At 41.4% G+C, this 144,179-nt stretch overlaps 1 protein-coding gene across 1 annotated transcript; it reads left to right on the forward strand.

Annotated features, from left to right (window-relative positions):
* Positions 1–22,405: 22,405 nt before the first annotated feature.
* epb41a (erythrocyte membrane protein band 4.1a) lies at positions 22,406–77,224 on the forward strand (the record flags this gene model as incomplete). The annotated part of the gene is made up of 20 exons (XM_079176646.1): positions 22,406–22,723; positions 23,810–24,088; positions 26,303–26,407; positions 26,573–26,615; positions 26,717–26,792; positions 27,284–27,502; positions 28,050–28,137; positions 30,927–31,079; positions 31,229–31,326; positions 31,463–31,638; positions 35,324–35,568; positions 37,627–37,701; positions 38,807–38,854; positions 42,428–42,490; positions 42,621–42,668; positions 46,001–46,171; positions 71,336–71,464; positions 72,247–72,348; positions 76,723–76,803; positions 77,126–77,224. Exons 1-20 carry the CDS (start codon positions 22,409–22,411, stop codon positions 77,222–77,224), a joined length of 2,613 nt encoding a protein of 870 aa, XP_079032772.1. The 5' UTR covers positions 22,406–22,408.
* Positions 77,225–144,179: the final 66,955 nt, after the last annotated feature.

Consider the following 144,179-nt stretch of genomic DNA (forward strand, 5'->3'; position numbering starts at 1 on the left):
TAGGTTTAGGAAGGTGACGTTTAGATGACTAACAACTCACTTCACTACCAAGAGACTAACGAGTCAAGTTACTAACGACTGACGTGAGAAAATGTCAACCTTAAGTTTAGTGTCACACAGTCAGAGAGTGCTTTACAGCCCCTCCCAGCATGGTGTCACTTTTCTTCCACCTCACTCTCCATTCTTCAGCTCCATAGAGGAACTCTTTTCCACAGGGAGGTGGAAGGTTTCTGATGACCAGCCTCATGATCAGATGTCTTTCTTGGACACAATGAATGCTGGATGTCTGGACATATCTGCAGAACAGTGATGAGTCAGACATGGAGAAAGAGCTCCCAGGTGTGTTGTGAGAGAGGACATCAAATGTGATGTGGATCAAGTGTTTTGTTTGCATTAGTGCATTTTTGATGTTAGATTACAGCAGAGTGTGAACATACAATGACAATCAGGGGTCAACGTTTTCTGCATGGCGTAAAGGGAAACCAGTACAGTAAACTGAAGTCTCAGGGCCTGTGTCCACATAACGTGTCCACATAAGTGCTCCGAGCACTTTTTCATTGGGTTGCGCCCTGCAGCTGCTTTTCTGCACTATGCACTATGTGGACAGAGGCCCTTACAGTATCCTGTCTGTTTAAATCAGAGACAGGAGACAAGGAGATGTCCCACTGAGAGACTGTTTCCTGTCACGTGAGGTTCACCACTGCCCCCCGCCCCTTTCGGAGACTTGTGGCAGGTCCTGAGTCTATTAACCTCAATGGGAGAAGTGAACTTGAACATAGTATGTATGATTCTTTTGCTCAGTCATTAAAGTAAATATTGGACACATTTTTTACAAGCGACATATCTTCAGAACATTCTGACACTAAAATTATTTTTTTCGAACACACAAATTGGGAGAAAATGAACTTTGTTCCAGACCTTTCTCTGTCTCAGCAACTTCCGGGTGCGAGATCTGGTAACCAAAGTTGGTGAACAGCCAAGCTAACTAATATTCATAATGAGAAATATGGCTTTTAGCTGTGTAAATAGCTAATGTTGTTGAGCAACTGTGGGTCAGAAGATAGAGATCCGTTTGATCCCCAGCTCCACTAGTCCATGTCGATGTGTCCTAGGGCAAGACACTTACCCCCAAAATTGCTCCCGAAGGTTGTGCTATCGGTGTGTGAATGATTCGGCAGATGACACATTACATAGTAGTGTCATCAGTATGTGAATGGGTGTGAATGGGTGAATTATGACATGTAGTGTTGAAGCGCTTTGAGTGGTCGGAAGACTAGAAATGCGGTGTACCAGTACAGTCCATTTACCATTTAATGTAAGCAAAAGAAAATATAAATACATTGTAGGAGCCATTACTTAGGTCTGGGTATTATAAATGTATATTGGGAGCCTACCTCAGGTTGACCACATGTGGCAGTGTGGAGTAGTGTGGCAGGTAATTAATATATGGGGCACAGGTGAAACTGACAGGTAATGAGGCATGGGTGACGGGGAGATCGCACGGTTTTTACCGCAAGCCATACACACCAGAGGGAGACCAGAAGATAAGTGCTATCCTATTGTATTATCATCTGTGAACACTATTTAAACAGGAACCTCACCCAAAAGTGTGAAACGCCTGGAATCTCTTTGTTGTAGCGAGTAAGGAACAGGATCTTCTCCCGCACCCAGCCGAGTGGCTAGTTGCTGGAATCAGTCACTACATACATTGTGCAAATATTACCCAATCTGCTTTTATCCATCCACATTACGTTCACAACCCTTTCACACACAAGCATAGATTTCATTGTAATGAGGACAAGAGCCACTGCAACGATGCAAGTAAAGTCACAGTCACACATGAGCAAAATTAACATATACCTCCTGATCACTTCCATTTTAGCAGTGAATAAAACGTTCACTGAAGGTAAGGAGAATAAATAAATATTTTGACCCCCTGACCTGTTGTTTTTCCCTGTTGTGGGCGGTCCAAGTCTTAATTAGGAAAAACCCCTGTGATTCAATCCCTGGATTACAGTTCCATTGTGCAGAGCTGCATATTGGTAAAGAGAACTGCCTGTTACCAATTGTAAAAAATGATCATGCATACATATAACTAATAGCTGATAGCAAATGTTAGCAAATTTGAAATAGCTAATTGCCATTCATGACCATTGTTAAGCAATACTTAAATTATTATATTTATATCAAACATATAGGCCAGGGGTGGCCAACCAGTCAAAGACCAAGAGCCACATTTTTTACTGTGTTACCGCAAAGAGCCACATCATACACATGGGCACACATGAACATCACCCTATCCCTTCCTCACACACACACATACCTTTGCTCAGCCAGATTTATTGTAAATGTCACACACCAATATGATAATGACAGAAATTGACTCCTAAGACCACAGGCCAGTCATTTTCAACAATGAACATTGTGTACACTGTCTCACACAGACAAACTCTCAGTTCAACCAAGTCCACAAACAAAAATATAATAATTTACAATAGTGTTTTTCTTTTACTATGCATGTTACTTAGTGGGACTTCTGGCATTCCTTGCCTTGAACAATCCTCTTCAAATCTGGCTTGTATTCCGTTGTTGCCACTCGAAGCAATTCTTTCACATGGGTGTCAGTCAGAACAGATCGATGCTTTGATTTCACGTGTTTCAGGGTAGAAAACACCGACTCGCAGACGTATGTTGACCCAAACATTGACAGTATCTTAAGCGCAGCCCGTTTGACATTGGGGTATTTTTTCATTGGCACACTTTTCCAGAACTCAATGGTCCCGTCCCTTAAAGCAGGTTTGAGTTGGTCCTCCTCACAAAGATCGATCATCTCCAACTCAGCCGCATCCTCATCTGTGACTAGCGGGGCTTTCAAACAGTCCGTCTCGGCGTTAAATGGGTCGACGAGGAACGTAATCTGTGGCCGCACATGCGCGTTTGACGAAAATACCGTATTTAACTCAAGCGAAGCGAACACGCACATTAAAAAAACACAAATACAAACTTCGATATGAACGTAAGAGCCGCATGAAACCGGGCAAAGAGCCGCATGCGGCTCGGGAGCCGCGGGTTGGCCACCCCTGATATAGGCTATTAATTTTAACATAGCTAGAATTGCTTCTAAAGTCCTCTTTTTCCTCCTTGTACCATGATTTCAACATCAAAATTCACACGAATATCAAACACATTTCAAAATCAAATTTGCACGGTTCTGTGTGCAGTTATCAATTTTATCGTACTAGTAACATAAATAACAGAAGTTCTACCCTTTGTCTTGTTACTGCCGCCTTTCAGATTCAATACAGACAGATTGATGAGGAACTGTAACTCCAGAGGTGTCTAATTAGTGGTGGGCCGTCAGGGCCTGCAAAGCCTTCTCTGCTGGCCTAAACAGAATCACAAAGTTATAGCTATTTTATAATTTAATAATTTTTCTTAAATACACTACATGTATCATAATTTACACAAATATTTTTCCCATTATCTTATTTTCTCATTGCACAGCTACTGTCTTCCTCAGTTGCTCTGCTTCCAGTGCAGCTTGTTTTAAGTAGAGCTTTTATCCAATCAGATTTCACCTCTGTGTCTCTAGGTAGAAGAGAGGCCCCAGGCCTGCAGACTCACCAGTGAATCCATGTGCAGTTTAAGTGAATGGGGAAAATATTGTTGATTGTCATAGTCTTCAACCAATCAGATCTTTAGTTTGACATGTTGGGCGTATTCTTTGACGTGTCAGAGCTGTCTAGCTGGCCTACAAGTATGTGATTGGTCAGTGGGCTAGCGTGACATGTTGGGCGGTGACAATCCCAAAATCTGCTGCCTCTGTGGAGCGGACATTTTCAGCCTCAAACGCATTAAAACCTATTCAAGAAATACAACTGGGGAGGCTCGACTGTCTTCACTGGCGTCCATGAATCGAGAAGGACTTCTTACTGGAACTAAAACGCACGGATGTACTGAACAACCGTGAGATTAAACTCTTTATTGACAAAGAAAGGAGGATTGACTTTGTCTTTAAATAGTGAACAGCAGCTCTGGTAGGTTAACTGCTCTTGTTTTTACATCTGCAGTAGCTTTAATATGCTTGTTTATATATTATTATTTGTACAACTTGTTTTTATGAAGATGGATTTTTGTTAGGTTTAATATGTGATAGGAACCATTGTTACGTCCAGTGTTGCTCTGGGGACAGTGTTGCCAACTTGGCGACTTTTTCGCTAAATCTGGCGACTTTCCAAACCCTCATGGCGACAAATCTAGCGACTTGTTCTGGTGTTATTGGAGACTTTTGTGGCGTTAAAGCGCGTAGTTCTGCACTGTCGTGAACGAGCAGCGGGTGCTGCCCCTTCGCCGCCTCAAAGCACTCATAGGCGGTAACTCGCGCAGCAGTCCCAGCTGCAGTCAGAGCAGAGAGGAGACGCACTCTCGGCATATTCTCTGCAGTTAGTGTATTTATAGGTGTTGGCTTCATTTTTACACGAAACAAATAATAACCGTAGCTGTGTTTCAGCTGCAGGACAGCAGTGAAGGCCCAGGTATAAAATGCACGGCCCGCCACTGTGTCTAATGGAACTGTCTGGTACTAGAAATGACCACCTGCCAGCCAATCAGAATCGACAATATTCCGTGGCAAACTATTTGCTTTTAGTGGGAGTTATGTGAGCTGTAACTATTTCTTGACAAACAGCAGTATATTCATCCGCCTATACTCTGGTGCCAGCTATGACGTGTGTTGCCAGATATGTTTTGTTCTACAAAGAGGCAACACTAAGCTAGGCTGCTGCTCTGTCTCTGCACCCAAGTGTTGGCCAGCATCTTACTGCTGCTAAAACTACAAACTCTTGTTTTCTGTTCTGTTTAAGTATGAATTAAACAAACGAGGTACAAGGTGATAATAGGATCTATGAGGTGTTGGTAGGTATAATGGTTCCTCTAACTGTTTCCAGCTGCTTACAATGTTTATGCTAAGCTAGGCTGTTGTTTATATCCTCTTCCTTGAAGATTGTTTTCTTGATCTTGTTTCCAGATCTGATCACATAACCTACTTTCGCACTCACTCACATTGTAGTCCTACTAATGTATGTTACGCAACTTAAAGCGCTCCAACACGTGTGGGATTGTCTCTCGCTGTGGAATTGTATCAGCAAAAAAACAGTAGTGGGACATGAAGCCATTTAAATGACTTCGGCCTCTCTTCCTGCTGCTGAGTGAAAATGGATGCGCTGATTTTTATAGCACAGGAATCCTTGGTTACTGATGGCGGAGCGCTGCCATGAACAGCAGCTCTAAGCTGTGATTGGAGCAGGCTGATCCCTACAATGCTCCCATTGGCTGCTTCCACAAATACACTTGCCTCATTACATACAAAGCTCCTGCCTCATGTCCAAAGGAGGGGGATCCAAAGAGCGATTACTTGGGAGACTAAGCCCTACACACTGTCTTACAGGCTGGTGTCTCACCATATACATCTGTTTAACTTGTCTATTTTGTTTCCTTTAGAGCTGTGTTGGGTTTATAAAGTATGTATGCAGGCACTCAGGTGGAGTCAGACAGACACTAAAGCCCAGCCTTGTGGGCATTGAAGTCGGGAACATGGGAAACCTTTTCAGTGTAGACATGCTGCTGGGTACCTTTTTATAATGACACACACACACACACACACACACACTTTGTTTTCTGAACTCAGCTGCCGGAAAAATAATATGTTTAAAGTGTTTGGTGATTAATTATAATCAATTCAAATATTATGATACAAGTTATGATACATTAATTAAATGTATTAAAATAGATGGTTTGGGCAGTCCGGTAATTTCATTTAATTAACTTAATTGTATTTTAGATGACACACTGTAAATTCAATCTATTAGCCTATAATATATTTTTGAGCGATCTAACAATATGAATTGATCATGATTAAACACCTTTCAGACTCTGTACAGGAACATGTGTCCTCACAGCTCAACAGCTGGCAAATCAGAGCAGTCTCCTCTACTGCTATGTTGGTTGGACTTCATTTCATATTTAGGTGACATACTGCTAACGGGTCTTCTAATTGACTAGAGCCATCTTTCTATTTTCGTGATCATGGAAAATGTTTTGATGTGAAATATGATTACGGACAAATTATAACAAAAGAAAGCAATTTTTTTTCAAGGGAATACAATTCTTTTTTTCATCTTCCATCTTGCGACTTTACTGTCTTCCGGAGGCTGTAGCAGGCTCAGTTTTAGAGCAGATTGAATCAATGAATCGTGGCTTCTCCGTAAGGAGGCTGAATAATGCTCCCAAGTTAGGCAAAAGATATGTGAATGAAATGGGGATCCACTTTGTGCTAATGCAGTTTTTTGAATGCAGTATAAATGTGTTATTTTTGAAAATGGTGTATCTGAATATTTCTGCATAGTCTTGGAATTGCATTAAATTGGGTTTGACAGCTGAGACTCCTGTGGATCCAATGAGACCAACTGTACTTATGAGGATGTGAGTCTCCATAATAGCCATTTCATGTAAAGGGAGCATTTTGTGAACCTTTTAGTCACTGTATAACATGACCGGTCTTTCCCGGGTATGTAAACAATAAGAGGGTTTCTGAGCAGTGCTTGCCACCCAATCACTGAAAAACACCATTCTTGCAGAAAGCTCCAATTATCGAAGGTTTTTGATACCAAATCACAGCATGGATTTTTTTATGGTGTTTCTCAAACACTTTTGACCATTTGTATCAATTCTCTAGTGGTCAACAATTGTTACATTTAGCACCAAATCTGTGTAACAAATGGAATCAATAGTATGAGACATAAGTGAGCATGAGAATGGCCATCGTAAACCTCCACTATAATGTTGTAAGCTCTTTAACACAATTTTCAGATTTATGAAGAAGACCTTGACAAACACACTTCATGTGAAAATATTAGACTTCAGGTTCCCAACTTTCAGAGATGTACACGACTTATATGTGGGGTCAAATGTCTTGGCCAAGGACACATTGACATGGACTGGATCGGACCGCCGACCCTCTGCTTGAAGGACGACCCTGCATATACCTTATAATAACATCTGAAATGAAGGTACAATCCCTATCCGTTGCTGGTGCCCTCCCCGTGTTTCTCCATCTGCTGTGAGGGCGCGCTGTTGTGCGGATGTAGAAGTCTGTCAGACAAAACTGAGGGCACAGAGGTTCCACAGAACCGTGGTCTCCTGGTACCTAACACATTGTTAGAGCTGCTTGATCACGCTCATCAACTCCCGCTTTGTTTCGCTGAGGCTCGAGGAGCACTGACCGCTGAGCATCTTCTCTTCTGCAGCTGATCTGAACGGTGAGTCACTAACATCATCGGTAGCAGCAGCTAACACAATGTGTTGACATCTTTTTCACAATCAGCGCCATTTGCAGACAGGTACCCTACACCTACCGACGCGTCTATTGTCCCCGCTCTCAAACGCACTGCTTTTATTCCGAAACAAACGCCACCGCAGGCAAACCGGGGCTGTTAGAATGAAGAGTTGAACTGCATCCTCCTGTCAGAGCCGTGGCTGTGATGCTGTACCGACATGAACGAGAGCAGATGGGATGCTTATGTCTTTGGAATCAGCGATACTTCTCATATTTGTCTTGCAGAATTCATGTATTGACACGATACATTGTAAATGACTTTGTAAATGATTTGGTGTATCAGTCATTATAATCACCATCGCACCCGCGTCACAGCTGCTGCTATCAGTCTGCATGTTGTTCAGCAGACAGAACCATCATGGAGACTGTTGACTGTGTACGATCAGCAGGGGTGCTTCTAGTCCGCGGAGATCCGGGGCTCAATCTTTCGAATGAGTCGAGAGGGTCCTGGGGGCGGGGCTACTGATCTGATTGGTTTGCCCTTCCCTTCCACACTGCAGATTAGTGGGTGGTGTAATGCACCTGTAAACTGTTGGTTGATGGTGACTACCCAGTATGCCAGCTGGGTAGCCAGCCAGCAGACCATGCTGTGAGCTGGCTGGAGGTCTCTCAAGAGACCTGTCTCATAATGTGCAGGTTGCAGTTATTGTTATTGCAAGCCATAACAAATAATGTCTCTGAATAACAGAGGATTAGTGAAATATACACAATTAATAAGGAAAAGCAGTAAAACAATATTTCTTTAAGAATTCACTGCTGGCTCTGGATGGGGATGAACCTGGTGTGTGCATAATGTGTCTAGAAGCCGCCAAGTATCCATGCGGGTGTAGGTCTCTAAATTGAAGCAAATCCTTCCTTGGGGTGGGTGGCAAGTGTATGATACATGTGACAAGCATTATGTCTACTTTCTATCTATATCTATATCGCCTTCTGTATCGGGATAGTACCACGTTGCACATGTGGTATAAAAAAGTATATTTAAAATATGTTATTGAATATATAAGTTTCCATCATATTTAGTTCAGTACAGATTTGTTTTTGTACTTATTATATGTCCCGCCCCTATCTGACCCCGCCCCATTCCGCATGCTGCAGCCAAGGCCAACAGAATGAGTCCGGAACGGGGCCATGCTTTGATCTATAGATACTTATTCATTTAAATGAGTTATCTATTTTGTAAAAAAGTATTTTTGTTATTATTACTAGTTAACAGAAAACAGCTCTTATTTACACTTATGAAACTCATTCACTAATGGTTTGAACAATATACAAAACTTGTAATCTCACTGAATTGCCATTTTATTTCACTTCAGTTAAACATTTTATGGAACAATGAATTGAGAAAGAGAAATTTGAGGCCATGTGTAAAAGATTTGGCAGCATCTGGTGACTGGAACATCTCCTGTGTGCGTCAACATTTTGATTTTCATGAATGAGTTAAGAAAAGTCACTGTTAGCACTGGTGTGCTAATATACCACAGTGCAGTCATACCATTTAGGTAAAAACACATCTTTGAAGATTGTCCTTTGTACTTACTTTATTTTGGTATATTTTCAGGGCATAAAGTATCATCATGGATTAAAGTGCGCACAGGATGCTTGTTTTTACTCTATTTTAACTCTTTAACCCCCAGTTTACTTTAATTGTTGGAATGCTGATTCAGCGTGCCAATTATTGTCCTTCTAATCTTTATTCTTCTGCTTTTTTTATATTTCTTTTAAACTACAGAAACTGTTCAACAATCAAAATATTCAGCTGCCGGCTATGACCTTTCATGTTTCTAACCGTTGAACTTTTTGAATTATTAAGCTTTTTCCAATTTTCTTTTGTCTATGGAGAAAATCTTCAAATCCTCTTAAACTTTGAAATCCTTCTACTTCCTCATACTTTCAGCTACAGACACCATTTCAACTTTAAAATGTTGAGAAACCCTGAACTATTGCCATATGATTCAGCTTTTTGATATCTTTTACACTTTTTGAACTGTAGCAATTTAACTTTTATGATTTTTTCAGTCCTTTTCTGACTTTATAATGGGTGTGCATTGCGCCACTCAGAGTGCGTGATGTCATCGCCAGAGTGAAGAAGAGCTTCAGAATCTTGTGAAAAAAATATTTCTATTTCGCCACTGACTCCACAATTTTCACTCTTTATGCTTTAGTGAAAAGTTTAGCTAATGTTTTCCTGATCAAGACATATGACTGTGGAATCCAACAGATTTAAACATTTGGTACAACAGCCTCAAATTGAGAGGAAGTACAACTATCTACTCCGTAGAGATCAATGTTAATTCTATCTCCATCTTGCCGAGACAACCGTACAACATTTCTACATCGCCACTGAAGCCACATTTTTTACACTACAGACACAATTCTCACATTATCTGTTCTTCAAGTCAACCTTCCTCTCCAGTTCTAATATCGGAGCAATGGATTGGAGCTATGGTTATGGGGGATTCGAGGATTTGTTTAACAGGTTTTTCTCAGTTTTATCTCAATGTAAAGGCTGCAGGCATACAGGTGTTTTTGATTGAGCTAATTAGTGAAGTTGATTAACTTGCAGAGACACTGACACATGCACACATGACTTGGAGATATTCAGGCAAAGATTGTTAGACCTCCTGTCTGTCTGTCTGTCTCTCCTTCTGTCTCTCGCTCTGGCTCTCTCTCTGTTTTTTCTCCCTCTCTGTCTCGCTCTGTCTCTCTTTCTAGTATTACTACTACTACTACTGCTACTACTACTACTACTACTACTACTTCTACTACAACTTCTGCTGTTGCTACTATTACTACTACTACTACTACTACTACTACTACTACTGCTATTACTGATACAACCAACATTACTATTACTACCAATACTACTATTACTTATACTACAACTACTACTACTACTACTACTACTGCTATTACTGCTACTTCAAATACTGCTATTACTATTACTACTATTACTACTACTCCTACTAATAGTTCTACTACTCTACTACTATTACCATTACAACCACTACTACTACTACTTTCACTACTATTACTGTGACACAGTGGCGGGCCGTCAGGGCCTGCAAAGCCTTCTCTGCTGGCCTAAACAGAATCACAAAGGTATAGCTATTTTATAATTTTATATTTTTTCTTAAATACACTACATGTATCATAATTTATGAAAATATTTTAATACTTATTTTCTCATTGCACAGCTACTGTGTTCATCAGTTGCTCTGCTTCAGTGCAGCTTGTTTTAAGTAGAGCTTTTATCCAATCAGATTTCACCTCTGTGTCTCTAGGTAGAAGAGAGGCCCCAGGCCTGCAGACTCACCAGTGAATCCATGTTCAGTTTAAGTGAATGGGGACGATATTGTTGATTGACATAGTCTTCAACCAATCGGATCTTTAGTTTGAGATTCTTAGACGCGCCAGAGCGGCCTGCAGGCCTACAGCTACGTCAGCATTAGCAGCAGCGCTGCAGTGAGATTCTGTGCTGTGATTGGTCAGTGGGCGAGCACGTGACTGTCGTGAAAGGAAACTTAACAGCAGAGGCTTAGTCAGAGTAGTGAGAGTTCATATTGAAAGATATGAATGAAATTATGATATTTTTATTTTGCTTGGTATAGATTTAAAATTTTTTTTTACCTAGCTTTGTTTTTTAGCACTCAATGGCTGAAGGAGGAGAAACGGATTTGTGATTTGGGATTTAACCGTGGGATTAATCTTTGTCAACAAAGAAAAGAGGATGTGATCAGCATTTGGTAAGTCAGCTGGTTTGTTTTTTTACATCTAATATCTGAATGGCCCTTGAGTGTGTAGCAGAATGTGTGTTGCTGCTGTTGTTTTTCCGTTAAGCTAGTTAGCCTAGCCTCCTGGAACACTTGCGGGGCCTCAGCTGTTTTTGTTCCGGTTCAGAGGTCACACAGACCGTTGTCTCCTAGTGAGCGCAGAAAACATTATATTTCCTACAATTTAAGCTTCTGTATTTTCCAAATACACTAGTATTATTCAAAGGTATTGTTCGGTTTGTAAGCCTCGTACCGAATGGTTTAATATGAATACGTAACGTTATATAGTTACAGCCCAAGAAATGAATAATAACCCTAGCTGTGGCGCCATCATGTGGTTATAAGGTGGTATTTCAGCAGTGAAGGCCCAGGTATGAAATGCACGGCCCACCACTGCTGTGACAGTAAAATCGTTTAGCTTCAAGCCTTTCCTGCATTGTAATTCAGCTCTTAGCTTCTTTAGATAATACAGTTTAGCTTCCAACTCTGCCAGTTAGACATTTCAGCTAGAAGGGTTTTCAGAAGTGCAGTTTAATGCATTTTTCAGACAGGTGGTCTCCCATTTCTGTACTTTCAGCAATTCTTTGCGAATCATTTCAGCTTTCAGCATTCCAACGCATTTTCTGCAGGAAATGCATTTTCTAGTTCATCTTATTCCTCTCAGTTTGACACTAATATATTTGGACCATTCTTGTTACACAGATTTCTGTCCCCATAAACTGTTTCCTCATATTTTCTTTAAATGTGTCAGCTATATAACAACTGGCTTTAATCAGGGGGTCTCAACCTTTTGTAACTTACTGAACTTGTGTACACTATTGAAGACATTTCCAGAGGACCACCTTCCCAAATAAATGAGAAAAAACACAACATGGTAAAAAATTGTCCACTGTCAGTTGTAATGACCAAAAATAAATATGCTGCTTACCCTCACCATCATGAATCCATGTTTCCTGTATTCAGGTCATATTTCCTCACTACATGCTTTGGAGCTTTTACTGGTAAGGGTTGTCTCCCACACCACTCTTTCATTTCAAAACATGTTGTGTCACTACAAAAATGTGATATAAAGGTTTTGTTTGTTTGTATAAGGTTAGCTAGCTAAACCTGGATTGATCACAGAGCTACGGCTAACTGGTTCCACCCTGTAGGTCAGGGGTAGTCAATTAAGATTCAACAAGGTCCAGTTAGAGAAAAGTTCCTCATGCAAAGGTCCGGAACATCACAATAATGTCTAACTTGTGCTATGATTTAGTCCCATATATATTAAAGTAGCCAACAGTTGTATTAACGTCTGTATGTAGTCAACAACTGACTGTCAGATCAAATAAAGAAAGTTCAATTGAATAATATCTCAACAATATTTATTGTTTTCAAATTGAACTGGATGAATTATAAATAAATCATAATCTAATAATAAATACATGTTCTTCTCTTATTTCAAGTAAAATAAGTTCTGGTTTAAAGAATAGATTACATCACAGAAATCTTTTTATTTTAATATAAAGTACTTAATTTTAGAAAAATAAATTGAACTGAATTGCCCTGCAGCTTGAAGTGATGTCACCTAAAAAACCCACAATGTTATATTCTTATCTTCTTCTCATCCTCTAATAAGAGAAAATTGTGTGCAGGATTTAACGTTATATCTGTGATTATTAAACCGCTTGTTTCAGCTCTATTCCTCTCTGTTAACATCTTTGTTGGGCAGTGAATTAACTTGTTGGGATTCTCTAAGATTGTTTATTTTCCGGCCCCTAATTTTGGATGTGAGTGGGTATGTTTGCCCAAAAGAGTTGTGCTTTGTCTGGTAGTGGCACTTCACATTACCTCTTTTAATAATCGCCACGGTCTCTGAACATATGAGACATACTGGTTTTAAACTGCCTGTGTGAAGAATGGACATATAAGTGTCTGTCCATTCTTGGTTAAAGGTTCTGGTCTCTCTTGTCTTGCTGACCACTTTTCTGTTTTTGGAGAACGTCATGGGAAATAACTTCTAACTCACATATTATTCTACGACTACTTGGTCTCTCGCCTGTCTCCCCTGTGTGTGTCAATCTCACTCGAGTCAGGAAGCTTATTGGAATTCACATATTTGATTAGCTGAGTAGCATCACGTGATGTGATTTACAACGCATGTAATTGGTCGATGTGTTTCCTGGATCGCTGAACGAGGCTAGAAAATTTGCACCGGTTAAAATAGAAGCGCTCCATCAAAATTTAACAATTCTTAATTATCTGTTGGTTTTAGGTCCACCTTTTGGCCTGTGTTGCAGGTCTATAGATCCAGATAAACCAGTCCACCCAGAATTCTTCTTCTGTTTTTCCTGTGTGTCATGCTGGTCTTCTGTCAAGTCTCACTTTGTTAGCTGACAACTTTTAAGTCAAAATTGAAATAGGAAAAACTAAGATTTTCCTGTAGCTGACTGGAGGACAATGCTTTTCCTTTAAGTTGTGTTGTTGTATGGTGATACAGCACACAGTTCTATGAGTAGGCACTTTCATCAGTATTACTAGTAAACAATAGTATCAGAGCTGGATGTGACTGTCTGGCCCATATGCCACCTTTAATTAGAGGACAGATGGTGAATGTTGTTCCCCTGAGATGTTTTTTTGTGTATGATGATGTCATAAAAGATGATGACAGACATTCAAATCTTCATTTGAAAACCTCACAAGACACTTAGAATTATATGATATAATTTGATTATAACAATAATTGATTATGCCAATTTCATAGTTATTTATTTGGCCATTGCATCAGTAAACTGTTTTAGATATTGTTGTCAATTAAATATATGAGATGCATTTAGTTGAAAGGTGTGTGTTTACCCTTTATCACTTGTGCGTAGGCCTGGTCTGAGGCAGCTCTAAATATCTTCGCATATCTTCTGGTGGCCAGTCCGTCAAGAGCGGAGCATATGTCTCACCTCCGGACTCTGTTTGAGCGACTCAGCCAGCACGGGTTGATTATCAACCCGTGCTGGCTGAGTGCCAGTTTGGATTGACCACCATTGACTTTCTGGGACACCGCATCACAAAGGATGGGGCGGTTCCCCTTCCGTCAAAGGTGGAGGCGGTGACTAACTTTACACGCCCACTCACAGTGAGGGCCCTGCAGGAGTTTTTAGGCATGGTGAACTTTTACCATCGCTTTATTCCCCGAGCAGCGCAAGTGATGCGGCCCCTGTACTAAGCCCTGAAGGGCAAGGCCATCAAGCAGGCTGTTGACTGGACCGAGGAGAGGGAACTTGCGTTTGTGGACGCTAAAATAGCATTGGCAAACGCAACAATGCTAGCACACCCGTCACCTAAGGCTCCGATTGCCATCACCACGGACGCTTCAGACTACGCGGTGGGCGCGGTGCACGAGCAGTGGGTGAAAGGGGTATGGCAACCGCTCGCTTTCTTCAGTCGACAGTTGCGGCCTAATGAGCGGAAGTACAGCACTTTCGATCGGGAGCTCCTCGGCCTCTTTCTGGACATCTTTCTGGACACGCCGAACCGTGGTCCGCACACAAAGCAGCGCCAGCTCTCCTTCATCTTGGAGTTTACTAAGGATCTACGGCATGTAGCGGGCAAGGAAAACCTGGTCGCAGACTGTCTCTCGAGGGCCGTCACCGGGGCTGTCCAGTTAGGGTTGGACTACAACAAGATGGCTGGGGATCAAGTTACAGACCCGGGCGTGCAGGAATTAAGGACAGCAGAGACTGGACTACGGTTGGAGGAGGTCCCGTTTGGTGAAACTGGCACTACGCTCCTGTGTGACGTCTCCACAGGCCAGCCGCGGCCAGGTGTTCCCGACGAGTGGAGACAACAGGTTTTCGACGCGATTCATGGCCTGTCACAACAAATAAACGGCCACAAGGTGCAGTCAAAGGGAATACTTGCCTCCTCGTTTGTTTCCACGCTCCTACAATATTATTTATTTGAAATAATGCAGCTGAAAGCCTAACAACTCTCCCAAATCATAGCACAACATGTCAGTAGTCTTACAAAAAAGATTTGGCTTTGATAAAGTGAAGCAAGCCAAAGATATAGAGGTTTCAGTACGAAGGGTCACGCGAGGTCAAGCCAAATTCTCATTTTGGAACCAGCTGTTGCAGCTACTCTAATTTTATATACTATATATATTTCACTTGTTTTATCACTAATAGTGTTCAATCTAACCTAATACAGCAGTTTGGCATCATTTTGAGAGCCTGAATCCTCTCTAAGGCTGTAAACCATGGATGATTCTCGTCTGAGCTCCAGTCTTCATGTGTGTGTTGGAAGCTCAGGAAGCCTTATGATTGGTCAATTTTAGAAAATGACACAATTTTAGACGCGTCAGAGTCTTACAAATGCGGTAGTGAAAGCCTGGTGTTGATTGACAGAGTCTTTAGCCAGTAAAAATCGAAAAAACGCCTTGCACCCCCTAGTCTGACCCCTTCCCCCCGGGGTCCCACAAGTTAGGTTCACCCCCCTTTCATCAGGAAACAGAGGAGAGAGACACAGGACATACGTAGGAGCAGTGTTTAGCTGGCAAACAGGGAATTATGCCGGTCTTTTCGTGATTCTTCGTAAAGGTAAGGTCCTGCTTGGATTTATTTTTGGATAAGTGGTTTGTTGTTCTGGCGTTTGTTTGCTCACAGCGTTGTACTGGTTTCACAGAGAGAAATTCTGAAGATATCTCTGGCTTCTGTGTCGAATGCTCATGCTCTGCGATGTATTGCTTGTAGCCGTTAGCTTTGTGATGGAAAATCGAAGTGGAGTGCATAGCTCGCCGACTCGTGGCAACAAATACGTGATATTGTGCTACATCTTCTAGTTGCTTATATTAGTTGTGTATAGTTGTATTTGGAGTGTGTAATAAGTGACTTACATGATAGTGTTGCCCAGATGTTGCTGTTTAATCTGGTATATAACATGTACCATGTTATATACATGCATTATTTTAGCTCTCGATATGTACATTTTTTCGACGGTATATGTCTCTGAGCCTGAGAGCCCCCAAATTTGGGGGCGTCGTGCGCAGGAGGTTGCTGCTTTACTGGTACTTCTTCTAAGCAGGCAGTGCTTTGTGCCTGTCATGGACTTGTCACACCCATACACTGATTGCTGTCATGCAAGGTGCAACCTTCACGAACCGCTGATCCTCTGATTGAAGGACAGCCCGCTCTTCTACTGAGCCACAGTCGCCCCACTTGTGTATGATAGGGTTTAGTTGACCTTGGGAATAGTAGTTTTACATTATTATCTTGACTGAAAGTCCACTGACTACTTTTTTCTTGAGCTTTCAACTGTATCTTATGGTCTTCTTCATCTGATCATTTTCTGATATGCCCGTGAGATGCAGTCGAAAGCTCCAGTAAAGCTAGTTAGTGGACCTTTAGTTAAGATTATTTTGTCCAACAAGGCATTCGTTTTTTGTTGTGGCTAGTAAAATGTTGACATTTATTAAACATGTTTGACTTGTTTCGAGGATAAGTCTGTCTCCCTGTAAAACATTTTTTCACCACTACACCATCACCTACACGTTTCATCTAATAGTTGGCAAATTTTGCACAGTTTATATGACGCTGGAAGAACACTACATTGGTTTGAGAGTATGTCAGCATGTTGGCGTTCAAAGACATGCAGCTTAGGTTAACTGACAACTCTAAGGGGTGGTTGTCTGTCTCTCTGTGTCAGCCCTGTGATAGTCCGGTCAGTTAACTCCTTCCCCTAATGTCAGCTGGAATCGGCTCCAGCGCCCCCGCGACCCTGAACAGGATAAGCGGTTAAAGATAATGGATGGATGGAAGCCATAACTCTTCAACACATCAACACGCACAGGTGCACACATCTGCTGTGAGCATTTCACATATCCTCAGACTGGACATGTTGACACAGCATGAGGCTTATATAGCAATAAGATTGGGAATATTAAGACTACACATACAGTATACGTTTGTATTATTGGTGACTCCTGTGCATTTGTGTTCCACTGTAACAAAAACCTCAAACATCACGTTATAATAACAAAAAGGACATAACTTTGGTATTATAAACAGCCAGTCAGCATGTTTGTCTATCATTTTGATATTTTAATGCAAATTTAGATGCAGATTAAAAATTATTATTTGAAGAATTGTTCAGCCTCTCTGGGTTTTTAAAGTGTACGGGGCAAATGCGGTGTGAAATTTGTCAGAATGAAAAAATTGGATACTGCTTCCATCACTGATTCCTGCGGTCCCTTTTATAGTTAGTGATGTGACCCCATAGTGCCCCCTCCCTAAACAGATGTTTTTGGGTTTTTGGGCTTTTCACTTGTGTCTTTCATCAAATATTCCCCACCTCTGATTTCATGTGGGTCAGGCCAACTTACAGCTGGGTTGTTTCCAGAGCTCGCGCCAGCAGAGCAACCCTGTGTGCATCCAGTGGTTACTGATAGACATCCAGACATCAGCACACAGCAGCCTTTAATCCCACACAGGGCCCGATTAATTTTAAAGCCGCTTTCAATCCTTAAGCTCACTTTCAGCACTCTGACACAGGCTACCACGCAGCCAGATATACAGATATGTTTAAGTATGTTTTTACTTTTAACAAATGCATTTGAGTTTTAACCTTTGAACCAAACCTTAGTCCAAATCTAAGAATCCATTTGAAATCTTGAACCTGGTGACCTATATCAAATATTGTCACCAGATCATTAGCTGGGGGTTTTAGTGCTCAATAATAAAAACAGGATCGTTTCCATCACTTGAGCTTCAGAACATTGTCTGAATGGCAACTGAAGAGATGGATAAAGGCAGAAAAATAATTGTGTGAAGTAAGGTCTGCGGTGTGTTTGATGACATATGCTTGTATAGCGGCTCTGACCTCTGACCTCACAGAAGCTCAGAGTAGAAACACGTTTGACCTTTAGAATGTCCTCTACAGTGGAGCCAGGCGGCAACCTCCACGTCTGAAAAGTGTCAAAGCCAATTCCTTAGTGTAGGGGTGTCAAACTCATTTTCACTCTGGGCCACATCAGCATCATAGTTGCCCCCGAAGGGCCGGTTGTCCGGGGGGGGGGCTGCTGGTCACAAGAGGAGCGGCTGTTGCCGGACCTTCGTCGGTGGGGGGGGGGGGGGGGCTTGCGGGAGAGCGGTGCTTGCGGGAGAGCGGTGCTTGCAGGAGAGCGACTGTTGCATCTCCACCACATCCGCTGGTGGAGGTGTGCAAGTACGGACCGGGGAGGACCTCCTCTGTGCGCTTTACAGAGAGCAGTGGATAATTGTAAGTTATATCAAGCCTGATTTTGAAATTCTTTTGTTTTAACTTTTTTTTTTTTTTGCTGGCGGATTCGCGGGCCACATAAAATGACGTGGCGGGCTGGATTCGGCCCGCGGGCCTTGAGTTTGACACATGTGCCTTAGTGTCTTATACCTGTATTCTCTCTAATGTCCATCAGGGGGCGACTCCTCTGGTTGTATAGAAGTCTATGACCTTAGTAAACATTCTAAACATGAGTTTATGGGCCCAATCCCTTTTAGTAAATTATAAACTCAGTCAACACGACATGTATGGAAGGACATATTTGCATGCTTAATAACAATTAGAGTGACCAGGTGGTCTTTAGCTGTTGAGGAAATTTCATTACATTCTTTGTCTTAATTTGATGTTTTTTTGTGGTTATTACTGGAGCACTTATGGCATGTGACAGAATACACTTAAAATCGGAAAAGGTGCAGCGGCCCTTGAGATGATCTGTTTGAGCACCAAGCAAACATATTCAAAGTTGATGAACAATGTTTTCCTGATGTCGAATTTTTTATGTTCAGATGTCGGCCATATTATCTGCCCAGAGAATTGTTTTTGTTGCTCCTGTTTACAATACTCATGATGCAAATTAAAAAAATGCTACACAGGAATGTACTTCTGTTTTTGTTTTGTTTTTCTTGTGCTGAAAATGGGCAACATGTCGTTGTGGATCCCTGTGTTGCATAATGACAATACATGATTCTTAAATCCTTGATTTTTAGTGTGTTCTAGTTGAGATGCACTATGTTCAAAACATCAGCCCAAACAAATGTACAGGCTTAAACTAGCAATTAGAATTGTTCTGTTTCATACAGATTCCTGCCTACATACATTTTTCAAGCAGTTCATCTGAATAGTTAATCACATCCTCCACAGAGATGTCGTAGTCATAATCCATAACTTATTGTATGTATGTGAGACTAAATGTTACTGTGTTGCACAACTGAATTAATTACAATCATAATACAAATGTCAAGCGACTGAGGATCTAGAGGACCAACCTACACCACTCATTGTTTTGAATTAGCTTCAGTCTCCTATCTGCTGCTCTGCATACAGCTACATACACTGATACACTGATACACTGTGACTGTGTTTCAGTGGTATGGCGGGTCGTCCTTCAATCAGAGGATCGGCGGGTCAATCCTCTGATTGAAGACATGATGACATGGAGTGTTAAAGTAGGTCCAACTACTAGAAAAAGATCGATGCAAGAACAAGTCCACTTACCATCCATTCCATTTACCGTGGTGGAACAAGCCTGGTTTTATTCCAGCAAACAGCTAATTTCACTGATGTGCTGCTTATCTGGACAGAAAAGATGCAGACTCTTGATTCTGTGGAACACCTGCGCTGACTAAACAATCAGCCATGAGAACGTGAACTTCCTGTTTGTATGTTTAGTTTTCGTTATACACCTGGAGCTGTGGAGCCCACGCTCTCACTTTCTCTGCCCTGTCAGCACTCGTGTGGCTGTGCCAGCGTCCACTCAGCACTGCAGCCCGCCAGCAGCTTCTGAAGCTTCTTGTGGTGCGAGCTGTGATTTCTGTCCACCGTCAATCTGCCAGCAGAACTTAAAGTGTTGTATCAGGTGCCATAGGAACTGTAACGTAACTCAACTCCTATTTAAACCTTAATGTTTCACTATGCTTCACTCGGTTATATAACGTAGGGGTGGATGGTATTAAATGTATGCATTTTGACTCTACCGTGCTGACCGCAAGAGCCTTGAGATGCATCTGCAGATCACTTTCATATTTCTGATGTTCTTTTGCCGGTCACATGTACACCTGGGTGCCGTCGTAAAAGTTAGTATTAGGCGAAGGTAAATTATAACGCTATCATGATGTGTTCATATGTAATCTTGTGAAATGTAGTTTCTGGCGATAAATATATCCAGTTGTTTGAAGGAGATGTTTCCACAGCAATATGAAATAGATATTACAAAAGGTATTATGATTATGAATCATAGAATTATGTTAACTTCTTAACACTAGCTCTAAGCAGCTTATAATACACAGATAAAACTACGATTGCCAATATTTTTTCATCAGAGCATATGTTTAAATAGAAATACAATAATGTATTTCCTATTCATTTGAACTGCGTGCTTTCTTTAAATAACCATGATAGAAGACAATAACAAAGTAGAAAGACAAAAATGTTTAATATTTGATGGTTACATTGACTTTGAGATGGTTGACATGAGGCCATGAAGTTTCCATATCCGTGCTCTACCCCTTCAGAAGCATTTATATATATATATATATATATATATATATATATATATATATATATAAATGCTTCTGAATATACCGCTTTACCGATTGTGCTTCAAAGTTATACCGTGATATAAATGTAGGCCATACCACCTTGCCGTAATACAACGTATGGTTCAACCACATCTAAAGGCAAACATGTTCATAGCTGTTATGAATGGCCACACGTCCATTTTTTACATTTTATTCTTATTTTAGTTTTATATACCTCTTATTATTTAACTCTATCTGTATTGCTATCCTTGTGCTTCTGTGACAACCAAAATACCCTGCTGGGGAAGGTTATAAAGGTTTATCTTAGCCTGGCTTAGCTTCTCCTCTCTTCTATTGCAGTAGCCTGTATGTAGGGTTAGTAAGTACTTCCGTAATTGTGACTTGGAGACTCTGGTTATGTGTTCTGACAGTTTAACTACAGAAGGGAGTCCCACTGGGATGCCTCTGGTCTCTAGTGAGCTAACAGTGTCTGTCCTGGCCTGAAGGCAGGGTCTCGTCACACCTCCTGACTCTCACCTCCTCCTCACTGACAGTGATGTGCTCAGAGGGTCGTTGAGTAAAAGTGCCAGATATTGTTACTCACTGCAACATAAACATAGCACAAAAAGTAAGGACATTTGTGTTTGGTAGATTATTTCTAACAATGCTTCTTGACAATGAATCTTATACCGTTGTAAAGTCTGTTTAGTTCCCTTTTAAACGGGGCCACATTTGTAAGGAACATGCATTTGTGGGATCAGCAGCAGAGCTCAGTATGTGGGTTGCGCCCATGAAAAAAAGTTAAATATTACTCTCTGAAATAAACTAAAGTAGAAATATGAAACAGCAGAAACTAAACATTTTCAAATGAAGTAGTATTTGACTTCCCACCACTGTCCAGCAGCTTTCACATTAACAAGAGACCCAAAAACCTATTGTCGTTATCACAACCTGGACTTAATATTACTGCCAATATGGATAACAGTTTCCTGTGACCACCTCTCTTTTCTCCCATATTTCTGTCTGCTGAGTTGAGCTTTTGCAGCTGTCCACCTTCACTGTCATGATGTGGGTGTGTGCAGACTTTATATAAATGTGAGCAGACGGCTCTCATGAGGTCACATTAAACACAAGCCAAGTCCTGTTGCTGCTATGAGGGGATGATGGGTCATGACAAGCGGAAAAGCGTGTTTTATCAGATGGTGAGAATCCCAGCAGTCCCTGGGGTTACTGACTGGCCTGCTTGATACCAAAGAACCACTCAAAACTGTGTTTTTTTCACACCGTGCAGTTCGACACCAGAAGGCTGTTGATGTGCTGGAGGGCGAAAGTTTGTCTGTGCTTACCTCAGTTTATTATGTGTGTGTACGAGCAGGACTTTGTGACATCACAAATGGTTTAAAAGCTGATCATGGTCCAGTATTTGGACCGCGCCACACAGGTGTGATCCTTCCATCACACACACACACACACACTACATGATGACATGTAGTGTTAAAGCGCTTTGAGTGGACAGAAGACTAGAAAAGCTCTTTACTAGAACAGTCCATTTAACCTTTACCATAAAAATGATAATAATAATAATGTCAGTAAAAGTCTCTATTTCCACCTGGTATGAACATGTTCTTGGTTTGTCTGATCTGGATTAGCTTGTACACAGGGCTGTTTCTGTTGTTTTGTTTTTTTAATTAATTTTGTCCTCTATCGCCACAGCTGTTACCATGACAACAGACGAGGCGGAGAGTCACCAGAAGAAGCCGAGGCAGCAGGAGGAAGCGGGCCAGGAAGCCAGACCGCCCTCACCGGAGAAGGAGCAGCTCCGTCCTCGCAACCGCAACTCTGCCGGCCGAGGCCTCTCCCGCCTCTTCTCCTCCTTCCTGAAGAGGCGCTCGCAGTGTGAGAGTGAGGCGGGAGAGAAGGACGGCAAGGAAGAAGAAGAAGAAGCTAAAGCCCCCATCGCTGACCCAGAACCTGAACTGAGGACCGAGGGAGAAGTGGCCCAGGACCAGCACTCGGTGAGCAGTGCTGAGGCTCAGGTCAGTCTACAGTACATCTGAAGCTCTCTTCACACATCTTTCTGTTAGATGAATGACTTCTTATCATTCATTAGACATTGCTTACTGATGCTTTCATCAGACCTGAGAGAGAGAGACAGTTTCTGTTCTCTCTCAGGCTGCATCACTGACGAGGCTCGCCCCCCTCCTCTCTTCTCACTGATACATTTTCACTTCAAGTCATTATTTGACTTTATTAGAGAACAAGCATTGAATGACAGGACGTTTAGGTTGGGACGCGTTTCATTTGTATTTGCTGTTACAGTGTATGTAAAGTGTTTTGCTATACTATTCATCAATACAGTTGGCAAGAATGATAGATTCAAAATATAGTGAGAGATTATTGTTCAGAACATCCTAAAAGTTTGTTGTATAAAATACAACCGTTTGAATAGATTCATGTGATCTGAAAACCTTTCCGGAGCTTGACTAATCACTGCAGCAGAGTGGCTACACAGGCTGCGTAGTAAAAACAGCATGTTAGCAGCAGCTTCAGTCCTTCAGTCAGTGACACACTGGATGCATTCAGAGAGCCCAACACACAATCACTGGACTTACAGTGATTACAGAGGAGAGCAGACTTGAAGCTCGAAAAGACCGTTAAGCTCAAGTGTTGATCTACACAGGAGGTGTTTCAGCCTCGATCTTCAGCTTTGTTTCTACTGCTGTGAGACATAGTGGAGCGGCCGTCCTCAGAGGTGCTCAATGGTGGACAAAGAAATCATCCTGACGTTAACAAGTGTTACAGGAACGCCAAACATGACATATCAGTCATTGCTAAGATTACAATTCAGGCACACATGTATGGCAGTTCAACTTGATTATAAACAGATAGATGTGTTGTTTATTGGGTTTTGCATGAACATACAATTGCCTCATCAGAGCATTAATAATATAATATAAATAAGTAAAGAGTAAATATTCCCTTCATACAAAGACAAAAACATAAAAAGTGACAACAGATTGATGTGTTTAGTGGTAAAACTGCAGATGTCAAGACTAAATCTTTCACAGGAACACACATTTTTAAGAGTGTGTAGACTGCTTTGAAATAAAGTGTCTTGTCAGGCTGTCCAGGTAGAGAACAAAGAAGCTGAGGAGGAGGAGGGTGGAAAGGACAAAGACAACAACAAGGAGAAAATAGAGGAGGCTGCCCTGGAGAAGGAGGATAAGGACAAGGAGAAGGAGGAGGAGAAGGAGTCTGGCCCTGAAGGAGGCAGTCAGAGAGAGGAGGAGGAGAAGATGACAGAGGAGGAGTCCAAAGCTCCCAGAGCTCCACACCGACCCAAGACCATGCAGATCAGAGTCACCCTGCTGGATGACACTCTCTATGAGTGTGAGCTGGATGTAAGAGCTTTTTCTATCTTTATTTTTTCATACATTATGCACACAAGTACAATTTCAAATGGTTAAATGATTTCATTTTAATTTATGTAGCCACAGGTTTTCGTTGAAGGTATCAGAGCAAATCAATTTCATAGTATTAACATGTCATAAATATGGTCATATACAGGTTGTAGCATCCAGTGTTACACCAGGTTCATTTTCATGTATGGTTCAGTTTTATTTGGGCTGCTGCATATGATTAATTGTATTATTGGTTATCTTTTGTATGTACATATATGTATATGTGTCTGTCAGAGAATAAGAAGAAATAACAATTGCATTGCAATTCCCAGAGCCCAAGGGTTTGTCTTTGAGTTGCGTATTTTGTCCTATCAACAGTTAAAAAAGAGTTAATAATATTCAACATAGAACAATTATAACTCCTCACACTGGGTAAGCTAGAACCCAAAAATCTTTCCCCTTTGTTTTTTGATAATCACTTAAAAGGATTTAGCAATTCCTAATAATGCTAAATTGAGTAACATTTTGTCAACTGACTAATAAACGAATCCATTTCTGGAGTAATATTTTGTGCAAAAATGCCAGAAATTTCCTGATTCCAGCTTCTGAAATGTGAGAACTTTCTCATTTTCTTGTCACGTCAAGAAAATAATCAGCACATTAATCAATAATGAAAGAAATCGCTAAGTGCGGCCCTGTTATACACAAATATTGCATATAAACTGCTAACCAGAGACTTGAAGATTTTTTTTATGAAAGTCACAACCTTCAAAGTAGCAGTTTTCACATCCACTGGACAGCTGGATTAAATTGTTCTTTAAACTCACCAAGACTATATACACCCATGCCTTACCTTGCGGCAGCTAATAGCACTTCCTTACCCAGGTTCTGATAGATGGCAACCCAAAAGGAACTGGAAAACACCCAGTGTCTAACTCAGACTCTCTTTAACTAACTTCACGCTCACCCCCATTTGTGGCATTTCCAATGTTCTCCGACCAACCAATCAGCACCTGTCTATTTTCAGAGGTGACAAAATGTCTCTCTGGAACTATTTGTCCTGCAGCACCAAATCAACATGACTCTCTTTTCGAGTGGTAATGCCTCTAAATGGCTACAAGTCATCCTTCAGGTTCTCACTAAATCAGATCACTGTCCAAACCCAAAACACGATCAAATGGACTAGGAGAAGGTTTCATATACAGGATGAAATCATTTAATGGGTGGTTGATGAACCTAAGAAATTGGACATGGGAGACCTCAACTGGTCCCTACACTAACCATTCATGGATCACTTCAGCTTCTGGTTGAAGAAAGAAAGGGGTAACACACAACCATATCTTCACAAATACTGTGACAATCATCTCCATCCAACCATTATCCCCAGGTCCCTCTAGACCCATATCAGTAGAATACTCAGCTTTTCTCCTCCACTGGACAAAGACACACAAAGGTAACACAAATGCACCCAATTCCAACGTTTCCTCATTATCTTTTATTTTGGAAACATTGCCTTAATGGAACACCTCCATTCTTGATCACAACCTAAAAACCATCCTGCAATCATCCTGACACTTTCCACCATATCCCCATCTCAACACCCCCATCTGCAACACCAATTAATGATGAGGAGTTTCTCCTTCATTCCTACAGCTACCTCTGTTAAGAATCGCATACAATCACTGACAGCACAGCTTTCCTTCTCTGTCTGGTATCACTGACACCTAATGCTCTGCAATGTTTTTTCTGATAATCTGATAAACCTGATAAACCTCCCCCTTTCGTCCACAATCTTCTTAGGAATTATTTCCTGCAGATCTGGAACTTTTTGTCTGATTCCAAATGGACAACCACTTGAAATTTGAAACTTAAACAGGAGAATTGTGAACTATTAGAGCTCAAACAACAAGCCTTGATGGATCTTCAACAGAATACCTCCATTGTCATAAAACCAGCAGTCAAAGATGGTTTAAAGTTTAGTTGGAAAGAAAGACTCCTTGTGATTCCAGTATATCTCAGGGTTTAGGACTCTCTCCTCAGCTGCCTGACAGCTGTCAAACAGTCCAGTAGGACAGCGACCGCTCCCCTGAGCCTCTGTGCTGTTTTCACCATCTGCTCAGTCATGTTCAGCACATTACTGAATACATTGTCCTTTATGTAATGTCAAGTTGTAATTATTCAGTCTTGTTCTCTGAATGCATGTGTGTGTGTCAGAAACACGCAAAAGGTCAGGAGCTCTTCATGAAGGTCTGTGACCACCTCAACCTGCTGGAGAAAGACTACTATGGCCTGGTCGTCTTTGAGATGGCCACCATGAAGGTGAGCATCATTGGGTAGTATTCCAACAATCCCAATCAGAAGAGGGCAGCTCTTTATATGTAAATGTCATTAGTGGTTAGAGTAACCTGTGGCCCTCAGCGTTGAATAGAATAATCGGAGCAGTGTTTGATGATATCATGCTACATTCTTCATTTTTCTGACCAGACTTGGATGGACCTAACCAAGGAGATCCGCAGGCAGGTACAAGGTGAGCGGAACTTTACCCACAAATGCATCATCTGTTGTCATTTACATGCTTCTAATCCATGTTTACAGTTCTTTCATCACACTCTCCTTTTCTTTCTCAAGGTACCAACTATAATTTCACCTTTAATGTGAAATTCTATCCACCAGACCCAGCCCAACTGTCTGAAGACATAACAAGGTACTACATGGGTCCCTGTGGTTTTTGTCAATTACTACCTGCAAACATCAGTTTATTGTATCAAATGCCTAATGTGGCCAGGATTCATTTCTCCAGATGAGAGGATGAGGATAGGCTATGATAACATTGCGTGGCATATTCAGAGATTTCTGTGATTTTTAAGGATAATGATGCAGGGGTCCGATCATATAACTAACTAACCAAGACAGTAAATGCCAAAAGTTACATTAAATTACATTTTTTGTCAAAATTTGACCCTTGTTTAAAATGAAAAAGTTCCCATGTTGGTGTTAAAACTCTGGAAGTCAGCAACAGTGGCTCTAGCTTGCTGGGCATGAGCTGAAACACAATTCATGTCCTTGGACATGTTCCTCCAAGCTGATTGAATACAAGATCACAATGAAGCCTTTTGAATCAAACATGTTGTATTACAATATTATGAATCTATAGTTCCATACAGAGTCCATATTATCCATGTTTGTGCATTGCAGGTATTACCTGTGTCTCCAGCTGCGGAAGGACATCCTGCTGGGCCGCCTTCCCTGCTCCTTTGTCACCCTGTCCCTGCTGGGCTCCTACGCCCTGCAGTCGGAGCTGGGTGAGTACGACCCTGAGGTTCACGGCAACGAATACACTAAGGATATGAAAATGGCCCAAGGTCAGACCAAGGAGCTGGAAGACAAAATGATGGAGCTGCACCGCACATACAGGTCAGAACTCTGCCTCGGTCTTCCATATTCTTCACCCAATCCACCAATTAAGTGGATTTGTAAAACAATTATGGTACAAGTCAAACTCTGTATTCAAAATGATACATAAGTAAAAGTACATAACTATTGTCTGCAAAATGTACTTAAGTATCTAGAATTAAAGTACTGATGATGATGGTGCACCTGCCTCTAAAGTATTTAAAGTCGTATGAATGAAATTACTAAGTGATAATGAAAAATATGTACTAAATTATACCGCTTGAGTAAATACACTTCACTTTAACTTTTGAGTACTCCACTCAACAGAACCAACTCCAATAATGTATTATGTATGAACTACACTTGAACTCTATTACAAGGGAAGATGAAGGGAAGATACACTTTCCCTGCTCTTCCAAAAAAGCACTTCTTTGAGTGATTTAATGAAATCTTCCATCCTGATACCTTAAATGTAAATGATGAACCACTTTCAGTATTCATATCACAGCCTCTGCACAGTAACAGTAAGTAGAAATGTTGTGGGATTCCTGCTGTGGTGTCGTGGCAGGTCAATGAGTCCAGCCCAGGCAGACCTGATGTTCCTGGAGAATGCCAAGAAACTCTCCATGTACGGAGTGGACCTCCACCAGGCCAAGGTGAGCACAGGATACAGACCGTAGGTTTATATATGATTGGTAATGTCCCTGTCAATATTTTGAGTGTAATTAGATTTTATATTTGAATTGACTTATATCTTTTACAATTGAAAGGTTCTTATGGAATAGCTATGGCTCACTAGCAAAACAAAGACTGCTGGTATGAATATTGATGATAAAGTGGATCCAGCCTGCACTTTATCAGAGGTGGTGAACAATTGTGTCGACAATAAGACGCACAATAGTGAGATTTATGTCTGATCAGAAGGGTTTTCTGGTAGTTGCAGTTTTAGAGAGCAGGTATACTTTTTCTTGGAATTGCATGACTATGTGAACATAATCTGGCTGATATGAGCTATAAAAGTACATGAGTTCAAATGAATTCATGTATCATGGAGGTGAATAGATGCCACATTAACATTTAAAGAGATTCCTTCCCAAACAAAAGACAAAAGAAGAAGGAAGAGTCATTCTTGTGTGCTGAAGAAGAGAAGGAAAGAAGTTGATCTGGAGAATAGATATTTGAAAGTAATACAGCATGCCTGAGAGCCTTACTGCATTCTAATATTATATTTAGAATTGTCACGTGGCCTGAGCTTAGTATTTGCCTTTAAATAAATATAGACATTACACCATAAATGGATGCAGAAAACTTTCCCAGAATGAAAGTTTGACATCAATGTTTCCTGACCCTCCACTTTCTATATGTCCCCACCAACCTATGCCCTCTTAGTTGCTAAATGCTTGACAAAGTGCATAGTAAGTAGTAAGGGGCGAGTAGTCAGGTGAAGGGACGACTGTGGCTCAGTGGTAGAGCAGGGTCATCAGAGGATCGGCAGTTCGATCCCCAGCTCCACTAGTCCATGTTGATGTGTCCTTGGGCAAGACACTTGAATGAATGGAAAACAATGGATGTAAATGGCTGAATAAACATGTAGTGTTTGAGCGCCTTGAGTGGTTGGAATACTAGAAAAGCGCTGTACAAGTACGGGTCCATTTACTATAGTAGATCATCCTTTAGATCCAAGTATCCGTCATCGATCAAATAGAAGACACAATCCACTTGATCAGCCTTTCAATTCTCCGTGACAACAAACAGCATAGATGTAAAAAGAAGAAAGCTGCTTTGTCAGTTAGTATTGTAATGTCATGCATCAGAGAAGCATGCATGCTTGGCCTGAAATGCAAGGAGACATGTGACTTGTGCGGCTTCACAGCTGAAATCAGGTCAATCTGTTTATGTCAGAACAGGGTTTTAACCAGCTATGGAGCTATGGAATATACTGCCCCTCTGTGGATGATGGTGAGCAGTACAAGGAAGCTGCATCATGAAACAACTGCGGAAGATTAAAACTTTCCTCCTTACATGGATTATCGTTTGTAGTAGTACATACTATACAGTAGTAAACATTTCAAACACATGGTGTATACTGATCACCACTATTAGAAGCACTTTGAGGGAGTCTTAGAATAAACAGTTCACACGTAAAATGTGTGTAAAAATGACATCATTCCTCAGGGTGGGACCTGTTGCAAAGCCAGACTATGAGTGTTTACAATTAATTGGAAAAGCAATAACATGATTATAGATTTAGAACCTAAATCCTGTATTGAATCAGCTTACAGAAATTCTTCTTAGAGCCTTATCAAATCCACTTATAACATTTGCAAGTGTCAAAACTAAACTTAAGTTGTAAATAGCACCAACTCAATGATTCTTTTCAGATCTGTAATCACTTTTTGTTGGCTGTTAAGGCAGACACCTGGAAGTGAGAATGCCTGAAGATAAGAAATCTGTATCTGATGAATTTAAATGAAGGGGCTGGATACTGAACTATTTATGAACTATTTGATGAGCTCCAAATAATGTTATGATCTGCATAAAAACAGACCAAGAACCAAGAAAGAAGATGAGCCCTTGTTGCCTTTTAGTTCTGGTGCGGTTCATTTCACAAACAAACCCAGAAATAAGCATGGTGTCATATGGACTGATTGGTTACTCATTCATTGGAAAGTTTTGGTGACATCATCCAGCATCATCAGCACTACATGGACAGGTCATGCTGCACTTTAACTGATGTGTTTAATTATCTACGAGCTCACGAAAAAATCCCTAATTATGAGAATTATTAGTGCAGACTGGACCTGGACCACACCAGACTCACCTTTTTAGGTGGTCTCAGTCCAATTCCATACCAGAGTTTGATGGACAGCCAAAATGAACAGAATCAAACGGGCCAACCCACCGCAGGGTCTCTAAAAACAAGACAGGTGTGAACTTAAAATCACCTTTACTATCACAAAATGAAGTGGTTGGTGTACTTTGCGTTTACACCACAAAGGCACTGCACCAGTCTTCATGGACCTGGCTGAAGGAGTCAAACCAAACAATTTAGGTGTGAACCTCCCATGTTGCAAGGTAACTCATGATTTGACGCATGTTAATTGAAGCCGATAGCACACGCTAAATCATCATATAGACAGAAAGAGAGGAGCCAGTATGTGCTGATCCAGTGAGGAGATGTGATAAAACTGACGTCAACCTGCAATGACGTACGTCGCCCTTTACACAGCACTCTGCACCATCACGATCAAATCATCATTAGGAGGAATGGTGGTTATCTCTCCAACAGACTGAGGCTGAAGAAGCCTTGTGGTGGAACACACCTTAAGAAACTCAAGATGTTACTTTATGTTTGTTGTTCATTCCAGGCTCCCTCAGAAGGTCTTGGCTTTCTGAAGTGTCTGGTTAATGGGAATCCTTCTGTCTCCCTGGGTGTCTCTGTTAGGATCTGGATGGTGTTGACATCATGCTGGGGGTTTGCTCCAGTGGTCTGATGGTTTACAAAGATAAACTGAGGATCAACCGTTTCCCCTGGCCCAAAGTCCTCAAGGTCTCCTACAAACGCAGCAGCTTCTTCATCAAAATAAGACCGTCAGAGGTACAGGCTGTTTTCATATACACAAATATCCATCCAGCTGTAAAATCTGTTCATTATTTATTTATCACTGAACTCACCTTAACCATGACACCATGAAGCTCATTTCACCAGTCATCTTTTGAGCAGGTTTGTTTTGCTTGTTTCAACAGGTGGAACATTATGAGAGTGCAATTGGCTTCAAACTACCCAATTACAAGGCGGCCAAGAAGCTGTGGAAAGTGTGTGTAGAACATCACACCTTCTTCAGGTAGGGTATGGTATTCTTGAAGTCACTTTGTTATGCCTGTGCAGCGTTTAAGTGTGGACATTTTGCTAAATATGCTTGTTCGCTGCCTGACCCAGAGTTCGATCCGAAGACCAGTATCAGTGATCTTTGTCTGCAGGCTGACTTCCACTGAGATGGCCACCACTCCCAGGAAGTTCCTGGCGTTGGGCTCTAAGTTTCGCTACAGCGGTCGGACTCAGGCTCAGACCAGACAGGCAAGCTCTCTGATCGACAGACCAGCTCCTCTGTTCCAGCGCTCCTCCAGCAAGAGGAACTCTCGCAGCCTGGATGGAGGTAGAATATAATAGAATATACCTCCTAGGTTCAGAACATTTCTGTAAATGAGTTACAGTTACAGTATAGGCTATGGAACTTACGTGTGTGTGGTGTGTGCATCTTTGTAGGGCTTTACTTGTTTGCCTTCATGAAAGTGTGATTGCATGAGCATATTAGCCCAGAGCAAGTGGCTGTCATGGCTTTTTTTTCGTTTGCTCTGATTCACGTGTTTTTGAAGAGAAAACCATGAGCCATGACAGCATAAAATCATTCCATGATATCAGACCTTCATTCTAGAGCCCTGGCTTCAAAGTTGTAGTTTTTACTGTTTTGTATCACATTGAGTCATTTTCTGATGCTATGATGAGGCCATTTTCCTATTTTCCTATTTTCCAAGCGGGACATCGCTGCTGTATTATGGAGCACTGCAGCCCAATTTAGCAAATGTATACAACTAGAGCGTTTGTGTGTTGATATCTGAATGTCGGAAAGTGTGTGTGTGTGTGTGTGTGCGTGTGTACATTATGATAAACAAAATAATTCAAAATAGTTTTTTGAAATTTAAAAACAGCATCATATCAAAAAGTGTCATTTAAAGGGTTAACATTTTGAATGTGAATTTGGTATTTATGATCAGAACTGAAGTTGGTTAAAAAATACTCAATGAAAGTGAAAAACAAGATTAATATATAGTACTAAAAATACCATTGCATCAAAATGAATGTTGCTGCTAATCATTGATCCCAGAGTGTGGAAATACCTGTGATAACAGTGAACATTGACCTTCTGGTGGTGCTAGTTGAAAGGTCAGGGGATCACCAAAGTTATTAGGATTCATCCTTTGGCCAACATGAGTATGAATGAATATCTGCACAGGACTTCATTGCAATCCAACCAAAGTGTCAGACTGCCATCCCTTCAGCTCCGTCACTGACACTGCTCTAACCAGCCATCCATCAAGAACTACTGGTGGTGTAGATAAGATATTTTATAATCAGTTGAATTTAATCTTGTAAATGCCTTCAGAGTTAATGAACACATTCATGCACTCAAGCAGATTTACACTAATGGGCTCACATCTGGTGCCACCTATTATTATACGTTGCTGTTTGGCTCATGCTAGTCGCTGTGTGCAGGTATAAAGCACTGCTGCCCATCAGCTTTACTACAGCTCAGTCTGATATATACACAATATGAGTCTTGAATGATGCTTAAAAAAAAGTAAGTCTTCATGGAAGAAGTAAATAACACTTATATATTTAGTTAACAGATTGACAGCACGGTTTTGTCTTGAGAGATCAATGAAACAGGATAGCATAAGTCTTTCTATTTTCACTGAAATCACTCTAACTTGTCATAAAGTGATAAATAATCTTCCCTTGTGTGAGTGTACACTATGTGTGTTTTACAGCCTCAGTATGTTTCAAAACCAAGCCTCAACCCCCCCCCCCCCACAATTGCCTGACATCACAATGTGGGGGTTGCATCCTAAAGCTGCCAATGTGCTTTATTTCAACTGTGTGTCAGGTGGCCAAACATCTTTAGAAACCCCCTCCTTCCATATCTTTCCAATGTTGGAGGAGATGTGTCTGTAACTTTTTGAAACCAACAATCTGATATTCATACTTACTTCATGCAATGATTGGTCCCTTTATGTTGACAACTGAGTTCAACACCATGAATGCTTTCCAGGAGAGACTAATTGAAAATGTAATTTGCATATATTAGCATTGCCAGGTGTGCAGAGGTTAGAAAGTAGGCAGGATTTGAACTTCTCTCTCTAGCTCTTTTTTCATTCTTTACACTGCTATCGTCATTTGTGTAACACCACAATGTCTTTGACAGAGATCTGTGTGGAAGTGTGCAAGTTTATCCTCAGATAGAAACAGTTCTGCTTTGGTGAAATGAGACTTTGTACTAATCAGTTCGTTTCAAACATACCCAGCCTATGTGGTCTGTTGAAACAGACAGACTTATAAACAACGTCTATTCTGGCTCTATGCAGCCTTATACTCCAGCTCTGTCACGCATATCTTTACAGCCAAGCAAACAGTGGGAGAGAAATGAATGCATCGTGTTGTTTTAATAAAATAGACAGTCAACACTTTGTTGTCATATAGCACAGGACAGGAATCCCTTGGGCATGGGTACAACATTTGAATCCCACATGGGAAAAGCAGACTTCGCCAGTTACAATTAAAGCTATTGAATGTGAAACAATAAGATCAGATGAGCCTTTATTGATCTCCAAAGGGGAAATTCAGGTGTTGCAGCAATGCAAAAGCAGAAATAATTTCAGATAAATAGAGAAGTAAATATGAATAATAATAGAGGTACATACAATAGAAGTATAGAAACTATAAAAGAGCAAGTAAAGTCAGAGGTAGAAGGTAAAGTGACAGCGCTCTGGTTAATGCTGGCTTTTCAAAGAGATCTCCTCTGCTTTATATAGTCTGATGGCAGTGAGCACAAACAAGAGCGTGAAGCTTGTTTTGCACCTGGGTGGGTTGATGAGGTGTCAGAAGAAGCTGCTCATCTGCCTCGTCTCATCATGGAGAGGGTGACAGAGGTTATCCACTGACTGCCACTAACGCTTGTTGAGCCTGCTGCCCTCACCAGTTGTGACGATCCCAGCCCAGCACACCACAGCAAAGAACAGTGCAAATGCTGTCCATAAATAATGTCCTCATTGGGTGTGATCTAATAAGGCTTTAGGTTATTTGTATGATATAGCAAAGGGAAATCTTTTTGAGTACAGGGCTGACTTTGGCATGTGTACAAATGGGAATAGGTTTTAACAATCCGCTATTTCTCTCCATTTGCTGGAAATGTGAACTGATCGGGACCTTGTAGCTGCTGTGTGTGCTACAGAATTGGCTGTTTTATTAAACTGAATACAATTTTGCTTTTCATTGGAGTCCAATCCCACACCCTCCTCCTCTGCTTCATTTCCAGTAAGAGCACTCTCTGCGTGAAATAACTCAATGCTGCCATGGAGGATGATGAACTGAACTTTGGTAGTAGGAGCAGTTGTGTAGTACAACTCTGTATATGTGGGGCTTTAGCCTGTCTTTAGGTTGGGGGCCTCACGTGCCTGTTTGACACCATCTCTTTGCTCTTCGCTTTTCTAGTCTAATGAAGAAATGTTGTTCCTGCCATTAGCTCCCCACATTTCTATTAAATGATGTTTGATGATCTTTCCAAACTTTATTGGAGGGTGCAGAAAATGAACACAGAAAAGGGCAGACCAAGAACATGCTGGATGGGATTCTAAAGCCCATCTAGCCTGGGAACTCCTCGGGTCTACCATATACAGGCAGTGCAGGAGGACGTGGCTGGGTGACTGGGCAACAGCAGCCCAGATCCGGATAAGTGAATTAGTGAATGAATTAATGAATGTATGGACATCATTACTATAACATTACTACATCAGTTTGACAGTTTGGTTTTATTGTTTAGAGGTGAATGAAATCTTAATGCAGACAATAGAGTGCAAAAGTCCACAGGAAATGTAGAGAGGGCATGCTGGAAACTGGGCCTAACATACATGAAGGTCAGAGTTATATATAATTAGATATAATTAAAGTTATTTAGAGAAAGTAAAAAAAAAAAAAGGTCCAGAGGCTGCAGATACCACAATAATACATGACATCCTTTCCTTGTGTTTCTTAAAGTGAGCCTCTTTCCTCTCTGTCCAATCCAGCCATGGCATCCACTCCCGACAATAAATCCACTCGTCCCGTCAGCGCCCCCGTTATGTCACCGGTGTCTCCTGGGGAGGCAGCTCCCTCACCACTGCTACCCACCCTGCCTCGCTTTGACCACCACCGCTCTACATCCAGAGGCCATCGCTCTGCAGACAGGAAGGTGGAAGTGAAGGCAGAGGGTCAGCCAGCGGAGTACACCAAGAGCCACAGCCCCAGACCAGAGTCCACTCCAGAAATCAAGGTAGTGGACACAGTCCTTTACGTCACCAGCTTTTATTCTGTTCATTATTGAAGAAAAAAGGGAGGTTACAGGGCATTTATAATCAGAGATCAGGGAAGAGGCCAGACAGAAGAGGTTATTAATAATGAAATACAGTCTTAGTCCCACTGGTCAAATTAGAAATGAAGTCATAAAAATACACAATTGTCCCATTTATGCACACTGTATGAGTGCCATATGGTTTACAGTAAACTTTTAAGGAGGGCGCCTGGCCACCATTGAGGGATTGAGTTTGTAAGATAGTTAATTCAAACAAGTACTCATAGATCCATACTCAGAGCCACTGACTCAGAGGTATGAATATAAATGGTGAGATGAAATTAATGCTACTGTATTTAAAATGTTCAATATTGAGTTATAAAATAATAAGAAAGCAAAAAGGCCACTTTACTTGTAAGGTCACTGTTTTCAGAGTTGTAATTTGCCTTCCTCCACAGGTGGAAAGTTTTTAAAAACTTAGTTTCATTCTTCCTGACTACCAGAGACAGTGCTAAACTCTGGATGTTATCCATCTCGCCATGCGCAGGTCGAGTATTTAATATAAATAAATTCACATATGACCTAGGATGACGTAGGGCAGTCCCGCCCAGATAAGCCCATGTCTTCATATTTATCCCTTGTAGCTTCTCGCAGGTAACCCGCAAATGCAGGTTGAAACTAAAAGCTTTAAAAAAGCAGATAAGTGTCTCTTCACGAGCTTGGTTGGAGTTACGGTCTCATCCTCCAAGGACTGCAATTAGGCAACCATTGCTACACTTGTATCTCTTAGCTGACAGACTGGTGATTTCGCTGGTGCTCTCAGCACCTGACATTACAGAAAGGTAAGGCAGGTGTCTTCGCTAACTCTGAAGCTCGGCAAGAAAAGTACAAATTCTCTATTGTTGCTTCAAGTAATGTTTTCAGGTTTCTTCTAAACGTTTGTGTTTGTCCTTGCAGTGATTGGCAAGCCTTGCTTCAGAATTATAATTGCTGGTAGTCGCCATATTTGTTTTTTCCCCCTTAGCGGGAGACAAGTTCTTTTTTGTTGTTAATTCATTGCTCCCTGACGGTTGCTTTTGCTTCGTTCCTGACTGGCTTCAGAGTTTGATTGACAGATGGTTCATCAAATCACCTGCGTCATATTTTCTGAAAGTGCCTGAACCTTTCCAAACAGTTTCCGATGCCAGCTTTTCAGATGGTTCAGTATACAAACCACCTGGTGGGTCAGGTAAACCTCGGGGTACCACACCTTGAAAAAAGAAATTGGACTGTTTGGCAGACAAAGTTGACACAACTCCAAGGATTGCGAAGCTACTTGTTTTGTGCTGTCTACTCAGCTATGCATTGAGGAGATCCACAAATGCACAAAATGGATTACATCCCGTGTTAAGTGCAGCCTCTGGCGGCCATCCAGAATACATAGAACCGGAGTTGCATATGTAGGCCTTGTTTCATTGCTACAGGTTTTTAGCACCTTTCAATCCTCCAAACTGTACATATCACTTTTCTTTAGCAAGTAAAAACTAATGGCCCATCCTAAAGGAATTTTTCCACATATTTTTAGATGTGCTCATGCGTTTGCTTTGCAAAAGAATGTTGAACTAGTGGTTACATGGAAGCTAATATACCTCACTGTAGAGTATGACGTGTGCTGGTACAGAGAAATGCGTCAAACAGTGTACAAGAGGAACATATATAATTTAGTGGTAAGTGTAGCTGGTATCGATGAAAAGGACAATCTCATCTCTCTATTTATTGTAACAATATTGTGCTGAATCAAAAGCCCAACGTTTCGTTGTCTGACTTCACCAGGGGCCCTAATAAATAGAGATAGATGAATTGAACAAGTCAATGTGCGGTCCACCTCCTTCGACCAAGAGTTCCAAGGCTACCAGCACCAGGTTTGATGGGGTTGAGGTGTTTCTTTATTTTAAAATGAACATTTTAGCTCTTAATGGAAACAGAATTGTTCTGTGGAATGTTTATTCCTGGTCATGCCTGGAATTGATCCTGATGTGTGAGCTTTGTCTGTGCTACCAGTCAGTGGCCAGGAGAGAGCGGAGGCACTCGCCCTCTGTGACCACCGCCAACGGAGAAAGAGAGAAAAAGAGCCAGGTTTGTTTGCTTGACGCATGATCAAACTGAACCAGAGTCGAACCACCTGAAACTAGACAAAGACTAGAAAACAAAATCGATACAGTAGAGCATTTCCATGACTGGTATACTGTATGTGATATTAAAGAGATTAGAGCAATATAGAACAAAATATAGCGGTATGTATATGTATATGGTGAGCAAGAATATTTCACAAAACAGGGATACAAAAGAAATCTTTGATGGTACTAATGTATATGTCAATATAGTGTATATGTCCACAGCAGTAGTCCCATCAACACAACACAGTATGTCACACTCACTACTCTGCTAATTATTTCTAGTTGCTTTAATTTTGCAGTTTTTATTTAATAACTTTAATAATATTTCTATATTGCCATACATTTAATTGTATATCAAGATGCATACTGTGCATACTGTGATATTATACATTTTACCAAAGACCGTTGTCCATTGATTAGCAAATCCAGTGAATGTAATATGTGAAGATATATATTATACAAATATAAAGAAATGTAGAAAATATTGCCCAAAATCTGGCCTGATCATTAATTAACATTATTACCAACAATGGGAATTAATAAGGAATTTGTGAGGGCTGAGTTATACTGTCTCATAGTAGCGTCATAAAAGTCACTCCTAGAAAACGTTCCTAGAAAACCTTTAACCTTTCATCAACAGTAGCTTTACACCAATCAACAGAATGGCAGAGTAGAAGGGACTTGAAGCTGAGAACTAAAACAGTATTTCTTCTAAAAAGTGAAGTGCTAGAGTGATGTGAAAATGTCTATTAAGCTGAATTTAGCTTATATAGTACACATAATAGTTCTTTTTTTTCTTAGGAACCTGCATTTATTTGTTTGTGATAGCCACTTGGTACATTTTAATGCTGGTTTTTATTTGAGAATCTACGGCACACAACTCAAAATATTTTCTCATGATTATCATTTTTTGACAAAAACAGCACTGGTAAACCTTTTTTCAGTACAATTGGGATGGTGAAGTTGTATGTTCTGTCAATTGATTTACAAATGGTTTGATAGATTCGGACTGCAATGGGACCTTAACATCCAATAACTCTGTGTTTCCTCTGATGGTGGAGCAGCACTCTCCTCAGGACAAAGCAAAGATGGAGATGGTGCGAGTGAGGAAGGTTAGCATGCTCCTGAGCTGGTGCTCCTGCTGAATCACCATTCTCATCCCTTCATCAATTACACATGAAGAGACTTTTAATTTGCTTGTCTGTTGAATGCCAGTGCTATTCTCCAGTGCAAAGACACCAAGTGCTTTAATCTCTTGATTTCTTCATGATTTCTGGCTGTTTGTGTCTCTGTGAAGCCTTGTCCATGTCCAAGGAGAATCACTCCATTGTGCAAAGTTGTTATTAAAGGTCTAGTGTGTAGGATTTGGTGGCGTCTAGTGGTGGGGTTGCAGATTGCAACCAACTGAAACTTATCCGGTGTGCCAAGCGTGCAGTAGAGCTACGGTGGCTGACGGAAAAACAGGAAAATAGGAATGTCCCTCTGGTTTGTCCGTTCTGGGCTACTGTAGAAACACGGCAGCCCCCTTTGTAGATATTAACAGCTCATTCTAAGGTAACGAAAACACAATGATTCCAATGTTCAGAAGATTATACACTAAAGACAACATAATAAATAATATTCCACTTCTGTCAATAGAGCACCCTAAATGTTACACACTTTTCCTTTAAGTCATTGTCATTCCCTGCAGCTTTTTGACAAATAAAGTGTTTTTCTTGTACAAAGCATGGTTTCTACTTCTCCAGAAGCGAACGTGCAGGTATATTGTTAACAAAATAATGTTTGGTTGTTACAAGCTTTTGCTGATTGAATCAGTCCCTCCAGGAATTTTCAGAAATTTCTGTGACAGGAGAAATGCTTGATTTTACAGCAGCTTCTTGTGTGAAGCAGTTCAAAGCTTTGTAGGAACAGTGTTTCCCCTACCCCTACCCAGCCCCCCCAACAACCCCCCCCCCCCCCCCCCTTTGAAGGTCGAGTTAATTTTGTAACCTCTTGGGCCCGGACGAGCCTGATTTGGGGTTCGCTTGGTTCCGAATGTCATAGAATGGACTTTTCATAAATAAATATTATTAATGCTACACACATGCTGTTAGGTCCAGAACCTCTCAGAGCTGTGGAAGGCCGCATGTTGAAAAGCAGCCCTCAGAGGAGAAGAAGCCCCCCCCCCCTTGCTCCCATTCTTCCATCAGCAAGCAGGGCCGGAATCAAATGGTTCAGGTTAAAATCAAAAGTATTTAATATCTAACAGAAGCCAAAACAACTGCAAACTGAAGTACACCATGAATGATAAAACAAATATAATATTCCATGAAATATGACACCCCGTTCAGGCCACCCAGCAAACTGGTGTGTTCACTGAATGGCCCCAAGGAAGTCTGACTCTCCCTCGATCCACACCCTTTGTCCCCCCAAAGTTACATCCTTGAGCCCATCGATCAGCTCCCACGATTGGCTCATCCAATAAGCCCCTCCTGGGCCATGCCTTTGGTTCTGTTCTGCACACCTAGGTCAGCCAGCTTCGTTCCAACCCCCGCTGGCAGACACCTCCTAACATTCTTGGGGCCGGTTCCTTTGTTTGAATCGCCAAACCCCCGCTTCCAGTACACTCCTCACACCTTCCTCTTACAGCATGAAAGTAGGGATTTGCGTTTTCGGTGAATCGGTTTTACGCACGGAGCAGGAAGGCAAATTTTGGATTTTTACTGGCTAACGATTCTGTCAATCAACACCAGCTTACGCCCAGTGTCTCCTTGAGACTCTGACGTTTCGAAAGAGGTGTCAGTCTGAATTTGACCAATCATAGGACCAGAAAGCACCACTCACACACATGAAGACTGCAGTCAGACGAGAATGGATCCATGGTTTACAGGCTCTGAGAGGACCCAGGATCAAATTGATGCCAAACTGCTGGATTTGGATGTTTGAACAATATTATTGATAAAACATGTGAAATATATAGTTATATAGTATATAAAAGTACAATGGAACAGCTGGTTCCAAAATGATGACCTCGCCTGAATTCTCTGTACTGAAACCTCAACTGTTTTATTCTTTACTTTATCAAAGCCACATTTTTTTAGAGACTCCTGACCTGTTGTGCTATGATTTGGGAGAGTTTTCGGCTAGCCAGGGCCTCATAAAAAAATAAAAATAATAAAATTGCTTTTTTTTCAGGCGAACCTGAACATTTTCAATTTGAGCTGTGTGCCATCTTCATTTACTATTAACCGGTAACATATACACAATATTTACCCATCTGAACAAATCTCACAAGTGTTTCTGTTATTAAAAAAAAAATTATTCAAATAGACCTTGTAGTTAGAGATCTACACTCTCTTGAGTATGGGTATGCAATTTTCGAGCAGAGGCCTAAAAATAGGGGTAGGGATTAAGAGGATTTATTTTCTATATAGGCCAGATCACAACAGACGTCATTAAGGTTCTTTCCTATAAAACAGGTCTACACCGTGCTCTGTATCGCGCACGGCGGAGTTCCGCCTCGATTCGCGCGCACACACACAGACACGTGTGCGCACACACAGGTGAGCACACTCCCACCAGTGGACAGAGAGCGAGCGTCGGAAAAGAGCTGAAGAGCAGACAACAATATCTGCGTTTTTCAAACGCTCCCATGTGGTGAAGATGCAAAACTCTCTCTCCTGTGAGTAGCTCTGAGGGAAACACTGAGGAACATAAGCATAATTGGAAAATTAAGGCGCTCATAAGTCATGTTTGGACATAATGTAAACATATTCGATAGCAATGTGTAAGAGTCTGGCAATGATACAATTATTTAGTTAGTTAGTATAAAGCAAAATGTGTGTAGGGAGGAGTAGGTTCTTTCCCTATATTTTCTTATTTTGACCACAGTAAGTACTGAACAGGACATTTTACAGTTGAAGTTGTCAGTGCTCTCTGCTAGAGTATTCGGGCCAAACGTCATAATGTTATGAGAATTAAGCCACAACACTACAACAAAAGTTGTGATATTTGAAGGATAAAGTCATAATTTTATGCAAAACTATGACAGTGTTTATTTAATTCCCCATCATAATAAACAGATGTGTGACACACAGATGTTTTTACATCTGTTATGTGCTCACCAATAAACTTTATTACCATAGATTTTAGGATACTGAAACTAAATGAAACCATTGACATCTCCCGACACAATAAAACCATGTTTACAGTATCAGAAGAAGATAACTCAGAAGTCTCTGAACATACAAACACTACAAACACAGGGGTTAGTATGTGATGGGTTGGTGAATAATTCACCATATCAGGAGATGATTTTCAGGTTTACTGAAAATAGTAACGTGTGAATGTTGCTATTTAACGTGCAAATTCCTGGAGTGACAAGCAGATGGCAACGTGGTCCTTGTCCTGTACTCTGCACTGCAGCAGCCTCAGCATGCATAGCATGTGACTTCACTCACATCAGCGAATGAGTATCTGCCTGGCGTCTCACACACACCGTGCAGCTGAATCCCTCACCATTCCCTGAGCTGAGCAGCCTGGGAACTGCAACCCCATAGCGCTTATGTTTTTATATTTTAAGTGATTCATGTCATCACCATGGTCAGTGCCGCTCATTGAATTCCATTGCAAATCAAATACTAAAATGTTTGAATTAATTCTGAATTATTTCCAACCAGCTCTTCCTTTTTCCTGATTTTCCACAGAAAAGAGCAAAGAAACTTGAGGGTGAAACTATTTATATCAGACATAGCAATTTAATGTTGGAGGTTTGTATCTTCAGTCTTCAGATATCTGTTCTGACTGTTTGCCGTCACGTTTTTATGCCTGCATGGGTGCTGTTGATTTTCTTTTTGTTTTGAAAGTTTTGTTTCTCTTCGTTTCTTGTCTTGTTTTTAGCTTAACCCTAAAGGCTTGGCATGCACCATTTTCCTCTCTGATTCTCATGCAAGTAGCTTCACTTCACTTTGACATTGTCTTTGTCATTTCATATATTCATTGTGTGAAATATATGATTGGGAAAGGTATGCTAACGTTTAAACTGGTACTGCAGGACTTAAAGCAATCAAAATGAGCTATTTCTTTTCTCCTGTGAGTCTAAAGGACTCGTCACTGCCGTCTAATCTAGTGCTATTGATTAGTCACTATGTATGAAACGATGTGAAGTGAAACCCTGACTTTAACAAAGCTATGAATCTAACCTTAAACAACGGAGCTTGACCATGTTTTGCCACAAAGTAGTTTCAGTGCTTGCTCTGCTGCTCTGCCACCATGTATGGATCCTTTTCAGGGCCCACATTCGGTCTTGTCAAAGCAGGAAAGTGTAGATAACATTAATGAGGGCTCCATTACATTAGGTGTCTCAGTAAGCCCTGTCAGTGAGTTTGCATCCTGGAACTGGCTCATCTAAATGGAATGCAGCCATCATTCATTCTGCATGTGCTTTGAGTCAAATGTCTGAAAAGGATCTAATGACAGAGAAGATTAGAAAACAAACCACTATTTTCTTCTTTCCTACTCATGTATGTCTCAGTGATGTCACTAACAGATTGTGGACACTGATGTTTGTCATTGGTCCTCATTGACATTCATTTTATTGTCTTCATGAACATAACTCCCTGTGTTGACTGTGAGTCTATTACTGTGATCACTGTGCCTCTCTGTGCTGGTGTTGAACATTTCAGAGAGTGATGACATTTTGACGGCTTGGGAACGTATGATAGTGAAGTCCTGTTTTAACGCTGCATTAATTAATAGATCTATTGAATCAGAGGGCAACATGAAGTGTAAAAGCGGTCCCTGAATGTGACAAACCCACAGGGATTATTGTTAATGTTATTAGCAATCTCTGCAGCTCCACAGAGCAGCTCCTAGTTTGGTTTTCTGCTGGGTTCTGGTACAACCTCAGCCTGCTACTTCTGTGACACGTCACCTCTCTCTTCATGTGTCTTCTCCAACTCATCCGGCCTACCACTTATAAAGCAGTCTTTTAAATAGTTTCATTACTACTTGGTGTCAGACTGCTGTTTACATGGCTATACATGATTAAAACAACAGTTGGACATTTTAGCTTGATATCCATCAAACTGAAGAGCAGATCAGTTTCATGTGTGTCGAGTATTGAGATACTGTATCTCCAGCAGCTCCAGGACATGTTCAGCCTAGCTTAGCTTCAGCATTTAATCATTGTTAAGCTTTTTGATCATTAAGGAAAGCATAAGAATGCATTAAGGATTATGATTCCATGAGGTAAAAAAGAGGAAGTCTGCACACTGAATGTAAACATCCAACGTTTTATCTTCAACATCTACTCCAGGTCAACATCCATGTGAATACAAAGTAGGCTGGATACAGTGCCCTCAGAATTGTTGGCAATCTTAAGTATAAATTAGCAAAGTGAGATGTGGAAATATATCTCCAGTGTTTATCCTCATGAACTTTCATTCAAAATATTCGCAAAAAACATACTTTTAATTCAAGTAACATAACTGAAAGAAACATTCGAACATTCTTATCAAAAATCATGATATTAACATATGTGTGCCACAATTATTGCAACCTCTCTTTGCCAAGATCACATCTCCTATGATACATGATGAGGTTGGTGAGCACATGAAACAGGATCTGAGACCATCCCTTCATCCAGAATCTCCTCAGATCCTTCATATTGAGAGGTTGACGCTTGTGGACCCTCTTCAGCTCGTCCCACACATTATCTGTGGGTACTGTGATCAATGAGCCATTTCAGTCAGTGTCCACCACGAACAAGGATCCTATTTGACTTTTCATTGTCATTGTTTCTGTGCTGAGTGACACAAAATAAATGGACAATTGGTTTCCATGAAACCAACAGATGACTATTTCACAACCTGCCGTGATACTGGGCTGTTCTCTGTATCCTAACGAGATGTCCATACCTACCACCACACTTCACAGTGGGTCTGAGGTGTTTCTTTATACGGCTACATCTTTCCGTCTACCCCAAACCCACCTCTGATTTTTTGCCAAAAAGCTCTATTTTGGTCTCATCTGACCACATAACCCGGTCCCACTGAAAGTACCAGCAACGTTTAGTAAACTCTAGCTTTAGTTTGTTGTTGATTGACAGCTAACCCTCCCATGACAGCAGTTTTGGTGACTTTCTGACTCAATTAATCCATGCAATTCTCCAGCTGCGATCCTTGGAGATTCGTTTGCATCTCCTGTTGCTTTAAACTTCGTCATTATTGCCTTATTATTGCTCACTGTGTTCCCAGGTCTTTCACATAAGATGAATGACGAAGGGAATCTGGCCTGTGTCACCTCATATTTAGACCTCAATGAAACAGGAAGTCATGGTTGACCACTGAAGAGTTCCTTATTAAACAGGTGAACTTAAACATGTCAAATACGACTGGAAAGGTACTTAGGTTGATTTTAATCATAGGCTCAGCCTTTACTAAAGGGTGCCGATACTTGTGCCAAAGTGCATTCTTGACATTTGAAAAAAAATGTATACAATGTTGTGATACATAAATAGCTTTAGCCTCATCATTTCATGCACTTTTTGAAGACATTTTTTAGAGCTTGCAATATTCAGTGTACGGACTACCTCTCCTTTCCCTTTGTATGCTGCTTTCATCCTGCAGCCAACTGAAGTTGGATGTGCAGAACATTCACCTTCCTCGCTTTCATTGGGTCAACGTGAAAAACCTGCTCACCAAATGCAGGTTTTTCAGAGAAACACGACACCCTGTCATTCAACATGTCTTCTTGCTGGCATTGTTGAAAGCCATAATCTGTGAGCCAGTGAGCTGGTGCCTTGTTAGTAACCAGTAATCAGTAGACATCCTCTGCTGCTTTATTTCTGTTATGACCCAGACGAGGAAGATTTAGAAATGGCTGTAAACTCTGCTGCTGGGCTAAAATATTGGATCACAGATCACAAGAGATGGATGATGACTCCTGGTGTCTAGTTTGTCTAAATGATGTCTTCCTCCATCACCTCAGCATGTCATTGAGAATAGGCAGGCTCAATCCTAGTATAAAACAAAGCCATATCGTCAACATATTGAAAGGGTGGGAGATAGTTCTTAAAACTTAATTCATCATTATTTTGTCTATTTGTCCTCTTTCTTTGACCATATACAGTAGATGTCTATTTTCTTCATGGTCCTACATTCTTTTCACTTCCTTTTCCCACTGCTGTTCTTTCACATCTTATTCATTCTTTTGTTTCATCCTACTACTCATTGTTTCCCTTCCATCTACCTATTCTGATTTTTACGTTCTTGTTGAAGGACCTGGATAAGACCCAGACTGGGATCATGCGACACCACACTAGCATCAGTGAGCTGAAGAGGAGTTTCATGGAGTCGGTGCCGGACCCTCGGCCCAGTGAGTGGGACAAGCGTCTGTCCACCAACTCGCCTTTCCGCACAGCGAGCATCAACGGCCAGCTGCAACCAGCGGTAAGTCCAGCAACCTGGGGAGCAAAGACACTGCAGCAGGACTGCTGATTACTCTCCAGTAGACATCATTTCATGCAATGTGTCAGTCAGATCATACAGACTGTATAGACTCTTTGACTAGAGATCCAACTGTCAATAGTCTCATCTGACTCTTGGTAACATGTCAAACAAGAGGGTTTTTCTAAAATATCACACTGACCCTTTAAACCATAGTCTCCATTCAGTAAAGGCAGCTCAGTAAACCTGAACCAACTCTTGGTTTAGACGTTGTGTGCTAGCCAACTAACTAGCAGTCTACTCACTAGTTATAGTAGCTTGAGATTGGACACGGGGACACCGGGCCTGTGATTATTAGACATCAACTCCACAGTAGGAGCTAGTGGCTGTTTATGGCACTTCTTTGTATTTTTATAACGTCCGCACAGATCCCTCCAACGGTCATATAGTAGCAGGAAATAATACATTTAACACCTGTTATTAGTGTGTGTTTTCAATTTGTTCGTATGCCAATTAAATACTGTGTTATATTAATTAAAGATGCTTTTAAAAATAATGATGATTCCCCATTTTATATAGAATGCTCTACGCATATTCCAGAGGAGTATAAAGATATATTCTGGGACAGTTTAATTCATGCCCACAGTTTCCTAAGCAGAGCTAATCTGTAAACTTCAGTTAGTCATTTGTTCATTTGGTTTAGTAATCTGTGTTCACAGGTTTTCTCCCCTTTCTTTTCTCTTACAAAGAGAAGCCCTGGTGTCCATAACATAAGAAAAAGCCTGCTGATTTTTTACTGAGTGGTTTGTATAATGTGAACCGTAAATAGTTAATTGGTTAATTTGATATTTTCCATTATTTAATCATTTCTTAGACAATAACATTTACACCCTAGAGATACCAATCTAACTACAGTGCCCTCAAAGCAGTGTTGGTCAATGATCCTCAAAGTATCTTTAAGAAATAATGGTGAGCTCTATGACTCATTACATTACATTCTGCAGATGCTTTTGCCCAAAGCCACTTGCAATTAGTGCATTCAACTCAATTGGAACAATAACTATTATTTTAAAAAAGCCCCAGGAAGCAACCCGTATTTGTGAGCTGAAACACTGCAGCCCCTATAGGTTTACTGTGGGTCTGTAAGAAGTTTGTGAACATTTGATTAAAGCCCCTCAACAAGTCAAGTACATTTTACAATAGGCCTTTTCATGGAAGATATTTTATATGTCACAGGCAAAGCCAAGGTATAAATAATCAAAGCAATGAATTCCATTCAGCTGCTTGATTTTCAGGGTCCTGCTATCGTGCATGCTGGCTTACTGTCACACTGCCATGACTTACTGGGACACTTGAATAGAACAGAGACATTTTTAATGTTATTAGCACCTGTGCTTTTCTTACCATGACAAGTCAAAAAGTCTGCTGTGAAAAAAGCCAAGCTGTTCACCGCAGCTCCACACAAACAGATGTTGACATCTGGGGAGAAGGCCTTTAAACACACATTTATAATAGACACTATGTAACCATAATATCAAATGAAATATTAAAGGTATTTAAATTTGAACCCAAGGGTTGGTAAAACAAAATAAGAGTTAAAGTGCATATTACCCTCAAGGTCTGGGGCCTTGTTTGCTTTGTAGGAGTCATACTGGATATTATATTATATGTATATATAAACTATTTTAAATGTTCATTTTTCCATGGGAGGATTTTATTGACAAGACACATACACATGTGTAGCAACGGACATAAATATATTGATGTTGTCCATGAAGAATACTGCAGATGTCCACAATGCACCTCATCATCTAGAACTACACTGATCCTCCACTGGGGAGTGCTGTTGGCTTTCTCCATATCATTCCACTGCTTTAGCATGACGGTAACTGCAGTTACAAAGGAACAAGACACTTTCACAGATTTTGCTGCTGAGAAGATGGCATGTGTGTGTATATGTGTGTGCAGGGGACGATGTCCACAGCACCTGCGTACAGAGTAGTTGGTGGCGTGTATGAGGTAAACTTGATTGTGCAGCTTGCTGTCAGGCTGCTGTAGATCAACACTGTCCAGCATTTCTTTGAGCAATAACGAATGGCCCCTGGAGCCCGTGGCCAGCTGTTACCAAGCAGCTCTCTAACTTCACCAGATTGGGCTTGGCTGCATCCCAAAGGGTTCAGTATGCTTCAAACCAACGAGTTTATACATAGTGATGTCGGAACATATCTAAAGGCATACTTGTTCACTTTCACATTCCATGGTGTAAAGCTTTCAGGCACAGAGAGGGACAAGATGTGATGAAACGTACAAATGGGGACACTTTGGGACGTTTGTGTTGTACTCGGCTGTTCACATGAAAAGTGACGGAAATAGTTGTGTGAGAATTGAAAAAAGAGCTTGTAATGAATTCAAATTTTGATTAGTGATTCACTTTGTGAAGTGAGCGGATTGTCAGTTTGGATGCACAAAGACTGCATCTGAAAGGTGTTTTAGCACTGTTCAACAATCTGACAACCACTTTGTTTGAAGCATACTGGCACCTTGTGTCCTGGATCCCATCCCTTTGACCCTAACATCGCCACCTTCCCTCTATGGCTGCTGCAAGCTTTGTCATCTTGCTTGATCTGCCAATGGCTGGATTAATCATGCCATGTATTTGCATGATATGATCAGTGAAATACGGATGAGCAAAAGAACACAAGAAAACTAAAGCTAAAAAAACAATGATTAGTAGCCAGAGAACTGACCCTCCTCCTCCCCTCCTCCTCCTCATCTGTCTCACCCTCCAATCCTCCCTCTATCTATCCATCCCTGAATGTCTTTATGTGTTATTCTGTGTCTCTGTCTTGTACCTCTGCCACCCCTGTCCTCATCTTCTTTCCCTTCCCCGTTAAAGTCTGGGCCGGTTTCTCCAGTCAAATCTCCACCAACTCCATCCTCTTCCCCACAACCCTCCTGCGTGTTCAGACAATGACACTGAAGGTCAGAGTGGATCTCAGACCTCTGATCTGCTGGTGTTTCCCTCTGGCTCTCGGCTGTCCTCTACCCACAACTTAAAGGCACACTTTCTATTCCAGACATGAGGTCCTGCACAATAATCACATATTCATTTTAGATACTCAAGAATTCAGCCATAACAGCAATTTCTTGCTGAAAGCCTAAGGCATAATTTTAGTAATTTTACATTATTGCTTAATGCTAGGAATTTTGATGACATAAGATGGAAGAATAGAAAGAGTCTCCATTGCATCATCATCCACCGGTTTCTTCCAGATTTTCCCTGCTGTTAGATTCTTACAGGGCTAAACACAGATCTTGTGTGCAGTACCACATCCCCCCTATAGTGAGCAGTGCACAATTACCTTAATTGAAACATGTTTCATGGCAAGCACTTCCAGAGTTCCTGTCATCTGAGATGCCAAGATAATTGACAGCCTGTTGGTGCATTCTAAAGGTTTTTCTGTGTTTCTTCCTTCCTTTTGGCATTTAAGACTTTGCATTGCCAAAATGCCATGCACTAGCTATTTAGCTGCCAGGGAAAGCCTTTCCTATTCCCATCATTGAGCAGATGTATGTATTAAATGTATTAACCCTCAGTACACTCCTCTTCCCCTTCTGACGCTGCTGCTCTGTCAAAGGTGCAGCCTGATTAGAGCCCTCTGTCATCTTTTTACAAACTACGGAATCCTGTCAGTCTATTGATTGGGTTTGAATGTTTAATGAACATTTGATATCCTGTGTTTTCAGCTATGTTGCCAATAATACATCAGTTAATAGTCCTCCATCTGCAAATATTCTCTTGCTTATTAACAGTAGAAATATTATGAATAAATTCTTAAAAATAACAATAGTAATCCATGCTTCACTAAGCCCCACTCCCCTTAGTTACTGTTGCTACCCCTGTCAAGTTATCCATTCTAGCAGCTTGTACGCAGTTTACAATGATAACATGCAGATTCGCCACTTATAGTGTTTGCGTTCTTGATTTCACACAGAGGTAGGCCAAAGAAGGTTTCTCCTTTTTAGTCATGGCTATAGATTATAGTATAGGTACTAGATTTGACTAGTTATCAACTCTAGCGAGCTACCTAAGTAACTTTAACTGTGAGTTTGTTAAAAAAAAGCCACCTTCAGGAGGCCTTTAAATGTTTTTTGGCTGACTCAAAAATAAAAATGAGAACCCTGCAAAAGGTTCTTCAATATGCATTTGATGTTCACGGTATGCCAACTCAGTGCCATGTAATGAAGCAAAATATCAAATGGAACCACCTGTAGCCACTGCAGCTTTGCTTGAACATGTATTGCCTGTACATTGCAGTGCCTTGAAGCTGTTGAATGCATTCAAATTTTCCAATTCTAGAAAATGCATCCTTCAGGCAAATTGGATGGCGTCATTGTAACACAGCTAACAATCTAACTGTTGACTACTAAACACAATTCATATACAGCAACCAGCTATAACTAAACGGCTACCTAACTGGCTTGTAACAGAATATCTCTGCTAAAACGCTCCAGCTCACAGGATCATTTCTCCAGGAGGCCTCTTATGTGTTACGGTAATCATTTGACCAAAGAATCAAGTAAAGGCGATTTCCTTCTGTAGTGATACCATCCAACAAGAGCAGAGATACTACAACGGAAATGCATAAAGGTGAGGTTTGAAAACAACCGTTTAATGCTGCATGTAAAACAAAAAACTATAGCCAAACTGACTAGATAGAGCTGTCTGGGCCTGTAATCGTAGAAACTTAAAAGGATAAGTTCAGTTTCTTACAATTACTAACTCAACAAGTGAATGGGTGAGACTTACGAACAGGGCAACATCACTAAAATGAAGCCTAAAGCTGAAAACACACTGCCGCCTTAGCACCAATAAGAAGCATCGTGCTGCAGCTTGTTAACAGAAGACCATACTCAGTGCAGGAAATACCATGCGTTTGTTTTTTTTCCTCAACTATATTAATAACAGTCAAAAAGACAATAAAATGGCATGGTTGAGTTACCTATTCTACAAATGTATAAATGTATAATCTGACCACTGTATAATGTTTTGAAAGCAGCAGATCAACCAACATACTTGGTGGGCTACCATATACCAATTTCACTATTTGTTTTCCGACATATAGCCTAAACTTAAACTATGATAACCAACATCTTATACCTAAGCTTCTACGGCAGCCTGGATCTACAAGCAGGGAACGAGTGGTTTTTCTAAGGGGTGGTGAGGCTGGAAACAAGCCAGTGGCGTTAAGTGGCGCAGGGTGGTGTCATACATAGAAAATAATAGCAGTAGCTGTTTTGACACGCTGTTCAGCGGTGGTGTATTTTGGCCTTAACAAGTCAAGAAATACAAGCTGTCGGATGACCAGACAGGTTGGAAATAAGCCACATGGTTATTCAAACTTATTTGGAAGAGAAAACATCTGTAAAATGATCTAAAGAGTAAACATCCACTACAGTTTAGAGACCAGACTTCCTGGTTCTTTCAACTTAAAGCAATTGTACTCATAAAGCTTAATATCAAAAATCACAAATTTGCCTCAATGGGATCTACAATCTATACAGCATCAACACCCTCTGACCTACCATACTTACCGTAGTTGTACACAATTATCAGCAAAATTACTATTGAAAGGTCAGGCTTAGTGTTTTAGTCTAAGTAACTCTCTAACTCCTAATAACTCCCTAAAACCTTATTCTAGCCTAATTCTAACCATTTCCGTTTTACCCATCAATAAAGTTGTTTGTATAACATGCCTTGTTAACAACTGGTTTGATCGTATGATGTTTGTTGCCCTGTCAGTCCTTGTTGCCCAATGTCCTTGCTATTATTTTGGGGAATTTTATGATGAATTTTATGATGAAAAGAAGCTACGAAAAAAAGGTTAAAAGTTGATACAAACCAGAATTGTCCTTAATGTCATGTCCTTCTGAACAGTCTCTTAGGTGCATTTTAAGGCAACAACTAATTCCTGAAAATTCCTTTTCTGTTGCAGTAATTTATACTGCAACAGATTTATATTGTTTCACGACAGTAAGCCAACCAGCATGTAACCCTGTCATCATTTGAGTTTGATCTTACTTAGATTAAGACTTCCCAAACTTGTCTGTTCATGTTAATGTTTTTCTGTCAGACAACACTGTCACGGATTGTAGTTATAGACCCAAATGCAGATAGACTAGGGAAGTAGATTTAAGTGACGAGGTATTTTCAGGGATATTGGGTGGTGATAATGTCAAAAGGTGATATGGAGCAGTGGAGACCGAGGGTAAGAGGGCGATGGTGGGTGATTAAGCAGAACAGGCAGCTGGTGAGGCAGGCTGGTAAACCGGAGATGATGATCCTGGAGGCACAGGGAGCACAGGTAAATACAGGCAAATGATAATAGTAGGAATGAACTCAGAATACACCATACTGAGCGGCCCAGAATGACTAAACTACCACTGTGTTTGCAACAATGATCTGACGATGAGTGGATGGAAAGCCGGGGTAGATATACTGCTGAGTTGATAAGATGGAAGGCAGTTGGGCAGACTGGACAGGTGAGGTTAATGAGCCGTAATCAAGAGGGAGCCGGGAGGAGAAAAGATAGGAGCCACGCCCACACCACACACAGAGACAGACAGAGGAAATACAAGAGACACAGGGGTAGAGGGAAACACAAGAGGCATGACCTGGCCGTGATAAACACCACAAACAATGAAATTTTGAGGTTGTTGGACATCTTGCAAAACCATGTTCCCTCTCTGCTACATACCCCCCAGAGCTTCCCTTTCATGTACCTTCCCTACAACATCCTCTTCCTCCATGCCCTCATCCTTCTGTCAGTTGACCATATCCCACTTGTCTGTTCATTGTTATCTGTCTCTCTTGGTCTGCCGCTGCTGAGCACAGCGAGGGAGGCAGACTCTGTTTGGACACAAGGTAAGAGCATGTAGTTTGTCCCCAGCGCCAGTGGGACCACCGGCGTACAGACATGGCTGCCTGCTGGAAGACTATGAGGACAGTGAGGTTGGTTGGGTTGATGATGAGGAGGAAGAGGATGAAGAACAAGCTCATGGTCACGCACTAAAGGTGGCTATCAATGTGCCAGATGAGGGGAGGAGCTTGGTTAACCCATGTGAGCTAAACCCAGCCAGGCTCAAGCATTCCCGGATGTCTTTCTTTCTGTCAGGGCTGCTGGTGATGGCCCTGACCATGCTGTGGCTAGCCTTCATTTAAAAAGATGTAAATATGGAGATCCCTCAACATTTAAGCCTGCAAGGTGCTTCATTCAAGTACTGTTTTGTCCCTCCATGTGTCCTATACTTTCCATGCTCCTCAGTTTAGCTTAAAATGGCAAGACTCCCAAAAAACGTTTGTCTTTAAAGCGAGCCCATGTACCTTTAGCTGAACTGTGGCTACAAGCTCCGTCCCAGCTTAGTTACTGTTGCTAAGCCTATCAAGCTTTCTACATTGATAATGGTGGCAGATTTATCAGTGACAATTTGTGGTCATTGTTGAGACAGCTGGTCCATTACAACTTGCAAAATTGTCCTCTCCATTTTAATCAAAACCATTGATTGACTGAAAAAACTGTCCCACACAGCTAGCCTACTAATGAACTTTACCCGAGGTGGTTAGGATTGAGTCTCCTGCTGACTTCTATTTCACCAAGAATACCAACATAAACAATACTTATCATGCTATAATCCTGAGGCTAAAGCTACACAACCCAGGCAAAAAGTCAGTATCGTAACCAGTATCGTAAGTGAACTTAATGACTTTGTAAAAGACAAATTACTTTCCTTGCTGTTATGGGATAGCTAGTTGCCATAGCAATTCCGTACAGCATGATAGGTTCAAACAAACAAAGTTGCTCCAACACAACCCTGTTCAGATGCTTACTAAAGAAGAAGGTATTGGACAAGGAACAGAGGTTTGATTACAAGAGGAAAGGCTTTTGGAGGTGGAAATTATGAATCACTTGGCTGGTTTGACTCGCTTTGTTCAGGTCGGTTTAAAAATTTGTAGTCACTGACCGTATAGTTTGTTCACTTTCTTCCTAAACTAAAGTTTATACTCGGCGTAGTGAAGCGCACGCCAGAAAATGACGTAATCACGGCCGGCGAGTGTAGACTTCGTAAGTGATCGTGGCGCTTGGTCGTGCACCTCTGAATTTTTCTAATTCGGCGCGACTGTCAGAAATAGTTCAGATAAAAGTTTACGTGTCTAGGAATTATAGAAAGACCAATTTGTTTTTAAATACTTTAGAAACAGGAGGTCTTAAAAATCTTCATTTAGTTTACAGGATATTCAGCCTTTGTTTCTTTTAAATGCATGCAATACTTTACTTCTATTCTTTACAGGGCTTGTAAAGAATAAAAGTAAAGTATTGCAAGTTATGAATATAAGATATGAATTTACAGATAATTACAATCCCTCCTCAGCATTGTATAGGTTGGTTTATGGCTTTTGACAGTTACACCTACAGTCTATTGGCATATTTCTGGGTTACACACTTTTTTATTTTTTACAGTTCATTTTGTTTGTGCTGAGTATAAACACCTCCGTTGATGCTTGGAGCTTGCGCGCCATATGTGGAGGATCATGCTACGACGCCAAGCAAGAGAATAAACAAGGCTCAGTGGTCTCACCACTGTCCAAATGCACCTCAGTATGAAATAAGAAAGCGCATCAGTGTTCAAAGGCATTTCAGTACATACAGCGGAATGCATTACTGCTCATAGACTAACCATATGAAACACAATCTTGGGTAACAAGCTTTGATGGGGTTACTGGAGTGTAAACTTCTTAAATCCAATAAACAGCAGGACGGAAATAGAGAGATACCATTGCATCCGGAACCAGCTCTCACATGGATTGTTCCGGTTGTGAAGAGGGTTTTTCTTATGTAACCTATATATAGCTGCAGCTATCGGCTGAATTAGTTTAGATTTTTCCATTGATTATTCAAGTAATCAGATAATGCTTTGGCCTTAAGGACCAATAGTGATATAGTTTATTGAATTATTATTAATTCAACAAACTATTAAACCCTCCTGCTTTATTATTAGACATTCAGAGCAACTGACATTGTTTAAAGTGTGAGATAGTCCACACAGGGAGAGCTGGAGGGGAGGAGGGGTCAATTGCTTGCGTCATTTGTCACTGGACACTGACATGAGTCGTTGACCAGTTAAGTCAACCACGCTCTTTTCCTGAATATAACTAAGTGGTTTTGTTACTAAAACCATAATTTCCAGTAAATACAGAAGTATATTTTGAAAGGTGTGAAAACTGACACTGTCCCTGCTACATCCAAAACTGATGCTAGAGGGGGATCTAAAGCCTCATAGTTTGAAGAGAAGGGCCACTGACCAAGCATCGCAATTTGACGAGTTGGGAGTGAGAGTGTGTTGCTTGATCATGTGGAGAAGGTTAACAGACCTGCCATGCCTAGTTATGGTTGATTAGCTACAGTTGGACAATTGACATTTAGGCGAGGCTTTTAGCAAAAGGCCAATAAGATACAATGACAATGCTAAAATGTTAAAATTAGTGCTCGGCAACGATTAGAATTCTTAATTGCAATTAATCGATGATGATGATTGTTATGCGCAAAGTTCAATAATTAATTCAAAAGTAGTGTATTGCACACTTTTATTTTAAAGTACTGCTATATGACCAAAAGTACAATAACATTTGGTTTGCAAACACTTTAAACAAATCAGGTTCTTTTTAACAGCAGTATTCTCTTTACACAGTAGCAGTTAAAATACAGTTATGATTCTGTTAATAGATATTCAGCCAGTGTTCACAACTTTATCTTCATGTGTGTAATAGATGCAGTTTAAAATATACACCTTGAAAACTGCAAACCTATCTAAGTCATGTTTGTTAAATTCTCAGTAGTGATAACTAAATGATATGCTTATTATACATATTCCAAACAAAACAACTTTAAAAACTCTAAAAAATAATTTAAAAAAATAATTTTTTTGGTGCTTTTTTTGGTCAAGCACATTTGCCATGCTGATTACTGTGTAATATGTGTGGTATTTGTTATAAATGTACGTTGGTACATAGAGGGTGATAAGAATCTGTACATGGAGGGACTTCGGACCCAGGGGAATGTAGGTGAAGGAAACAGGAAGAGACGCCACACAAACAGCTGTTCACCGCTCATCAGGATCCTGTAACGAGACGATCGCACGCGTGTCTGCTTAACGTGCCATAAGAAAATTGTCGGCATTAATTAATGAATGCGTTTACGCGATAACGCGTTAACTTGCCCAGCACTAGTTAAAATATTAAAGATACATAATACATAGAAGTCAGTAAAATCACTTGTGTCAATGTCCAGCCCTTTCTCCTAAAATTACTTTCCCATGCAACTAAACTGCATCATAAATCTTTCCGCCCAGATTACATTTTTTTTTTTTGCATCTATGGAGCTACACCGGTCAAAATTCCACAACCAATAGAATGCTAGATTTAGCATTGACCAATGAAATGATCCCTGCCTTGGTGCGGTCGTGATCACTTTACTGGAGCGTCCCTGACGGGCAGTTACTTTTCAACCTGGTTCATCCATTTCCACCCACAAAGGCTTTATTATATTTCCTTACCTCTTTAGCAATCCACAAAACTGTTATACATATGTTTATTTATATATACACATCAAAGCGCTGCCCTTTCTTTTTCTGTAATAGCTACACCGGTCTGCTGTCGGTGTGCTCGAGGGGAGGGAACAGTGGTGTCAGTCAGTGGAGAAAGTTACAGATAGTGGCATGGGAAATATTACCCTCTACATATGCTAATGAGAATCAGTTAATGCCAGTAGGATGTGGTGGTAGTCACCACTACTAATACCACAATAGTCAACAGGAATACCACTAACAATCAATAACGTTATACACGGCACCCAGACCTTACCTCAGAAACAGCGGAGTGCTACCGAGCTAACATTCATTTTGAATCAAGCTAACGTTAGCGGAGACAGAAAATAAAGCATATTCAACATGAGTAGGTTCAGTTTAAGCTTGGAAGGGAACTACAACACTATATCATAGCTACAGCGAGGTAGACAGTTTAACATGGGCAACAGCTCACTCTCTGTTTAACAAATGTAAAAACAAGGAGAACAATGGTAAAACAGCAGTAGTTGAGCCTACAAAGGAAAACTGGGATTAACAGGGCTCACCATGCTGCAAAATACAAATGAATGTTGAATGTGACTCTACTCACCACCTCTGATACGGGGTATTACATCATGGAATCACTCATGATAGGCAGAACAACAATGGAGTTCTAAAACAATATTTCCAACAAACATGTCAGACAAGAGCTAGAATAGCAAACATTAGCCACAATAAGTTACTGGTCATACAAAAGCAAGTAAAACTGTAACAGCAATAAGTGAAGTGAAATAAGACCTTTTATTTGTAAGAGAACAAAGTGATATTTCTAACGTCAAAAGTTACATTGTCTCGCTTAAAGATGTCAGTAAAAGAGCATTTTCTTCTGTGTTCTCGTATATGAAACATAAATCCTTCATGTTTCCACCCTGCAGGAAAAGGAAAGGTAGTTGTTACTAATAACTTTAATTTTGTGCTTGTCTTTTACATATTTTCTCCTTAAGAGTTAGTATCTCTGCTGTCGAGTAGATTTGCAGTAGCTGTACTACTACAGCAATCTAGTATGTTGCATGTTAAATTTCAAAAAATAGTATACTAAGATCTCACTTTGGACATTTGCAGCCCCCAGAACAACATTCAGCTATGTGGCAAAAGTTAATAAACATCAACAGTCAGACAGTTGACCAAAACTCTCAGACTGTGTGCAGTTAAGCAGAGTGCTGTTATGACTGACATGCTTTAACCCCGTTTTAATGATGGACCAAGTACCGGCAGACAATCAGGCCAAGTGTAAGTTAAGAATCATTAGTGAAGAAAAGGAATTACTCAGGAATGCATCACAGCATTTTTATACTTTTTACAGTAACATGTAGAGGATTAAATATTGATTCTGACTATTTGATGTAATGCTCGGAGGACAAAACGACAATGTCAGAACGTGATAAAGCAGACAGAGTCATTATTTTTGTTATCTTCCAGAAGAAAAGAACAGTGGACACGAGGGACATTTGTTTTGCTGACTGTAGTTTCTTAATTACTGAGCTATCTCAATCTTTGAAGGTTACTGATTTTGGGAGTTCAGCACAATTGTAACAGAACAATTGTAATTCTGACAAATTCAGGAGATGTTGTGAGCCAGGAGAATTGTTGGTTGCATGACTGTTGAAGGTGTTTTCTGTATGTCTAGCTACAATATGCAACTTTTCTCTGTTAGACAGACTAGGCTTTTAAAATCCTGCCCAAAGACTCGTGACTCATTATGGACAACACAATTTCGGACTGTTCATTCATTAAAATGAAATTATGGTTATCAGCGGATCCCAAGTAAATCCCTGTGGAGCTCAACTTTGGTGATCTTTGGCATGCAGACTTGCAAACAGTATTGACAGGACTGTTCTTCAAGGGAACAGTGGTCACCTTGCGTTATTCACACAAAGTTGACTGCTGGACAATTTGTGTAGTCTGTGTTTATTCACCCTAAACAGCAATGTAGTGATGGCACAGGTATGGCTGTAGCTTGTGCAGGCTCAGAATTAGGCTAAACACAGAACTCATCAGAAAATTTCTTTCTGTTATTTACCTCCACTCCTTCTTCTTTTTCCTTTCATCTCTGTATGTTCATGATGTAGATTCTGAAAGACCCAGGATAAGCACATTGTCCACTTAGCACCTTCGGGTTACTTTAAATGCACTTTCCCCATGTCTAAAATGTGCAAGATGTTCTGTGAGAACACTCCTTAATAACATATATAAAAGTGATCAGTGTAACCAGTGTAACCTCCCAAAATGCCAATCACTATTGTTGACCAAAAAGACCTCCTGGAGCTAGATCTTTGTCTTAAAAGCCAGAAGAATGTTTGACACTGACATGAATGTCTTGATGCATAGTGACAAGAGGCAGTGAGATGGAAGTGCAACAATAGCAGTAGAATAACGACTTGACAACTGTTAGGTTCAGAACCTCTCAGAACTGTGGAAGGCCGCATGTTGAAAAGCAGCCCAGAGGAGAAGAAGCCCCCCCCCCCCCCCCCCCCTGCTCCCATTCTGATGGAGGACAGGAATCGGCAGGTCCAGATCAAAATCACAAGATATTTAATAACCAACAGAAGCCAAAACAACTGCAAACTGATGTACACCATGAATGATAAAACAAACATAATATTCCATAAATGTGAGACCCCGTTCAGGCCACCCAGCAAACTGGTGTGTTCACTGGATGGCCCCAAGGAAGTCTGCCCCTCTCCTGGGATTCACAGCTCTTTTTCCCCCTAAAGTTACATTCCTGAGCCCATCGATCAGCTCCCACGATTGGCTCATCCAATAAGCCCCTCCTGGGCCGATGACCCATTGTTCTGTTCTTCTCACCTAGGTCAGCCAGCTTCGTTCCAACCCCCGCTGGCAGACACCTCCTTACATTCTTGGGGCCAGTTCCTTTGTTTGATTCGCCAAACCCCCGCTTCCAGTACAGTCCTCACACCTTCCTCTTACAGTATGAAATTACCTCTGATGATGAAATTACTTCTTGGACTAAACTCTTACAAGTAAACACACTGTAACATATAACATCCAGCACTAGGAATTCTCTAAAACTTAAATCCCTCACACAACCACTTTCTTGCTGGCTTTATGGTTTTAATTTTGATTCTAATGGTGGCAAAAAATGAACAAACGATTCTTTTGCAACTTTGATTCTCACTGGGTCTACACTGGCACAAACTACCTCCAGGAAATAGCCACATTCTCGCTCTCTACTTGGCTTTTACCAACTAACTGCCAGTCATCAACATGGAATCATTACAGCCTTAAACAGTGTTACAAACCCAAGCGAGTACTTTCTGACAAACTTAAGCAGTGCAGGTGGTGACTGACATGCTGTACACTCCCTGCAGATACGGTTCAGCACTCTGAGCCCGTATACTCCACAGGCCTGACTCAACTCAGCCGCTGCTGATCCAGCTCTCAAATATATATTCGCTGCCGTCGACACTTCCTGTACATGCCGAACTGCTGCCCTAATGCCAAAGAATATTGAAGACACAGAGCAGAATCATTCATGCACCAGAGTCAGACAGTAGTCTCAGTGCTTGTTGGCCTGGTCGCCACCTTTTTTGTTAGACTTTCTGATGCAGTTTGCTTGATAAATAAACAAATATTCTCATCTGTTTGTATTAAAGATTGTTTTAAAGAGTGATAGAAGGACTTTTAACGCCTCCATCAGGACATGTTTTATTTCTGCTACTATTTTGATTCATCCTAGGGATGAGCTGGTAGATTTTTGTTCTATTTACTATAACAAAATGATAAACACGTAGCATCAACACAATAACCACGGTAAGTAAAGTACAACACTTCTTGATTCCATGTGTTATCAGCTTTATGTAGCCGACAGCTTCATGTTCAGCTGTCCGAAGCGCGGTTGTAACACACCCTTCCTTGCCCCTGATGGCATCCCTGGCCGAGCTGGTGTGTTTAGATCAACTGGCAGATCTCTTCAGATATTTTCAACTACTCACTGCACCAATCTACAGTTCCCCCATGTCTCAAAAAGTCCACCATTTCCTTCTGTCCCCAAAAAGATTAAAGCCCTCAGCCTGAATGACCACAGTCCAGTAGCACTTACCTCCACCATCATGAAGTGCTTTGAGCTGTTAGTCAAAACCTTCATCTTTATGTAGCCTACAGCTTAATGTTTTAGGATGATAATGAAGCATAAGCTTTACTTCCAGTTGATACCAGCACATCCTGTTCGTGTGCCCTAACCTCTTGTGCCCTGTGCAGCACAACATTTGAACTTGCTTTTAAACAATTATCAAAAAGGGCATGTGTGACATGTGATAGTCTACCATAGAGATGGATAAATACAGACAATTACAGATACTATCAGAGAGAGGAAGTGTATCGGTACCAGAATGATTGGTTAGCACAATAGCCATGTGATCTGTGAACGTGGGGTTCTTGCTGTCCTCTCCTCTATTAATTTAATGTTATCCATTCTCATCCAGAGCCTGCAGTGATTCTTTTTAAGAACTCTTGTAAGCCAATGTTTGTTGTTTGTTTCATTGAACATAAGAAAGTACAGAAAAGTAAATAGTGTAGAAATAATCATTTTATTTTATTTGCATAGCAATAGAAGCCCCCCCATGTTCAATTATCGAAAAAATATTGTTTTGGTTTCAGCATCAAGACTTGGGTTACTGTACAGGCCCTGGTCTCATAAAATGTACAATAATACCCAGCCTTTATTAAAATATGAAATAAAGGCTTTCACCGACTCCCCTTCACTATTGTTTCAGGCATTAGCAAATTCGGCAAGTACCATTTCTGGGGTCACATGACAGATGTTGCGGAGTACTGCAATTCTCATTCTGCTAATAGTAGCTTTATTGCAATCGTCATACAGTGTGAAGAGTTGCATATATAGCTTTAAATGCGGTCTGTGTGTTTGTCCAACAGTGGACGACGAAAATTCAAATCTTTGCCCAGCCTGATTAAATACAGGGTTACGGTGCATTTGGTGATGTTTTGTTGTGATCCATTTCTTATTCTGGAAGTACTGTATCTTAATGCACTCAGCATGGTCCACTAAGATGACACTACCTATCTTAGTGGACCATGCTATCTTGAATTCTATCTCTCTTTTACACCTGATCATTTTATTGATGTGAGACTTCCACAATTTCAAGGGTCAGAACCAAACATTTCTTTACTTGCCTGAGAAATGTTTCAGGTTTCAAAAGATGTATCGTTATTGTAAAAGTTTCACTTTTTATCAATGGGTTGGCTTTACTTTATTTGCATTACTAAACCATCTTCTAAAAAATCATGACCATGTATCATGTATTTTGCAGCATAATTCTTAGGTTTTCCACAATATACACGATGCTCAGCACCTTTTAAATATGACAGGAATCGTTTACAATTTGCTCATTTTGACAAAGTATGACTGGATCTAAATGTACTCTGGGAAAGTACAATGTTTACCCTTTGAAGTGTTGGTGGGATTAACATAATACAAGCTTCAATCTGTCTTTACTACTTTTGCAACACCGCTATTTAACGAAGTATATCCATAGAAGATTGTGCATGTTCAGTAAATATACCATTTATGGATATGTGCACATCTGTATGATCTGATGATTCAGGATTTTGGGATAATTCTGAATCTGCCTGTACTTTTCACTGTGATACGAATGAAACATTTAAACTGATTTTTCATTGTCCACTGATGGACTTTCTCTTATTCAACCAATAGATCTTTCTTTCTTGGTATATTGTGACTCTTCTGGCATTAAAGTGGCAATACTATTTCAGTCCTGTTTGATTTGGATTTTTTATTTGAGTGTAAACAAAGGAATTGTGCTTAGAGTTAGCAGTCTCATTTCATACTAACATCCTATTTTTCAGTTCCAGTATTACGAACTGGGAATGTCACCACAGTGACCCAGTTAAATATATAAATATTGCAATACTTTCATCAGTTGGCCATAGTCTCAACTACCATTGTTTTACCTCCTTCAGCAATAGACAGTGACCTAGCAGACATGTATGCAGTGGCGGGCCGTGCATTTTATGCCTGGGCCTTCTGTGCTGTCCTACTACAGTTGAACAACTTCCTAATAACCTCATTATGATGCCACAGCTACGGGTTATTATTTGTTTCTAGGGGTGTAACAATACACATATTCATATTAAACCATTTGGTACGAGGCTTACGAACCAAACAATATGTTTGAATAATACTAGTGCATTTAGAAAATGCAGAAGCTTAAATTGTGGGAAATATAATGTTTTCCGAGGACTGCGCTCAACCTGGCAACATGCCCACCCCGGAACCACAACATTGTACTCTGGTGAGGCATGTGTGTTCTAGGAGGCACACTATGCTAAACTAGCTTAGCAGGAAAACAACAGCAGCACACATGCTAAACACTCTCGCTGCAGCTGTTCCCTACTGATTCAAACAGGGCTAAAGCAGTCGCCACACAATCCTCTTTTCTCCAGACCATAATTCTTGCTTTGTAACAGAAAACAGATACATGAATACGCATATGGTGGGATGCTTCGTCAATAACGGACAATGCATGTAGTCAAAATTAATGTAATTAACACAATGACAAGAATGAACTCACAAGAACCAGTCACATATATTTATATGACAACAAAGCATGACAAATCAATCCAGCAACACTGCAGCTCTAAAACACGTATTCCACCGCACACTAAAGAGCACCATTCAAATATTATTCACATCAGAGGGAACAATATTAACCATATCATAAAAATGACACGATAGACAAATGAACACAGTAGTCACGCTACTGCAGATGTAAAAAAAATAAAAGCACTTCACTTACCAAAGCTGCTGTTCACTTAAAGACAAAGTCCATCCTCCTTTCTTTGTTTACAAAGAGTTTAATACCGCGGTTGTTAGTGCTGGGCGGTATGACCAAAAATTTGTATTTGTGGAGAATTTAAGTATTAAAAGCATTATTTAGTAGAATTTATAGCACCCCTAGTGGTGAATAAAATTGTCACAATGATGAGAATGTAAATTATGTTAAGAGTCACAATATATTTACTTATGGAATGTAATATAGGTTTACAGGATGTTTACTTATAGAGGATATAATATGTTTGCAATAAGTTTACTTGTAGGAGTCTTTAACATAATCATTGGAAGTATTGAATCAAAGTATAGTCACATAGGTTGGGGGGTTCTGAGCCATGAGGCAGCGACATCAAAGGGGACACAGAGGTGCTGGACAAATGGCCAAGGAAGGAGGAGGAGAACCGGAGACAACTGATGAGGAGCAGACTGCCATAAAATAACAGAGAGGACTCCTGGGTAACGCCATGCGGTCCCAGGTCAGAGGTGATGTCAGAGGTGATGTCACAAGGGGTCCAGCCATTGAGATGAGCAGTGGATCGATGAAGGAGGCGTCAGAGCGATTGGAAGCCAATCACTGACCCCAGAAGACGGCCTTTGTATTTTACGACAGATTTCGGACACTTTCCGACCATCAAAGGACATAAAAGGACTGTTTGTGAGGACGTGCGCCAGGCCATGGTAGTTCGCGTTGCAGGATCCGACTTGGTCGGGCCTGTGAGTGGAATTGCACGTGGTCTCTGCTCTCGAGATGCATACTATCGATAGTGTATTATAGATTGTAATTGTCATCATCAGTTTACAGTCATCATTGTTTAATTAAATACTGTTTTGAATTTGGACCGGATCGAGTTACTTTATGATGCGCCTGCGCAGAAAGAAGTAAACACAGCAGCGGCCTTGCGATTCCTCCACTAGCTTCAGCCTCAACAGTATCACGGTATTTTTTAAGATTCTGGCGGTTTCACGGTGTATCACGGCATTTAGTTTTTTCCTTGACTGTGTTTTTATGTAGGTTTATAGTGGCTTACTCTACTGTCAGGAGTACATAGAATATAAAAACATTTTAATGTCATCGTGTAGAAAGGCGTTGATTACTATAGGGTGTGCTCGTTTGTCCGTATAATGTTGGGATAGTGTTGAGGCTGAAGTTTCTCAAACAGAGGAGAAGAAGCAGCCCCCCCTCCCCCTGCTCTCTTTGTTCCATCAGCAAGCATGGCCAGAATCAAATGGTTCAGGTTAAAATCAAAAGTATTTAATATCTAACAGAAGCCAAAACAAATGCAAACTGAATTACACTATCGACAGTAAAACAAACATAATATTCCATGAAATATGAGGCCCCGTTCACACCACAGGACAGAATGGTGTGTCTGTCCCATGATGCGGAGGAGGTCTGAGGATCTTCTGCAATTCGAAGATCCTTTGTCCCTGCTGAGTCTCTCAGAAGTATCATGTTTCACATTCCACAGCCAATCGATGCAGTGATTGGCCGGATTCCAATAAGCCCCTCCTGGGCCGATGACCCATTGTTCTTCAGGATCAGACAACTCAGCTCCTCTCTTGGGCACAGATTCTATTGGTGCATCTCCGGTCTCTCTTTGTTCATCCTGCATCGCTCCTTTCTGTTCTTTAATGTAACGTTATTGTAGCGACGGAGCCTCTCGCAGCTGTTAACAGACTGTTGTGCTACCGGGCTAGCTAGCTAGGGAGCTGTACCCAGCATGCCGTTCGGCGGTGTCATTTTATAAATGTACAATTATTAGTGTTACAAATTGTTTATTTGTCACAAACTGGTGTCGTGGTGTTTTGCCCTGTTAACGAGCGTTGGTTGTGGGTGATCAATTGTTGTGTTATAAAGTTATAACGATGATTAGGGGTCCCTCTCAATACACTCTAGTGAAGTAGCTCCGACCAATCGCCCTCCGTGGCGACCAATATATTTAGCTGCCTGTTGAAGAGTTACAGCAGTTGTTTCAGCTATGCGGTATGGCGGTGTGTGAAAAATTAATATCATATGGGAAATTAAAACCGAGCACTAGCGGTTGTACAGTACATCGGTGCGGTTCAGTTCCAGCCAGAGGTCCTCCTGCGAACGTGTTCGTTGAGTTGTAGATCCACTCGGGTCTCCTGCCATGCTATGGTGTCGTGTTGCTGCCTTGGTTAGCCACCTCAGGTTAGCGTAGCGTAGCTACAAACAGCTACAAACACCAAGACGCTCAGTTGCAAATCAAACGCATTCCCAGCCATAACATGTGCAACGCTTCTCCGACGCTGTTAGACAGGAATACCGTTCGTACAAATCCTTTTCCTGGCTGGGTCAGGGCTGCTATCTGTGGGGTTGGCCGACCCTTTCTTACGATGTCCAGTTTTCCTGAAATGTCCTTCTCCAGAAAGGCGTTGCCAGTAACTCTGCCACCAAATCGGTTTCTCCTCCTTCTATAGCTATTGAGTGTTAAAAAAAACAAAGCTACACCAAGGAAAATGCTAAAATGTCATGTCAATGTCATAACTTCTTACATATCTTTCAACTTGAACTCTTACTACTAATACTAAGTTCTGCTAGCTAGCTTCAGCGTCACAACAGTCACGCTAGCCCACTGACCAATCCCGGCGCACGTTATTGCTGAGCCACACGTTAATGCTGACGTACTTGTAGACTACCTCGGTAGCTCTGGCACGTCAAAGAATATGCCCAACATGTCAAACTAAAAATCTGATTGGTTGAAGACTATGACAATCAACAATATTGTCCCCATTTACTTTAATCTGCAAAGTCTACCTAGAGGGCCTCGGGCCTCTCTTCTTACCTAGAGACACAGAGGTGAAATCTGATTGGATAAAAGTTCTACTTAAAACAAGCTGCACTGGAATTATTAAGATTAAGATGTTGGCTATTTTTTCTGCCAGAGAAAAATGTTATTGTTGCTGCTGTTTACATTCCTCAGATTAAAAAAATGCACAACAGGACTGCACTACTATTTTTTTCTTGGGTAGGTAGCATAAAGGGACTACGACTAGAACTACATTTCGTTGGGCAACCTTGTGTTGTGCAATGACAATAAACGAATCTTGAACTATGAATGAGCAGCTTAGATATCTGGAGGGACGTCCTCTCCTTCATGCTGAAAGGAGCTTGTTGACGTGATTTAGGCATCTCACTAGGCTTCTCCATAGTTAGATAGTTAATTAATTGTCCTCTGGTGAAGGAAATATGTTTATTATCTTGGTAAGGTTATATTGGTACATCCAACTGGAAGTAGACCCTGCACCAGACCCAGAATACTTCGGTGAAATTACATATCCCATCTTGCTATTGATTGCTTCTCGATCCTCAAGAAAGAGATAGAGGACGTAGCTGGGCAGAAGTATAAAGCTCGACAGCGTAGAAATGCAATGGTGAGGGTTGTGTTCCCCAGGCCCCGCCATAACGTAATGGCAATGTTTTCAGCCTCTTCCCTCATTCCTGTTGATGTTGTCATAAGTTGATGTTGGAAATTATGTTGTTGAAAATGTGTCCTCCCCACGGTTTTGAAGAGTATATCTATTCCTTGTGTCCGCTGTTATTACATTTCTACAAATCGCTCACCAAAAAGAGAGTACTGTGTCCATTCACTCAAACATATCACTACCAGGGTTAACAGTGGTATGCCTGACTATTTAACCAATCTTCATATGGGAGGCGAGTGGGCTTAAACACAGTGGCACAATGTCCGCTTATTTTCAGACTAGCAGACGGTGATGCATTTACGGACCTCATCACTGGCTCAGCCCTTTTGTCAGCCAACAATGGGCCAGCCTCCCATTCATGGTGGCGGATAAGGCAGAGACAGGATATCAAAGGTTTTTAGCTGGTCGCTTGTCCTCTAACACATTTTTATGGGGAGTGGCAATTCAACTGCACATTAACAGAATGGATGAACAGGGCACTGAGACAGCCAGTTCTGCAGTGTCCCTCCGTTTATACGGGTCAAGGAGTGAATCTATCCTCCCAGTAGGAGATAGATTACCACTCAACAAAGATCCAGGCCCTGTTACAGAAACAGGCTGTGTCTGTCATCCCCACTTACAACGGAGAGAAAGAGCAAAGGCTTAGTTGTGCTTACGTGCTTATGGGTCTGTGTTTATGTGCTCTTGTATGTTTTCTTTAATAGCATCAACCTTCCAGGGACTGCAGATGGAAATAAGCCTGTGTGGCTAAATCTGGCACATTTACATGTTGGTAATTAATGTACATTGTCCCTTTTAAAATACAATAAACCAGTGGCGGACCGTGCATTTTATACCTGGGCCTTCACTGCTGAAATACCACCTTATAACCACATGATGGCGCCACAGCTAGGGTTATTATTCATTTCTTGGGCTGTAACTATATAACGTTACGTATTCGTATTAAACCGTTCGGTACGAGGCTTAAAAACCGAACAATACGTTTGAATAATACTAGTGCATTTGGAAAATGCAGAAGCTTAAATTGTAGGAAATATAATGTTTTCTGCGCTCACTAGGAGACAACGGTCTGTGTGACCTCTGAACTGGAACAAAAACAGCTGGGGCCCCGCAAGTGTTCTGGGAGGCTAGGCTAGGCTAGCTTAATGGAAGGCTAGCTTAATGGAAAAACAACAGCAGTAACACACATTCTGCTACACACTCAAGGGCCATTCAGATATTAGTTGTAAAAAAACGAACCAGTTGACTTACCAAATGCTGATCACATCCTCTTTTCTTTGTTGACAAAGAGTTTAATCCCACGGTTAAATCCCAACTCACAAATCCGTTTCTCTTCCAATTTCAGCCATTGAGTGTTAAAAAACAAAGCTAGGTAAATAAAAAAAAATCGACACCAAGCAAAATGCAAAAAATATCATAATTTCATCCATATCTTTCAATTTCAACTCTTACTACTCGACCAAGCCTCTGCTGTAAGTTTCGTTTCACAATAGTCACGTGCTCGCCCACTGACCAATCACAGCACACGCTGAATCTCGCTGCACGTAATGTTGACGTAGTTGTAGGCCAGCTAGCCGCTATGGCGCGTCAAACAATGTTAAACTAAAGATCTGATTGGTTGAAGACTATGACAATCAACAATATCGTCCCCATTCACATAAACTGCACATGGATTCACTGGTGAGTCTGCAGGCCTGGGGCCTCTCTTCTTATCTAGAGACACAGAGGTGAAATCTGATTGGATAAAAGCTCTACTTAAAACAAGCTGCACTGGAAGCAGAGCAACTGAGGAAGACAGTAGCTGTGCAATCAGCAAATAAGTAAATAAATAAATAATAATATTTTTATAAGAAAAATTATAAAATTATAAAATAGCTATAACTTTGTGATTCTGTTTAGGCCAGCAGAGAAGGCTTTGCAGGCCCTGACGGCCCACCACTGCAATAAACGTAAACATCGCCAAGTGAAAATAAGCTATGTTCCATATGGCCCAGTTGATCTTGCAGTTAACCAAGTCGGGGTTTACGTTCAGAAGAAGACCTCTATCGGAACATAGACGCACAGTCATGCATCACTAGGTACAGTGTTGTCTGGCATTCAGACGCTGGGGTTTGTGCGGTTGCCCTTCCAAAGGTGCCGCTGTGGCTGCTGTACATGCAGCACCTGCAGAGATGGAATGCCAGCCTCCGCATGGATGCCAAAGAGCATGTATTGTGCATTGTTACCATTCTCTCCTTTAGGGACAAGACTGTAACGATTGACCTCTTACGTCACGGTGTACACAGATGCATCCCCACCATGCGTGCCCTCTACCAAGGAGTCCTTGCCACTCCTTTGCCACTCACTGAAGAGGGTGTAGGATAGCAGAGAGTGGTGTGAGCTGCCTTGTGTATTGTGGGGTCTGCAAGTATTTGGGTAAGCAAGTATTTGGGTAGGCAGTTCAAGATTGGCCGGATGGGCTTATGCAAATTCTGAGTGGGAGAATGCATGCTCTTGATTGGAGTAGAGTATCACCCATATAGTCCAACACATATAACTGCAGCACCTCGTATACTTATTGATGTTAGCACTCTTACAGCATGTTAAAAAAAGAAGGCATAGACAAATGTGCCATGCTTATTTTCCTGTAAATTTTGCAATTTACCTATAAATTACCTGTAAACAAACCATTCCAGTTCCTACTCCTTGCCTCCCAGCATCTAAAGTTGATGAGTATAAGCAGTCCTGATTAACTTGGGAAATTTCCTTAAAAACATCCATCAATCCATCCATTCTCCGCATATCCGGGGCCAGGTTGCGGGGGCAGCAGGCTTAGGAGAGTATTCCAGACGTCACTCCCCAGCAACACTTTCCAGCTCTTTCTGGGGAACCCTGATGCGCTCACAGGCCAGACAAAATATATAATCCCTCCAGCATGTTCTGGGTTTACCCCAGATCCTCTTACCAGTTGTGTCTGGAAAATCTCTAAAGGGAGGCATCCTGATCAGATACCCGAACCATCTCAGCTGGCCCCTTTTGATGCAAAGGAGCAGTGGCTCTACTCCGAGCTCCCTCTAGATGTCTGAGCTCCTCACCCTATCTCTGAGACTGAGCTCAGCCATCCTACAAAGGAAGCTAATTTCGGCCGCTTCTATCTGCAATCTCATTCTTGAATTCTGAGCCTTCCAATTTAAATCCCTCTTCACCACAACTGTCTGGTACAAGGCTGGCAGCACTGCTGACCCCACACGAAACCGCCTGTGCCAAGCCCTGCTTTCCCTTTCTGACTCTTTTTTTCTAGGGTTTTTGCCTTGGCAACTATCATTGCTGCAGCCCTTCTGGCCAACCGGATCTGTCGCCTGTTCCCACAGACCCCTGGGCCAGCCAAGCCAGAAATGCCTCCCTCTTCAGCTTGACGGCCTCCTTCACTGTCACTGTCCACCAGCGGGTTGTTCGGTTGCCGCCACAATAGGCACCGATGACCACCGCTCCTAGTAGCCACTTCCACAATGGAGGCTTTGAACATGGCCCACTCAGATTCCATTTCCCAAGCCTAACCAGGATACACAAGAAATTCACCAGAAGTTTGGTTTTCCAGGTTTGTCTGGCAGACTCCCCTGCCATCTGAAATAACTCACCACCAGGTGGCGATCAGTTGACTTGCCCCAGTCGGCGTCCTTTCTAGAACGCCCCCCGAAGACCGGGTACTCTAAACTGATGTTCGGTGCATAAGCACAAATAACCATCAGAGACCTCCCCTCAGATATTATCAGTTGCATAGAGGCGACCCCATGAGCCCCTGGAGCTTGTGAGTATCCTCACACCCGCCCAGTGCCTCTCACCCTGGGTAACTCTGGAAAAGGATAGTCCAGCCCCTCTCCAGGAGTTTGGCATGACAAAGCATCGATATTTGAGGCTCTGGGAATAAGACCGGGCTGGACAGCTGGATAACATTAGTGACCTATCCCTTAGGATATACTGCCCAGGTGATTAATATAATGACATATGTACCTCTCCATATCAATATGAGTTCGGATTCATTCCACACAATGACCCCTGCCTATGCGGTCAACATGAGAACTAAAGTTACAATAGTAAATTCATAAGTAATCTAGGTTTCATGATTTTACTAATGTTTTGCCTTCTTTAACACATAGAAAAGTACAGTAGTTGTTGTGTCTTGATCAAGCCCTCAGAGAGTGAGTTGCTGACTGTTTATCTGATCCCTCCAGTCTCCTGTGCTAAAGACCCAGACAATCACCATCTCAGACATCACCAACTCCCTGAGAGGAAGTGTGACCTACAAGGACATCCCCTTAGTTCACACTGAGACCAAGACCATCACATACGAGTCAGCAGAGGTGAGGGGAATTCTGGGAATTGTTCACAAAAAAAGTAAGATTTCAGTTTCTACAGGCCTTGATTAAATTCCAGTTTAAGTCTTAATTGTCTCACGTTATATGCAGAGCAGTTATTTTTACAGATGTGCTTGTACACATCTTTACATATATTCACTGTGGACAGCCTAAGCCTGAAATATTGGCCCTTGTCTGACCCATGCAAATATGTTGAAATCAGACTAGCTCAGGTCAGTCATTGGGATATTATACTTTTTTCCATCCTTGGCTCCTTTACGTTAGCAGAAATAGTCATATATTATGTCCAGGGATTAACACAGGTCCTGAGGCTATAGTTGCCACACACTGGGTGGCTGTGGCTCAGAAGGTTGAGTGGGTTGCCCATATATTACGGTTTGGTAATCCCCAGCTCCTCCTCATGTGTCACAGTGTCCTTGGGAAAGACATTGAACCCTTAAATGGTAGGTTGCTACCATGTGGGAGTGCGAGAAAATGTGTAAAGCACTCTGGATAGAAGTGCGAAATAAATGCAACAATAAATAATAAATAAAGAAGAAAAACAATTTGACCAGACATGCATAGGCAGCTGAGGTTTGGTTGGTAACAAGATGTTCTGAGGTTCAATACCCAGCTCTACTTCCAAGTGTGGTTAGAATGTCTTTAAAAGTCTTACAATTAAATTAATTACAAATCACACATACAAATAACAGATAGGAGAGTTAAGTTTGTTTCAATTTATTAATTTGAGATTCTTTTGTAACACTTAAAAGGTGTCTCTCCCACAGCCAGTGGACGGCATGGCAGAGAGGGACTCAGGAGTGCTGCTGAGCGCCCAGACCATCACCTCAGAGACCATCAGCACCACCACCACCACCCAGATCACCAAGGTCTGTTCACTTCACTAACAGCCCCACAGTCAGTCAATACAGAACAATACAGTAATACTCAATCCCTACTTATCCCTACTCAGTCACTTCTGTCAGTGGTATTGAGTCTTCACAACACAATATTTAAGTATTTGCTGGAGAGTAACTGAGTAAACTGTAAATGGCCTACCACTTCTTCTCATCTCCATCAAAAACATGAACGTGGCTAGAATGCCAAAGTCATAATGTAGTTACCTGGCAAGCCCCCAATGTATTTTTCCTGTGGATTTCTTTCATTGATGTATTTTAAACAAAATTCTCAGTTTTTGTCTAGCCCAGGGGTCGGCAACCTTTACTATCCAAAGAGCCATTTTGTTCTATTTTCCACCAAATAAAATTCTTCTGGAGCCGCAAAAGCTATTTGATGTCGGTTTATAAAGTTTTATATATAGTTATAATATATATATAAAAACTATAGTTTATTGTATTTATGAAATTATAGAACAAGAATAAAGACACTTGTTGACATTTTATTGCTATTTTACGTGTTATAACAATATCAAACTCTTCTGAAGAGGAGAGTTTGCTGCAGCAGTTGAGGAATTGCTCTTTTTTGCTCATCTCCATCGTGATACCTTTCAGCAAATGTTGTGTGTTTGTTCTGGAAGCGTCTTTCAACATTACATGTTTTGTTGTTTGCAAATTTCTCGCCACATATCAAGCATACAGGTAAGCCAGCATCGTTGGCAGTGAAAGCTAATTAATACGTCCACGCAGAATTAAACTCTCTATTTTCCTCAGTGACTTTTCTGTTTATGGATTTATCCATTGATAGTTTACTGAGGGCGGGGCTCTGCAGATCATGATCAGCCACCCTGAGCGAAAGGCACTAGACAGCGACATAAGATGCAGGTGGCGGATTGCGTAGCGTGGACGCTTTTAAATATATTACTATTTTGCTCGACAGGGTTCCAATCCAGGTTGATGCGATCTTTCCATAAATATGTTTTCTTCAATGTATTTCTTCATACGTGGCTGTGATGTAGTGCTCACTTATACAATTGTAATCTCCGCAATATATATGAGATGTGGCTTTTAGATCTCCAGCAATATGTTTGTGAATGTTTGACGAATCTGGCAACAGAGGCAGAAAACAGCTGCCCCTTGCTCCCATTCTGATGGAGGACAGGAATCGGCAGGTCCAGATCAAAATCACAAGATATTTAATAACTAACAGAAGCCAAAATAACTGCAAACTGAAGTACACCATGAATGATAAAACAAACATAATATTCCATAAATGTGAGACCCCGTTCAGGCCACCCAGCAAACTGGTGTGTTCACTGGATGGCCCCAAGGAAGTCTGCCCCTCTCCTGGGATTCACAGCTCCTTGTCCCCCCAAAGTTACATTCCTGAGCCCATCGATCAGCTCCCACGATTGGCTCATCCAATAAGCCCCTCCTGGGCCGATGACCCATTGTTCTGTTCTTCTCACCTAGGTCAGCCAGCTTCGTTCCAACCCCCGCTGGCAGACACCTCCTTACATTCTTGGGGCCAGTTCCTTTGTTTGATTCACCAAACCCCCGCTTCCAGTACAGTCCTCACACCTTCCTCTTACAGTATGAAATGACCTCTGATGATGAAATTACTTCTTGGTCTAAACTCTTACAAGTAAACACACTGTAACATATAATATCCAGCTCTAGGAATGCTCTAAAACTTAAATTCCTCACAGTAGCCTCAGGGAGCCGCAGCAGAGGGGCTGAAGAGCCGCATGCGGCTCCGGAGCCGCGGGTTGCCGCCCCCTGGTCTAGCCAAATGGGTATCTGCTACTGAAATTACAATTAAAAAAAGAAATTCATGTAAACAACTCTTTTATTGCACTCAGGTTTTTGAGGCAATAATGAGATGTTGTTTTTTCTGATGTTTTGTTTCTATTTCATTCTTCCTGACCGATGGTGCTTTAGCACTGGATATATCCACCTTGCATATGTGCAGGTCTAGTCTTTATACCAACAAAGTCACCTTCTACCATTCAATGACATAGGGCGCACGTCCCAGTGTAACACCATAACGTCATCACACAATCTGTGTGTTAATCAAGCTGTGCACTGCTACTGTATGATAACTTTTGTTTAGAATGTTTGAGAAGCGCTCTGACACGGTCGTGGTAAATTTAGCCTAGGTTGTGTGTAGGACTGCGACACACAGTGGCTGACTAGCATTGTATATAGGATATTTGTGTATTGTTGTTGAGTTTGAACGCAGTTCAATAGTAGCATAAAATTGGCTGTGGACATATTTTGTGTGTAGTTTTGTTGGACTCACCCTCTTCATGTGTTGAGCTGTAACTCCTGTATGCCGCACTCTACATGGAGGATGGCCATGATCAGTGCCCTGCCTGATAAGGATATCCAGTGCGACAGAACCACCATCTGGCAGAATTCATAGAACCATAGTTACATATGCAACTCTCGGCTTGTACTGAGACATCTAAATAAGTTATTAATCATTTACTAACACGTTATAAATGATCGTATTAATCATCTACAACTCCTTAATAATTGGTTTGTAAAAAAATAATACTTCATTTACAAATGGGGAATCCATCATTTATAAATTATGAAAACACAATAATGAAACACATAATAGACAAGCTTATTAATCAAGAATAAAACATTTATAACTGTTATGAACTGCATACTAATGAATTATTAATGTAGGAACAATGCTTTATAAATGATGAATTAAGTGTTTACTCATACTTAACTAATGCTTCATAGTGTGTAGTTATTATAAAGTGTTAACCTGTCATTCATTGTAATGTCATTCATTGTCCATCTTTAAGAGTAACTAAACCCAAGAGTTTTGGTTTAAGTTGCTCTGCTACTCTAATACTTTTCCCAAAAAAGTATCAACATGTGCAAAGGGGGAGGAGACACGTCGCATGTATTGTCGGCTCATTTTAGATAACCAGTGTAGCATTACAATCACAGCACAAGCCTCTTCTCTCTTTTCTGAAGACTTGAAATAAAACCATCAGCATATAATCAAATCTGGTGAATCAGTGCACTGAACCCCAAAACCTGTCGACGGGATGGAAAAGCATGTTTTCTTCAAACAACCGCCAAAACTACACTGTTTATCACAGCCAGAAGCTGTAAAAACTTAATTAACGTCAGATTTTCATCTTTCCGAAGGTCCTGACGAACGCTCTTGTCAGAAAACACTTTAAAATAATATATTTCATCAAAAACATTTTATTCTACATTTCTCATTTAAAATTTTGCCCCAAATGAACCATTTACTCTCAACAGATCCTGTTAAAAAAACATTAAACTCTGTGCTCCTCAGTGGAACTATGAATCCATGATTGACTCGCGTGACAGCTTAATATTTATAGCATGTTGAGCCTCCATTTTTTTTACAACATTGGTATACATTTTGGATGTATAGATTCCATTGTTTGCAAATTTTTGTAAAATAAATTATCAAGGAAATTCAACTTGCATTTTTTTGTTTTTTATGATTTATGGCATTGTGACTGTTATACTGCACATTACCTTTTTGAGTTATCTCTACTGCTAGCCATGATTGTGCTGTTTCCATAGAGGTTCAGGACTTTTACATTGCAGTGAAAATCAAGGCCACTGAGAGAAATATGTGGCAGGAGCAAAATACGCCCTGAAACTGCTCAGGGCTCAGAGGGTAAATGACTGATTATCTGGAGATATTCTTACACTGTGACAAAAGTGTGGGGATGAAGCATTAATTTGACTCATTTAGAGAATGGCTAGTTAGCTTGCTAATTCCTTGGTGATTTCACACTGCAGTTACAGAACATAAGAAAGTACCACATGAACTGCTGGGCTTGGTCTACGGGGGTTTAGTTACTCTAACAAAAATGTTCCTGGCTATCAGCAGCACACCACTCTCTTCCTCCCCAACTCACTCTTCCTCAGTGGCATGTGCCCTGTGACTGGCCCATACTACATGAAGTGATGGACATGTGCATGTTAAGGTGGATCTATGGTTAAAACCCATATTAAGAGACCCTTATTGTTTTGGATATATGCACAAAACATAACTACATTGGAGGATGTCTAATGCTGATGTTGCCAGTTGAATCTAGTGCAACCAGCAGAAAAATACCATGTACAATTTTTCCAGTTGTTGTTGTTGCCAGTCTTGTTTGTACTTTCAAATTCTTCAATTGCTTTACTTGATCTTTCATACATCGTTTCCTTTGCAGCATCCTAAAAAAGTTGTGTCTGGCGTCTCTCCCAAAGTGGATTCTGTTGTCATCCAAAATGTAGAGGGACAGTAAAGATGGATTGTGGTTTGGCATGTTTTTCGTAGCAGATTTTTTAGCTTGTGTCATGTCTCTGTTGTAGACGGTTAAAGGAGGAGTCTCTGAGACTCGCATTGAGAAGAGAATCGTCATCACTGGAGACACTGAAATTGATCACGACAAGGTAAGTAACGTAACTGATGGAAGAAGATCAGTATTGTTTCATGCTTCACTCTTCAAACTAAATGAAACAATGCAGTTTTCCTCAAAGCTCTGCAGGCAGCATGTGGTGTAATTCAGCGTTGGCTCATATATTGCCACAGATTTCTGCTTGAAATGTTTATGTACCTAATATGTGAAGCTGGAATTACTTTGTAGGCCTAATTGCCTCATAGAGCAATTGTGTTCATATATCAAGTAAATTTGTTCTGCATGCAAGTCATTTTAATTAAACTCATTAATCATTTCCTACTTAACAAGCCTGGATTATTGTTCTTTCTCCAAAGGCTTTGGCTCAGGCCATTAAAGAGGCAAAAGAGCAGCACCCAGACATGTCTGTTACCAAAGTGGTTGTACACCAGGAGACAGAGATCAGCCCAGAGTAAGAATGACTGATGCTTTGGAAGGTGAGTGTCCACTCTTCACCCACCCTTTACTTTTTCCATTCTCTGGTCTGACTGAAACACTTTGACAGGCTGGTCCAGAGAGGCAGAGGAGGTTGCTGCTCCGCTCATTTTGAGAGGCAAGAGGAAGATCAAAACATAAAATAAGAGTAATTGGTGGAAATAAACCATAACCAAATCTCAGTATCATTTATAGAAAATGTTCCTCTCTTCTTTGGAAAAAAATCTTATATTAAAATGCTTCAACAGCAGGACAGGCAAGAAAGTGGTGGTGGGGACCAGAGGGCGGACTCCTGCTGTCCTCCACTCTATAAATCGAATGTAATCCATTTTTTTCATGCAAATCTGTGATTGTCCAAAACAAGTAAAAGAGAGGACATCCTGCCTTGGGTTGGTACCAATCAAACAACGAGAACACAATAGTGTCATTGCGTTGGTCCAATGGTCATTTCCAAATGTCATCTTCAATTCTCTACCACTGTATTGTACATGTTGAACTGGCAATAAAGCGATAGTAGTATCGTTCTTAGAATAAATTATAACCCTAAGAGAAAAATAACAGAAATAACTTGATGCTGTGGTTTGTTTTCCTCCTGTCCTCCCCAATTTTTTGATTCACCAGCCACCACTGATATGCACAGCAACTGCCCTCTACTAGTTGAAACCTTGCTATTGCAATTGAATTTTAGCAATTGAATTAGCTGATCTGGAGCCAGATATCGTATATGGAACCATCTTCTGTTTCCAACCAATGCCCCTCTCCCCCCTAGTGAGTAGCGCTAGCAATTAGCATAGCCTTATTGAAATGGATATTGCCTTTATGAATGGTCTAAGTTAAAAACAGTTAAGTTGTTCTACATATCAAAGTAACGTAAACCAAGCCCGGCAGTTCATGTCGTGCTTTTTTATGTTCTGTATCTGTAGCATGAAAACATGTTGGAATAAGTAAACTAAATTGCTAACTAGCCAGCCCTGAGTCAAATTAAACAATATCCATCTATATCCACCTGCTCCACTCTGAGCTGTTGAGCCTGATGCTTGGTCCCCACCTCTCTCTCTGTCTCTCTTTATCTCTCCTCTAATACATCCTATTGTATAAATAATTACACTGTAGACTATCATATCACTATTTTTAAGCAAGATTTTGAGGAATAGATTCTCAGGTAGTGTTGAAATACCTGAAATCAGGATTACTACATTATAATTTATTTTCTGAGCTTAGTGATCTCATGGAAACTAACTGCTGAACTTTGCCTGCAAGCTGTATGGGGAATGTTTCGTACCAGACACAGTCCAGTTCTGACTCTGTAATTAAATGCTGTTGTAGGGAATCAGACTCTGAATACAGACAGGTAATGGTAAATGGACTTGTGCTTGTACTTGTACAGCGCCTTTCTAGTCTTCTGACCACTCAAAACTCTTTAACACTACATGTCATCATTCACCCATTCACACCCATTCATATACTGATGACAGGGCTACCATGCAAGGTGCCACCTGCCCATCAGGACTATCTAACCATTCACATCCCTTCACACACCGCAGGAACACACTACTGTAGCAATTTGGGGTTAAGTGTCATCGACACACATCGACATGGACTGTGGAGCCGGGGCTCAAACCGCCGAACCGTCAGCAAAGTCATTTAAAACTGTTGCCCACACCAATATTCTTAGTAAATCTGCTTGGTAACAGAAACAAGTCTATTTCAACATGAAACAAGGTGCCTCAGCTGCATGACGTTCAATAATGGTGCCCATGTGTCTTTATTGTGACCTTGTTTATGTGGTTTTAAAGGGTCCAGGCTGGGAATCTGGTGCCGTTTAGCTGGTTGACAGTCTGATATGTAAACACACCTCCCAGTCTACACGGGGGTTGAAGCCCTCAGTGCTGTCTGATAGACTAAGAAGGCATGGTGGTGAGTAAATCAGCTAAAGTAAAAGTTAGAACATTATTAGTGATATAAGTCTGTGTAATCCTTCGGGGGCACACAGGAGAAAAACAAGATCAAAGTCAGCTGATTGGCTCGGAGTGTTAAAACTGCAAAATGGAATGGGTAGATCAAAGTGAAAACAACAGGGCACAGCTACAGTCACCCAGAACTGTAGACGCCAGCTTCTATGATCTCAGCCTGTCATAACATGTGATCGGTAGCATGCAGACACTAGAGCTAAGAGGGCTCATTTAATGATCAAAAGTATCCCAGCATACATTGCCATCAACCAGCAGTGATGACGAGGACGTAAGACAAACCTACAACTTTTATCATATGTTGTTCTACAACTGCTAATGTATTTTGATGAGTACTGTGAGACACCATTGAGGGTTTAAATGATCCATGTCCCTCTCTGTTATACTTGCACATTAAATCAACCTCAATGTGTTTACATCAGAGTGAGGCCTAAGAACGCTAACCACTACGTCTTTTTTCTGAGTCATTCCACATGTTCATTACACTGTTCTATATGCAGAAACCATTCCTCTCAACCTGGACTGAAATGCGACTCCTCTGGATACTCTAATTAAATGTCTTATTGCTTCAGTAGAAGCTGGGACAATAAAACATTTTTCCTGATTTCCTTCCTTCTTCTTTATGGAGTTTACTCCATAAACTGGAGTAAACTCATACAGCTTAATAGGAAGATAGATCTATTTTACCATTAACCCAGGGTTAATTTTTGCCCTGTATTAACTGTTCAGCTATATAGTGAGGGAGGTGTTCAAATTAATTAATTAAAATGAATGCACTTTGTTATCAAATGAAAAGACCTTTGAATATCATACAGATATTTGTTCATTCTGCTAGGAACTCACAACATTAGAACTATTGAATGAACACAAACAGGATGTCCTCTTTTCTTGATCAATTGAGTATAATGTACATTTCCACAGCTCTAATTCCAGTAGTACAATAACAGAGTCAATAGAGTCATCAATGTCAACACTTCCTCCAAAAAAAGTTTACATTGAAAACCCTCCAACAGCTCAAGGAGCCTAATCCTTCCCCTTCCTGGTAGGCTTTTAATGTGAAACGTCTGCAGGAAATATTGAGTTAGAAGTTTTACATAAGTCCCAAAAAGTGGAAGTGATTGGGGATATTTAGTGAATTTAAATATTATTTGTAATAACAGAGAAAGTGTTTTCAACAGAGTTGTAATTATCACATGATTATTTTGTTGTGTTGTTTGAATAAGGGCTGTGGAAATATCCATGATTCTTAATTTACCATGTGTTACAACAACAATTATGGCAAAGGTTTTTCTACAGCGACTTGAGTTTTTTACCTGGCCTTTATTGTTTGCTCATTGCAACCACCATTATCATCATTTACAGTATTATCATGTCAATATTATATGACGTTGCTCAATTTACTCTTTATACATAACTCTTTATTATGACAGTACCAGCCCAACTATCATAAAAAATCGTTGTATGTTCTTCTTTCCACTTATTCCTATTCTGGTCGTTATTGACCTTTTTCTGTCTGTGCTCACATATGTGATTTTGCTGGTGTTTTCATGTGTTGGGATCTGAAATACTGAGGTTTGGCTGTTAAAATCCACTAAAAATAGCTTTCTCTTCTTTTCTTTCTCTGGTCAGCTGTCAATCTCTCTTTCTCTCAATCTACCAATCATTCAACCACATTAGTCCTCTCAGCTGCCCTACTCTCCCCCCCTTACTTGTGTCTCCATCACACCATTTCACCGCAGCACCCCCAGCCATCACACCCAACTGCACTGTCTACAACATGGACCACCAGACCACATCAGAGGGAACAAGCTTCAATGTCGAACTATGAACTTTAACCTCCATGAGTATGGAGTTTGGCCTGAAGGAGAAGCCAGAAAATTCCCAAAAACCCTCCCAGTATTCCCCACAATCCCCTTTGCTCCACTAAAGATCAACCGTGCTGGACTAATGAAAAAAACTTTTTTGAAGAGAAAAAAATAAATAAAGTACAGCATTTGTAGATTTATTCCTCTCCAATTTGTCTGGAGAGTTTAAGAAAATGTTCAAGGGCATTTGGTCTTTTAATCTTGAGATTACTGGTACTTTATTTTTCTACAGCTTTTCTTAAATCACAATTGGTTCGATAAATTGGAGGTCAAGTGTTTTTTAACCGTGTGTTCCAAGCAGCATTATAAAGGGATTGTGGGTGATTTTTCTTGGCATTGTACTCATCGGGACTCGAGGGTCACTCTCAAATTTAACCGTAAGTTTGGTATCATTTCTTGTATAGTAAATATTTTATTTTCCCTCTCAATGCGAAAAAAATATTTTTTCAATTTCTGTATAAAAAAGATTCATTTTATCAAACCACATGGGCCATTACTCCTATCATCTTATTTAGAGTTCTGACTTAATCATTTGTTGGGTGATCTTTTGATTGTTTTAGTTGTTGTTGTTGTTGTGCTTGTTTATCAGGACCAAGGAGACAACAGTGTATTGAAATGACCTTTATTTATTCCCACATCTGTCTTCTTTTTGAATGTTTATGTTTTAGATGTACTCAGCTCAGTTGTTTGTAACTTCATGATTTTGTATTGAGAGCTTTCCAGTTATCAGATAGTTCTGGTCATTTCTACAGAGCTTGACATTAGTATCAACAGTATTTCTGCATATGTCTAACATTTCTACTTTTCTACCATATGGGCAGTGTGTACTCATCCAGAGAGAGGGAATTCAAATGAAAGTGACCTTAAACATGACAGATTACATTAGATTACTGTCTGCTTGATGGGTATTGAAGCAGTTGAAAAATGAAGAGACAACACAGGATGATAGTGGCCTCAACTCAAGTCTTTACATTCACATTTGTTATTGATCCCAATTAAAGCAATACTCCAATTATTGAAACTGCCATGTCAACACATTAACTTTTTAATGTTTTCTGGATAAAGCTGTAAATTACACTCATTAATTACACCAATTCTTAAGATATAGTGAGTGAATATGAGGTGTCTGCACAAAGCTGAAAGGAGGATTTCAGTTTAAAACACATGTTTCCACTTTTGCTTGTTATGATTAAACATTTTAAATGAATAAATTGATGACGTCTGGGAACACAATAACATCACTATGAGAAAGGTTGATGGGTCGAGGAACATGAGCAGTCAGACAGATTGTAAAAAAGCCAACACTTAACTCAAGATATGTCTCTGTTTGCACACTTCATTGCTTTTTATTGGATGGTACTGATGTTTCAAACAATTCACCAATTATTTACTAGATAAAATAGAAATTCTAATGACATAACCTGATTTAGTAAAAGACAACTTAGAAATGGATTTCTGAAAAGTTTGTGCAACCCTATCCTGGTGAATGTTAAGGAATGGCCAACACCATTGAAATATGACACCAGTTAAAATAAATTACATTTTTAACAGCCTTTCCTAAAATACATTATCCATCATGGTTGGAGAGTTTTGTGTTTGTTTGTTGCATATTGGCTCTGAAAAGTTGTAATCATAGTGGTCATTTTGATCAAACTAAACTCAAGAATTAGCTCAGAACTAAAGGCTTTCAGTGTTGTTGAAACTGTTGGCTGCTGGTTATTTGTTTACTCATTTACAGTGCTATATGATAGGAATGAGTGTGACCCAAAACACAGACACAATTAAGAGATTTTAAGGGACATATAAAACATTATCATCTGCATAAAAATATTAATAAGAATATGGAGTGGCTGAGATGATTTGTATGACATGGGAAACAAGGAAGACCAATAATATATTCTTGTGGGTCACCTACAATAACTGTAGCACTTGATTTGGAGACATTCAACACAACAAATATTTTAAGGTACTTTTCATCTGAACCTAAAATTGCTCAGCCCTGTCTTATGCTTTCAATAGTGTAACACAATGTAGATAATTGACCCGGACATTACAGTTTATTACAATGAATGTAGCTGGCATACCATACATGATTATCTTCAAACTATTACTGTAACATGGTTAGTCTTAATATTGGCATATTGAGTTCATGCAAACACACTGTAACATTACATTGTTGATATTAAAACAATATGTAACCTCCTGCTCAGTACACACTGCCCATTTTAAATCAAACACTATTTAGTATGGCATATGAAGTTTATACTTTGTTGATTTTTTAACATGATGCTTTTTTAGAACACAATATTCTGTACAGCCGAACATGTTGTTCTTTCACTGTGCTGTAGTCTTCATCATGGCACTCCCTTTCTCGTTGGAAACAAGCAAATCAACATTTCTAAGTTCTTTCTTAATTGTGAACCTCACTTTACCATCACAGGACGACGTAATAAAAGAGCACCATGCACAGAATAAACACAAATGTATCCATTGTATTTGATTAAATTCTGTCTCTAGTCCTGATTATGATATCACTGTTTACATTTGTCTTATGAAGATAGATAGTTAGATAGTTTTCAAAAAATAAAAAAAGAGATTGCAATAATTAGCAAAATTTGAAGCACCTTTTACACTAAAATTCAAGAGCTTAAAATCATGAATCCACTTGGGACACTGGGATCCAAATGAAGAAGATAAAAAAGAAAATCCACAAATACTGTTTCATGACATTTAAAAATCGAAACCCCAGCCCTCATTATTTTGTATTATCTACCTACATTAACTTCCTTTCTTTTCTCAATGTTTTCTTATTTCAGTATTTGGTAATATGGAACTCACTCGGTACTATTGAATAGTTTTTACACCACAAACTTGGCATCACGAACAGGATCCCTTGAAAGATTGTCGGGAACCAACTGCGGACGGGGACTGCTCATCCAGAAGGCTTCTCCTTCTGCCTCTGTACCTCAAAAGGAGCGATCCGTGGTTCCTGATCATCTTCACTGGGATCCGAAAGGGCCTGATTGAGTCCAGATAGACTTCTAAACATCCGGTGAGATACTGAAATTTGGAAAATTGACTCTGAAAGATTTTTTCTTTTTTTTTCTTTGTTAGTCAAATTGGGATTTGGAAGTGTACTGAGTGGATTGCTTTGTGGATATTTGTTGGCCTCGTTTCATAAAATGCTGTTCATGAAGTTTGGGTCATATGGTTTTCGAAGAATATTACTGAGTAAAGGAGGACGGGAAAACAAGGGTAAGTGTTTGATAGTCACGTTTAATACCTTAAAGGTTGAATATCTTACAGGTAGACGTTAAACATTGAAGTCCTTTAACCTAAGACGAAGAATCCGTAAGGACACTGGAAAAGAAAAGATTAGACTTTGACTTTGAATCTGTAAAGATAAATCTGTTAAAGTAAAGGCTTGACTTTGATTGTGCCATAAACAAATCCAAAGACTGTGTTTAAAGAATAAGTGTACACTGACTGTGGCTCAAAATGGGTGCACAGGGAAGTCAGGTTCCTCTGCCTGATGGGCCTAATGTAATTTTCATGAAGAACAAGTATGATGAGATATGTTGTCAGCATCTTAAGAAATGGGTTGATGTATGTGGGTTTCCTCAAGGAGGATCATTTAGCATAAATCAGATACAAAAGTTACGGACGGAATTAGAGAAAATGGAGGGTGAAATCAGGAAGAAAAATAAAATAAAGGTCAAACAGCCGCACGTTAGTGCTGACGTACTTGTAGGCCAGCTAGCAGCTCTGACACGTCAAAGAATACGCCCAACATGTCAAACTAAAGATCTGATCGGTTGAAGACTATGACAATCAACAATATCGTCCCCATTCACTTAAACTGCACATGGATTCACTTGTAACTCTGAAGGCCTCCGGGCAGGTTTTTTTACTTAGAGACAGCATAGGGGCAAAATCTGATTGGATAAAAGCTCTACTTAAAACAAGCTCTACTGTGCTGGAAGCAGAGCAACTGAGGAAGACAGTAGCTGTGCAATGAGATAATAAGCTAATGGGAAAAATATTTAGAATAAATGTAGTGTATTTATGAAAAGTAATTAAATAAAAAAATAGCCATAACTTTGGGATTCTGTCAGTGTCTAGGCCAGCAGAAAAGACCTTGCTGGCCCTGACGGCCCACGGTGCGTAAGTGACTGCATCAATGGCCGAATAAAGTGAAATAACGTTACCTCCACGTCCGCCTCATCAATACAATAAACACATTTTCTCTTCAAGATTCAAATGTTACTTACCTAAGCACTACATTTCCAAAGACTCAGAAATAGTTTCCTGTCTCACAGTCCAGCAGTGCAATGAATTATTGGTGCTTAACAGTGTCGTTATTAGAAATTGTCACGGTTTTGGGGTTTGTTTAGTTGTTGTTCTGTTTTATTTTGAATTTCGCCTCGTGTTCACTTCACTTCCTGCTTGTATATCTCTTCCCGCCTGTGTGATTGTCTGCCCCACCCCTGATTGAATCCTCCTGCGTCTACTCACCTGAACCTCCCAGTGTATTTAAACCCCTGTCTCAGTGTCAGTTCGTCTGTTGTGTTACCTGGTCTGCTGTGCTCTGTTCTGCCCTGATATGATCATTGATGGTAAGTTCCCTGTGTTGCTCCTTGTCCTATTCAGTAGTGATGGTGAAATGAAGCTTCATGAAGCATTGAACCTTTCCATCCAATTGGTTCACTCATGGGCCGAAGCTTCATGGTGCTTCATTTGCTCTACTGCGCCATCAAGTGGACAATAAATGTAAAACAGGCAGAGTGATTATAATGACACCATGGCTTTGGTGTGTGAAGCTTTGAATTGAATTGAATGAATGATGTTTGTGATGCTCGAATAGTTTGCAAACAAACGCTCAATAAAGTCCGAAGTCCACAAAATGTGAGGGGGGATCCATTGCATTTCGCTGCCCCTTATATTTCGAATCGCACGCCAAACCCGCGAACCATTTCCTGAATCAGTCACATGGTACGGCCGGCTCGCGAGGCTTCGAACATCACCACATACGTTATCAACACAAGCCTCGATACGTGATTCACAAAATCTTCCTGGATTACTCGACACACGCTTCGAAGCTTCGACACGGAAGAACACATCACTACTGTTCAGCTCTGCTCTGTGTTATGTCAAGTATGTTTCCCCTTATGATTGTTTTTTTATATCCTTATCCCGTTTTGAGTTTTCCCCATTCCTTGTTTTTTCTCTTTTTTTGTTACACGTTTGTTGGACTTTTTTGCTCTGCAGGTTTTGCTTTGGACATTTTCTGGTTTTCTTATTAAATCCCCATAATCAATCCTTCTGCTCCTGTGTCTCTCTGCACTTGGGTCCATCCCCTACCAGTTCCCACAACCCTGACAGAAATGCCTCATGGTAATCTTGAGAAAAAATAACCCAAACTGTAGTCAATTAATCAAACTTTTATTTTGTTTTGCACATCTATTGTGAAGTCCGCAGATAAAATGTAAAGGAACAAAACATGAAATGCTCTCCAGTAGGACAGAGACTTCAGCCACCAGCAGAGCTACGAGTGAGAACAACAACGAAACCGAGGGAACGAGTGAGAGACGTGTTGACCCCATTTATGGACCCATAATCTAGTAAACTTTTATTTGTAAGTGTTGATTTTAAAGTACATTTTATGTGAGAGAGAGAGAGATAGAGCAAGACCCGCAGCGCTGTAACTAACGTTAAGTCTGAAAATAAAACTTTCCACGAAATGTGTCTGTTTGAGTTCATAGAGGAAGATTTTAGAGAAGATCTTAAGTATCAAACACGACCTTTCATTATTAAAGACTACTTTATTACTCTGTCGTATTTTTTTTTTAACTAAGCAACCATTCTACTTCCTGTTTACATCGACACCCACCCGCATGCCCAGTGTACGTGAATAGTCACGTGATATTCGTTTTCAGGCGTTTTAGTCTGGACGGAGATCAATTCTAAAATGATGCTGAAACGCCGTGTGGACGGAGATCATTTTTGTTTTAAAACGAAGTTCAACTCCCTGAAACTGGATGAGTTTTATGCTTCACTAAGCAAAGTTAAGTTTCCAAACATCAGGAGGGTGGCACAGAGGATGCTGGTGTTGTTTGGCTCTACCTACGTGTGTGAGCAGACGTTCAGCGTGATGAACATCAACAAATCACAGCACAGATCCCAGTTAACTGATGAACACCTCACATCTGTCCTGAGAATTGCCGCAACCAAACTGACACCAAACTTTGATGCACTGGCAAAAAAGGGTGACCAACAACACTGTTCCCACTGAAATTAAATGTAAGTTTTCTTTACTTTTTAGGTGATGGCTTATACTTGTAATTTATATTAGTTCACACAAACACTCTCCATCCATCGTTTGACCATTTAGACCTGTCCGGTTTACAAAACAAACACAACTGCAATCTACAGATTTTAGTTACTTTAATTTCAAGTCGATTAGCAGAGCATTAACAGCCTGGAAATGATGAGTTTCTCAACTCGTCTATTTTTTACAGAGTACATTACTGCCATCGAAGTAAAGGATCTGAATACTTCTTGCACTACTGTACTTCTATCTAATTCAATTTGAATGATCATGCAGTATACCGTCATGAAAAGACTGGGTATATCTGCACCATCTACACCATATTTAAGATAAAAAATGAGCAGCCAACACCCAGGCACAATGTTGATTATTTGAACCATGGCTAGACCTTCATTCTTGCAGCTCAAATTGTATACACCGGCTAACACACACGTCATGCAATTCTCTATAATTCTGAGCATGTTGTTCAAATCATGGACTTCCTCCACTGGTGGTGTGTCAGGCTCTGCTTACATCATGAGATCTGCCATGCCAGAGTTTTTTTTGCTACTGATAAAAATAAATACTGCAAATGCTGCATTATTGAAGCAGTGATGCAAAGCTGACAATCTGTTCCACTGCACTGCCAATGGGCTGAGAGGAAATAAAACACCAGGCAGCGCACACACACACACACACACACACACACACACACACACACAGGGCAAAAAGCTGTGTGATAATTAAATGAAAGCAGTGAGTTGAGGATTACATGCACAGCATTTAGCTACTCTACATTCTGACATTCAGTGTAGTCAGAAGCCGCTCTGCAGAGGGCCGGAGGTGTGTCACAGCTCTCACTATATCTTTTCTACCAGCTGCAGCTTTATATGGCAGTAAACAGGCCAAATGTGACCGCTTCATATCTGGTCCTGCTGAGGCAAAATAAGCAGGAAAGTGGAGGGATTATTGGTACTGTGGGACATATGGATGGAAAGAAATGAGTGACGAATGGAAGAGCTCTTACTGAAATAAACATAAACCAATACTCCTTAATGTTCTCTGTTGTTTTCGCCACTTTGGGAAAATGGGATTGAATTGCCAGGAATCTAAGTCTATGTTCTGTGTTGTAGGCTGAGAGACAAAGGATAAGAGAGATGGAAACAAATCTAAGATACCAGCATGTGTGGAGGAATTTTAAGTAATGAACACCACATTAACTTCAGTCAACAATTCAGCTGGCATGAGCAGAACTTGGGTGGAGGCCAGTTGAGGGAGAGAGAGCCAAGGTCATGAGTCAAAATTAGAAGTAAAACAATGTTTTTCAAAAGGAAGAAGCTAATTGGTAAACTTCGAATGGAAATTTGAAAAGAAAAAATGATTGTCTTGTCTAACGCTTAATTCAACTTCGGCCAAGTTAACCAAGTTGTCTGGAAAGAACTTAAGCCATGCCGCACATGGATGTTGTCTGATGTAAGGTGGTGTTCTTGGGTTGGAGACAGACAGACAGACAGACAGACAGACAGACAGACAGACAGACAGACAGACAGACAGACAGACAGCAAGGATTGCAGATAGAATGTGTGGGCCAGGTGAGTAAACTCATTTTTTCACAATAAACTCCACTTTGTCTCAGTTCTTTTTTTTACGACATAGTTTGCGTTATCGTTACTATCAGTAACAATAACATTGTACTCATTTAGTTAATAACCTGGGAACATGCTGACAGGAAGAGTAAGAGAGTAAGTCAAACGTTCAATGCCGTCTCTTAAAAATTGTATTCAAATATTACTAAATAGTTTGAACAAGTACAGTAGGCGACAACAACAAAATTTCTTCTTGGATCACGTTCACTGGCAGCACGTGTTCCAGTCCAGGGCTTTATACAGCATAGTTGAAGTGTATGGTTCCAGATGCTGGACTTTGACATCAGAGGCTGGGTTTTTTCAATTAAGAGCAGCCACAGTGAGCTGTCCTTTCATTGTGACCTGCTGTTGAGTGAAAAACTACTTGAGCCCTGCACAGCAAGAAATCCGATCATGCCTGTGATTATTGTTCACTGACTCCTTTATAAAGATATTGTTTGGCTGCAATGCATAGTAAACAAAGACACCAATTGCAATTTCAGTCATTTTGATCTGATCATACTGTATTCCATCACTTTTCCTTATCCAGATATCCAATACAGAATCCATGTTAATACCAGACAATGAACATGCTGTTTGCTTCAACAAACACTGTGTTGTGAACACTTTAGTTAATAGCAATAGCTCCAGCCCTTCATAATGTATTAACTTGTCTTACGCTGTCTTTTCTTAGCCAGGAATACTGTGCCGGCAGTTCTGTCTGTCAAGCAGCTTTACGTATGGATAAATTAGTATAAAGCAGATGACCAGCAAACCTTCAAATTTGCTAAATCTAAATTAAATGTTCCAATGCAATCTAAGGCATGTTCACAGAGTCTTAGTATACTGTGTACAGACTATTGGCAGTTGTACAGGCTGTACCACATCATTTCACTATGTCCTGTATCCTGTCATGCCTTGCGGCACCAATTCCAGCTCTATCCCACAGTCAAGTTCTTAAAGCTACTTTGTCCTTCAGTCTGGATTACAAAGGATGGTGAGAAGGGGATGTTTTATGCAAAATGGACTTTACTGTTTGAACGATAACAAGAGTCAATGGCTCTCTACATGAACGCCTCTCAGAGTGCAGCTCACAGCAAGAGCTCAATGCTACTCCAATGTTGTGTCCTGTGACAAAGCCAGACAACAGGGGGGGTTTGGTTAATGATACACAAGAGACGAGGAGCCATGAAGATGGTGGGCTTCATTTATTCCAGACCAGCGCTGTGACAGTGCTCAGTCACAGAGGAGCTGTGGAAAGCACCAGGAACATATGTCCTGTACAACTCAGTACATAACTGGAGACACCATGACATTGTGATATAATTCCAAGCTAATGGGAAAAGCTTAAAGAGCTTAGCTTATTTTCCAGTAGGCCTGGCTATATATGATCCACACCTTATATATGTAATATATATAATACTTCATTTACAAATGGGGAATCCATCATTTATAAAGTATGAAAACACAATAATGAAACACATGATAGACGAGCTTATTAATCAAGAAATGAAGCTAGCGTAAATTCATGCAAGACACGGAAGTTATACGCCCCAGCTGTAACCAGCTGACAGCCAGCCGATTGAATCATAGCTTCCGATCGGCCACGCACCAATCACAGCCCACTCTCACTTCACAGAGGTTTATTTAAATATAGCTTCCTGCTCACTGATTCATTCTACATCTACGCTGCTACAGACCACACTGCTGGCGAAGCTTCGCCTCCTCCACCCCAGCCTCCACCTCTTTGTTAGTTCATCTTCTGGCAAATGTTTGAAATGTATTTAAAAAATGTACCTCTGTCCTGTAAACCCAGGGGGGTTATTGCTCGTGCTCCCGGTCTTAGCTCAGTAGCTGCTGGCTAATCCGGGGAGCATTCAAAGAGCGGAGCCATTATCGCCAAGTTTAACTGTATTCCATTTGTTGCAATAAATGGTTAAAATCTATAACGAGAGTGTTCCTGACTGAATAAAACATTTATAACAGTTGTTATGAATTGCATACTAATGAATGTTAATGTAGGAACAATGCTTTATTAAGGATGAATTAAGTGTTTAGTCATACTTAACTAATGCTTCATAGTGTGTAGTTATTATAAAGTGTTACCGAATCTGCTCATGGCAGTGTTCAGGAAGCTATAATACTGGTCGTGCTGACTGGTGTAAGTTGTCAAGTGAGGACAGTAGGGGTGACGGCAGGACAGAGCAACCATCATGCTCAATCACAGAGACAAACAGCAGAGCTCCAGGGAATATGTCACTCCGAATCACAGCACAGGACAGCAGCAGCCAGCGGGAAGGAGTAGCAGAGAAGATGAGAGAGAGCGAGGGAGGAAATGTAGACAAGGACACAGTGTTAGAGGGAGGAGAGGAAACAAGGGAGCCTGTGTTTGAAAGACATCAGAACAGATAACTGTGACAGGAGGGGTACAGGAACGGTCTATGGTCACAACAACACTATGGACACAAAATGTCTTTAAGGCTTTGTATGAAGGACTTACTGGAATTTTGCATGGACAGTTACAGCAACTGAATGTTAACAATGTGGTCACATTTTCTGGGGGCAGGGCTGTATTACTATCCAGGCAAAGTGGGCAACAGCCCCAGCCCCGAGACCTCTACCTTATGGGGCTCTGACCTCTGACAACACCAGGCGTCAGATGTATAAATAATGACAAACACATAAAAAAACATGCATAATGCATTCCGCAAGTATAAACTGGTGTTCATAAAAGACGAATGTGCCGGGTAAATGAGCACCCCATGCAGACTTCAGGACAGGTCACAAAGTTGTCTTGAGCCACCTGTTGGTAAAATGATATGGTGGAGAAGAAACATAAGGTGAGACATGTAACCTTATAATAAAAGACTGTTTTACGTTGTTTCCAATTTCACTGACTGTTAAATTTTTTTTTTTTATGAACTACTTTTTAATTCTGTATTTTCTCCATTTTCTATTTACATTTGAGCCATCATTTCCCAATCGTAATACTCTATTCATTTGACCTCAAGCCCTTAAAGTCTGTTTATGAGCGCTATCATTGATCATCTGAAGTTCTGAGGTTTAAAATGATGATTGTGATGATGGTCCACAGGCATATTAACAATATTTTTTAGTAACTCAAAATGTTTATTAAATAAAAATGGTAGTTTTATTGAACCACATTGTTTTCTAATTCCTATAAATTGTACATGTTGCACAGGCACATTGCAAATCATCCATAAACACAGTATATTCTGTCCTTCTGTTCAACTGCCCAGCTACTTTTGTTAACTTGTGCCCAACATGTGGAAAAATAATTTCATGTTTTTGAACATTTACTGTTACAGTGCATCTTTTCTTCTCATATATTAGGCTAGAGCCCTAATAATTAGAGCATAATATGTTGCCTGTTGTAATTGAGTTGAGATATCCTTCATTATGGAGCTGACATTCAGCATCATTGTGTTCAAATAAGTGTTAACCGCTCTCTGGTTTTGTGCACTTTATGACGTGCATACGTGATTTATGAATTGTTGGCACTGACAGAATCCTCAGTGTTAAACGTTGTGAGGACATCAATTTCTTCAGGGACAGCATTGTGTTCTCCAGTGCATCCCACATATGGTCAGTCTTCATCAAAACAATCTTTTAATAAGCTTATTTTCATCAAACATTCCCAAAACATGCTGCTGCCTTGTTACAGTCAGACAGGGCAGGTGTATAGAGGTTTTGCTGGGTGTTTCCATTACACCACTGTTAGTGTCTCGATTAGCCCTGTGAGACTCCGTGCCTCAGGCTCAACTGGATGCCCAACAACATTCAGATAGATTACTGGACATTTTGCCTGGGGCCTTTCTGATAGAGGATTGCTGACACAAATACCCTCAAAATCATGAACCATGGTAGTTGGCAATTTGTATTCAGTAGTGACCAGATCTGCTGCGTTGTGGTTTATCACACCAAACCTGTATTTGTGAGATAAAGTTCTGGTTTTAGGGGAGTTACAGTCACTGATGCCAAGAAATAATTCCAGCATGTCCCCCTCAACCCACCAATTGTTGTTTTTATTTACATTTACATTCAGTTTGTTGAAAATTGCAAAAACATGTTACTCAGTGAGCTTTAGAGGTGTTGGTAGGCATATTTTTTTATTTTGCCCAGAGCCAGGCTAAACATTCCCATGTCCTTTTGCTAAGCTAAGGCTAAAGGTGCGTTCACACCAAAAGCGTTTCAGGCGTCGCGAATCGCGCCAAACGCGCCAAACGCGCCAAACGCAACGCCGGCATCGCCGGGGACTATTTGTGTTCATTCGCGTCCATCGCGTCCAACGCGCTGGACGCACCAAAAAGGGGGCGTGGCTTATCGGCCTGAAAGCTGTTCAACTGTCCGCCATCAACCGTAGAAAAATAGCCTCTATTTCTGCTCAGTACGTGTTGTGGAAGTCCCAGATATCACGGGGAACTAAACTCCGTCATGTCTGGTTCATAACATAGTCCGGAGGAGCTCCGTGGATTTCATCGAGCTCACTGTGTCTAGCGAGCCACACGTCGGCTGTTTACTGCAGCTGTATGAACACACTATAAACTGACTTGGCTGTGATTTAACGGCAATAAACCGACAAAAAGGGACTCCGAAATAACTACGTAATGATGCCGATTTGTACTTGTTTTATCAATGAAGTTCGGATCGATCGGTGCTAGGCTATGCTAACATTACGATAACGTCATATAGACGTAAATACGGCAGCGTCTATTCATTGTTTGTACCATATGGTTTACACACAAACATGTCTACACATAGTTTGGTCCGGTCTCTACTGATATGAGGTATCGTAGAGCTCTGGGTGAACATAGCGGCTACAGCATTTATTTTCTGATTTAGCAACGGCAGGACTTCACTGATGACGGAGAGAGCAACTCAACGCTGATTGGCTATCGCGCTGGAGCGTCACGCGATTTTTTCGCAGAAGTTCAAATATTTCAACTTCAGCGTTTGGGGCGTTTCGGCGTTTCGGCGTTTTGACGCGCCAAACGCGACGCCCCAAACGCGCCAAACGCGCCAAACGCCCCAAACGCGTCTGTACATAGACTTTGTATGTAATCGCGCCGCGTCAAACGCGTGAAACGCTTTTGGTGTGAACACGGCTTAACAATGTCCTGACTCCAGTTCTGTTCTTAACACGAGATTAAAAGAAAGAAAGTCAATGTATTTCTGAAAATGTTGAACCTTTCCTGCACAGTCTGCTGGAGAACTGTGCACTCTGCACTGCATCCATGTCTGACAGACATGGATGCAGACAAACTGACAAACTTAAAATAATTCATCTTAACTCGTGAGATGATCTCTAATGAGGAAATGAAATACAATCCAGACGTGAAAGTCCCACATTCCTCTGGAAAAATGAAATACCTACACCTAAAGATGTAGTACTGCATTTACCCATAGGAGATCCAGAAGACAAAAAGGCACAGACACTGCAAACAAAGACCACAGAATCAATGAGTCTTGCCGACTGCCTGTCCAAGTTCTCGTCATGGTCTCAAGCTACCAAGGCTGTGGCTCGCCTTCTGTAACGAACTAAGAAAATCAAGTCATGGGCACCTTCTACAGCAGGGGTTCTTAACCTTTTTGACCTCGGCGTCCAACTTTTCAAGTACACAGTGGCCCGGGGCCCATTCAAATATTAACACTGTATTGGTTTAACTAATTGATCTCACTCTTGGTTTGATTTGTATTCAATAACTAAATCAAATCCACTTACAGTTTAACAAGCAAATACCTTGTCAAATAAATGACATGATATGTGATGATCACAAAGACATTTATTTATCATGTGTATGTAAATCTGCATATACAACAAGACGCCCAACAGGCTAACAATCCATGGAACAACTCAAGCTAATACAAGAACACATTTAAAAGCTCAAGTCAGGCTTATTAACACAAAAATAATTAATAATTAGATTTGACTACAACAAAAAGGAGGGATTCTCAAAAAAACTGAGAAAAAATGGAAATTTGATAAATAAATAATATATGGTAATAAAATAAATACATTCAAAATAATAAGTTTCAAATTAAATAAACTATATATAAAATTAAAATAAAGTGCAAATGAAAATATAGCCTTATAATCTGCGAATTATATGCTTCAGCATTTCTTTTGCATGGCAGAACAAGAAGTTGCTCTTCATATCTGTGACAAATGAACAATAACAACAGTCACAACAGTCCATTTTTTGACCAGCTACAACTTCATTTTTATGTTCACCTCTTAATGAGACACTTGGGCCTGCCTCTCAGACACGATCACATCCAGTCTGGGTGGAATGGGGGAAAGGCTCACTCTCTGAGGAGCCTCCAGTGTTGCCCTAAGTCTGTTTCGGGCTTTGGTCTTAGATGTGGCCACATTGGAGAATCCTGATTCACACAGGTATGTAGTCGCCCAAACTACTGTCCCAGCGATAGCGAACAAAAACCAGCAGAAGTGCAGCATTCGTGACATCAGTGGACTCGTCTAGTTACAAAGAGTAAAATGGGCTACTTTCTATTCTTTCCAGAAGCTGATGCTGTATGTCTGAGGCCATGTCCGCGATACGGTGACTCACAGTGTCGTTTGAGAGTGGGATGGTCAGCAGCTTCTTTGCAGCAGCCTCTCCAATCATCTCACGGCACATATCCACAGCGGCAGGCAGAACCAACTCCTCCGCTATGGTGAATGGTTTCTTACTTTGTGCCACACGTCTGTCTACGAGGTAGCTGGCTTTCAAAGCACATTTGGAGTTGCCAGTCACACGACAGACCTTTTCTGCATCTGTTGCCCATTTTCCTTTCTCTTGAAAAATTCCACCGGCTTTCCCATGAGCGTTGAATGTTTGGTCTTTAGATGCCGCTTTAGTTTTGAAGGCTTCAGTGCTTCGTTGGATAGCGTTCGCCCACACTCCACACACGTAGCTGTACTTAATGAAGTCGGTATTGTATTTGCGCAAAGAAATTGACTTTTGGGGGGTTTTGGCACCACTTTCGTCTTAATTTTTTTGTTTTGAATACTTCTCCATAGCTTTCGCAACAGGCTAGCGGCTGACTGAGTGTCTTCTTCTGCTTATTGGACGCATTACCGCCACCAAGTGGTGGGAAGCTATATTGTAACTGAGCGTCTCATGGATAACAGTAATATCTCAGGTGTCTTAAATTGATAACCTATGCGGTCCCGTGGCCCACAGGTTTCAAAACTGAAAGTTTTTTGCGGCCCTCTAGGTTAAGAATCACTGTTCTACAGTGAGTGAACAGGAAAGTGCTGAACATGTCTTAATCCAAGATCTGCAAAGTCAAACATATGATAAAGAAAGCAAGCTGTTCAACAAAGGAAGTCAACTACAGCGTTGTAGTAAACTGCACCACCTTGATGTGTTTGTGGCACAGACGGTATCCTCAAGGTGGGAGGAAGACTCCGCCACTCATCCCTCGCTGACTCCTTCAAGCATCCAATTGTAAGTAAGTAAGTAAAATGTATTTATAAAGTGCTTTTTACAGACATAAGTCACAAAGTGCTTAACAGGGCAGATTTACAAACATGAAAAACACAATGTGACCATAGGGCCAATAATTTACATACACACAGAAAATACAAAATTAAAACATGGTTTAAAAGCAGATCTAGGACATGGGTTTTACCCAAACGCCAGTCTAAAAAGGTGAGTTTTGAGCTGATTTCTGAATGCATTCACAGAATTTGCAACGTGTAGAGGTGCAGGCAGAACATTCCACAGCCTTGGTGCTACTGCCTCAAAAGCTCGGTCCCCACGGGTCTTAAGGCGAGTGCGTGGGACAGACAGAAGACCTAAAACGTCTGACCTGAGAGTGCGGGCGGGTGAATAGGGGTGAAGTAGATCAGCTACATATGTAGGAGTCTGACCGTGTAGTGGTCTGTAAATGAGAGTGAGAATTTTAAAGTGTATCCTAAATGCTACAGGGAACCAGTGGAGAGATCTGAGTACGGAGGTGATGTGAGACTGTTGATTTGTCCTGGTGAGTAATCTGGCGGCAGCGTTTTGGATGACCTGTAAACGGTTATGAGCAGATACACTGAGTGACGAGAAAAGAGTATTACAGTAGTCAATGCGTGAAGCGATAAATGCGTGTATGATCATCTCTAGTTCAGTTGTTGATACTACAGATCTTAGTTTACTGATATTTCTAAGGTGGAAGAAACAGGATCTGGACAGCTGCTTAACATGGGGGTCAAACGACATGGATCGATCAAAGACAATCCCTAGATTGTGTAGGTTGCAATCGACAGCAGAGGAGAGTGGACCGATACTCTGCCTGATCATAGGGACAAACTCATCCGGTGCAATAACTAGAACCTCCATCTTATTGCCGTTAAGTTGTAACTAGTTTTCTGCCGTCCAGTCTCTGATAGCATTGACAAAGTCCAGCAGCCTAGTTAATGTGAAAGCCTCACTGGGTTTGAATGACAGATGGAGTTGGATATCATCTGCATATAAATGATAGGCAACATTGTAACTCTTTATAATCGGTCCCAAAGGTAACAAGTAAAGGGAAAATATTAGAGGCCCTAGAGCCGAGCCCTGTGATACGCCACAAGACAGTGGAGAGGTGAGAGACACAAAATCACCCACAGAGACATTAAAACTTCTGTCAGCGAGGTAAGATGTAAACCAGTCTAACGTTATGCCAGATATGTCCACCCAATCACGTAGCCTCTTAATCAAGATGTTATGGTCTACAGCAGGGGTCTCTAATATGCGGGCCGCGGTCCGGATCTGGACCCAGACGCAGTTGTATCCGGACCCAGGACCTAAAACCGATAGATAATTGAGAATTATTACATGTTGACGGAGCGCTTCTATTTTACGGCACTTGTTCAGCGGTGCAGGAAACACACCACGTGATGCAGCTCAGCCAATCAAATATGGGTATTCTCACAAGTTTCCTGATTCGAGTGAGATGTACACACACGACACGGGGGAGAGACGAAGAGAGAGAATGAAGAGTAGGAGAATAATTACGTGAATGACTATTTCTTAGTGTTCAATCACCTGCCCCTGGTTTTTCCCTCTGCCAACCCCACTCATTCCTACTCACCTGCCGGCAATCCGCTCATCACCCCTCACATATTTATACTCCCCTGCTCATTTCATTTCTCATTAATGTAGCACCCCATCTTGACAGAAAAAAACAGAAATGTAGACATTTTTGCAAATTTATTAAAAAAGAAAAACTGAAATATCACATGGTCATAAGTATTCAGACCCTTTGCTGTGACACTCATATTTAACTCACATGCTGTCCATTTCTTCTGATCCTCCTTGAGATGGTTCTACTCCTTCATTGGAGTCCAGCTGTGTTTAATTAAACTGATTGGACTTGATTAGGAAAGGCACACACCTGTCTATATAAGACCTTACAGCTCACAGTGCATGTCAGAGCAAATGAGAATCATCGATAACGGTGAACATTGCTCGCCTTCTCCTGGTGAGAAATAGGTGAAATTGTGGTAGTACTTGTAGTACCTTGAAGTACTTTGTGTATATATATGTTTTTGAGTGATCAAAATAGGTTACATGGTCCATTTGATCAGAATCTCTTCGTCATGTACGTTTTTGAAATATTTTAAAATATCATTTCATTTGTTCTCAGAAGTGATTTGTACTACATGTGTACACTCTTCGCCCCCCCTCTAGTCCCCCATTAAAGTAAGTTCTTTGTTGGTCAGGAAGCCAGTGCAAAGACCTCAGAACTGGAGTGATGTGATCCACTTTCTTGATCTTTGTGAGGACTCGAGCTGCAGCGTTCTGATTGACTTTTTATAGAGACCTGTAAACACACCGTTACAGTAGTGCAGTCTGTGTAGTGCATGAATGCATGGACGGGTTTTTCCAAATCCTGTTGAGATATAAATCCTCTAATCCTTGATATATTCTTCAGGTGATAGGAGGCTGATTCAGTAATTGTCTTGATATGGCTGTTCAGGTTGAGGTCTGAATCCATAACTACAGCTAGATTTCTGGCTTGGTTTGTGGTTTTTAACATCAGTGATTGAAGCAGAGCGCTGACTTTCAATCGTTCGTCCTTGGTACCAAAAACAATGACTTCTGTTTTATCTTTGTTTAATTGAAGTAAATTCTGGCTCATCCAGTTGTTGATTTGTTCAATGCATTTACCCAGCCCTTGTATGGGATTATAGTCCCATGGTGATATAGTTATGTAGATTTGTGTGTCGTCTGCATAATTATGATAACACACTTTGTTGTTTTCCATAATCTGAGCCAGTGGAAGCATGGAGATGTTGAACAGAAGAGGCCCCAGTGTTGAACCTTGGGGAACACCACATGTCATTTTAGTCAGCTCTGATGTGTAATTAGCTACAGACACAAAGTATTCTCTGTCCTTCATGTTAGATTCAAACCAGTTAAGTGCTGTGCCAGAGAGTCCCACCCAGATTTTTAATCTTTCTAGTAGTATGTCATGGTCGACCGTGTCGAATGCAGCACTGAGATCCAGTAATACTAAGACTAAAATTCTGCCATTGTCCGTGTTTAAGTGGATGTCGTTGAAAACCTTAACAAGAGCAGTTTCAGTGCTGTGGTGCTGTCTACAGCCTGACTGGAAGACATCAAAACTGTTATTTACATCCAAGAAGTTGTTCAGCTGTTGAAAAAACGCCTTTTCAATTATTTTACTTAAAAATGGGAGGTTTGATATTGGCCTATCATTTTTCATTGTTGCAGAGTCTAAACTAGCCTTCTTTAGCAGCTGTTTATTAACTGCAGTTTTTAGGGCTTGTGGGAAGACACCTGAGAGAAGGGATGTGTTTACAATCTGTAAAAGATCAGTGGTCATGCAGCTTGAAATAAGTGTGTTGGTAGAATATCCAAGCAGCAGGAGGATGACTTCAGATGTTGTATAATGTCTTCTAGGCTTCTAAGGTCGATTGAATGAAATTGTGTCATGATATTTGAATGGATGTTATTCAGAGATGGGGACAACACATATCCTGTAGTTAGTGTGGAGGCACTGACTGCTTTTCTAATTTCAGTCAGGAACACTCTCGTTATAGATTTTAACCATTTATTGCAACAAATGGAATACAGTTAAACTTGGCGATAATGGCTCCGCTCTTTGAATGCTCCCCGGATTAGCCAGCAGCTACTGAGCTAAGACCGGGAGCACCGAGCAATAACCCCCCTGGGTTTACAGGACAGAGGTACATTTTTTAAATACATTTCAAACATTTGCCAGAAGATGAACTAACAAAGAGGTGGAGGCTGGGGTGGAGGAGGCGAAGCTTCGCCAGCAGTGTGGTCTGTAGCAGCGTAGATGTAGAATGAATCAGTGAGCAGGAAGCCATATTTAAATAAACCTCCGTGAAGTGAGAGTGGGCTGTGATTGGTGCGTGGCCGATCGGAAGCTATGATTCAATCGGCTGGCTGTCAGCTGGTTACAGCTGGGGCGTATAACTTCCGTGTCCTGCATGAACTTACGCTAGCTTCATTTTCTGAATGTCAGTAAAAAAGGAAGCAAATTGATTGCATGCCCAGGTGGATTGGAGCTCAGCAGCTACTGACACTGGAGGTGTCGACGGTAGCAAATAAGGCGCGTGTATTGTTTTTGGTTATGATGTCAGAAAAGGACTGCCTTGCATTTCTAAGTTCCAAGTTATAATTGCGAAGTCTCTCTTTAGATGTCACAGTGAACCTGGAGATTTGTTTTTCACCACCCGTGCTCAGCTTTCCGACACTCTCTTTTCTTTATTCTGACCAGCGTAGCATTTCTCCAAGGAGATCTTTGCTTACCCGAGACAACCTTCACTTTAGTGGGTGCAATGGCATCAATAACATTTTTAACTTTAGAATTAATAATGCATTTTATTTGTAGCGCACTTTTCATTCGGAGAATCTCAGAGTGCCACAGAGCCAGTACATAGTAAAAACATATAATAAAAAAACTAGTAAACATAAGCACAATAGAGAACAGTGAAAGAACAGAAACACAAAAGAAATAGCTGACCGTGATTTAGCACAAGGTCAGAAACACCTTCCTGAATAAAAAGGTTTTTAGGCCAGTCTTAAAAGAGTCCAGTGTCTTTGTTGCCCTTAGGTGGTCAGGGAGACTGTTCCACAGGCGCGGCGCTGCCGAGCCAAAGGCCCGGTCGCCCCTGGTGTGGAGCTTGGTGTTGGGGACCCGGAGGAGCGAGCTGTTTGACGATCTGAGGGTGCGGGTGGAGGTTTGGGGAGTGATGAGTTCTTGTAGGTAGGGAGGTGCATGTCCATTTATGCATTTATGTGTGAGTAGTAGGACTTTGTAGTCAATACGGAATGAGACAGGGAGCCAGTGTAGTGAGTGTAGAATGGGTGTTATGTGCTCATACCTCCGGACTCTCATCAGGATCCTGGCAGCGCTGTTTTGAATGTATTGCAGCTTCTGGATGCTCTTGCCAGTGATCCCAGTGTAGAGTGAGTTACAGTAGTCCAGTCTTGAGGAGATAAAGGCATGGACGAGCTTCTCTGCATCTGACGGGCTTAAAATGGGGCGGAGTTTGGAGATGTTTTTGAGATGATAAAAGGAGGTTTTGCACAGGTGTTTTATATGGTCTTTAAAGGTCAGGTGAGGGTCAAACCTAACTCCCAGATTAGTGACTGTGGAAGAGAGGGGGATGACCTGACCGTCGAAGGTGAGATGAGTTATGGAGGATGACTGAACCTGGTGCGGAGTGCCAACAAGGAGGGCTTCGGTTTTGCTACTGCTTAATTGGAGAAAGTTGCTGCTCACGCCTTTATCTCCCCAAGACAGGCGGTGAGACCTGACATGGCTGCAGAGAGGCTTGGGGCGGCTTTAATGTAGAGCTGTGTGTCGTCTGCATAACAGTGGAAAGACATCCTATGTCTGCTGATGACACGACCGAGGGGGAGCATGTAAGTGATAAAGAGGACGGGGCCGAGGACCGACCCTTGCGGAACACCACAGGAGACAGGGAGCAGTCTGGACTTGCATCTTCCCAGTGAGACATATTCAGTTCTGCCAGAAAGGTAGGCCTGAAACCACTTGAGTGCAGAGTCTGATAGTCCAATGGTGGTGTGGAGGCGCTCTAGGAGGATAGTGTGATCCACTGTGTCAAATGCAGCAGTCAGGTCCAGGAGGACGAGGAGTGAGGGTGATCCTGCATCGGCTGTCATCAGCAGGTCATTCGTCACCCTGAGCAAAGCTGTCTCAGTGCTGTGGGCTGAACGAAATCCTGACTGAAATTTTTCAAACAAGTTGTTGTGTTTGAGGTGGTCCTGAAGTTGAGAAGCAACTACCTTCTCCAACACTTTGGACAGGAAGGCAAGGTTGGAGATAGGCCTGTAGTTGGCTAGAACCTCCGGGTCCAGGGTGGGCTTCTTGAGAAGGGGACGAATGACAGCAACCTTTAGAGCAGGTGGGACACAGCCAGACTGAAGGGAAAGGTTAACAACTTTGGTGATGAGAGGACTGAGAGTGGGGATATGTGATTTGAGCAGAGCGGTAGGAATGGGGTCCAGGGTACAGGTACAGGATTTCATTTTTCTGAGGATTTCCTCAACATGGCTTTCCTGAACCTCAGCGAGATGTAGAGGAGACAGCACACTTGCAGATAAGGTGTTGGTGTCAGAGGGAAGCATAGATGGAGAGCTGGACATCAGAGAGCGAATGTTGTTGACCTTGGATCTGAAAAAGTCAATGAAGCTGTTGCATTGCTCCTCTGTAGCCTCAGTTGAAGAGGATGGTTGTGGCTTCAGGAGATGGTTTATGGTTGAAAAAAGCTGTTTAGAGTTGCCAGGGTTTTTATTGATTAAGCTGGAATAGTACTGTGAGCGAGCATCTTTAAGGGCGTTGAAGTAGGCCCTTTGATGCTCATGAAGCTATCTACAAGCTCATTGACTGAGATGCAAGAGAGGGCTGGTGTGGAGGAGAACTTCTGAATAAATAGTTCACTGGTGTTTTCAGAGATGTAACGCTTTGTCACAACCTCGGTTTGGACATTTGTGTGCAAGGATTTTGCACTCTCAAAGAAAACACAGCAATGATCAGAGAGTGCAACGTCAGTCACAGCAACCTTGGAAATGTTTACACCTTTGGTGATGATTAGGTCCAGAGTGTGCCCCCTGTTGTGGGTGGGTCCTGTCACATGCTGAGTCAGATCATAGTTATCAAGGACACCACATAGTTCTATAGACCCTCTGTCCTGGGGATTATCAACATGGATATTAAAATCACCAACAATAACAACACAGTCAAAATCAATACAGATTATAGACAGCAGTTAAGTAAACTCATCAAAGAAGGTTGCACATACACGGTGAAATGATGATGAGGAGATTGAATGCATGTTTAGAGACTGGTAACATTGTTTTTAGGTTGTGAAACGTGATGATTAGTGGTGCGGACAATACACATAGGGACAGCTGCACTGGTGCTGGTGATGAACCTCACCAATGCCACATGTTTTAGGTCGTTGAACATCTATTCATTGCTACCTATGGGAGTGGAAATGAGGCTCGTGCACATGTGCCACAATGACTAAGATTTAAAAAACAGATTAAGTGTGCAGCTTTATGTATGCACATATCTGTCTTTATAAGTGCACATTGCTTATCCACTGCCTCCAGAGCTGCCTGAGAGACTGTTAGTCAAGACTTTAGTCGAACATATCGTACGTTGTATTTGGTGAAACGCAACACGTCATTTTTTACAGCTATTCCCACTTGTAATGCACAAATCTGAGGCTTGGTCTGCAGTACGTGAATGTCTTGTAATGTCACATTCACTCTTTAGGGAGAGGAGTGTGAGCTGAATATGAAATTCTAAGCAACATATGGCATTTCTGAACATAAAATACCTTTCCTGACAAAAAGATCTGAATATTTTGTGTTATTATGAGCTTCCCTCATGACATGAATAAATAAAAAGCAGTCAGTTTTCACAGCCCTCTGGGAAATTAAATGAACCACTCAAAGATGCAATAAATCAGCTGCCCGTTTGATGGCCTCCCAGCAACACTGACACACTAGTTATGAGAAGTTATTAGTTAATTGCCAAGGCTCTATAATGTTGCAAAACCAGATGTGTATTGTCCACATTGTCTCTGTACAATTAATTCTGACCGCTTGTTATATTTCCATTTGTCTCAGCATCCAGTCAGTAGTGTCACAGTATTCTCGTGTGTGTGTGTGTGTGTGTGTGTGTGTGTGTTAGATGGTGTTCATTTCCTCCCACCTGAGAGCTCAAGAAGCAGCAGGTAGTGTTTTAACAAAAGCTTAACTGGCCCAAACCCATCCGACACAAAGATGAGCTGATTTGGAGCCCAGCATAGGTGTGCCTGTTTTCAAGGCTTATGATTTCAAACACTCTATTCTTAGCTGTTGGTGAGAGAAAACAGCAGTTTTCTACTGTGTGTATATATTACTGATGGAACAAAGTTAATGACAAATCCTTGTTGGAGGATACACTCCAAGTTGCCAGTGTATTATTTACACCAAGCTAAAACTGATGCAGTCTAATAGTCCTGCAATGAATCCTACCTTCATGAATGTTCAGTTTTTTGTTGAAACTATTTTAGTTGTTGATTTAAACTAACTTGCACACCAAGTGCTCAAGATATAAAGACTTACAATTACACCTTGAGGTGGACGGCCAGTCCACGCCTTTACTTGAAGAGTTTACCAACTTTTTTTGTGTAAACAGTGTCACAGCTCTTTCGTCAATCAGTTGTGTTTGTCTTTTTAAAATCATCATCATTTGGGTCATTTGGTAACTTTGGAAGAAAAATGTTTCTGTTATTTCAACACCTTCTCATGTCAACACATCACATACTGAAGCTTGGTCAGGACCCTTTGCCTCACTTTCTAACATACTGGGTAGCCCAGCATGTCGAATTCTGATGCTACACTACGGTCGCAGTGAACACAAGGTTAACGTTGTGAATTCAAACTAAAACACTTAGTTAGGTTTAGGAAAAACGTCATGGTTGGTCAAAAGAAAAGTAAGTAAACTATGTAAAATGTTATCAATGTAACATAAGTACAGAACACTGGTAACTTTAAATTATCTCAACACCATCTTCTAGTTGAATGTCCTGAGTTCTGAATTTGATTCATCCACACTGTATTGGTTCTCTGTTTTTACACAATGTCATCACACTCCCAGAGCATTTTCTCTGAGCGTCTAGTAATGATGAGGATGGGTTTACATTGAAATAAACAATAGTGCATTCCTGTAGGGTATGTTTGGATTTTTTTATCAGGAAGAATGTGTACAGCAGCAACCATAGCAGCAACCAACACCTCCTGTAGGCTACTTCCAGCCTTCCAGCATAACTCCTTCAGTTCCTGGGCAATTTTAAAATTATTTTTTTTTTAAAAACATCTGCAGGAAATGTTGAGGGTCACTGATGGTCACGAACAGCACTCCAAAAAATGACAAGCAAGTAGAAGCAGTTACAAATAATAGACCCTTTTCACGGCAGACATTTCGACTTGTCAAGGCAGGACAAGCACAGGTGGAATTAGTAACATTAATGATGGCTACATTCCTTATAGGTGGGCTTGTTCCAGTTTGGTATTATGTATGCTCACTCCTGCTGCTCATTCCTCTAGTCTGCTCTCTCATTTGCCCTCTGCTGTGCTCAACCATACAATTATGTGCAGTGCAAAACAGAACAATTTGTGTTATGATTCCATAATGCCACTATCCCCCTACTGTTGCCAGCTGCATGTTTTTGACTTGATCATCTTGTTGCTGCCTTGAGAGTTGATATTACAGATCACAAAGAATGTTAATGAAGCTCTTCCTCTCCTCCCTGTTTTCAGACACTGGGTAGCTCAGAGTAATACACTGAGGGGTAACAGTTCAATAGGCTGTGTTGGAGATGGTATATCAAGTCTCATTGACCATTGTAGTCACTTATACCCAGGGGAACTCTGCAGCCCAAGCAATTCACTTTTACTGTAATGAATCAAAGGCATATTTCAGTGGACTGAAATATGTCTGTGTGTAAGTGTAGTCTTTAATGTGCTCTCAGGCCTCCTGGCTGTGGGTCACGATAAGCTTACTAGTTACAGCAATTTGCATCTTCCTCCTTGTCAGCTTAAGTTATATAAGCCTTTCTCTTGCAATGTGCTTATTCAAACATCTCCTGCTCTCCATGCTTGCACTTACTTCGCTCTGCAAAGCCTTTTATCAGTCCCCATAGCCTTTGTACTGAATAACTCTTTATAATCATGACACTATGTTTTCTGAGCTTGGTGATCAGCTCAAGCTTACAGGTACATTTCAATAAAGGCTGGAACAGATGTTCCCTGCATCAGGCCTGGAAGAAACTCCCGTGGCTGTTGAGGTAAACAGGATCTGGATTGTCCGCCATGTTTTGTTTCTCACATTAATTCAGTTCATGTGCAGCTCTGCTCTCAATGAAGATAAATCACCTGTCTGTCTCATTTCATTATAGAGTGTCATGTCACTCCTGTCCTCTTCCATCTGTTCAGCTCCATTTAAAACTAAACACTCAAAAACAGCCTTTGAAGTTTGTAAAGCTTAAATGACTCAGTGTCTTGGCTCCACTGAGAGCATTAGGGAAGGCGCATGTTCTGTTGCCACATGAAAGCATCAAGCTGTCAGAGTCCGTGTGTGAACTCTTATTCTTCAGCTCAAGTTGATTCATTTTAAACACATATATCTATACTTTGTATAGAGTCGGGAATAATTTCTTTGTTTTTTTTTTAGATTGGCTGTTATGTTCTACTGGAAAATATTAAATTGTCTTGCATGCTTTTTGTTTGTATGTCAAAAAGAGTTTCTTTCAGGGTTTTGTTTTCTGTTTGCATTATCTCCATCTTGGAGGTGAGCAGCTCCATGGAGGCTAAGTACTCTGTGTTGTCTCTCTGTGGAAATCATCTGGTGGCAAGTGATTTCGAGACTTGACCCCAGGTCTTTAATCTCTTGGTGAAGCATGCTTTCCAGCCAACTCCTTTTGCTTATCATGAACCATTTTGTTTACATTTTTGTGTTACTCTAATTCCCTGCATTCTTTTACTTTCTGTTGTTCATCCACTATTTTACGCAGTATTTAAAATGCCTGAATTAAAACAAATCAAAAAAAGAAATTAAGGAATTAGAAATATTTCTAGATCCGTTTAGACTTTTCTTCTTTGAGGAAAACCACAAAGTCATCCTTCAGAGCAATCCATAAAGCTTTGACTTCCCTGTCCAGCTGCTAATCGAAGTTTGTAGCTGGCTGACAAGGTTTGGTATATAATTGGTAGCTGATAGCTGTTGCTCGAAATTGGAGGATGACAGCAAGCCGCTCTGCTGAACTGACTGGCTCACTGTGTGTGTTGTGGTACAAATTGAGCTAATCCGGCGAGGCAAATCGTCCTGGCGGACATTCGTACATACTTATATGTACATAGGCAAGTAATTAACAAATCCGTTCACGAAGCAGCATGTTGGTTAAACCCTGGCAAAAGGATGAATGTATGTACATATATCCTACATTTTAATAACTAACCTTGTATGCAAGCCCTTGAGTTCCGGTGGTGGGATCAGGTGAGTTTCCTCCAAAGATGCCTTCAGCAATAGGTTGTCCAATGTTTTGACTCAGGGCCAATTGTATTATTATATTTGCTGCAGTGGCGGGCCGTGCATTTTATACCTGGTGAAATACCACCTTATCACCACATGATGGCGCCACAGCTGGAGTTATTATTCGTTTCTTGGGCTGTAACTATATAACGTTACGTATTCGTATTAAACCGTTCGGTACGAGGCTTAAAAACCGAACAATACGTTTGAATAATACTAGTGCATTTGGAAAATGCAGAAGCTTAAATTGTAGGAAACATAATGTTTTCTGCGCTCACTAGGAGACAACGGTCTGTGTGACCTCTGAACCAGAACAAAAACAGCTGGAGCCCCGCAAGTGTTCTGGGAGGCTAGGCTAACTAGCTTAACGGAAAAACAACAGCAGTGACATGCATTCTGCTACACACTCAAGGGCCATTCAGATATTAGATTGAACCAGTTGACTTACCAAATGCTGATCACATCTTCTTTTCTTTGTTGACAAAGAGTTTAATCCCATGGTTAAATCCCAACTCACAAATCCGTTTCTCTTCCAACTTCAGCCATTGAGTGTTAAAAAACAAAGCTTGGTAAAAAAAAAAGAATCTACACCAAAATGCAAAAGATATCATAATTTCATCCATATCTTTCAATTTGAACTCTTACTACTCGACTAAGCCTCTGCTGTAAGTTTTCATTTCACAATAGTCACGTGCTCGCCCACTGACCAATCACAGCACACGCTGAATCTCGCTGCATGTAATGCTGACGTAGTTGTAGGCCAGCTAGCCGCTCTGGCGCGTCAAAGAATGTTAAACTAAAGATCTGATTGGTCGAAGACTATGACAATCAACAATATCGTCCCCATTCACTTAAAATGCACATGGAGGCACTTGTGAGTCTGCAGGCCTCGGGCCTCTCTTCTTACCTAGAGACACAGAGGTGAAATCTGATTGGATAAAAGCTCTACTTAAAACAAGCTGCACTGGAAGCAGAGCAACTGAGGGACACAGTAGCTGTGCAATGAGAAAATAAGATAATGGGAAAAATATTTTTATAAGAAAAATTATTAAATTATAAAATAGCTATAACTTTGTGATTCTGTTTAGGCCAGCAGAGAAGGCTTTGCAGGCCCTGAAGGCCCACCACTGATTTGCTGTCATTTTGGGGCAGAAAGGCAACAGGAGATGGACCCAAATGCAGATACACAGGGAACAGAAGGATAATAAAGAAATAAAGTTTATTCTTTAATTTTTAATAAAGACATTTCCAAAACAAAACTTACTAAGCCGCAAAATTGAGTAACTAATAATCCAAGAGGCAGACACGAAACAGGACCAGGTAAATTATACATGTGCACAAGGGCCGCTAACCGGAACATAGCAGACAACCCAACAACCAGCAGACAAAAGAAGGACTATAAATACACAATAAACTAATCAGACAACAAGACACAGGTGGGCAGACACAACTGATTTTTTGCAGCCTGAAATTTGATTGGTGGAAGAAAGGCTGACGAGACTAATACAACACAAGTGATTACAGAAAAAAGGAGGGAAACACGCAAGGACAGGAAGTCAAAGTGCCAGGGCAGATGAGTAAGGGAATTTCAAAATAAAACAGAAAACAAACTAAATAAAAACCAAGATCGTGACAATTTGCAATAAATAGACATAATTGTCACAGCTCTGCCACTACTATCCTGTTTTTTCCATCTCTCACTCACCTAATCAGTTCATTCAGTGCACCTGCCAGTCACTCTCACCTCATCAGCTCATTACTCTCACCTGCTCACTCTGATTCCTCCACTATTTAAACCCCTGCCTCACAAACTCACTGCCAGACCGTTCTCCGCTTCCATGCAAGACTTTCCCGCATACCCCCTTGGACTGATTCCCCCTTACAGACCCCGCCTTGCCTCTGCCCCAGTAACTCACTCAGCCTTCTATCCCCGACCACGAGATCCTGCCGCTGTTTCCCTGTGCTTATTCTGCCTGTTGCGTGTCCAGAAGAGAATGAAGCTTCGATTGAAATGATCCCTTGTGTCTCTCGTACTGCTCCTGGGTCCTTACCTCACCCGTTACAGTAGAATCTTGCCATAACATGGATCCAGCAGACGACGCCACATCCCGGGCCCGGTTCGTGGTGGTCGAGGAGGCGATCCAGCGACACGAGACCCTGGTGGTCACCAACACCACCGAGGTTCGCCACACCCTGGCGAATCAGAACCAGATCCTCACCACCTTGATTGACCAGGTACAGCAACTCACGGCAGCCACAGCTCAGACCAACGCTGCATGGTCACCGTCACCTGCTTCGGTCCACTCTGGAATTGATCCAGCACGTTCTATGGCGGTCTCGGAGCCCCGGGTAGGGGAGCCAGAACGTTACGCTGGGGATCCTGAGGGTTGCAACCAGTGGCGGATGGTCAATAGAGGGCCATAGGGCCTGGCCCCACCTTGAGCCCCGAAAAAAAAAAATCCTGCGCTTTTATTTTGAAGGGGATTTTGTATGCAGCCTGTCTGCTCGTCATCTCCGCTTGTGTGCACGTCTGAGAACGCGCACCTAGTGGGGCTGGCCCCACCGAGGCGGGTCTATGAAGCAGTTTAGCCAATCGCTGATTAAAGATATAAATGAGTGACCTACAATTTAGCCAATCAGCGTCCTCAAATAGATTCAGAGTGGGGCCAGATCGTTTTGACCCCACTAGCTGCGCGTTCTCGTCAGGAGAAGTCTCTACAGGCGAGCATGAGCGCCAGTGCGAGCACTACTCCTCCGTCTGAGAGGAGAAGTTTGAGGAGAAAGTACAGTGAAAGAGAGCTGATCCCAGATCAGCCTGACCTCACAATCAGACAGCAGACTAGCGGGAAAGAGAAGCAGTACATGAAGCTTCTCTACTAGCTGTACCAGACAGGTTTGGCTAGCTGGATGATGTCATGCTAACAACTTAGTTAGCTTTTTAAAACACCGGGGACAGATCCAGCACGGACAGTTAGGGAGCGAAAGAGGAGGAGGTAAGGAAACATGAGAACACCAGGGCACACATGAGAACTCTGTCAAGCTACATATTAAGCAAAGTGAACATCTTTTATTCTACATAGTTTCATGACAACTTGTTCATGGAGGCATCAACATTTAATTGAGATGGCAAATTAACAGTGAAAACTCATCATAGCTTATATCTATAAGCGTGTGTTTTATAGTATACTGAATATTGTTATATGATATATATTATACTGAGTTCCCTGTGAGGGTGACTACAATAAGATGTCCTGACGTGTTTATCAAAGTGTTATTTACTGCTTTTTTTTGTGTTGGAATAAATGTTGAATATTTAACTGCAAAGTAGTAATGCGTGTTTGATGCCTTAATTTTTTTACATTAAATCATACTGGGGTGTTTGCTGAAATTGATTGGATGGCCCCACCTATAAAATTTTCCACCAGCCGCCACTGGTTGCAACGCATTCCTGACAAACTGTTCCATCCTGTTTGCGTTGAAGCCCCGCACCTTGTCTCCTCCACACACCACATTTTACATAGCAAACATACTTATTTTAACGCAAACCACAATCTTTTCCAAAACCTAACCAAGTAATTTTGTTGTAAAAGTAACTCTAAAAACTAAGTCAACCTATGTTGTAAATTTATTTTTTTGAAAGAGACTGTATGCATGTAAGGAGTGTAAATTGACAGGCTGTCTGACACTAGAGGGATACCTTGAGCGCTTGAAGCTTCGGGACACTGACTAAGCGGCAGTATTTGACAAGCGTGTGTTATCTAAACCATGACCAGTTTGCATACTTTCTACTCTAAATGCAAAATCAAGTCTCTTTGCTTTTTGTTTAGGGTTCAGTGTGTGTTTGTTGGGCTACATCTTGGAATGTGGGGTACCAAAAAGTTTCCTCCTTGAGCCTTCAGGGCCATTTCCTGGCCCCAACTGTCCACTCCATGGCCCCTCTAGGCTGAGTTCACTCAGTTCAACCCCCAATTCTGATATCCACGCTGCACTAGCCCACTTCAACTAGTCCTCCGCCAGATTGTCTTTTGCATTATGGTAAGCATTCCAGCCTTCCTTGTCCTTCTGATCCTGCCTCAATTGATTTCCTGGATTCATTCTTTTATTTATTTTTTTAAATGATTATGCAATAGGGAGCCACTTTTGTCAATAGCTTTCTCATAGACACCTCAGACTATTATACAGTCCCCTGAGCTTCCACCCTATACAAGCAACATCTTTTAAAAGAGATCATGCAATTTGGTTCTGTTTTCACTATTGATTTCCACTGGTACCTTTTAACCAGTGGTCACCAACCTTTTTAAGCCCAAGATCCCTGACCTCTGCCTTGGTGACCGGCAAGATCTACTTGTTGAGGCGTTGAGAGAAAAAGACTGTCCAGACTGTACTTACAACTTGAGGCTTTTTATTTGGCCTAATTGTAATTGAATGAAATCAAACACTTTGGTCCAGCTTTCAAATTGATGTGACCAAGAACACACTAAATGACTTAATTTCAGTGCAACATAAAAAGGAAATTATTTGTTAACCGCACACAATATGAACAAGAAAAAACACATTTGCAATGAGGATGGACTACCAATATTAACTGTTGTATTTATCAACTGACGTTACAACACAACACTGACACAATTCTCAGTCAGTGCAACTAATGTAAGTGCAGTTCAGCTCTGTGTCCAATCACAATGCCATCAGAAGTCACTTGACTGCTGAGTCCTGTGCTGAAGTGTCCCTGAGCAACACTCTGAACCCCTAACTGCTCCCCGGGCACTTCTCAGCAGCCCACTGCTTTTAAAATTTCGTTTAAAACTGCTGTAGGAGAGCAGAGCTGTGTGAGCTAACTAGTGGGTCACGCTCACATGCACTAAAGGCATGCGCGGCCAGCCGGCTATGTCAACAAAGAAAAGAGAAGCTCTGATAACATCACACACAAAGGGAAAGAGACTTTACATGATATATTAATGCCCTGAATGTCGCATGTTCCTCCTTTAAAATATATTATTTTGAGGGAAACTTAACTTCTGGATATGAGGAGTATAAAAAGCAAAGGAGAGTTAAGCCGACCAGACAATTAACAACCTGAGCCAATGAGGCACAACCACATTCAGTATAATCCGAGTATAGAAACAACTGCAAAAATATTTCTGACACAAACTGATACAGATGCACTTATAGCTTTGCGTTACATCCCAACGGTGTAAAACTCAGGCCAGCCTTCCGTAAACACCACAATTAGTGAGTGGCCCGGGAGCTGTTTGGCAATGTGCAATGTATTCTGGTAGGATTTTCCACTGAACAGTGATAAGGGATTCTACAGCCTTTTTCTCAATATAGGGCACCAATTTCAAAAATAATTCCACATTTCTACTACATAGGTGAACTAGTTTTAAGAAATCCCCATCTTTCCACCAGTGAAATTCCCCTTTAATAGATAATTGAATGTGACAAGGTAAACATATATGTGCACAACGCACAGAGGTGTGTTTTGTGGGGATAGCGGAGGCTAAACCACAAATTTGGTGTTAGGGCTGGAGCCTACAGATCGGCAGTCTTTTACATCGATAACAGTTGCCAATTAACCTAGCCTGTTGGAGAAAAGTACCCAGTGCAAACACGCACACTCTACACAAAAAAGGTTCTTAATTGAAACCATGGACCTTATTGTTGTGAGGCTAACCACTGGACCACTACATGGACTTCAGTATTCTGAATAAAAATACTAAAGTCAAACAAAGCTTTCCCAAGTGTAGAGCTGTGAATGTAAAAACAGAGACTAAGATTTAGACGAAGGCTTTAGTTAAAGTTTGAAAAGAGAGCCAGTGTTTTCACTGAAATCAAAAGTTGGCGAGGTGAGAAGCACAATAGAATCAATCAAAATAATATTGTCCAATTGTTTCATTGAAATTGAATGCTGCTGTTAGGCGGCTTCAGACACGATTAAGGTAAATGAATGATTTTGCGATGCTGTGAGCAGAGCAGCTTCCCTGCGGGGGATGGATCAGAGAAAGTTCAAAAGTCCCACTGCTGCACACAGCCTGCCTTTCTCATATCCCACTGTTCAGTGAAACCACAGCAACCACTTCGGTATCACCAACATGTTGCTGCTATAAATGAGTACAGAGAAGATAGTGTGAATAACCAGCACAACTTCTGCAAAATGCAAGGTCGTACTACCACTGTTAATCTAAAACAAACTGAAAATAAACAGTAAAGTACGACAGTCAACCTGTTGCAATATATGCTGACTGACTGCAGTACGTTTCATGACATGTTGATATCACTGCTGACAAAAATTCAACACCAGTGTATTCCTAGTGTCAGAGCAATGTTGAGCTAAGAGTCTTTATGAGGAGGTGAGTACTGAGTGTGCAGAGCAGCCTGTCATGCAGTGCATCTCATCTCCCCGCTATCATCCGGGCGGGCTGAGGAGTGGAGCTGAATAGTGCTGAGGAGATGAGTCAGAGGAGACAGCAGACTGTCGACTCACTCCAAGCTATTCTCAAAGACACAGCGTGGGACAAAGTTATATTAAAGCAGCACAGTAAGCATGCATGATAATTAATTATTACTTTAATTTGCCAATACTAGTGTTAATTTTATAAGCTATTTTTAAATTAGATCTCTGGCCAATCTCATTTCTTATTTTACCCCTACCCCTTGTTTTCGAGTTCCCCTTATTTTCAGCTTGCTCCTTGAAAGAGAGTTACAATGGGTAGTGTTTGACATATTGCCCAATGAAATCAGACAACACTTTTGGACCCTGATACATCATCATCATTGGCGCGAACTGCCACATCATGACAGAATAGCGGTGCACTGTCAACTAGCACCCAGCCAGATAAACGGCAACAAGTGCAACAAATTTGCTCCTGGACTTAAGTTGAATTGTCACATGCCATCCACAAGGGCCAATGCGACCTGGAAATATGTTGAATGTGGGACTGTCATGCACAAATCAGCCTTAAAACAATTTTGGAACATTAGCTGGAGACATCAGCATACTACCAATGTTTTGTTATGCTTGGTATAAAGAAAATTTCTATAATAATTTGAAACATGAAACTAAGTTAATACAATGTAATCATCATTTCTAAACCTTTATTATTCAACAAAATACTTTCATAACACTTACTTCGGAGTGCCCCCCTGAAAAACCTCTGTTTGGAGGTGCTTATAGCCATACCACTAGCCCTTTTCACAACAAGAACCAGGTCACCCTACACCTACGAAAGATCGAGCAAAACGGAGGGGTAGAACTAAGTGGTAGGGGCAAGGGGTGTACTAGGATTGGGCCTTAGTCTTAGTCCTAAAGTAAAAAGTCGACTAAAACTCAGGGGCAAGTATTTTAAAATGATCCCACAGGATTATATTGGTTGGATTGGATTGAATTCTGATCTGAACTGCAATTTGGGTATTTCAAAGCAGATCCAAAGATTCCTGATCGTGAAGATTTTGATTTGGTGATCCAATCCTACTTTTAACCTCTTGAACCCTAGGCCTATTTTTATGCCTCTGCTCGAAAATTGTAACCCATACTAAAGAGACTAATTCTGTAACTACAAGGTCTATTTTAATAATTTTGATGGTTTCATAACACTACAAATTGTGAGATTTGCTGAGATGAGTAAATATTGTGTATATGTTACTGGTTAATAGTAGCTGAAGACAGAACACAGCAAACGGGGAACATTTCCAGGTTCGCCTGAAGAAAAAGCACTGTCATTTTTCTAATGAGGCCCTGGCTAGCCTAAAGACATTCCCAAATCATAGCAAACACGGTGCAGGTGCCTCACAAAAAGATTTGGTGTCAATAAAGTGAAGCAAACCCAATGTATACAAGTTTATGTACGAAAAGACACGCCAAATTCTCATTTTCGAACCAGGAGTTGCAGCTGTTCCATTGTACTTTTATATACTATGTAACTATATATTTCACTTTGTTTATCACTCATATTGTACAATCTATCATAACAGAGCTGTTTGGCATCATTTTGAGCCATTTTGACCTCACTGGGGGTCATCATATCTCTCCTCCATGCAATTTCCTCATCTCTGTCTGTGTGTATGGAGCCCTTGATAAGCCTATGGTGGGCGCATCTTAGCATGTGACCAGTCGTTCGAACCGGGTGGTTATTTCGAACACATCAGTATGTTCCATGAAGTGATTGACAGAATTTTCAGTCACTAAAAAGCCAAAACCGTGCCGCGCAACTCCCCCAAGCCCCTGTATGATTCGCCGGCCGGCATATTGACCACCATTTTGTGTCAGATGAACGGAAAATCGCCATTTTAGGTTTCAGACGCTCACAGTGAGCTTGCAAACATCTCTCATATGGAATTATTTCGGATTTCTCAGTTTTCGTACCGAAAAGATATCTTGGCAGTGTTGGCGTTGTGCTTTGTGGTGGCTTCTTCAATGTAACTTTTGAAAGCTTTCACGGAGAGAAATTTGGATGTTATCGCTGCATTCTGTGTGGGATTCTCATGCTTCCTGATGCGTGATATGACCGGTAGGATGCAATGGCCGCATTTCGGAAGCATTTTCCGAGTTCTTAGATCGCCGGTGGTGGCGTAAAATACATGATATTGTGGCGGATCTTCTTAGTTAGTTAGTAGAATAGTTTATAATGGTGTTTGCAGTGTGTGAAATGGTTTACATGATTAAGTTGCTGAGACTTTAAAAAAAAAAAAAAAAAAGTAATTTCTTTTAAAAATAGTTATTTAATAAATATTCAATAAAATATAAGTGTAAGTTCATAAACTGAATTTTATATTCAGTAGGCTATTCAATTTCATTATCCTAAACCAGGGGTCGGCAACCCGCGGCTCCGGAGCCGCATGCGGCTCTTCGGCCTCTCTGTAAAACGGCTGTTAAACGGCGTTTAAGCATAGTTTTCGAGATGATCTCCGTCCAGACTTAAACGCCTGAAAACGAATATCACGTGACTATTCACGTACACTGGGCATGCAGTGGGTGCCGGTCCTACTGGTTTCAAACCTACTGGTTTCCTTCCGTGCATGTGTTGTGTTCTGTTCGCGTAATAGCAGCAGCTGTTTTCTGCCTCTGTTGCCAGATTTGCCACATTCACAAACATATTGCTGGAGATCTAAAAGCCAGATCTCATATATATATTACGGGGATTACGATTGTATAAGTGAGCACTACATTACAGCCATGTATGAAGAAATACATCTGCATATAATATAACTATATATACAACTTTATAAACTGTGAATAGCTTTTGCGGCTCCTGGAAAATAGAGCAAAATGTCTCTTTGGATAGTAAAGGTTGGCGACCCCTGAGCTAAACAATGCAATCTTCAGTGTTGACAATTTAATAAATCAGACACTGATGATCTTTTTTTCAACCAAAAATGCTTTGCGCTGGTTAGGGGGTACTTGGCTGAAAACATATTTCACAGGGGGTACATCACTGAAAAAAGGTTGAGAACCACTGCACTAGAGGAGCCAACCATTGCTTTTCCCAAACTGATTTAGTGTGCCTTTTAAACAAATCAATTGACTGGGCCACTTTCTTTTTATTTTCTTGTGGGGCTTTGTGCTGTGCTGAAGGGGGACCAAGTGGTAGAGTTGGCATCTTGCATATGTATCTTATTGTGTGGTTTGAGTCACCTTAGCATGCTGTGAGTAGGTCAATTTGATTTGATTTTGGTTTGTGTGCAGTGGTTTGGTCATAATTTACCTACATATTTTGTGACAAATTCCTCTATTTATACCTAACTCTACACTGACCTCCCTGATGGTGCTGTTTAGCCCCATGTTGTTTTCTTTTCGTTTATTTGTTTGGATTTATGTATTGATTTCATAGACAAGTCTTTTAAGCCATGCATTGTCAATAAAATCTATATTTTCTGTATAGCAGTCTCTAGTTCCAGTTTATTCTGGGTCTTGCGCATTGCGTATCACCGGGTCACATATAATAGTACATTTGGTCAAATAAAGTCAGAGTTACCAAAGTTAAAAGTAGGCTAGGTTTATCTGTGTCACTGTAGGCTCCACATACAGAAACATTATCTGTGGCGGAAGCACCTTTGCTGCAGCTTTGTTTCCACCCCAATTTGGATAGGAGCTGTATGAAGTGGCCGCAGTTTCTCTTTGGCCATCTTGAAACTTGTTGGACAATAGTGGTTTGTTTGGATCGCATTCTTCCATCTCTCGCTCTGGGGCAGTTGGTTTGTCTTTCTCTGGTACCTTCAGACCTGGTTGTCTTCTTTACGGAGGTTCAGCTTGAACCGTTTTACTTTGTCTCCATCTTTTTCTCTCTCTCATCTTGATGCTGAATCATATTATCACCCCCTTTGTAGCTGAAGGAGTCCTTATGGCATGTTTGCCCGTTTCAAAATATCTTTATTTTTAAGTTTCTTCTTTCTGTCAATAGTTTCTGGAACAAATCTTCAGCACGTTGGTGCATCACAGGATGGAGCTGCAGGGCACATTAGACGACACAGGATGGTCGTAGTAGACTGGTCAGGAACACAAGGCGAGAACAAAAGCAGAAGAGAGATCTGGCGTATAGGATTCAAAGTTACTAATCACAGTTATAGCATATCAGAACCCAAGTGAAGGACGGAACTTCTTCGTGTTCTTGCCTCTCCGCTTTATGTCAGCCTGTGGAGATGTTTTAGTTCACAGTGGGCCTTCAGGCCTGCAGACGGACAGAATGTTTCCCCGTTGTATCGAAAATGGTATCAAATATTCATATTTTTCAAGGTATTTGGTCTAAGTTAGAAATTACAGTATTGTGACAACATTAATTCTGATACTGTATGCTAATAGTTGAAAGAATGATGATAATATATTAGCTTGCATGCTTTGCAGCTGCTCTATAAAGTCTCACACACTTAATTAGCAGTTAACAGTTCCAGTGTGCACTAGTGATCACAGGTTGATTAAGTCAGAGTCCTCTGTGTAACTGACTCTAAGAACGGTGAAATATTTTGTTGGTTACATAGTCAAACACTTGGATAACGTGGGGAATAAAGAATATTGTATTATTTATGGGATTTAGCTACGCTCTTTCATCCAGGGGCCTTTATGTTAGCAATGAGATGGAAAGTGAAGGCAGACAAAAGAAGAGGACACACAGCAATCTGTTTTCCTCTTTAAAGACACTACATAGGTGGCTCACATCATGGTAAAGAGAACATGAGAAGGAAAGGGGAAGACATTATGTGTGTCAGAGGCAAGACAAATTGAGATATTGCTAAAGAGTTGTTGCCTTTGTTATATAGAAAACTGGTGTTGTAGGAGCTAAAAATACTTAGTGTCTGCCAAATGTCAGAATGAGACCATATTTAAGTTTCGTCCTTTATTTTAACCGCTCATTATTAAGCCACTGAGTTCTAAGGCCCACTCCTCAGTATCCACAGAGCCAACTCACAAATGATGTACGCACTCCTCCACTGTGTAGCTCTCTGACGTTTCACTGCACATCATCATCACTGACTGCAGGCTGATCCATCTGTGAAATCCAGTGAATGATGCCGAGTTAAGCATAGTCAAACACAATTGGGCATAAAGGGATGACTGTATTTATGTAGATGAGAATATATGCACATGAATCACATCTCACGGCCAGTCGTGTTGTAATGCCTGTCTATATATATTTGTTTATATAAGAAATGCAACGTTGCTACAACTACTGTGCTCTGAAAACAGAGATTATACTACTTCTGCTGATGTGCAAGCAAAACATTACTTTAATATATGAGTATTCAAGAAACTTGGCACTAAATCATCCACAACTTTAAGCTGAATATCTTTGCTCCTTCATTTACCAAATTATGTGAAGGGGTTGAGTTGCTATTTCCTCCTGTTCAGCCGTTTTATTTATGTACTTGTAGCTCTTTCTGAAGAGTCTGCTCAGCATACAGAAGCTAGGGGAAAAGGAAGCTATTAAAGATGATATAACTCTGTTATTGTCGGAGGATCTTTGTGTTCTAACTCTACACATTTTGGACATGTGAATGCACTCAACCATAATTTAACTTTCTTTCATAAGTAACACACTGTGCCACTACTGGACCCATGTTCAATGTAGACGATGGGTTTACAAGTCACAGCTGGTTTTGAACAGATTTGGACTGCTAACATTTGTTAACAACTGTTATCATTGCTTCAAAGTTTCAAGGAGCTCGCTGATTCTGCTTTGTAAAAGTATAGTTCAGCATTTTGGGAGGCTGTCCTATGTGTGCACACACATCAAGTAGCAGGAAGATTAAGGACCTTAAAGATGGAACAAAGTATTTGATGTGGTAGTCTAGCTGGATATATGGGTCTAGCTGTGTGTGTCTGTCAGTGGTGGGCCGTCAGGGCCAGCAAAGCCTTCTCTGCTGGCCTAGACAGAATCACAAAGTTATAGCTATTTTATAATTTTTCATAAATACACTACATGTATTCTTTTTTTCCCCATTATCTTATTTTCTCATTGCACAGCTACTGTGTTCCTCAGTTGCTCTGCTTCCAGTGCAGCTTGTTTTAAGTAGAGCTTTTATCCAATCAGATTTCACCTCTGTGTCTCTAGGTAGAAGAGAGGCCCCAGGCCTGCAGACTCACCAGTGAATCCATGTGCAGTTTAAGTGAATGGGGACAATATTGTGGATTGTCAGTCTTCAACCAATCAGATCTTTAGTTTGACATGTTGGGCGTATTCTTTGACGTGTCAGAGCCTGCCAGCTGGCCTACAAGTACGTGATTGGTCAGTGGGCTAGAGTGACATGTTGGGCGGTGACAATCGCAATATCTGCTGCCTGTCGAGCAGACCCTCAAACGCATTAAAACGTATTCAAGAAATACAACTGGGGAAGCTCGACTGTCTTCACTAGCGTCCATGAATACTTTGTCTTTAAGTGAACAGCAGCTCTGGTAAGTGAACTGCTTTTGTTTTAACATCTGCAGTAGCTTTAAGACACTTGTTTATATATTATTATTTGTACAACTTGTTTTTATGAAGATGGATTTTTGTTTGGTTTAATATGTGATAGGAACTATTGTTACGTCCGATGTTGCTCTGGGGACATATTTAGCCGGTGCCAGTGTTTCCAACTTGGCGACTTTCTCGCTAAATCTGGCAACTTTTCAAACCCTCATGGCGACTTTTTTTGTCAAAAGCTACTAGTGACAAATCTAGCGACTTGTTCTGGTGGTGTTGGAGAATTTTCTGGTGTTTCGACTCTGACGTGAAAGCACGTACGTTCTGCACTGTCGCAAATGAGCAGCGGGAGCTGCCGTGAGTCGCCCCAAAGCACTCACAGGCGGTCAGTCTCACAACAGCAGTCCCAGCTGCAGTCAGAGAAGAGAGGAGACACACTCGGCGTATTCATGTATCTGCACTCTGCAATTTGTGTATTTATAGGTGTTGAGCTTCATTTTTACACAAAACAAATATTAACCATAGCTGTAACCGTAGTGAGATTATTCAGCTGCAGGACAGCAGTGAAGGCCCAGGTATAAAATGCACGGCCCGCCACTGGTGTCTGTGTTGTGGTTTTTTGTGAATTTTGGGTAAAACATATAAAAAGGTGTTTTAACTTCTTGGACCCAAACGAGCCCCAACTCCACACACGCATGCCACTCGCACCTTATTACTTGCACATAAACAATTGACATTTACCTGGAGTCCTCATTTCATTTTAGATTACCCAATGGACATTTGATTTGTATATCTGGACTCGGTCATGTGGTTTATTTGATTTAATGAACTTTTGTGTTTTATTCTGCATTAAAAAGGCACCATCCGTTTTTTTATTTGATTCATGATGTTTGTTGACTTCAGTGAAAAACTTGATTCATTGTTTGGGTTTTGCTTACATTGCATTTTGTAGCCGGGTTAGCAGGCTAGTCGGGTTAGTTCTCCAACTGTTTGAAGTAATATTTGTATTAAATTGACAGGGTAGAATTTCTGTTATTCTCCCGTCTGGAGCCCAACTTATACTTTGAATAATTGAGAGAAAAACCTATGCTACAAGGTGTCTGGGGACACCGACAGTGGCCGGTCCTCTGGAGGCGGGGCAGACTTGACAGCTGACTCTTTGTTGAGGAGATCAAAGCGAGTATAAATCGGGCAGCGTGGCCTCACACATGATGGGGATGCTCCTGTTTTTGTAGCCTGTGACATTCTGGATCACCTGCCACATATCTTTATTGTTGTTGGTGTTGAGGTCTCTCACCAGTCTCTTGTGGGCGACTGTGGCTAAGTGGAGAGCAGTCATATGTCGAAGTGTCCTTGAGCAAGACACTTAACCCCAAAATTGCTCCCGTAGCTGTGCCTACGGTGTATGTGATAGTCTGAATTGTAAGTCGCTTTGGATAAAAGCATCTGCTAAATGACTGTAATGTAATGTAATGTCTCTCTTGACTCCTCCTCTTTGCCTCCTTGATGCCAGCTTTCAGTCTTCTGAAGTTCTGGTGATGCTGTATGCTTCCTTGTCACCAGTGAAAGGCAGCTTTTTCTTTCTGGATAGAGTCCTCACCTCTCCATTCATCCATTCTCTCAGGATGGGGATTGATTGATTTTATTGTGATCACCACATTTGTTGATATATGATGTATATATTCCTCCAGATTGATGTGCTTGTCCTGGGTGGCGGCATCCCTGAACATGTGCCAGTCCTGTAGAGCTGCTGTAGCTTCATCTGTCCACACTGTAACTGTTTTTTCTTCATGGTTTGATTCGTTTACACAGCTGGGAGTAAGTAGGCAGCAGAAGCAGGGAAAGGCTTTGTAGTGTTCCCAGAGAAGCCACTGTGAGAGGTGTTTAATAGAGTCATGCCAGGAAACATTGGGTGGAATATGGTTTGATGGAACTAAGGTATAAAAGTCAGACGTTAGACGATCCCCGCTGGTTGCAACTCCAAGAACTGCCTCTCTCCTCTTCATTCTGCCACAACAGTAGCTGCCAGGAATATTTGTGTAATCATGGTCCAGTGTATTGTTTCTTCTTGTGGATAAGTGGACATGCTGGTGTTATTTAGGTAAAATAAATCTTAGGTTTGTTTGATTCAAATCACCAGCTATAATAAAAATACCATCCGGTTGTTTTGTCATGTGTCTGCTGATGATCTCATACAATTTCTGTAGTGCAATTTTTTGAATTTGCATCTGGAAGAATGTAAACAGCAGCAACAAACACTGCTGAATTCTCTGGGCAGATATTATGGCCAACATCTTAGCATTAAAAATGAAACATCAAGGAAACATTGTCCATCGACTTTGACTATGTTTGAGCACCAAGCATCTTCGATGTGAACACACAGTCCGCCTCCCCTCTTCTTACCGGAGTCTTGCATTCTGTCGGCACGTTTACAGTCCGCCCTTCAAATGCAATAGCTTGATCTGGGATGTTATAATGAAGCCAGATCTCTGTAAAGATGCACAGTCTCTGATTTCCTGTTGCAGGGTCAGACTGATTCAAACGAGAATCTTTTCCTAAACTTAACAAAATAGTTTTGTTGCCTAAACCTAACCAAGTTGTTTCCTGTGAAGACAGAAGTTTATTTTGAAAACACTGTATGCATGTAACGAGTGTAAATTCACACATGTTGCTGGTCTTTCGTAGTAAAACACAAAAAAACAAGGAGTAACTTTTTGGAACCATTGTATGAGGATACGTTGACAGCAACCCCTGGCGGTTCTAGTGTTGACAACATAGGAGACTGGGCGACTCTGCCTAAGAATAACCCCAGATAGCCATTGCTGGTTATTGTTACTACTTGAGTTTCACACCAACAACCAAAAACGTTACAAATTGACACATTTTAGCATAATACAGCATCTATGCCATGTTGTCAAACTCAATCACAGAGAGGGCCAAAACTAAAAATTGGGACTAAGTTGAGGGCCAAATAAATTACCATTTAATAAACCGGATAGAAGGGATATTGGACAAAGTGCAAAAAGAATACATGTTTAGTAAGGATCAACACATTTAGACACTTGTCATTAAAAATTGTCAGCATATATCCGGCCCACGGTACGACGGCCCGCCAGAAAATATCATTGTTTATCATAACTGGCCGCCACACCACAGAGCTCCGGGACGAAAAGTGGCGATGTGAGCTGACTTTTTGTGCAACATAACGAAGCATCTCACGGCGCTAAACCTCCAGCTTCAGAGACGGGGACATGTGATCACAGACATGTGTGATGCAGTAAAAGTCTCCACCGCTGTGTTCCCAACTGCGCATTTTGCTGATAAACGGGCGCACTTGGCACAGAGTTCACTCGCCGATTTGTCGACTTTGCAGCTCAGAAATTTTAATTTGAACTGCTCAGCAATCCGTTTGCTATTAAAGTGGAAAGAGCACCTGTGCACATCCACATGGAGCTGATAGACCTTCAGTGTAGGGCTGCAACCAGAGATGGGCAGTATTTCTATTACTTGTATTTGAAATACGTATTTGAAATACTTTTGAGTATTTTGTAATTTGTATTTGATAGGGCTGATTAAAAGTCGAACGTAATTTGTAACAAAATACTTCAGAGTGGAGTAATTTTGTATTTAAAATACTCAAAATACTTTCTCCACGAATCAAAAAACAGTTCACGAGTTCAGTCTTCAGATCTTCAAGTTCAACGGATTGTCTGTCAAGTTAAATATTGTATCTGAGTGTGACAGATGTCAACTAGCTTGATGTATAATTTATGTCTGGGTCTGGCTACATAGCCTATTGTATAAACATGGTGATGGTTATAATATCAAGCTAGCCATCGATGCTAACATGCTAATGACGCTAGCATGCTGTCTAGGCAGTGCACAGTATTTAGCAAGTTAGCTTATCAGTCGAGTAGCTAGCTATAGGAAGAGGGAGATTGGGAGCTTGTATGTCATATGTGATGAATATGTTCTTGTTGATACAAAGCCAAAGTTTATGGGCTGTTAAGTCCCATTAATACAAATATATATATATATATATATATACATAATCAAGTTGTCTTTCAATAGCTTTGCTAAGTTACACTGACATTCTGTGACTGTTCTTCCTGTTTGTGGGGTTCACCAGAGCTTTATGTACATTATATAAACCTGAATGCTCTGCTATACCACATTGTGAGAAAACGGAAAATCCAGAAAAAAGTATTTCCTATATTTTAAATACAAAATACATGTATTTTGTTACATTTTCTGGCACCAGTATTTTGTATTTTGTTGTAATCATTTATTTGGGGGTATTTTGTATTTTGTATCAAAATACATTTTGATGTATTTTTGCCCATCTCTGGCTGCAACTAACGATTATTTTAATAATCGATTAATCTGTCGATTATTTGTTCGATTAATCGATGAATCGGATAAAAAAAAACTACAAACTAAAAAGCATTCATTTCTAACCCTTTATTCAAAAACAGAACTGACAGTGCTAATTCACAGTGCAAAGAATCTTCAGAAAGTGCACAAACCGGTTGCTCGAACATCCCTGAGCTGTGAAAGTAATAATTAAAAAAAAAATGGACTAATATCAGGAGTGGGGTTCAGCGGGTTACCCACGCCTCTCAGTGAAGGGTAGACACACGCTGATCCACTCAGTGTGGCGCGCGTGCAGCCCCGGACATCTCAGGGCATCACAGACCTCAATCTCGTGCGGCTGAACGCCACTTGTCCCTCTAAGAAGTTGAACGCTGACCGCACGGGGCCGCGTAACTAGTCAGCATGCCGGAGTCTCGTTCGTTATTGGAATTAACCAGACAAATCACTCCACCAACTAAGAACGGCCATCACCACCTCCCACAGAATCCAGAAAGAGCATCAATCTGTCAATCCTTTCCATGTCCGGGTCGGGTGAGGTTTCCCCCGGCCGTCCCTCTTAATCATGGACCCAGTTCAGAGAAAAACCCACAAAATAGAACCGGAGTCCTATTCCATTATTCCTAGCTGCGTTATTCAAGCGACTGGGCCTGCTGTGAACACTCAAACATCTCTGCCACTTATTGGGTGACCAGGGACGTGCGGTCAGGTAAGGCAGGGGAGGCAGAGCCTCCTTTTTATAGTCAAAATCGCTGAATGTGCTCATGTCCTGTTCAAACAGAGAGGAGACACGCGAGGTGAGGTAGCGAAGAGTTGTGCCTCACCTCAGATTGCGCAATCCCTAACAAACTGGGTTGAGCGCGTGCCTTTTGCTTTCTCAAATTTTTTTTCACCACTGTAATATTTGTAGACACTTGTATTATAAGTCCTTTCTTTCCATAGAATAGGTCATGTATTGTATTTCACGTGTGTGTAGAACATATTCAGTCTTGCTGATCTGACAGAAACCGCAGTGAAGAAGCACAGTGGGGAGCAAACAGTACCTCTGCCTCACTGCAGGGGGCGCGCGAGAGCCCACGGGTCGGGTTCATGCTTGTAGTGCCGTTACTCTTCTTCTACACTTTTCTTCTTCTTCTATTTTGCTTGCAAATATTGAAGATTAAATATCTAAGCTTTAACAATTCTAAAAAAACAGGGAAATTTGACCATATCAACAGCAATTCAACCTGTGTTTGTTGTTCTCTTTATAAATCCGTGGTTGTTACACAGATTTTCGCGGGTGGTGCCCGCGAGCGCTCCGCTTCTGAAACAGGTTGGTGGGGCAGGTCACAGATCGCGGAGCAGACGCTCCTGGTGCAATCAAATATGTACCTTACCAATGTGTGTAAAGAATGCTGATATGAAATATGAAAAACAACCAGTAGTCAATGTGCAAGTTGCCAATTGAATGGTGATTTAAGCTGCTCTATATTGGGTTCATATATTTGTAAATCTGACTCTGAAATAGTCAGTGCCTCACCAGCCACTAGTGACTAACCTCACTGCACTTCACTGAGTGGCGTAATAATCGCGCGACACAACGAATCGATAATGAAATTCGTTGCCAACTCTTTTAATAATCGATTATCGATTTTATCGATTCGTTGTTGCAGCCCTACTTCAGTGTAATGACACTCAAGGCAAAGTTTGACTCTGTGGGCGCTGCACAGTTTCCAAGCTTCATCCCCGAAATGATGCCTTAACTCCGCCTCCATGCTGCCCAAATGCTCTGCATGTTTGGGAGCACCTGTGTGAGCAGCTTTTCTCTGTGGTGAAGATGAACAAAAACTCACAGGAGTCGTCTCACTGATGCACACCTTCACTCCACATTGAGGGATTCCACAGAACCTAACCCCAGATATTAATGAACTGGCAGCCAAGAAAATATGCCAAACATCTGGCTCTGGTATGTATGCATAAAATGATTAAGCCTACCTAGGCTTCTCATCTGGGTTATTTTGTCCAGGGTTCAGGTCAGTCTGCATTTTTCCTTTTCAAATATTTCTCCATCGCTGTTCGTCTTGTCCCCACAACCTCTCCCGCGCGTCATTTAATAACCCCAAATGGTCTCTGTTCGGTTCCGAGGCTCTGTTCCGAATGTCGCAGAATGGACTTTTCATAAAGAAATAAATAAAAGAAATAATAACTTTTTTTTTTTTTTCGAAAAAAGTCTTAATTTAATCATGTTAACCATTTTACACACTGCAAACACCATTTTAAACTATTCTACTAACTAACTAAGAAGATCCGCCACAATATCATGTATTTGACGCCAGAGCCGGCAAGCCAACAACTCAAAGAATGCTTCGAACACCGGGGCCATTGCTTCTCCCTTAGCATATCGCACAACTAACAACATTAGCATTTCACACAGAGTTCAACGGTAGCGTCCAAATTACTCTCCGTCAAAGCGTTCAGGAGTTACAGCCAACAAGCCACAGAAAGCACAACTCCCACACTGCGAAATATTAGAACTGTATCATACCGTGAGTCGGTTTTCTGGATGAAAACGGTGAAATCCACAATTATTCCTTGTTAGTATTGTGTTCGTCTACTAAGTGAGTACGTCTGGAATTTAAAATGGCGTTTCTCTATTCATCTGAGCCAAAATGGTGGTCAGAATGCCGGCGGCGAATCATACAGGGGGCTTGGGGGCTGACCGCGGCACGGTTTTTGAGTTTTATTGGCTGAAAATTCTGTCAATCACTTATTGGAACACACGAGTGTGTTCCAAATAAGCATCTGGTTGTAACAAGTGGTCATATGACAAGATCCGCCCGGCAGAGGCTGAGCAAGGGCTCCCGACAAACAGACAGAGACGAGAAAAATGCATCAAGGAAAGATATGAGGTCAAAAATGATGCCAACATCATACCAAACAGCTCTTTTATGATAGATTGTACAATATGAGTGATAAACAAAGTGAAATATAGTGAAACATATAGTTATATAGTATACAAAAATACAATGGAACAGCGGCAAATTCTGGTTCGAAAATGAGATTTTGGCATGTTTTATTTTTAGATAAACACCTATAACTGGGGTTTGCTTCACTTTATTTACACCGAATCTGTTTGTGAGGCACCTGCAACCTTTGTGCTATGAATTAGGAATGTTTCTAGGCTAGCCAGGGCCTCATTTAATAAATTACAGTGCTTTTTCTTCAGACAAACCTGGGAATTTCCCCTGTTTGCTGTGTTCAGTCTTCAGCTACTATTAACCAGTAACATATACACAATATTTACTAATCTCATCAAATCTCACAATCCCTAGTGTTATTCAAGCATCAACATTTTTAAAATAGACCTTGTAGTTACAGAATTGTAGTCTCTTTAGTATGGGTTACAATTTTCGAGAAGAGGCCTAAAAAAAGGCTTAGGGTTAAAGAGGTTTTAATTCTACTGTTTTAAATTAACAAGGTCCTTATTGCGCTACCTACTGCCACCCACCGGCATGGAAGAGTATTATTACTTAGCCAGACACTATATTGCAGCTCAGACGCTCAACAATGGTGAAGTATTTGCAACAACTAAATAATATTTTTTTTTATTCATTAAGTGAAATTGGACATTTTCCCACGGCACACCTGGCGATCTCTCACGGCACAGTGGTTGAAAATCACTGGTCTAATATATACCTACTACGAACTATAAAAGTTAGAATTTTCTCCTGCAGCCTGATCTTTTCTGTTGAGTATTCTTCCCTTGCAGAAAATAACTGTTTGCTCCACGGTTTTGGATCAGGCTGGGGTTTCCCTACAAACAATCTGGGATGCCTGGGATTGAAGTTGAAATGACATCAGGTTCAGGGATCCTTTAATTAACTGTGAGTTAATAAAGTTTAGTTTTACATCCAGGTTGAAAATGCTCTCCACTCCCACAGCGGTAGCAGTGCATGCAATATTCTTCTGATCTAGTCTGCTGGAAGACAAAACACCTCCTTGGAACATAAACAGGGCCGTTGGTGTACTGGTGAGGTGCATGCTGGGGGTGAGTTTGATTTGGTGTTTGGGGCAGGCTGTGGCTGCTATGATACTGCTGTTGTGAAATATGGGGCTGGGCTTCTAGCTAAAGGTGGGGCATAGGGTTGTGACTAGAACATAGGCTGCTGCAATGTCTGTTTAATCTGAACTATTTCTGCACAGAGGCCTTTAATTAAGTGAAGCAACACCTGTCTTAAGTTCTGCTAACTCTGTTAACAACTCAGGGGACACTTTTGCTTTAGCTTCCTTCACATGGCATTTTGCAGATGGCGGGTCTTCTGACTGGACTACGCTTACACTTGTAGCTGGCTGAACCTCTTGTTTCTTCTTTCAGTCTCATTGGCACAGGCAATGTTTAACCTCTCTAGCAAAAGCTCATCTGAGATGTTAGTATCCAACAAGAGGGGCTGCATGTCTATCCTGATACTGTCATTCTGGAGACCAGTAAGTACTGTGTGGAAGCACATGCACTGAACTAGAGCTGGGTCATACTTAAGTCCTGATTCTGACTCTTGGGACGCAAACAGTACTTTCTGCCTTAGACCGAAGACTCTCATCAGGAACATTTTGAGGGGTCTCTTTGCTATGCTGTGCTTCTGAAGCTAGCTGCTTGTAAAGCTCTGTGGTGCTCTTTTCTTGGAAGTGCGAGCGTAGGATGCACCTAAGAGTGGGAAGGGTAAAGTGGGGTTTTCCCTCCAAGTAGCTGCGTAGCTGTGCGCCTGGAGAAATAGCCCTGATTACCGCAACTACTATTTCTATCTCAGGATAACCTCTGCTTAGTCCATCCTCAATCTGGTGAACAAGACTGGAAAATGTCAGTTTATCTCTCTGGCCTGGTTCACCAATTTGTCCAGAAATTTTGAAATCTTTGCGCCATGATGGGCTTGGCTGCGACTGAGCACTGGCAATGGGCTGCATGCTCACTTGTGGGCCGACGGGGGTTTGAGGTAGGTGCAGAGAATCATTAGCAATGGCATTGACATTAGTGGTCTGGTTAAATTCCAATCCTTGTTGTCTACAGCTCTTGGCTCCTCCATTTCTTTCTGTGTTCCTGACATCTCATCGTGCTTGTTTTGCAACACTTCAACAATGTAGTCTTTCAGTATCAATAATTCGGACATGCCGTCATCTTCTAGCTCTGCCACCTCCTTTCTTTCAAGGTGGTTCAATATATGAGTTAACAATGATATGCGGGATTTTCTTTTAAAATTTGCTCTTTGTTTGTCTGACATGTTGAGAAAATCACAGATTTCCAGTAAATTGTCTTTTGGACAGGGTGTGTAACTACTACCTCTTCCTGTAGCTCTTCCAGGGCTGCCATAATGTTGACAGGGCAGGATGGTTTTCAACTGTAAAGGAGTCAACTCTGAACTGGAGAGTCTTTTTTTGTCCCTGATTATCTCTAACTGTACTTTTGCAATGTGCTCACAGCTACTGTTTAAAATGGCGGCGCTGCTCCAACAGCATAGCGAACCGCTAACGAATGCTAACTAACATTCAATACACTTATTTACATATTTCAGAAACATTAATGAACTGATTTAGTATGAAACGACCTACCAGAACATAAAGAGTCGAATCGCTTCATTATAAACAAAAAGTACAATGTGTAGGAGCCAGAAAGAAACAAGGGAATGTAATGCAAGGCTACTATCAGTTTAGCTAGCACTCAACAGTCAGTCTTAAAACAATGTAGCTACTAAACAACCACATGAAACACAAAGTAATCTATAAAAATGTTCACTAAACATTGGTCCCCAATTCATTTGTCATATTTGGTGCACTTTACAAGTTACTAACCTAAGAAAACAGGAAATGATTGAGACAGGCAAACGTGTGGCTTCTTCATTCAACGTCTTCTCAAGCTATGAGGAGACGCTGCACGCGCACATAGTCGCGTCTAGTCTTATTGTTTGAAAATGTCTTATCAACTTCAGTGATTGGCCGAAACCCATTAGCCCCCCACCTGGTTTCATCCTTCCTGCTGACCACTCCCTGATGACTCGGTGCTGTCGATTCTCTGCTTATCACCTCATACGATCATCATCTGGAAAGCCTCACTCAAATCCCTCTCTCTCCCTCTTGACTACTCTTTACAGTGTTTAATACATACAGTGGCTATACATTTTGGTTTAACACATTCAATGATTATACTTTTATTGTTTAACACTTCTATAGGTACATTTACTGTAAACATATAATACCCTCTATAAGTAAACATATTGTGACCTTTAATACATTGTGACCTTTTATTCACCACTAGGGGTGCTATTACTCCTACTAATAATGCTTTTAATACTGAAATTCTTCACAGCATCACATATATATCTATAAATATATATATCTATATATATATATATAGATATATATATATATATATATATATTAGGGCTGGGCATGTTAACGCGTTATTATCGCGTTAACGCATTCATTAACGCCGACAATTATTTTATTTAAATATTTCGTTTTTTTATTATTATTATTATTTTGCAAGTCTGTTGCTCACTAGCTCTGAATACACATACAGACAAACCATGGGTCACAAGAGGGGTGGGATGTTTTTAAATCTCTTCCAGACGGCGGATTTGATAGAACCAAAGTTATTTGTAACCGCTGCAAAGTTGAATTTTCTTATCACCGGAGTACTTCGAGTCTCACTTAAATGCAATACACACCATTGATGCCAGCAAATCACCCACCCAAACAAACGGAGGGAGGCTTCAGCAGACTACGTTGGATGCAGCTTGTGGGAGAAGTATAGATAAACAAAAGCAAGACAAGCTAACAAATGCCACAGCGAAGTGGATAGCTACAAACTGCAGCCGATTAGTATTGTGGAAGATGTCGGTCTCAGGAACATTCTGAGGATTGCAAACAATGACGGCACGTATGAGCCTTCCTCAAGACGCACCATCACAAGAAGAATACACGAGTTGTATGAAAAGGAGAGGACTACAAAAGCGACGGCATTACAACGTGCACCAACTTGCTCTCACTGGAGACTACAGGACGTCGCTGGTTAACCATAATTACCTCAAAGTTACAGCATTATATTGATGAACAGTGGGAGCTGCATTCACATGCTCTGACTGTAATGAAAACAGAAGACAGACATTTTGCTGAAACATGCGCGGAACATTTTATTCATGTTTCACAGCAGTGGAATGTTTCAAATAAAGTCAGCACACTGAGCACAGGTTGTGCTACTGAACATAGACTGTTTATGCTACTCCCTGATAAAAGAAAAAGGTTTCTGCTGGTACCTGTTCTTTTAAAACAAAAGTGCGCACAACACTACTTTTGAATCAATTATTGAATTTTGCGCATAATAATAATCGCGATTAATCGCAGAAAATCATGCGACTAAGAATGTTTATCGTTGCCCAGTACTGATAGATATATATATATAAAAATATAAAAACAGGTAACGGAGATTTGCCATTTCAACACGGACAGCAACCTCTGGTCCTGAAGGTGAAGTCAATACTTCACGTCTTAAAGCTGCATTTTCTCTAATGTCCATCAGGGGGCGACTCCTCTGGTTGTATAGATGTCTATGAGAAAATGACTCAATCTCTAGTGTCAAGTCTTCTTCAATCCAGCATGATGTTCATTTAGTAAATTATGGTCCATTTAGAGTAAAATAGACCATAAAGCAGAGTATGCTTTAGGGCGGGGCTACACAGTGATTGCAGGTCTATACCACGACGTCTGGGAGTGGTCCGTGTTTTAGTCTTAGAACTTTAAGCCTTTCACAGTGTGTTCTCACTCCATGAAAGTTGATTGTAACCTTTTGGTCGCCTGTTTTATTCAGCGTTCAGTTGAACTTAGCTCCACTCCCTCATATCACTTCTGGTTCAAAAAAGCAAAGATGGCGACGGCGAAAAAGCCAAGATGGCGACGGCTAAAATGCCAAACTTGGTGCTTCAAAATGGCAGTCCTCAAACCAATGGGTGACTTCATAATGACTATGTCCACTTGTTATATACAGTCTATGCTGCTACCATCCCCCTATGACTTATATGGATGATACACCAGCCTGTATCAAGGAGGAGCCTTGTGTGAAGGGAGAAGTAAATCGGGTATTCTTCCACTCAGAATGCAACACACCAAACCATGAGAAAGCTGAAGCGTTTAGGCTGCCTGTTCCTCCATTTCCACCCAGCAGATTTGTAAAACCACAGGTACTTGTCAGCCAGAAATGTAGAACTTTAGGTTTGAATAATAAAGGGTTGGTTCCCTCAAACCACAAAAAAACAAATTTTTTCATTTACCTTTAATATTATCGAACTATGTTGATCGTTTTGGTTTCATTTGTTCAGATTCTTTCAATCTGAGAATTCTACCTGTTTGTTACAGTTACACAATGACATTTAAATGATTCAACAGGTACATTTTTTTCACCAGCAACAGTGTTTATCCACAGATATCATTGTTTTCATTGGAACAATTTTCTGGTGAGGAAAATTGTACCAGCCAGTCATTAAATGTGCTGTAAACTTTCCATCACCCTCATAAGATGAATTATTATTATTTTGGTGACCCCAGACCTTTCCACCAGTGCCACCCTGAGGCTAATATTTTCACTTATATACAATAAATATTAAAATCGTTTTTTCCCCACGTGTTGAGTTTGTGTCCAAGTGATGAATGTAAGTCCAAAATACACTCATCTTTTAGCTCCACCAGCTCCTAAGAAAAAATGTATCTGTCTTTTTAGCTGCTAAATGCACCACTATGTTCACCAGCTGGTCTCTAACTGTGTCTATCTGCTGTTTACTGCATATAAGGTAGAGGAGTAGAGTGGCCTGCTGTGGCTAAAAACAACAGCTGCTTTGAGTCACAAGACACTAAAAAATTACCGCGAGCGTCATCTCTCACATTACACATTTGATTAGTCATTTGATTAATGGATACATATTTGATATAAATATTTTGATACGAGCAGTTTTTGACCTTGTTTTTTCCAAAAGGTTGAAATATTAAATAGAAATAGGATGTCATTAGGCATCATGAATTATACATATGCTATATGGCATATGGTAAATAGCATCAACACTGCTGTCACATAGTTTCGGTCCAGTTACTTCTGTGGCTGTATTAAAATATTGAGTCATCTACAGACCTCACTGTGACTTCATAGGACCTATTTCTTCTGAATAAAACTCCTCACAGTGTGTTGAGTGGACTTCTGTGTAAATTGACATTGCAGCTGATCTTTTGACTCTAAATGCCACAAACCAAATTCCAATGATTTCATTGCACTAAGGTGGAGGCAGAAATCTCAAAACTGGACAGATCAATCCAAAACTATCTTCATGGCTAGATACCATTGTAATTCGGGTGACATGACACTTTAACATTCTGTGCTGAAAGCAGCCCCGTGCTGAAGTATTAATTGGCTGCATTCCTGCGTGTGCGTGACTTGGCTTTAAACATTGAGCCAGCATGTCGGGTCAGTGTTAGCCTCAGGAAGACTTCCTCCTCAGCATGTCCTTTATTCATGTATCCGTACACCAGCTCCTACTAGCCTCGTGCAGACCAGTTCACTGTGACAGAGGTGCTCTCTGACTGAACTCTTATAAACCTGCTGAGGTTGTATTAATGGGAAGATTATGTGCTGATCTGTGTTTATGTTAACTGTTGAGCTGAAGTTGATGTTTACAGCTGAACATATCTGTCCATTTATAGGATCTAGTTTGTATTAGGTGTGTGGTCAATGTGAAGAGGCTGTGAGGAGCTTCCCCAGATTCCCTGAGTTGTTTACCAGTCGTCCCAGGCTTGCAGCCATGAATCTGCTCCAGAGCTGCCCAGGCAGGACGGAGGGGGGCAAGGGGAGAAGAGAGGCAGTCTTTCTGCTGTTCAAACAGAATAATCAAGCTGGATCTCTCCAGTTTGCCTTACAAGCCACACTTTATCTCTGAGCCATGCAGTCTCTCCCTCAGCCACCTTATATAAGGCTATCAATTTTGGATGGATAATATAAAGATAGGACACATTTATCAAGCGTCTCAGAATCACTCTGAGCAATTGAGCTGAACGTTAACCTGGGGCTAAAATACTCCGACCTAAGAGAGTCATTTATTAATCTAATGACACTAAAGCAAAGTCAGACTTTCAGCTGTCCTCGTAATGGTGTTCTAAACCAGAATTAGACAGTCAAACTCAGGCATGAATAGAGTGAAACTGAAAATATATGCAAAAATGAATTTAATGCATATCAACCACAGCTAACATAACATAATAGCAATAACTGCCATGATCCACATGAATGTGATTTAAGCATGAAAACATTATCAACTTATATTAATTAATTCTAATACATGAAAATAAAACTACAAGCATTGCTTTTCTGATGGCATATCCAGTGCATCACTACATGTGCTATTATTTCTTCATTTCAGGGATAATGGCAGTACCAGATTGACCACTAGAAGTGCTTAAAGCACTAAGCACTAATTAAAGCCCCTCATGTTCTTCAGGGATAAATGCAGCCTATTAAGTAAAATAAAATGGTAGATAATTTGACTCACCTGCAGGAAATCAGCCCATCCCATCACATTGTTCTACCAAAAGTCAGAGGAGCGACTGGTCACTAAAATGAGAATATCTGGTCCACCTTAAAGGTCAGCCCACCTTAAGTGAGCATGAGCAGGAGTTGTTGCGGACGTCAGGGCCCATTCTCTTTAATCAGCAGGTGGCAAGTTAGACAGAGGAGCTTGGACTGGGTCTGAGGAGTTGTAGCATTTATTCACGTACTGATGTGTTCACAGCTGTAACGTTACTGCTAACTTCATACTAACTTCACACACACACACACACACGCACACACACACAAACGCTCCCTCTCTCTATTTCTCTCTCTCGACCGCTTATTCGCTAAAGCCTGATTTATACTCGTATACGTTCTGTGTGGGCGCCTCTCGCACACACCAGGCATACATAGCACTGTAGCGGATTGTACGCAGCATGTTTTCTTTATTTATTTGGACCTGTAGTCTTCAAATTTGTCAGGCGTTTTTTGATTTAATTGAGTAGTTCCATATAAGTTTGGCCCAACACAATACCATGCCTAATAACGCTGTCGTTGATGATGGCTGTAAGGTACATGTCACAAAAACCTCCCGGCTCCGATGTCCAATCACGTGGTGCCTTGCGCAAAGTGGGCTTTGCACAAGGCAAAATGATTTGCGAGGGACGGCGCGGTTTTGATTCTTTCAATACCACGTTACCCCGGCTCAATTCTATGGAGTCTGACGCGTGTTAATTTACTGAAATCAACCAATGGGCTGCTGAGGTAGGTCTCCAGAGACACAGAGAAACTGCAGTCAGACAAGACAGCTCCATAGATCACAGACACAAAACAGGGCTCAGATAGGATTCAGGCTCTCAAAATGAAGCCAAACTGCTGTATTTGGATAGATTGAATACTATTAGTGGTAAAACAAGTGAAATATATAGTTATATAGTATATAAAATTACAATGGAACAGCTGGTTCCAAAATGACAATTTCGTGACCTCGCCTGACCTCTCTGTACTAAAACCTTTCTAATTTTGTTCTGCTTCACTTTATCAAAGTCAAAATTTGCACAGAGACTATTCACATGTGCTATGATTCGGGATAGGTTTAAACTTTCATTAGCATCATTCAAAAGAGATAATCATGCTTTCAGTGCTTTTCTTTCAGGCGAACCTGAAACTTTTCAATTTGAGCTGTGTGCCATCTTCATTTACTCTTAACCAGTAACACATACAGTGATATTTACACATCTGAACATATTGCACAAGTGTTACCTTTATTAGAACATCAAGATTATTAAAATAGACCTTGTGGTTGCAGAAATACTCTTTTTAGTATGGGTATGCAATTTTTGAGCAGAGGCCTAATAATAGGGCTAGGGTTAGAAAGGTTTTAATGAACCTTTGTATTTAATTCTGCATTTAAAAAGAAAGCATCAGTTTTTGATTTGATTTATGATGTTTGTGTGAAACACAATTGACTTCAGTCAAAAACTTGATTCATTGTTTGCGTTTTGCATGTTGTAGCCGGGTTAGTAGGCTAGTCGGGTTAGCTCTCCAACTATGCGAAGTAATATTTTTATTAAATTGACAGGGTAGAATTTCTATTATTGTCCCAGACAATGGTCTGTGTCACCAAAAACAGCTGGGGGCCCGCAAGTGTTCTGGGAGGCTAGGCTAACTAGCTTAACGGAAAAACAGCAGCAACACGCATTCTGCTACACACTCGAGGGCCATTCAGATATTAGATAAAAACAAACCAGTTGACTTACCAAATGCTGATCACATCCTCCTTTCATTGTTGACAAAGAGTTTAATCCCACGGTTAAATCCCAACTCACAAATCTGTTTCTCTTCCAATTTCAGCCATTGAGTGTTAAAAAACAAAGCTAGGTAAAAAAATAAATAATCTAGACCAAGGAAAATGCAAAAAATATAATTTCTTCCATATCTTTCAATTTGAACTCTTACTACTCCGACTAAGCCTCTGCTGTAAATGTTGTTTCACAATAGTCACGTGCTCGCCCACAGACCAATCACAGCACACGCTGAATCTCACTGCAAAGCTGCTCCTGGAAACTGAGCTGCACGTAATGCGGACGTGCTTATAGGCCAGCTAGCAGCTCTGACACGTCAAAGAATACGCCCAACATGTCAAACTAAAGATATGATTGGTTGAAAACTATGACAAACAATATCGTCCCCATTCACTTAAACTGCACATGGATTCACTTGTGAGTCTGCAGGCCTGGGGCCTCTCTTCTACCTAGAGACACAGAGGTGAAATCTGATTGGATAAAAGCTCTACTTAAAACAAGCTGCACTGGAAGCAGAGCAACTGAGGAATACAGTAGCTGTGTAATGAGAAAATAAGATAATGGGAACAAAATGATACATGTAGTGTATTTAAGAAAAATTATTAAATACCTATAACTTTGTGATTCTGTTTAGGCCAACAGAGAAGGCTTTGCAGGCCCGCCACTGAGATTGTGTGTGTGTGTGTGTGTGTGTGTGTGTGTGTGTGTGTATATATGTATATATATATATATATATATATATATATATATACACACATACACACACACACATATATCACAAGTTAGATATTATTGTAATGTTCTTTGCACAAGGAGATTCTCAATCTGGACCTTTTGGAAATGTACTTTAATAACCCTGCTCTAACATATCACATGCTGTAAGGATTACAGATACTTTAACCCAAAAGCACAACTCTGAGACAAGAAATACAATTTTTTTTTACTTGTTTTCAGGCAGGGTCAAAACCAGGAGGTCAGTCCGAACAGGCACACAAATCAAATAAGGGGCAGGCAAAAAGCCAAGGTCAAAAACAGGCAGACAGGGTCGGAACAGGCAGAACAAGAACAATATAAAGATACACTGGAGAACTTGGCACTAACACACAAGACAATCTGGCAGGGAACAAGTGCAAGTGCAGGCGAAGACGGACAGCAGCAGGATTGATGATCCGAGAAACAGGGAAAGGACCCACGAAGCGAGGAGCCAATTTCTTGGATTCCACTCTGAGAGGAAGGTCCCACGTAGACAGCCAGACACGTTGTCCTGGGGCATAACGGGGTGCAGGAACGCGGCGTCTGTTGGCAGACCTTTGGTAGCGGTCGGACGAGCGCGAGAGTGTGGTGCGGGCCTGCCTCCAAGTGCGTCGGCACCGCTGGACGAATGCCTGGACTGAGGGGACGCTGGCCTCTTGTTCCTGCTCTGGGAAGAGTGGTGGCTGATATCCACGGGCACACTGGAACGGTGAGAACCCGATGGCTGAACTGGGAAGGGTGTTGTGGGCATACTCGACCCACAAGAGCTGCTCAGACCAGGAGGAGGGGTTGCGGGAGCAGAGACAGCGCAAGGATGTCTCCATCTCCTGATTCATCCGCTCAGCCTGCCCATTAGACTGTGGATGGAACCCTGACGAAAGACTGACCGTGGCTCCCAGCAGCCTGCAAAACTCTGACCAGAAGCGAGAGGTGAATTGTGGTCCCCGGTCGGAGACCACGTCCATGGTCAGGCCATGCAGCCGGAAAACATTCTGCAGCAATATTTTAGCAGTTTCTTTAGCAGTTGGTAACTTTGGTAGTGGACTGAGCAGAGCAGATTTGGAAAATCGATCAATGACCGTGAGAATAACTGTTACCGTCAGAAGGGGGTAGGCCGGTTACAAAGTCCAAAGCGATGTGGGACCAGGGACGACTAGGAACTGGCAGAGGATGAAGAAGCCCAGAGGGAGGTTGGCGAGTGCTCTTATGCTGAGAACAAACCTGGCATGCACCAATGAACTCCTTGGTGTCTTCCTCCATGGAAGACCACCAGAAACGCTGTCTGAGCAGTGCTAGTGTGCGTCTGATCCCAGGATGGCAAGCTAGGCGGGAAGAGTGGCCCCACTGGAGGACCTGAGGACGGAGATTGACAGGAACAAACAACCGGTTATCAGGACGAGCACTGGGGGCAGGGTGTTCGGCATGGGAGCGCTTTACCCTGTCCTCCACCTCCCAGGTTACCACACCAATAACGCACTCAGGGCGGAGGATACTTTCAGGATGGGAAGGAGAGCTCTCTCGCTGGAACTGACGAGACAAGGCGTCAGGCTTGACATTCTTTGAACCTGGTCTGTATGAGAGTGAAAACTCAAAACTGTTAAAAAAAAAAAAAAGAGCCCACCTTGCTTGACGAGAGTTCAGTCGCTTGGTCGCTTGGCCGTACTCTAAATCTTTGTGATCTGTCCAGACCACAAACAGCTGCTCCGCCCCCTCTAACCAGTGTCTCCACTCCTCCAATGCCAGTTTGACCGCCAACAGCTCCCGGTTGCCAATGTCATAATTCCTCTCCGCGGGGGACAGCTTCCGGGACAAGAAGGCACATGGGTGAACCTTTTGGTCCTCAGCCGACCGCTGAGAAAGGACCGCTCCTACACCAGTGTCCGAGGCGTCCACCTCCACAATAAACTGCCGGGCAGGATCTGGGAATATGAGGATGGGAGCAGAGGTAAAACGTGATCTTAACTCACCAAAAGCCCCTGCTGCCGCAGAGGACCACCGGAAGGGCACATGCTGGGAGGTGAGAGCGGTGAGGGGAGCAGCCACGGAACTGTAGTTACAGATGAACCGCCGATAGAAGTTTGCAAAGCCCAAAAAGCGTTGAAGTTCCTTGCGTGTGGACGGGGAGGGCCAGTCAGCAACTGCTTTGGTCTTGGCAGAGTCCATCTGGATATTACCAGCATTGAGAACAAACCCCAGGAACGATACCTCTGTGGTGTGGAACTCGCACTTCTCCGCCTTTACAAAGAGGCGATTCTCCAAAAGCCTTTGGAGGACTTGGCGTACATGGACCACATGTTCCTGTTGAGACTTCGAGAAGATAAGAATGTCATCCAAATACACGAAAACACAAACATTGATCATATCCCGGAGAACATCATTGACCAACCCCTGAAAGACTGCAGGGGCATTGGTGAGACCAAATGGCATAACTAAATACTAATGTCCACTAGGAGTATTAAAGGCAGTCTTCCACTCGTCCCCCTCTCGGATTCTCACCAAATGGTAAGCATTGCGGAGATCGAGCTTGGAAAAAATGGTCGCACCTTGTAGCAGCTCAAAGGCAGAGGCAATAAGTGGAAGAGGGTACCTATTCTTTACCGTAATGTTATTGAGTCCTCTGTAGTCAATGCAAGGGCGCAGGGATTTTTCCTTCTTTCCGACAAAAAAAAGAAGGTCGAATGATTCCTGTAGCCAATGAGTCGTTAATATATCTCGCCATAGTTTTTGTCTCAGGAGCAGATAGGGGAAAAAAAAAAAAAAAAAAAAGTCTACCTCTGGGAGGAGATGTACCCGGGAGGAGGTCAATGGCACAGTCATACGGGCGATGAGGCGGCAACGAGGTGGCCCGGGATTTGTTAAACACCTCCTTAAGGTCAAGATACTCCTTTGGAACCCCGGGGAGATCTGGAAACTCAGGAGAGACGGGCAGACTAGGGGCAGAGGATGAGGCAGATTTTAGACAGACAGCATGGCAATGAACACTCCACTGTAATACAGTTCCTGATGCCCAGTCGATGTGCGGGTTGTGTCTCCTAAGCCATGGATAGCCCAAAATGACCGGTTGCTGTGGTGCATGGATGAGATGGAAGGTGAGCATTTCATTGTGATTACCTGACATTGTCATTGGCAGAGGAGTGGATTGATGGGTAACCCTGCAGAGGAGACGACCATCTAAAGCTGAGGAGTGGATTGATGGGTAACCCTGCAGAGGAGACGACCATCTAAAGCTGAAGAGTGGATTGATGGGTAACCCTGCAGAGGAGACAACCATCTAAAGCTGTGGCGTGGATGGGTTCTTCCAGGGCCACCTGCCCGATCCCCAGCTGGGAGGCCAGCGTTCTGTCCATAAGATTAGCATCGGCTCCAGAGTCAATGAGGACTGAGACAGTGTGATTATTCCATGAATAAAACAGCTGAGCATGAATCAAAGGGCGAGAGGGCATTTTTACATTCACATTTCGACTCACCAGGGCCCTCCGGATGACTGGTGAGCCCTCTTTTACCGGACAAGAGGTTACAAAATGGCTGCTCTGGCCGCAGTACAAGCATCGATCCTCCTGCAGGCGGCGCTGTCGTTCTGCTGTGGAGAGCCGGGTCCGCCCCAGCTGCATAGGCTCAGGAGAGTCGGCCGGATAGACAGAGACCCGTTCCGAAGGAGACCCCCGATGATCGTCTGACTGGCGATGTGGCCTTTGTGGAGCAGCCGACAAGTCCCTCTCTCTTCTCTGTTCCCGCAGACGGCCGTCGATACGGATGGAGAGAGCGACCAACTCGTCCAAGCCAGCAGGAAGATCTCGAGCCGCCAACTCGTCCTTGAGGCGGTCCAAGAGACCGTTATGGAAGGCATCGATGAGCGAGGGGGCGTTCCAGTTGCTCTCGGCTGCTATGGTGCGGAACTCGATGGAGTAATCAGCCACGGATCTCCCGCTCTGCTTCAGGCCAAACAAACCTTGAGCAACCTCTCTTCCAGGTGTGGCATGATTGAAGACCTTCAGCAGTTCCTCGGAAAACAGCTGGACTGAAGAGCAGGTTGTCGACTGTCGCTCCCACTCTGCGGTTCCCCAGTGCTTGGCTCTGTCCTTGAGGAGAGATACGATATACGCTACTCGGGACCTCTCGGAGGGGAAGGCGGAAGGCTGAAGCTCAAAGGCGAGGGAGCACTGAATCAGGAATGGCCGGCAGGAACCAGGGGCACCAGAATAACGCTCTGGAGGGGGCAAGCGTGCATCCGACACGGGAGAAGTGCGAAGAGGAGGACTGGGAGCACTGGCGTCATCTGGACCTCGGGTTGCAGCGGAGACACTCATCAGATGATCCCGGAGAGACTTCATGCTGCGCTCGTGACGGACGCTCATAGCCTGCATAGCTTCTGCTAAGAAGGTAAGCTGCTGCTCGTGGCCTTGCAACATGTTGGTCAGAGTCAGAGGTTCCGTCTCGGAACGTGCAGTCGGCTGGGTTCATGTTGGCCAGATTGTACTGTAAGGATTACAGATACTTGAACTCAAAAGCACAACTCGGAGACAAGAAATACAAGTTAGTTTTTTTACTTGTTTTCAGGCAGGGTCAAAACCAGGAGGTCAGTCCGAACAGGCAAACAAATCAAATAAGGGGCAGGCAAAAAGCCAAGGTCAAAAACAGGCAGACAGGGTCGGAACAGGCAGAACAAAAACAATATAAAGATATGCTGGAGAACTTGGCACTAACACACAAGACAATCTGGCAGGGAACAAGTGCAAGTGAGGGGACCTAAATAGAGAGGGCTAATGAGGGAATGGGCTGCAGGTGAGATGGGTGTGGAGGACCAGGTGACGGGAATCAGAGGTGAATGGTAGGATCTGAAATGACAGGAGAGTTAATAAAACAAGCAGACAGGATGAAAACAAACTAATATGAAGGGGAATTCGTGACACATGCCTTGTAGAAGTAACTGTCAGTTTGAGGAATACATTCTTTAATTTTGTCTGCTTTAAAAGAGGATGAGCTGTACAGATTTTATGAAATGTACTTATTTATTTAGAAATACATTTTCGGTAGGAGCAATCCATACCTTTATTCGTAAGAGTTTTGTGAGAATTTCTCTCCTGTTGTTTTTTGTCTACAGTGTGACGACCCTCCTCCTATCGTACACTAGGTGTCGGTTGTGTTTAATCTGTTGCAGGTGCTGAGTGGAGGATTGTCAGCAGCCTGTGCCGGTGTGGCTCATCCTTAAATATCCGTTCCAGTTGGCAGGCGAGGAGGCTGAAAGGAAGACCTTTATTGACAGGCTCACCGCCGTTGTTGCGTGTCTTTGTGAACGGCTGTTAACATTGTGCTTATAGCGAGGCAAATAAACAGCTACTTTTGGGCCGCCAGCTCTTTGTCTCCCTATTTTGTTCCAGTCTCTGAGCCGGGCTGTGACAACAGAAATACGCAGAATTTGTTTTCCCTCTTCAATCCATTTAGATCTTGACTTGATCAGTTTATTATTATCAGACTCTGTTAAAATCGGGCTGATGCTAATCAAATGTATCTCTTCTATGATATTTTCTCCTTCCAAGTTGTTCATATTCTTTATATATTATTCTAAATGAGATTGAATATTGACAGATTTTATATTTAAAAACTCCCATTTCTGAATATATGAAAATATGGAGTCATTCTGTAAAACTTCATGAATAAGGCCTTTAATATCTCTAGAATATTCATATTTTAGGAGATTAGCATTGAATTTCCAATATCCTTTTATACTGGCAGACTGCATTAGAAAGAGGTGTTACTGATAAATCAAAACAGTAGTGATCAATAAGTGGTGCAGGGAATATTTCACTGACTAAGCATTTATCTGCCACCAACCAGTAATCTGTTCTAGATTTACTTGAGGCATCTGGTTTGAACCAAGAAAACTGTCAGTGATTTTTTTCTCCAGGGGTCACGAAGGTCATGGAGTGTTGCAGTACAGTAACCAGTACAGTGTTAGGATGAGTGCCTGCAAATCTTTTCTTAAAGTTGGAAAACAGTGTCTTCCTTTTTCTAATTCATTTTCTAAAACTGTTGCGTTAAACGTGAATATTTCCCACAATCAGTGATGAGTCATCTGAATGTAACACAGAGAGAATCCAATGACTATCATCACTAGATTCAGTTTTCGCTACTTTCCCCAGTGTGTAGAAGTACCATGTGAAAAGAGAATTTCATCTCGCCATTGATTTGACTGAT

Source organism: Pholis gunnellus (assembly GCF_910591455.1).
Source record: "Pholis gunnellus genome assembly, chromosome: 16".
In the NCBI taxonomy this organism is placed as follows: domain Eukaryota; kingdom Metazoa; phylum Chordata; class Actinopteri; order Perciformes; family Pholidae; genus Pholis; species Pholis gunnellus.